At 31.4% G+C, this 133,594-nt stretch overlaps 5 protein-coding genes, 1 non-coding gene and 1 pseudogene across 8 annotated transcripts in view; 5 read left to right on the top strand and 2 right to left on the bottom strand.

Moving 5' to 3' along the window:
* LOC109123021 (uncharacterized) overlaps window positions 1-3,782 on the top strand; it is a 3,967-nt gene extending 185 nt beyond the window's left edge. Inside the window, exons 1-4 of one of the 3 annotated variants that reach the window (XM_059740259.1) lie at window positions 2,745-3,066; window positions 3,175-3,249; window positions 3,358-3,423; window positions 3,561-3,782. In XM_059740259.1, coding sequence (XP_059596242.1) covers window positions 2,746-3,066; window positions 3,175-3,249; window positions 3,358-3,423; window positions 3,561-3,623 — 525 coding nt within the window. In that variant the 5' untranslated portion in view covers window position 2,745 and the 3' untranslated portion in view covers window positions 3,624-3,782. Of the gene's footprint in view, window positions 1-2,744; window positions 3,067-3,174; window positions 3,250-3,336; window positions 3,424-3,560 lie in introns of those variants that run through there. The other 2 variants (XM_059740258.1, XR_009466777.1) reach the window with 2 other exon arrangements.
* A 13,623-nt stretch (window positions 3,783-17,405) lies between these two features.
* Window positions 17,406-79,592, top strand: LOC100853481 (uncharacterized). Its single transcript, XM_003632932.2, has 11 exons — window positions 17,406-17,657; window positions 17,953-18,200; window positions 18,283-18,607; window positions 18,971-19,062; window positions 46,371-46,698; window positions 47,054-47,155; window positions 66,262-66,297; window positions 66,617-66,864; window positions 66,944-67,268; window positions 67,905-68,066; window positions 79,479-79,592. Exons 1-11 carry the CDS (start codon window positions 17,406-17,408, stop codon window positions 79,590-79,592), a joined length of 2,232 nt encoding a protein of 743 aa, XP_003632980.2.
* LOC132254594 (small nucleolar RNA R71) lies at window positions 76,570-76,676 on the bottom strand. The gene has a single exon (XR_009466856.1). It is a non-coding gene; the product is annotated as a small nucleolar RNA R71 (small nucleolar RNA).
* A 1,227-nt stretch (window positions 79,593-80,819) lies between the features above and the next one.
* On the top strand, window positions 80,820-82,649 carry LOC100267565 (oxoglutarate-dependent flavonoid 7-O-demethylase 1). Its single transcript, XM_059740433.1, has 4 exons — window positions 80,820-81,068; window positions 81,365-81,612; window positions 81,701-82,025; window positions 82,383-82,649. Exons 1-4 carry the CDS (start codon window positions 80,820-80,822, stop codon window positions 82,647-82,649), a joined length of 1,089 nt encoding a protein of 362 aa, XP_059596416.1.
* Window positions 82,650-86,898: 4,249 nt separating this feature from the next.
* On the bottom strand, window positions 86,899-89,092 carry LOC100245262 (oxoglutarate-dependent flavonoid 7-O-demethylase 1). Its single transcript, XM_002270000.4, has 4 exons — window positions 88,844-89,092; window positions 88,250-88,497; window positions 87,842-88,166; window positions 86,899-87,352 (listed from the first exon to the last, which is right to left on the bottom strand). The coding sequence occupies exons 1-4, from the start codon at window positions 89,090-89,092 to the stop codon at window positions 87,095-87,097; spliced, it is 1,080 nt and encodes a 359-aa protein (XP_002270036.1). The 3' UTR covers window positions 86,899-87,094.
* Window positions 89,093-109,632: 20,540 nt separating this feature from the next.
* LOC100255571 (protein SRG1-like) lies at window positions 109,633-116,443 on the top strand (annotated as a pseudogene).
* A 7,497-nt stretch (window positions 116,444-123,940) lies between these two features.
* Window positions 123,941-126,966, top strand: LOC100265856 (protein SRG1). Its single transcript, XM_002269854.4, has 4 exons — window positions 123,941-124,214; window positions 124,506-124,753; window positions 124,853-125,177; window positions 126,503-126,966. Exons 1-4 carry the CDS (start codon window positions 123,960-123,962, stop codon window positions 126,767-126,769), a joined length of 1,095 nt encoding a protein of 364 aa, XP_002269890.1. The 5' UTR covers window positions 123,941-123,959; the 3' UTR covers window positions 126,770-126,966.
* The last annotated feature ends 6,628 nt before the right edge of the window (window positions 126,967-133,594 follow it).

Below are 133,594 nucleotides of genomic sequence, written 5' to 3'. Positions count from 1 at the left end.
ATTTTTTTCCGAGTTATTTTTAATCAAATTGAGAGCATTTAGTAATTTGTTATAAAATTGTCATCAATATTTTGTAAGAGAGGATACGAACTTTCTAAGGGAGGGTACGAACTTTCTAAGGGAGGGTACGAACTTTCTAAGGGTGGGTACGAACTTTCTAAGGGAGGGTACGAACTTTCTAAGGGAGTGTACGAACTTTCTAAGGGAGGGTACGAACTTTCTAAGGGAGGGTACGAACTTTCTAAGGGTGGGTACGAACTTTCTAAGGGAGGGTACGAACTTTCTAAGGGAGGGTACGAACTTTCTAAGGGAGTGTACGAACTTTCTAAGGGAGGGTACGAACTTTCTAAGGGAGGGTACGAACTTTCTAAGGGAGGGTACGAACTTTCTAAGGGTGGGTACGAACTTTCTAAGGGAGGGTACGAACTTTCTAAGGGAGGGTACGAACTTTCTAAGGGTGGGTACGAACTTTCTAAGGGTGGGTACGAACTTTCTAAGGGTGGGTACGAACTTTCTAAGGGAGGGTACGAACTTTCTAAGGGTGGGTACGAACTTTCTAAGGGAGGGTACGAACTTTCTAAGGGAGGGTACGAACTTTCTAAGGGAGGGTACGAACTTTCTAAGGGTGGGTACGAACTTTCTAAGGGAGGGTACGAACTTTCTAAGGGAGGGTACGAACTTTCTAAGGGAGGGTACGAACTTTCTAAGGGAGGGTACGAACTTTCTAAGGGAGGGTACGAACTTTCTAAGGGAGGGTACGAACTTTCTAAGGAAGGGTACAAACTTTCTAAGGGAGGGTACGAACTAGATAATGTAATTTTCTAACTACTCTATCTTTTATATTTCAGTTTCTTCATAGATACGATGGACAAAGGCAAAGAAAAGGAATTTATCATTGATTTGAACGATGAAGACTTTGATTACCAATATGATAGCATTGTTAAAACTGAGTCTGATGAAGAGGCCATTCTAGTTTCAGACAATATTTTTAATGATTTAACTGTTGAAGATATATGGAAGATGGAGTTTAGCTCAGTAGATGAGGCAGAAGAATTTTATAATTTATTTGCTAAAGTTACCGGATTCAGTGTTAGAAAGGATGATGTAAAACGAGATAAAAATCAAAATATAGTATCTCGTAAGTGGGTTTGTTCGAAAGAAGGATATCGACATAGAGTGTGTTTAGAGAATGAAAATCGAAAATGAGAACCTAAGGCAGTAACTCGAGTTGGTTGTGAGGCAACATTTCGGATTGGGTTTAACAAACAAATGAACAAGTGGGTTGTGAAAGAGTTTATGGTTGATCATAATCATCCTTTGGTGGAACAAAAAAATGTCCAATTCCTTCGATCCCATAGGGTCATTAAAAATGCAGATAAAGCTCAATTGAATGCAATGCGAGGTGTTGGCATAGGAACTAGCCAAATTATGGATTACATGGTGCAACAATCAGGTGGATATAACAATGTTGGCTTCACAAAAAAAGATCTATATAACCATGTTGATGCTGATCGTAGAGTTCATCTAAGAGATGGTGATGCAGAGGGTGCTTTGGCTTATTTGTGTGGAAAGTCTGAAATGGATCCATCATTTTATTACAAGTACAATGTTGATGAAGACAACCATCTAGCAAACCTGTTTTGGGCAGATTCTACTAGTAAATTGGATTACAGTTGTTTTGGAGATGTATTAGCATTTGATACAACTTATCGGACTAATGCTTATAAAAAACCGTTGGTCATATTAGTTGGCATTAACCATCACCATCAAACTATAGTGTTTGGATCTGCATTATTGGTAGATGAGAGTGTTAGCACTTATACTTGGGTCTTGGAGACTTTTTTGGACGCAATGAATAACAAGAAGCCTCTTTCTGTTATTACTGATGGGGATAAAGCAATGCGTAAAGCCATTAAGAGGATATTTCCAGACTCTTGTCATCGATTATGTGCTTGGCATATTCAACGCAATGCATTCACTAATGTCCATGTCAAAGATTTTACTAATCATTTTTCTAAGTGCATGTTCATGGAAGGCACCGTTGAAGAATTTGAATGTGCATGGAATGACATGTTGGAAATGTTTAATCTTCATGGACATAAGTGGGTGACAGATATATATGCTAAGCGTTCTAGATGGGCGGAGGCTTATTTAAGGGGGCATTTCTTTGCTGGTATGAAAAGCACACAAAGGTGTGAGAGCATGAATGCATACTTGAATCGTTTCCTTAAAACTCGTTTGAAGTTGTTTGAGTTTGTCAAGCATTTTGATAGAGCACTCTCACGTATTCGTCATAATGAGGCAAAGGCAGAGTTTGAGACACACCATTCTTCAGCTGTTCTAACAACCAAACTCTATGCACTTGAGAAATATGCAGGGACTGTTTTCACAAGGCAATCTTTTCTAAAATTTAGGAATGAGATGAAGAATGCAGAATTGTTTTTCTCTGTTAGTACAGAAAATCATGGAGGTTATCGTGTCCATACATTGACCAAGTTTAGAAGCCCTGACAAGATTTGGAAAGTATGTTATGGTAATAGTGATCGGTCTATGAAATGTACTTGTATGATGTTTGAGTCAGTTGGTTTTCCATGTCCCCACATGATTGTTGTAATGAAGATAGAACACCTTGAAGAAATACCTGAGACTTGTATTATGAAAAGGTGGTCTAAGTTAGCAAAGGAAACGGTCCAAGTTCATCATGACAATGAAAGTCAAAGTGATGCGACTACTATGTGCTCACGGATGTCTTATTTCGCATCTCAATCGGAAAAAGCTTTTAAAGAGGCTAGATGTGAAATACAAAGACTCACTTTTCAAATGGAAGAACTTTGTAAAAATTCAGTGGAAGAAAGTGAACGAGAAGATTTGAAAGCTACAAAACACCATGTTCGAGATCCTATCATTGTGAAGACGAAAGGTAATCCGGGTAACTTAAAAGACAAATTTAAAAAACCAAGGCATTGTGGGAAATGTAAGAAAGTAGGACACACTGTTCGAAAATGCCCAGAGTTCGTCAACACTCACAATGCATTTATCAACATTGAAGATTCAATTGAAGATATGGTATGTTCAAACACACATTCACTAAATTCATTAATTATTCACTTTATAGTTATTTTTATTTGGTTAAATTGGTTGAAATAAAAAATTGAATTCTTTATATTAATACAGGGGGACATGCATTCATTACTAAATCACAACATGGAAGGTGGATCAAGACACGGGACAAATGAATTTTCTCAAAATGTAAGTTTAACATTTTTTAAGTAATTTTTATTATGATGTGAAAAATATTACTTATTAGAGTAATTGAAAAATTAAATCATATTACAGACAACACTTGGCACATTTCAGAATCCAGAAACGAGCTTAAATGATTCATGGCTCGGGTTACATCCACCAAATTACTTCACAAACCAAGTAAGAGTCATAGAATAAATTATTTACACCACATATCATATATCTATATATTGACAGAAGTTCCTTAACATTTAGTATTTAATCATATGGATTTTCTTTCAAAATATTATGTATAATTGTAAATATTTTCAATGTAGGTCACCATGAACCACTTTACATCCGGAATTTCGGGAGCAAGTTCTACATATCATAACCAATGAGTTGTACTACAATGCAAAAAATTATGTACAAAAAAAAAATTTCAACTCTTGATTGTATTCTATACTCTTTTTCTCTTTATTTTTGCATGATTCTGAACTTTATCTAATATTATAGCTTTCTCACTATTTTCATCATCAAGAAGTAATTCGATTGCCAATTTGTGTCTTATAGCTGTAGAGTCCCAATGGGAAGGGGTTGAACTTGAGTACATGAAATCGGATCTTCGCATATGATTAATGACATGGACTCCACAATCCCACCTAACAAATGAAATCAGCAAACATTTATCTAGTTAGTACATACAAATATTATCTTGAACACATTATATTTGAAGAAACAATTATGCTTGCTTACCCATTGGCTTGCACATCTACCCATGTAGGTCTTTCAATGGGAACACTTGATAAATTCTTTAGATGCCCATTGAGATTAAAAAAATGTGCACACTCTTCAACCTAATATTCATATTGTTATATCTTTTAGCAAAATAAAACATCCAAGTGTTTTGATTTTACGTTTCATTCTAGAAACCTCATCATCTCCCCATTCATTTATACGAGGGCTATATGCATTAAAACGTAAGTTCATACCCTTCTTTGTGGAAATGTGGTCTAGGTAGAAAATCTGTAAGAAATAAATTCCAAAATAAGTATAGAGTTGAATATATCACAAATCTATTATTGTTAAAAATATCATAATATATCAACTTTGTTAAAAGTGTATTACCATTAGAAAAAATAAACATCCAGAAATCCCACTGCTTCGTTTCTTGGATTTAAAGTCGTTTATGCCTCGTACAAGGAAGAAGAATACTATTTGAGCCCAATTTATCTTCTTTATTGATGCGGTGTCTTGAAAGAGATGGAGGAAGGAAGGCTTGACACTAACTTTCATCGTTGGACATAACAAGGCACCCAAAACAAATAATACAAAACGAATTTTAAATTCATCCCCACATTTCTTTTCTTGCCGTGTTTGGTTTTCTAACATCAACAATGACAATTTTCCCTTCCCATCACAATACATGTTGTATAAATCATTTCGTTTACTTGTGCATCTCTCTATATCTACCTCCACTCCCTTAGCCTTCAAGCCCAAAATTAACTCAACATCCATTGGGGATAATTTAATGGAAGTGTTATGCACACTTAATGTGCATGAAAGAGTGTCAAAATTCTCTACCAACCAATGACATAAACTATGATCAAGTTTAGTACATCGTAATCCTAAAATACCTCCAAACCCTATTTCTTGTATGACGACCTTTTGATTAGGTTGCAAGTGTTGAAGTAGTTTATACACCCGATCAGGCAAACAACGCGTGTGAAGATATGACTGGAAGTCATAAATATACATAAGCATATATATTTTAAATTGAAAGGAAATATTATCATAATTTAAAAACATAAATTTCGAATTTCTTACCTTTGATGCATTTTTTGAGTTTCGACCCTTTTGTTTTATATATTCATGAGGGCATTTTTTAGACTTCTCTATGAACTCTTTTTTTTCTCTATTTGAAAGGGATTGCCACTTTTTCCCAATCTCTTTTCGCAACTGTAATATTAAATTAGTTAGTTATCATATAGAGTATAAAAGTTGACTAAAAAACATATTATGCAAATATTCATTTCTTTTCTTACATCATTATTTATTATCAATTCCTTGTTATCTTTTTTTCTTGCGAGTACTTGTTCTTGACTGCAAAAAACATCACATAAAAATGATTATATTTTCAACATATGAATAAATATTCAAAATGAATTAACTATATATGTATATATATTCTTACAAATAATAAAGCCATGAACCCATAGGAAGTTTTGGGTTTGAAGGGGGATCATTCTCCTCAAATGATTGTTTGCTCCTGTTTAAAACACAACATTATGAATGTAATTTACAACTAATTAAAACTATGTACTATATTCAAATAATTAAGTGACAAATATAAAATCTTACATATTTGGCTTTCTAAGTCAAGATGCAGTAAGACTGCTCAAAATAAGATAAACTCCTCTTATATTAAGCAACTGTGTAGCCTGCAACATAGTGAGCATACCGATAAGAATTAAGTTTTGAATTTGACAAAAATGAGTTTGAAAATATTTGTAACAAAATGGAGTTTTTTTTCTAAAAATATTAATCATTATTTAATCATTAGATCGATGAGTTAAACTAATTAAAATAAATTTAAATTATCAAATAAAAATAATTTATTTACTTTAAATCTTTTTTTCTTTTTTTTTATCTTGTCTTTTTTACATAGCATAGCAAAAAGACATTTTTTAAAATTATATCAATTAATTTATAATTTTTTAAAATATAATAATGTCCAAATGTTTTAAGCTCTTTTATCATTCTTTTCATCTCCTTAGGATCTTGTTTCATTGTATGGTTTAGTCGCATTTTGTAATTTCCAAATTTCATTACAAGTCCTCTAAGCTTCGTAGCTGAAAGTCCATCATACTTTTCTTTTAACGTTTCCCACATTTCATGAGAAGTTTGATATACCTCATACTCAATCATAAGATCATCTTGCATACAACTTAATAACGTTATGCGAGCTAAAGATTTTTTTTGTGAGAGATGCCACATCAACAAGATAAATATATATGTCATGTCTGGCATATCAAATTATTTACATGTTATGTACAAAACATAAAAAAAAATGTAATAAATAGAAGGAAAACTAATCTTCTCCCTTGAAATTAAAAGAAACAATGTTAGGATTATACACAGTGTCTTCTATAACTCTAGAAGTTGTTTTCAATAACCATAACCCTCTAAGATTTTTATGCCTACTAGAATTTGAAAATCTTGCATTTCGCAAGTTAGGAGAAATAGAAAGCACTGTTGTTCGTCTGATGGCATTCTTCACGAAGCATGTTTCCCAGTGTTCCTTGAAAATAGCTACTAGGTCATCAAAAGACCTATTTGTGAAACCATGAGACCCTTCTTGAATGGATTCCCATATATTTTCAAGAACCATTTTCTCAGGTTCTGATAATGACATTTGTAGAATATGCATTTTACGGTTTGACTCTAAGATATATTCTTCTTCGAAACGTTTGAACATATTAGCCACATGATCCACATGTTCATTTGTAGAATGGCTAGGGTCCCTCTTGTAGTTCAAGATTGTATCCAAACGCGGCCAAGGTCTATTACCCCTTAGTACTTTCCTAGTTCTCCTCAATCGTACCATTTTGCACCTGATCAAAAGAATTTAATTTAATTTTAATGAGTAACATATACTCATACTTTAATTAAATATTTGAACAAATGAAATTTTAATTAGAAACACACAATTATAAAAACAAAAGGTCATTTATTGTCCCTCAAATTTTTATTATTATTTTATACACAAGTCAACATTCATAATTTCAAATAAACAATATAACACTAATAAATGGTATTTTATATCATATCAAGGTACTTTATTTGAGATTTAGGTTCAAATCCATGTTGCATTATTATTTCTAACACTAAAAGGTTCAAAAGTCTAAAATTTTATTACATTTTAAATGAAAAATAAAATTAATTTATATAAAATATTTTATTTGAGATTTAGGTTCAAATCCATGTTGCATTATTATTTTTAACACTAAAAGGTTCAAAAGTTTAGAATTTTATTACATTTTAAATGAAAAATAAAATTAATTTATATAAAATATTTTATTTGAGATTTAGGTTCAAATCCATGTTGCATTATTATTTCTAACACTCAAAAGTCTAGAATTTTATTATATTTTAAATGAAAAATAAAATTAATTTATATAAAATATTTTATTTGATATTTAATTTCTAAAATTTTATTAAAAATATGTGATAACAATTTTTTCTATTAACATTAATGTATTTAAATAATTAAAATTATTAATAATTTATATTATTAAATTAATTTTAATTCATAAAATATCGGTAATAAAATTCGAAAGTTCAATTTATATAAAATATTTTATTTGAGATTTAGGTTCAAATCCATGTTGTATTATTATTTCTAACACTCAAAAGTCTAGAATTTTATTATATTAAATGAAAAATAAAATTAATTTATATAAAATATTTTATTTGATATTTAATTTCTAAAATTTTATTAAAAATATGTGATAACAATTTTTTCTATTAACATTAATGTATTTAAATAATTAAAATTATTAATAATATATCTTATCAAATTATTTTTAATTTATAAAATATTAGTAATAAAATTCGAAATGGTAAAGATATAATCAAAATATAAATGGATAATTACTATTGGTAATGATTTAAACAAAATATAAATGGATAATTACTAATGGTAGTGATTTAATCAAAATATAAATGGATAATTATTAATTATTTAAAAATATGTGATAACAATTTTTTTTATTAACATTAATATATTTAAATAATTAAAATTATTAATAATTTATCTTATCAAATTATTTTTAATTCATAAAATATCAGTAATAAAATTGGAAAGTTCAATACTAAAGATTTAATCAAAATATATGGATAATTACTATTGGTAATGATTTAAACAAAATATAAATGGATAATTACTAATGGTAGTAATTTAATCAAAATATAAAAGGATAATTATTAATTATTTATATACAAAGATAAATTCCTAAAATGCCCTAATTTTACTAATGGTAGTGATTCTCACACTCGGGGATGGGGGCGTCAAAGAAGGCATTTTCTCCTCCAGACCGAGAATCCCTAAAAAGCCTCAGATCAAGAATCCCTAAAAAAACTCCAGCCGGCCACTCTCAATCCCACTCTCAATCCTAAAAAAGCTCAAAGCTCCAGCCGCCACTCTCAATCCAGCCGGCCACTCTCAATCCTCGCAGGTACTAATCTAATCATGTTATCATTTTTTTTTTCAATACCCATTTCTCAACAAAATCCATCCCCCATTTTTGGATCTGTTTGAGGTGTTTTTTTGCTTTTGTGCCATTCGATTTAGATTTCATGAACCCTAAATCCACGATTTTTTAGCCAGGTTGAAAAACACAACCTTTGCCGGTAAATCATGACCAGATTACCAAATATAGTATCTTTTGTTTTTTAAAAAAAAATTGGACATATTTTCTATCCTTGTGCGCGGCCTGGACCGGTAGGAAATATAGGGAAATTTCCAAAAAAAAAATTCAGTAAAAATACCAAAATTTTACTGCATCATGTTTGTGTGTGGCCTGGACTGGTAGGAAATATCAGGAAATTTTCCAAAAACTCGGTAAAAATATAGTCTTTCTCAGAAATATTGCCGAAAATTTTTGACATTTCAACGAGTGAAGTACCTGTTCTGGGCGAGTAGGTAGATTGGTTTCGGATCCGTCAAAGCCCGCCTGATTCTTTTCTTGCTGATTTCTCCTTCAAAATCCTCACTCAGCTCACTCTCTCTGTAAATGTTCATTTCACCCGAAAATTGCATCTCTCCACACTCAAATTGCTGAAGCTTAACTCTTTAAAATCCGGGAAAGTTGTAATGTCCATCAAACTAATAGCTCACTTTTCCGAAAATAGGCGTCAAGTGTAATACCCATCAGATAAATTTTTGTCTTTAGACAAGATTAAGCAATATAGAAGCGGGAAATCAGGTGACCGGCAACTTGCTGTTATTTTTTTATATATTTTTAAATTTTTTTAAAATATATAAACCAATTGGACGGTCCAGATTGAACCATTTTCATCCAATGGTCAAAAATGTTTTTTGGGTAGGTACCGAAGTGGTACTGTAGAATTCCCCAAAAATTAATGTTTGAAAATCTGGGTTGCTTGACTAAATATATATATCCCTTCAATCCCTTTCTAAATTCCAAACAAGGCCATTTTCAATCACGTGGGGAAAAGAGATGTGATTCACCAAAAAATTAATGTTTGAAAATCTGGGTTGCTTGACTAAATATATATATTTTTAAATTTTTTAAAAATATTTTTAAATTTTATCAAATGTCTAATTTTTTTTTAAAAAAATATGTTTTATAATATAAAAAAAATTATTTTTTTAAAAAACATTATTAAATAGACTTTCACTCATGAAAAAAGATACCATTAAAAGAAAATGCTAAATAAAATGATTTTCAAAAATACATTTATTTCAATGCTTACTATAACCCAAAGTTTCAATAGAAATGAAGTGAAATAAACCTACCCTTTTAAACACTTAAGCACACATTTTTTCTTGTCACATGGTGTCATAAATGTTTCTTTGTGCTTCATATCCAAAAAAACATTTTTACAACTACTCTAAAACAAATAAATTAAAAACATCATTTTCATTTATAATTCTCTTATTTTATGCTTAGTCTTATTTTTTTCAATCAAGTTTTCTCTAATACCACACATATAAGTTTGATTAAATGAAGGATTTTAGTACCACACGAATGTAAGTTTGATTAAACGTAGGACAAGTAAATCTTGTAAGCATCATTTTTATCCTCATATATGAATTGGTCCAATCCAGGTATATATAGATGTTTTTCCTTCAAGATTAATTAGGGGATGATAACGATGTTTTTCCTTCAAAATTAACTAGGGAATGATAGCAAAAGTAGGTTTGACAGGTTACTTTTATCCCAATTTGTCTTGATTATTTACATTTATTTTCTTCTTTTTTAGATAGAGAAAAATCAAAATAAAAAAACAAAGGAATTTTTCACCCACTCCCTCCTTCTTTATCTATTAATAAAATCAAATTCTTGACTCCTAACCCATTTATAGTAATTCTAAATCAATCATCTTATATATATATATATATATATCTTTCTAAATTCCAAACAAGACCATTTTCAATCACGTGGGGAAAAGAGATGTGATTCACAAAAAAATTAATGTTTGAAAATCTGGGTTGCTTGACTAATCAGGAATTGGACAAAGAAAGCAAGGTTAAGAGTCTGGAGAGATGTTGTTGGTGGCCAAATGCCATCCACAATAATCTAATTAATTAGAATCTGATAAGAAAATGCAGAATTAGTAACAAGTCAGTCAGTTTAGGAACCTCCTTTGATTTTTAAATCATAGAAATGGAGTGGTCCAGTGGGCTTGCTAGTCAAGTCAATAATGCACCCATCACGGGGATATATATCGGCAAGACCAAATTAAGATAGGCTCAAAATTCATGCCAGCATGACACTTTTGACAAGGAAATCAATGGTTACCATCTTCGGGCTCAATAGTTTTCCACTAAATTATCACGTTTTTATTATTACTTAAGGTGCTGAATGATGGATTATGCTAACTAATTGTCTGTCTCAATAGTTTTAGTATTTTTATAATTAATAATTATTTTTTTAAGAGTATTTTAGGTTTTTATGTATTAATTTTTTACCGCTTATATTATTTTTGGATTGATAAGTCACACAAATAATAGAAATATAATGCTCTTTCCAAAAAGATAAATTATTTATTTGTCAATGAATCAATAAATTTTTATTCATCCAAAAATTAGTAATCCTACTAGTAAAATAATTTAATTTTTTATTATATTTTATATCTATTGTAAATTAAAGGGAAAATCATTTAGCCATACACCAATTATAAAAAAAATATGAGATTTTAAAATTTTACTTTTTTTCTTTTAAATTTTGGTATAAAATGGGAAAAAATATTGTCGATTCATGCATTCCCACAGTGCTTTCAAATTTATTTCACAATTACTCTCAAAAGTAAAGGACAAAATACACACTAATTTAATATCATTTGTTAACAAGTACATGTGTAATTTATTTTTATTATTTTTCTCACATCAATATATCTCTCTTACTATTTACCATGTTTCCTCTTTTTATTTTTATTTTTTTTTCTTTTTTTTTCCCTCTCCTACCACCATAATCCATTGTCAACTATTATAGTTTTTATTTTTATTTTTTCTTTTTTTCTTTATATTCTTTTTAATATGCTAGTGCATTTTTCTCATAAAACTTCTTTAATTTTGATTTATTTTTACTATCTAATTTGTCTATATTTATTGATTTTAATTTTTTTTGACATATTAAACTTAAAATGATAATATATAATAAATAATTAATATAACAAATTAAATAAAAACAAAATATATAATGGACAAAAATGAAAATATTATCCCACAAATAATATATTCTATGATTTTAAATATTAATTATAATAATACATTTTATAAATTAAGGTTTAAATTTAAAAATTCTATTTTATTATTTAGAAGTTTATGATATAAGATTTTTTATATTAATACTAAACAAAAGATTTATTTATTTTGTAAATTATATCACATGTAAAAGTAAAAATATCTTTGTAATACTATTTTATTATTTACATTATTTTTCTTTTAATTTTAATTTTAAATTTATCATATTAAAATCATGATAAGTGATGATGTTTTTATCATTTTTCTTATGATTTTAAATTGATTGTGGATCTAACTTTTTTTGGGTTAAAATCTTTAATTTTTAATTAAAATAAAATATAAAAGAAAATATATTTTTCATAAAAAATTGTATTTAACCTTTTATATTAATTTCATAAAAAAAAATAGGTACATCTTTAAAAAAAAAAAGGTAAATTAATGCTTAGGAGAATAGGAAACACTATCATACTTATCATGGTGTATATATTCTTTTGCGACCCTCGATAAGTAATTAGAGGTTTTTGCCCACCCCAAAAAGAACTTTGGGATCCTAGGTATATCCATTCTTAGAGGAACCAAAACCCCTATTTTCATTTTCATGGTTCATATATTCCTTTGGAGACCATTGAGAATGAATTAGAGGTTATTTCCTACCCTAAAACAGACATTGGAACCCAAGGTACATCCTAAAGACAATTTGGTACAGCATTTACAAAATTTGGTACATATTTAATAAAATTTGGCATATCCTTAAAACAATTCTATACATTCAATCCATGAACTACCAGGACCTCTATATTATTACTCATGGTTCGTTTATTTCTTTAAGAATCTTTAGGAAGTAATTAGAAGTTGTTCCTTACTCTGAAACGAATTTTGAAACCCTAGGTACATCCTTAAGGAAATTTGGTACATCGTTAAGAAATTTTAGTACATCCAATCCTCGGGCTATCGAGACCCCTATCTATCTTATCATGGTCCATATTATCCTTTGAGGACCCTTAGGTAGTGATTGAAGATAAAAGGAAATATTTTTAAAATATCATTGAAAGCACAATTTCCGTTGTTTGTTTGGACGAGGGAATGGAAAATGAATGATAAAGAAGATAAAACGAGAAAAGGGACAAATCTTGTGATTGGAGTCGTTCATTAAGTAATTTTTTATTAGTCAAACCTCATGGTTTTTCTTTTGTGCATAAAGTAATTGGTAATTAAGCACGTTGCTACCGAAGAAGCTTAAAAAATTCATGCCTTGAGTAACACGGAAGTAGAAGAAAACGACATCCATCATCCATTATCCAATCAAGACCTGTTCAAGCGATGCCATATATATTACTTTTAATGAAACATGACTTCCCTTGACCGCCATGGTTTTAATATTTTTCGTTAGCCCAAGTGGCTGTGTCCCTGAGGAGTACTTCCGTCAAGCTCTCACTTTCATATGTTTGATGCGTAATTTTATAATCCCTTTCATTTCCTTTTCATTTGTCAAAAAGAAATGCTCATTAGTCTCCATCTTGCCCACTAAAATTAGTATTTATGCACCTCCCCCATGAACCTGTATTTAGCAACTTTCATTGTATATTTAGGTTTCAAAATTAAAGGATCCAAAAATACTTACCCTAAATAGAATTAGTATTTTGTACACATGGTTAATTTGTTGTTGGAAATTAAATATTATAATTACTGTGCAAATTCACTGTAAATATTTGTTAAAGGGCAGTTAATGTTGAAGAAAATTAAATAGTTAGAGTCTGTTTGAAAGGTATTTTTGATGTTGGGTTGTCTACCCCATGTGTGGGTTGAACGTATCAATGAATTGACTTTATCCCAATTGCTTTAAAAAAAACAAGCAAATAAATAAAAACTAGGAGTGCGAGATACAAAGAGTAGAAAGCAGAGAAGGAGAAAATTAAAATAGGGTTTGGGTGAAACTTGTGCAAGACGATCAGGTGGTAAATTGCATTGATTTTAGATTAAATTTGATTTGGTGAATCCTTGCAATGAGCTTTTTGTTTTTATTGGGTTTAATTCCCCATTTGATCTCTCTGAGGTGTTCTTCCAAAATACCCACTTAGTGAGATCTACACTTTGCTATTGGTGTAATGTTGAAATATCCATCTTTATTGATGATGAGAATTATTGTTAGTCAAGAATGATGTATTTCTTAATAATTGTGAGCCTCTAGTTTTATCTAAAGAGAAACCTTATAAACCCATTGTTTTCACACAGTGGAGGTTGATAATGTACTTTGACCTTGTAAATTTTCTTGTGTGTTGAAATGGAGTAGCAAAATTTATTTTGGATGATAAAATTAACCCCATTTGTCAATCATGCTTTTCTATTATTTTATTTTCAAGATAAAGAAAGTTGTTTTAAAAAACAATTCTCAAACGTGGCCCAGGTTTCCTGAATCCACGCAAATGAGGAGGAAGATCATACCGGGGTGCTAAAAAGTCGTTGAAAAATAATGTACCATGTTAATTGTTGTACTTTTTATAGAGTAGACTTAAATTATGGCCAAATGGACCTTCATATTTCAGTTGTGCCATGGCCGGCAACATGGTTATCGTAAAATGTACCAGGAAAAAAATAATAAAAATTAATATTATTTAATCTAAAGGGCTTGTTATGCACCGTTTATGAACCCTGGTCGGCTCTTTTGGAAAATACAAGATGAGGCCAGGAGATGTTGAAGATATGGAATGTCCCTAATCCGATGACAAGATGGAAAACTTGACTGGGGTGATATATTTTATATGATAGCCAGCCCTATCCATAGAAGGAAGCCATATTTATCGCCAAAGCTCCCTCCCTCCATCACTGAGGTTCTCTCATAATCATTATCATGATCTTTTCTTCATACTTTTTCAATCATTTAATTTACGTTTTCTTCTCTTGATTGCAGGGATACATGACTGTTACTTATCGGAGTTGCAGGAACTTTGCGTTGACGCTTGTAGGGTTTATGGTCAAAGCTCTAAATTTGGGCAAGAGACGGATGGAAGGGTTGTTGATTTGATGTTGGGAATATGGGATGCTGTAAGTGATGATGACTTATCCTCCATGCCCATAGCAAGAGCTGGTCATGGGCCTTACGCCTCACTCCGATGTCACCGGAATACCATCCTTCTCCAAGCTAATGAGGTGTGGATGGTTTTCAAAAAAAAAACAGATGGGTTTGGATGGGCCTTACGCCTCACTCCGATGTCACCGGAATACCATCCTTCTCCAAGCTAATGAGGTGTGGATGGTTTTCAAAAAAAAAAAAACAGATGGGTTTGGATGCCTGTGAACTTTCTCTCAAGTGCATTTGTCGTGAATGTGGGAGACATTTCAAAATATAGTCGGATCAACATTTCAAACCCTAGCCATCCATCATTTTCAAACCTAATTTATAACCGTTCTAATCAATTTTCTTCCAACTGGCTGCAGCATTATTCAACTACTAATTCAATTGGATATCAAAATTAATAATACAAAGTATAAACATCTTATTTTGAAAGGGAAGAAGATATATAGGGTTTTCAAAAAAGCTTTATTTTTACTTTAAAAAAAGAAAAAGAAAAAAGGGAAACATGTTTTACAATCATGAAACATAAAATGGTTTTTTATCTTAAAAACATAAATATTTTTATTGTTTTTTTTATACATTTTTTGCCCTTTATTTTTTCTTAAAAAAACTTTCAAAAAATAAAAAAGAAGACTAGTTTTTACTATCACAATAAATCAAGTCAATGCATCAAGGTGACCAAATGACCATCTTGGATAAAACAACTAACCGATCAAATAAATCTCTTGCATATATGTGTGTGTGAAAAATGTTAGTGGTATTTATCGAAATTCAAATTTGAAAATTTAAATAAATGCAATGAAATTAAAGCCATTAAATGAGGGCATAAACAAAAGAAATTAAAATACAAATTATAGATCTTAATTGAAAACATATATATCACTATCTGATTGATAGTGTATTTTCAATATTGAGTAAAAAAGCACCTTTTGATATTCTAAATGGACCCATCAAATGTCATGTCATGCGTAAAGTTAGTTAACCTAATTAAGATATAGAATTGAAGGATTTAGATTTTACATAGATATGACAAGTATGATAGAGAAATCAATGACTTTAATTGGACTAAACAATTTTTAGTCCAATTTTTTGGATTGAATGTCCCTTACTTTTCTTCTTTCTTATCTTGTCACTTTTTTCTTATTATGAATTATGGATGTGATAAGTATAGTATACGTATATTTTATGCTACAAGCGTGTCAAGAATATATAAGACTTAAACCAAAATACAAAAATTAAATAAAGTCTTATAATAATATGATTGATTATTATTTTTCCTTTGGAATGATTGTTAAATTATGAATGGGGTGATAACTCCCAAGTTTACTGATAAATTGTTATAAGAATAATGTAAATGCTTTTACTTTTACCAAAAAATAAAAATAAAATTATATACATCAATCTAAACTTATTAAAAAGAAATTTAAATAATAAATCATTTTCTTAATAAAATAAATTAAAGGGGCAGTTAATTTAATTGCTATTTTATCAAAATGAATTATTGGGACATCATTTCTCACTCTTCCTAATCGGATTTTGAGATAGAATAAGAAAATCTATACATAAGTAATATAACATGAATGTATTCAATCTATATAAATTCTTTAATAGTTTTCTAGTTTGAGCAAATTTATTGTTATGAAATTCATTGTATGTTGAGGAAATCCACTAATAGGGTCAAGGCATGTAACAAGTAAAGTCTAATTCAATACCCCAACTCAGACCCATTTATGGGAACATCCCTAAATATCCAATTTTGTACTCTAATTATAGGTTAAGATTTGTTGCTTCAATCCTATGCATATGCATGTGTTTATACTCAACGTATACAACCATTCCAGTAAGATAAGCGTCAAAGATAAATTGCTAAGACGAGCATTATATTTTACATTTACAATAGGCCATGTTTGATTCATTCCATCTTGAGAAACTTAGTGAGCATTTTCGTTCCTGTAAGTAGACAATTCAAATCCATCATGTTCCATTTTTAATTCATTTTTGGATGCTTATTCTAGACACTTCAGTAAAATTCTTCCACTCCATTTAGGTTCCTTTATGGTTCAAAAACACGGCCTAGATCGATCATCCAGTCAAGGATTTATTATAGGACCTTGCAAATTAAGTCAAGGTTGTTTTTTTTATTTAGTCAAAATCTGCCACATGTTTTGGTGACAAATTTATAAATTAGACACGTTTATATACTGAAGAAGCTTAGAAAATTTCTGCCTCCACCAACACTTAAATAAGAGAAAACGGCATCTATCCATCATACAACCAAGACCTGTCCAAGGTTTTGGTATGTCATTCGTTGAAAATTATCTGCCATTTGCTTTTGATTTGTTAAAAAACAACTAGATATTCATTAATATCTATTTTTGCTAAATAAAAAAGGACTAGCATGTTGGTACAAGCTGTTCACATTGTTTACTTCTTGAAACATGGGCATTGCATTTGTCATAAGGGCATCTAAGAATAACAATGGTTTGACAGGGTTCAGTTGTTGCTTGTGCTGCCCCTTTTTTTTTTCCTTTTTCTTTTTCGTCTTCCTCAAGTATATTTGCATTATAAATACCCACCTTCAGAAGGTTCAATTGGTCACTGAAATTAGGCCAATTAGCAATGGCATCAACACAATCTTATAGCCTTCGTGCTGCTCCTGTTCAAAGTGTTCAGGAGCTCATCAAAGAGCCCATCCCTGCAGTCCCACAGCCATTTATCCTGGATGATCCGCAGCCTCCAATTCTCTCAGCCAGCAGTACTCCCCTGCCACTACTCCCCACCATTGACATGAAACATTTAATTATGAGTGAAACCGCAGGTTCTGAGCTGGAGAAGTTGCACTCAACTTGCAAAGAATGGGGTTTCTTTCAGGTTTCTCTCAACATCGATAATCTCTAATCATTTTTTCTGTATTGCACTTGAACTTTAGGGGCTGTTTTGTTGTGTCCAGGCGAATGAAGAGGACCCTTTGGGGCGACTGACAAAATTACTCAGAAATTAATGATTTGGCTCATATGATATCCCTTGCAATTTTGTATGAAGTAGACCCGTATAATCCGTTTGCACCTTGCATGACATATATATAGATATTAAACCAAATCCAATATGAAAAAAATAATAACAAATAACAATACAGAAACTAAGATGTGTGTTCATGGATGCATAGTTGGTGAACCATGGAGTCAGCTCTTCACTTGTGGAGAAACTGAAATCGGAGATCGGAGAATTTTACAAACTTCCCTTGGAAGAGAGAATGAAATACAAGATGAGGCCCGGTGATGTTGAAGGGTACGGGCATCTTCCAATCCGGTCAGAAGATCAAAAACATGACTGGGGTGATAGGTTTTATATGATAACCAACCCTATACATACAAGGAAGCCGTATCTATTACCAGAACTCCCTTCATCACTAAGGTTCTCTCTCATCATCATCTTCTTCGTCTTCTTCTTCTTCTCCTTCTTTCAGCTTTATATATGTTTTCTTCTTTAACTGCAGGGATAGCTTGGAATGTTACTTAGCGGAGCTGCAGAAACTAGCGATGATGCTTCTAGGGTTTATGGCCAAAGCTCTACAGTTGGAGAAAGGAGAGATGGAAGAGTTGTTTGAGGATGGGATGCAATCAGTGAGGATGACTTACTATCCTCCATGCCCACAGCCAGAGCTGGTTATGGGGCTTACGCCTCACTCTGATGCAACCGGCATCACCATCCTTCTCCAAATTAATGGAGTGGATGGTCTCCAAATTAAAAAGGATGGGGTTTGGATTCCTGTGAGCTTCCTTCCAGATGCTCTTGTTGTGAATGTAGGTGACGTTCTCGAGGTTTCCCCACAGACTCCTTTCTCTCTTTCAAAAATAAATAAATAAATAAATAAAATAGAAAATGCTAAATGGAATCCGTTCTATATTTTCGAACCCTAGCTACCATTTTCAAACTTAAATCTTTTGTGTTTTAATTAAATATCATTTGCAGCCCCACGCTTCATGGTTTTATGCACTAGTGGAGCTGTCACTTTGAGATTACAGGCACTGGCATGTGTTTCTCTTTAATATTCATTAAAACCTTTAGTATAATACAGGGGTAGAAAAAGAGTAGAACACACACACACACAACACCGAATAATGACTAGTACTTGAGGAAAATGCCCCCTTTTTTACCAACTGCCGCGTCTTCCTATTTTGCAGATTCTGAGCAACGGGGTATACACTAGCATAGAGCACCGGGCAACAGTAAATGCAGCAAAAGAGAGGATCTCCATTGCCATGTTCTTCAATCCCAAATTCTCATCTCAGATTAAACCTGCACCCAGCCTGATAAATCCTCAAAATCCGCCACTGTTCAAACAAGTAGGCATGGAAAAATACTTCAAAGATTTCTTCTCCCGTAAGCTGGATGGAAAATCGTATCTAGAGCATATGAAGATAAAAAATGAGGAAGATTACAGTACATGAAATCTGGCTACATGTATATGGTTATGTTTAATTGTGGTATGCTATGGTTTGGCAGTTGCATGGATCCTAGAAAGATTATAGCTTTGAGATGGGTAGTATTACTACTATCTTATTACGTACACTTGTCAAATAATTTCTGTAAAATAAGGATTTCTTGTAGCGAGTTGTTGTAATGTTGTTTCCATGTTATACATAAATAAGATTGTATAAATTATATAAAGAAGAAAAAAAAATTGTCGTGATTGTGTTTCCTTGACACCACCATTGCTAGTAATAATAAACAAGGGTTTGGCAACATCAAAAAAAAAAAAAAAAGGGGTTTTTAAATATTATCAATTATTTTTAAAAACAAGTTTAAACAAGTTTCTTAATTTATTCTTTGTAAAATCACTATGTACCTATATTAAATGTAAATTTACTCAACAAAGTATATTAATATTTTCATTTTTAGAATATTAAAAAAAAAACCCTCAAATTTGTTCTCAAAAATCAATATATTAAATTCTCTAAAACTGTTTGAAGTAAAAAAATAATAATAATAACTGATATGTTTTTTTAAGTTAAAAAATTATTTTTTATTTTAAAAAATAAAAAACTATTTTTCTGAATAATTTTCAAATAAATCCTAATTCATTAAAACTTATTTTACTAGCTAGATGTTGACTACTAAGCCATTGTAAGGTGATAGAAAAGAATTCAATTTCTTGAACAGAAGAACTGTATAATGTTGGTCCAATTTCAATTCTATATGAGCAAGTCTTAATTTAGTCATACATTTTCTATTCTTACATTATTTTGATTAAGGATAACTTCTCAAATTTCATCTTAAATTATTTAAGGTATCATCTTCTCAAATTTCATAATATTACACAAATTTTTGCTTTATATTAAACTATTATGCTACAAAATTTACGTCTATTTCTAAACATTATATTAACCTCTTTGTCAAACTTTGTTTCCAAATTGTGATTAAATAAAATTATAAAATGACATTTTTATCCTTTCTTAGATCACGATGGAATGAAAACGTTTCAAATATTCTTAATTCTTCTTTTGAATTCCTAGTCTCATTTCTCCCCACAATCTAATCAACATCCCCAAACTTAAATTTGATTTTCCTTGTAAATGTTCTTTTATACTTCCTCCTATTCTTAACTTCATCTCTTCTTGAACCCTAATCAACATCACAAACTAATAAAAACCAAAATAATTTCCCAATACCCTTTACATACGTTTTCCCATTTGAAGCAATTCCCAACCTCCCTTTTGAGTCATACATTGAAGCCAATAAAAAAATGGATTTAGATGAGTATCAAAATTGACATCCCAAAATCAAACATAAAATGAAAAAGAAGTAAATTTCTCCAAATCCATGATGAAAAAGAAAAAGAAAAAGACAAAATCCCCACCCACCTTATTGCCGATTCATCACCTCACCTTTCAATTGTCATTGATAGATGCATCTTCCTGAAATCTAATTTCCAATCAAACCCTTCTTTTTACCCATAAGCTTCAACCTTCCTACCTCAAAAATCCTTATCTTTTACTCTAAAATACTCATTTTCAGTTTTCAACTCATCTTCTGTTGTCCAGATTTGAAAGAAAAGAGAGCAGAGATATCTATGTTTTGAAATTTTAATACATTCAAAGTTTCATTTTCTCATTTCTGTGTGTTCGTCATTTTTATTTGATATATAAATAGGTTATAAATGTGTTTTTAAGTTGAAATGCAGGCCATGATTGAAACTTGAAGGATTTTTGTGTCCAAAACGACCATTTTGAATTCGGAGATGGTGTCGAGAACTGGTTTTATGCCATATGGTAGGCATGGTGGGACATGTCCTTAAGTTTGTCCGTTTTCGTACGTATTAGAAAGTAACCATAGTCTTAAGAGCAATTATTAGTTTTTTTTTTTTGTCTTCTTTTCTTTCTTTCTTTTTTTCTATTTTGCTTTTTTGATGGTAGAGTAGGGGAAGAGTAATGGTAAAGGAAGGGATGAAAAATTGTGTTGGTGAATTATGCTCATGTTATGTAAAATGTTAATTACTCAACTAAATAGATCAACTTATATATGATATAAATAATTATCAAATAAAAATAATAAATTTAAGCATTATATAATTATTAAAGACCCAACACATCTTATAACTTATTTAACTAATTCAATAATCATGTACTATTTGATAATCAAATCGAATTAAATCTTAAGTAAGTCTATATATTTAATCTTTTCACTTAAATTTGATTTATTTATTTAAAATTAAAATTTAAATGAGTCAAATATAAAATTAAATAAGTTAGAGTTATAATTAGGTTAATAAATATGATTAATTCGAATTAAATTTATGCACTATAGGTTATAAAAAAACTTATTTATTAAATTGGTTACATAGACAAAAATGTGTCTCAACACAAGTATAATTAATTTAAATATGTGAATACTGTGTTGAATTTGAGTCAAATTGATGAATCATTTTAAACTTTACTACGATTGAGTCTTTTGATTTTTATAAAATGACTCTTTTATTAAATAAAAAAAAACTAATAAATAAATGATAAAAGAGGAGAGGCAAATATTCTCGGGTGGGATATAACTCAAGATAAAAAAGATAGATTAGATAGGATTTTAAAAAACAAATTTGAAAGCGGAGAAGAAATGGATGGTTTTCAAAAAGCCATTGGTCTCATGCCTAGATGAGATGATATAGGATCAATTCAATTTAATACAATTGAAAATTTGAAGATGGATATATACAGGATTCCCATTTCATTTCAATTCAAAAAAAAAAAAAAAAAGGAATAATTGTGAGTATATATAGAGACTAGCCGATGAGAGATAAAAATGAAATATTTGGTTAAAAGGATGAAATAATTCCCAAATAAAAAATTTAATAATTTTCGTGTTTTTTTTTTTTTAGAAAAGTAACTTATTTTTGACATAAACATCATTTCTTATTTCAACTTTTACATGTAGGTTTTAAGAGAAATAGTTTATTCACAAGAAAATAATGACATTTTTATCCAAATAATACCAAAAAATGGTGAGAGATTAAATTTGAAAAATTGAGTTTTGAGAGGTTCTTTTAATCAAATAACCCAATAAAATATATATGAAAATAAAGATCATAAACAAAATATATATGATGCCCTTCGGGGTTAGTTTAGAATCATTAGATTAACAAAAAAAAGGTTTTTCAAGTTAGGGTTTCATCTACACTAATTAAGGTGATTATTATGCATTGAAAAACAAGTTAATGTTAATTAATGTAACTCGATGTTGATTAAATCTAATTTATAAATTAATTTAATAGAGATATCATAGAAATAGAGGGTGGTGAAAAAACACCTTTTTTTTTTTTTCTCAATAGCTAATTGCAACTGATTGGTAATTAATTTTGCATAAAAAAAACATTATTTGCCACAAAATTTTTTAGATCATTTCCCAAATAAATTTTTGTTAATGGACCTAACCGAAGAAACCTTCATTTATGACTATTTCATAATATTTTCCTATTTGTAATAGTGCCCAAAAAAGGTTTGGGTCCACCCTTTGTTTTACTCAGATTAATCAATTCTATTTCTTAATAAAGGGATTATTAGTAAATGGGATTAGGCAGAAAGTAGTTCATATTTGTCGGATGATGCAAAATGGACCACTTGCTGATTTGCATCACTAAAAACAAAATCCAAGATGTCTAGGGGGAATGATTTTCAAACACGCTTATTTCAAAACTTGACTAATACTGACTCAAACTTGACCAGTCCAAAGTGGACAAGAAGTGAAATTAAGCACTTTTACACTTGTTTCTTTCTTGTGTCAAGCAGAAAGGTGGTGTTATAAAATTTTCTAAAAACAGGTACTTTGACTATATATAGCTTTATAAAAAGAGTGTTTGAAAATATTTACAAGAAAACTAATGCCGTATCTCAAAAATATCTTTTTGTATTTCTCTTATTTTATGCCTAGTCTTATTTTCCTCAATCAAGCTCTTTTTTCTAATACCACATATGTGTACGTTTAATTAAATAAAGGATAAATAGATCGTGTAGATATCAATTTTATCCTCTTATATGAATTCATCAACATGTTTATAGATAGACATTTTTCTTTTATGGTTAATTAAGTATAATAAGGGGAGTCGATTCGGAGGTGATTTTTATTTCAACCTGTCATGATTATTTATATTTATTTTTATCTCTATCCAAAAGAAAATAAATTTCTATGTGGGACAAGTTTGGAGCAAATTAATATGAGAATTTTTTATACCTATTACACGCTCTATGTTTTTCATTTTTCATTTTTTAAAATTTAAATTATATTTTAAACAAATCTAACTTATAAATAAAATATAATTTATAATTTATAAATGAATTTCCTTTTTTGTATTAAAAATAGGAAAATGAAAAAAATACTTAAATTAAATTATTTTTATTTAATTATATTAATTTATAATCAAGACAACTCTAATGAGGTAAGATAATATTTGATCCTAACATGAGTTTGGAAAAAAAAATTCCAAATACTCACAATCTATATATATATATTATCTTACTTCTTTAAGTTAACTACTAATTTTAATAGTTTTTAATTATTTATAAACAAACAACCTAGTAGCCTTTGGTATTGAACTCATTTAGACATATATAACTCTCTCAACCAACCTAAAACTTTTTATTAATCAAAATAGAATAACATTATTCATCTTCATGGGACTTTAATTCTTGACTTCATTCATACCTCACTGTTACATTTCGGTGCATGCCCCAAAAGCTTTTCAATATCATCTTTATTAATGAAAATATTTATAAATATTAACAAGTAATGAAAAGTATTTAAAAAAAAAAAAAAATCAAGTTTACACAATATAATACACAATTGACTAGGTGAAAAATACATTTAATGGTGAAATCAAGTTTAAGATGTAATATTTACCTTTATTACCAAACAATATATGATATCAAATCATAACGAGATTTATTTCAACATTTATACATTTGCATCTATCAGGAGCGCTCTTCCTCCACTAGCATCAGACATTCAAAGAACAATTTAGTCCAACTTCTCACCAACTAGATCAATGTATTTGCCTTCCTTCAACATACAAATTGCCATAAAATATAACCTTACAGAGCTTTTATTAAAAGTCCAAACATGTCTCTTTTTAATCATGTGATGAAAATGGGATAAAAAATCTTTAAGACAAACTTCCATCTAACATCCATTCAAACAAGCTGTTCTGAATTATATGCCTATAAACCTTTATTAAGATCGTTTTTATCATCAAGTGATGAAAATGGGATGAGAATAAGACAAAATGGTACAGAATCTGGCTTACCTTGACCTGCTGGTTTGGACTCAAAAAATAGCAATTGTTAAATATAATGTCCTTATAATAATTGATCAAATGATAACTAATTAATTGACATAAATCTGTTAAGAATTACAAGAAATTAATCAATCATTTTATGAATCTCCTTATGTTTAGTTTCCTAAAATTCTAAGGAAAAGAAAAACAATATAAAAATAATAATTTTTTCATATTCAAGTTAGTATTAAAATATAATTAAACTATTTAATTTTTAAATAAAAGAAGGAAAGTAAGTAAAATAATTTTGAAGACTAAGCAAGAAAGAAATAGTTTATTAATTTAAAATTATTAACTATTGCTATTTTTGTTTTTGGTTTCCTTTTTCTTCTATTTTTCTTTTTTATTTTTTCCCTGATATTTTTTCTTAAACATTTCCAAAATCAAACAAGGGCTAGCTTTTATTATCATGATAAATCATGTCAATGCATCAGGGGGGACCAAATGACCATCATGGATAAAGTCAGCTAACCTAACTAGGGGTTAGAGTTTATATATATGGACATATGATAAAAGAAAGTAATGACTTTAGTTGGGTTAAAGAGTTATTTTGGATTGAATGCCACTTCTCCCTTATTTTCTCATGATTTTCTTATTTTATGTTTATATGCACAGCAAGGGCACCAAATGTTAGGTCTAGCATAAAGCCAACTAGCCTAATTAAGATTTAAAATTAAAGGGTTCGGAGTTTATGTGGACGTGACACAATTTTTTGACCATTCTCACAAAAAAAAAAAAAAGGTTGGTGTTGATTATTTTCATACTCAGGATTAGCTTAACTTATTTGGAAATATTTGTAAAAATAATTATAAAAAATAATCTTTAAAAGTAGAATCTATTTGGGACAAGTCATGTCATGCATAAAACTACTTAACCTAATTAAGATAGAGAATTAAAGGGTTACGTATATGACAAGTGTTTCTTAGTGGCTTCAATCAGCCTAAACAATTTTTTGAATTGAATGTCACTCACTTATCTTATTTAATTATTATCTTTTCACATTTTTCTTATTTTGGATGTGACAAATATCATATCTTATCTTTATCTTATCTTTTGTGATTGAGTATTGTTTTTATTTTGGAATGATCCTTAAATAACAAATGGAGTGATATGTCCCAAGTTTACTAATAACTTGTTACAAGAATAACCTAAATGTTCTTACTTTCATAAAAGGGAAAAAAAAAAAAAAAAACATGATCATATACCTTTATTGAAAAAAATTTAAATAACTAGTAATTTTCTTTAATAGAATGATTTCTTATTTTAATAAAGATCTTGTTACAATACCGAAGTGTATATTTTTTATATCTATTGAAAATACATTATTAATTAAGTGATATCATGATTATATTTTTAGGTCGCATTATCGGTATTTTAATTTAATTTATTTATATATTTATTTAATGATATAAATCTCATCATACATTGTTTAGATATTTTGTTTGGTGGGTGATAGATATTTTGTTTGGTGGGTGCTACCACCACCATATCTTAATATTTTCCTCTCATAAATTCTTTATTTTTATCATGAAAAGTATTGATTTGATGTGATAAAGAGACAACAACCTTTTACATTCAATATTTGTCATTTACCAACTAAAAAGGTAATAAAAATAATAATAAACGCCCCTGCAAAATAATAGTAGAAACAAGCCTTTTTAATCGTCAAGTTTTTCCCTCTTTGTATATTTATACAATACTATTTATGAATAACAAGGAAACAACATCACAACAAACCGCTACAGGGAATCTTTATTTTACAGAACTTATTCGATAAGTGTACGTAATGAGATAGGAACGGTACTACCAACCTCAAAGCTATAATATTTCTTGGATCCATGCAACTACCAAACCATACCATACTTAAACATAACCATATGAATGTAGCAGGGCTTCAGGTACTTTATGCTTCCTCATTTTTTATCTTCATATGCTCTAAATATGATTTTCCATCCAGCTTACGGGAGAAGAAATCTTTGAAGTATTTTTCCATCCCTACTTGTTTGAACAGTGGAGGATTTTGAGGATTTATCAGACTGGCGGCGGGTTTAATCTGAGCTGAGGATTTGGGGTTGAAGAACATGGCAATGGAGATCCTCTCTTTTGCTGCATTTACTGTTGCCCGGTGCTCTATGCTAGTGTACACTCCGTTGCTCAGAATCTGCAAAATAGGAGGACGCGGCAGTTGGTTAAAAAAGGGGCATTTTTCCTTGAGTTCTACTTATTGTTTAGTGTTGTGTGTATCTTTTATTTTCTTTCTTTTGTTTTCCTTTTTTACAAGAAAGAGAAAATTGAGAGGGAAAATAAAAATAATAAAAAATAAAATCAATAAATTAATTTTATATATCACTTCAAATTTATTTCACTTATTTTAAATATTTAATATAAAGAATAAATAATTTGAAAAATGTTTTAATTTTTAATTAATTTTAATTATATTTTATTTTCTTTTGTTATTTGTAGAGTACAATCAAACACAGGAAAATTATTGTCATCGATGGTGGAAGCTTATGTTCTAATAATTAAAACACAAAAAAAATTAAGTTTGAAAACCGTATATGGGGGATTCCATTTAGCATGCATTTTCTAGTTTATTTTATTTTATTTTCTGAAACAGAGAAAGGAGTCTGTGGGGAAACCTCAAGAATGTCTCCTACATTCACAACAAGTGCATCTGGAAGGAAGCTCACGGGAATCCAAACCCCATCCTTTTTAATTTGGAGACCATCCACTCCATTAATCTGGAGAAGGATGGTGATGCCGGTAGCATCAGAGTGAGGCGTAAGCCCCATAACCAGCTCTGGTTGTGGGCATGGAGGATAGTAAGTCATCCTCACTGATTGCATCCCATCCTCAAACAACTCTTCCATCTCTCCTTTCTCCAACTTTAGAGCTTTGGCCATAAACCCTAGAAGCATCATCACCAGTTTCTGCAACTCCGCTAAGTAGCATTCCAAGCTATCCCTGCAGTTAAAGAAGAAAACATATATAGAGCTGAAAGAAGAAGAAGAAGAAGAAGAAGAAGAAGATGATGATGATGATGAGACAGAACCTTAGCGATGGAGGGAGCTCTGGTAATAGATACGGCTTCCTTGTATGTATAGGGTTGGTTGTCATATAAAACCTATCACCCCAGTCAAGTTTTTGATCTTCTGACCGGATTGGAGAAAGCCCGTACCCTTCAACATCACCAGGCCTCATCTTGTATTTCATTCTCTCTTCCAAGGGAAGTTTGTAAAATTCTCCGATCTCCGATTTCAGTTTCTCCATGAATGAAGAGCTGACTCCATGGTTCACCAACTGCGCAATCATGAACACACATGTTAGTTTCTGTATATTGTTATTTATTATTATTTTTTTCATATTGGATTTACTTTAATATCTATATTTATGTCATGCAAAGTCAAATGGATTATAGGGATCTGTTTGCACGAACCCTAGGTCTACTTTATACAAATTTGTATTGGACATCATATATGCTAAATTATTAATTTCTGAATAATTTTGTCAGTCGCCCCATACATCGTCCTCTTCATTTGCCTGGACACATGGAAACCAGACTTCATGCACAACAAAACAGCCTCTAAGAGTTCAAGAACTTAAAGAAAAGTGATTAAAGATTATTGATTTTGAGAGAAACCTGAAAGAAACCCCATTCCTTGCAAGTTGAGTGCAACTTCTCCAGCTCAGAACCTGCCGTTTCACTCATAATTAAATGTTTCATGTCAATGGTGGGGAGTTGTGGCAAGGGAGTGCTGGCTGAGAGGATTGGAGGCTGCGGATCATCCAGGATAAAGGGCTGTGGGACTGCAGGGATGGGCTCTTTGATGAGCTCCTGAACACTTTGTACCGGAGCAGCACGAATGCTTGAAAACTGTGTTGATGCCATTGTTGATTGAGCAAATTTCAGTGACCCATTGAACCATCTTAAGGTGGGTATTTATAAAGCAAATATACTTAAGGGAGAGGGGAAAAAATAAAAATAAAAATAAAATACATAAATAAAACAAACAAACAAACAAAAACAAAAGCAACAACAATTGAATCGTGTCAAACCATTGTTATTCACGTTATAACTTCTAGGCTACTCCAAAATATTTCGAGAAGCATAAGGTGTTGTTTGCGTATATTTACTACTTTCATCTGCTTTTAAAAATAAAATACAAGATTTTTACGAGATAATAACTTTCAAAATTTGTTAAATTTTTTTGTTTATTACTTTAAATTTTAAAAATTTTAGAAATAATTTGAAAAAACAATAAATTTATACTTTCTATATAATAAAAAACAAAAATTCAGAAAATATATCCGTCAATGATGAACATGGTCCTTGTCGAAATGTAAGACCTGGTGCTCAAGAAATTTTTTTTTCCAAGTATGTAAAACATGTCAAAGAAGTGGGAGATCTTTTTCGAACTTTTCTTAAATGCCCTCATGACAAATGCCATGCTCGTGTTTAGTTCTTTCCAAAAATAAACCATGTAGACAACTTTTCCGATATAGATTAAGAGACCACTCTTTCATCTAATTTGGCATTAATAGTATTGTTTACCAGGCTGACATGCTAATGGTTTTTATTTAGCAACATATATATATCAGTGAATATCTGTTATATATTTTTTTTTTTGACAAATCAAAAGCAAATGGCAGACAAATCTCAGCAAATGACATACCAAAATTATACGCAAACGCATGCCACAAGAGCCGCATAATGGTGTGGACTAAAGCAAAATATTCATTCTATGGTTAAAAAATAAAACATATATAATAGTCAAATGACCCAATGTTTTATTTATTATGTTTCAAACTTTCTCAAATTTTTAATTGAAACATATTTCTTTTTGTAAAAAGATGATTATATAAAATATTTGTTAAGTTTATTTATAATTGTAATTAGATTTCTTATAAAATAAGAAAAGTTAATATAAATATTTTATGTCATAAAAAAAAAAAGTTAAGAGAAAGGACAAGGATGAACAAGAGATACTTGATGGAACAAGATGCCTCATCAAGATATAAATATGAGGAAAAATAAGAAACACATGGTGGAATAAAATGGTTCATGGTTCAAGGTTGAAATATAAAGAGTGAGAAAATATCGGATGTTTTGGGATCCAATACTCATATTTGGATTCATCTTTATAATTTTTTTATTACATAATGAAACGATATTTTTCATCCGTGAAAATAGACATGTTTGGTCAAATTGGGCTAAAACTTTATGTACATTTATATGTGATTTATTTTATTTTTGTGTTATATATTTTGTTAATGTTTATATTTCAACTAGTACAACAAATTAGCGGTCAGTCAAGCCAAGACCAAAATTGCTACTACAAATCAAAATGATTTTTAATTACAACATCATAAACAATAAAATAAAATAAAAATAATTTTTTCTCTCATAATTACCTCTTGAAGGGGTCTTGGTTACACTATGGACGAATGATTATATAAAATATTTGTTAAGTTTATTCATAATTGTAATTAAATTTTTTATAGAATGAGAAAAGTTAATAGAAATATTTTTATAAATATTTTAAGTTATAAAAGGAAAAAAAATTATGAGAGAGGACAGAGATTAACAAGAGACACTCGATGGAACAAGGTGGCTCATCAAGATATAAGGAAAAATAAGAAACACATGGTGGAATAAAATGGTTTATAATTCAATGTTAAAATATAAAGAGTGAGGAAATATCGAATGTTTTGGGATCTAATACTTGTATTTGGATTCATCTTTATAATATATTTTTAATTACATAATGAAATGATATTTTTCATCCGTAAAAATAGACATGATTGATCAAATTAGGTTAAAACTTTATATATCTTTATATATAATTTATTTTATTTTTGTGTTATTTTGTTAATGTTTACGTTTCAACTGGTACAACAAATTAGCAGTTAGTCAAGCCAAGACCAAAATTGCTATTACAAATCAAAAAGATTTTTAATTATAACATCATAAACAACAAAATAAAATAAAAAATCATTTTTTTCCTCTCATAATTACCCCTTGAAGGGGTCTTGGTTACATGATGGACGGATGTCATATTCTCCTATTTAAGTCTTAGTTGAGGCATGAATTTTCTAAGCTTCTTCCCATATAAATGTGCGGAATTTACAAATTTATTGTCAAACCAAGTGGCAGGTGTGGCAGGTTTTTGACTAAATAAAAATAATAATAATAATAATAATGAATCATGTGTGTTCCTGAAACAATGTCATATCGTCATATGTGATGCCAAGTTTAGAGGTTGGCGCTAGATGGATGGCTAATTTGGAAAGTCCTATAATAAAATCCTAGGTTAAATGATCCAGGCCGCAATTTGTAACTATTGGAAACAAGGTGGAAGTCAAAAGACAAAAGGAACCAAAAAGGTGTGGTAATAGAGTGAAGGCGCGTAGTACAAATCAAAATAAAGAATTTTATTGGAGTGATCCCAACGAAATGTTTTTGATGGATTTGAAGTATTTACTAATAGAAACCCCGTAATGCATATCATTCAAACATTTTAAATTCTTTATTAAGAGTGTAAAAATTTTTAAAAATATTTATAATATTTTTAATATTTAAAATCTTTTATTATTTAAATATTAAAAAAAATAGAAATATTTAATAAAATTACTATCAAACACACTCTAAAATATATTTATATAATATGAAAGTTAATGTAATACCTCTTATTATTTTCTTTTGGTACTTTTGTTTATCTCTCCTCCTTCAATTATTATTTTCACTTAATTATTTTTCATCTTACTCCATTTTTTTTTTTTTTTTTGTCTTCTCCGGGGTTGTATCTCCTATCAATATGTATCTCCTATCAATATGTTATACTTCCCCATTTTTTTGTTTTAACCAAAGTTGAAGTTGCAATTCCCAATTCCCCATTTGAAACATACATACATACATTAAAGTCCATAAAAACAAAAGGATTTTGATGAGTTTTAAAATCGACATCATCAAACATAAAATATGTGAAACCCGTTTTTATGGGTTTCAAGAGTTTTCTAAACCCCAATACTTCATCTACACTAATTAAGATGATTATTATGGATTGAAAAATAAGTTAATGTTAATTAAAGTAATTTGATTTTTATTAAAATTAATTTAAAATATGTATTTTGTAAATATTTGAGAGTGACATTAATCATGATTCTGTTAATAAGTAGAGGGTACGTTAACATCCATCAATAACCATATTATATTTTTATCAAGACCTCCAGAAAGACCAGTTCAATATCCCAAAATTATAAGTGCAATGTCACCTATGAGAAGGTTCCTACAATTTACTCTAAATAAAAAATAGTGTCATATATGACACACTTATCCATGCACGTTTTGTTCATCTAACATCATTTTTAGAATAATAATAATAAATAAATAAACAAATAAGTTTTATTAATTGATGGATGTTATTACCACATATAATATATATATAAGTTTGATTAAATGTGGGATAATTACATCATACATATATCGTTTTATATATCCTCTATATGAACCTTCTCGATATATGTATATATAGATGTTTCTCCTCCAAAATTAATTTGATAGTGAAAGTGGGTTTTGGAAGTCACTATTATCCTAACTTATCTTGATTATTTATTTTTATTTTCATCTTTGTCCAAATAAAAATTTGTAGATGGAGAAAATTTAGAGCAAAAGAGTAGGGGGATTTTCCACACCTACTCCACCCTTTATTTTTTAATTATTATTTTTTAAAATTTAAATTATATTAAAGTTAAATATAACTTATAAATAAAATATAATTTATAAATAACTAAATTTTATTTATTTATATTAAAAATAGAATAATAAAAAATTGAATTAAATTAAATTATTTTTTATTTAAATATATTTATAATCAATATCGGTGGAGTGAGGTAAGATAATACCTAAACTCAACTTAAAAATTCAAATTCACTCTTAACCTGTGTGTAATTGTCTTAAATTAGTCATCTTAAAGACAACAACTAAATACTAAAAAAAAAATCCATCTTTCTTCTCCTTCCCTCTTTCTCTGTCTACATAGACATTGTTTCTGTTCGACATATATTCAACTAAACTTTTATCATATGCAACCCTTCAATCCTTTTCCAAAGTCCAAACAAGCCCATTTTCAATCACGTGAGGAAAAAGAGAGTGAAATATCACAAAAAATTAATATTTGAAAATCTGGGTTCCTTGACTAATCAGGAGTTGGACAAAGAAAGCAAGGTTAAGTGTTCTTGAGAGATGAATTTGTTGGTGACCAAATGCCATCCGGAGTAAAATACTTAATTAGAATCTGATGGGAAAATACAAATTAGTAACAAGTCAGTCAGTTTAGGAACCTCCTTTGATTTTTATATCATAGAAATGGAGTGGTCCAGTGAGCTTGCTAGTCAAGTCAATGCACCCATCGTGGATGTACCGGCAAAACCAAATTAAGATAAGCTCAAAATTCATGTCAGCATGACACTTGTCATAGGGAAATTAATGGTTATCATTTCCGGCTCAATAGTTTTTGGATGGACTAAGATGACTAGTTGCGTCCTTTTCACTAACTAAATTATCACGTTTTCATTACAAAGAATATGGAGATATATGGACAATATATGTTCAATATATTACATATGAGATAAAATTGATATATCAGCTGATGAAAATATCAATAATATATCGATAATCACACATATAACGGTGATACAAGCAAAAATTAAATCTAGATAAAAAAGAAAATCATTAAAATTTTAGTGGTATATCAAATATATCATTAAAAAATTAAATTATTATAAATAAATTAATTTTAATTATCTTATAATCTATTTTGTATACTAATTAAATATAAAACAAATATAAAATCATAAATAAAATTATCAATATTTTTAAATAAAAATATTTTGAGTCAAAATGTACCAATATTTTTAAATAAAAATCATAAATACATTTAAATAATATAATTAGTACATTTACAATAATTTAGTTTTAAATTAATGATTTAATTTTATTTTAATATTCAACTATAATAATAGCCAATTGAGAATAAATTAACTTATTACATTTTTAAATTAGTATAACATTAAATTTAAATTAATATATTTTTATAATTAATTAATATGTTTTCAATATATGTAAGTAAATTAACTTAGTATAGCAATATATTTGAATTACATAATTAGTATATTTACGATAATTTAATTTTATAATAAGTGTATACTTACAAAATTCATATTTTGTATCGACCAATATGATATAATTAAATTTAATATTACAAATCATATCATACATATATCAATTTTTTTAATAAAATAATTTAAAAATATACATTACACTTTTTATTTTATTTTTAAGAGTTTTTTTTATTACATTTCAATGAATTTTTAATTTATTGATATTTTGTATTAAAAATATCTATCAATATATCTTTGATATATCTATAAAATTCAAATATAGATATATTTATGATTATTTATATTTTCATCTTTCTTTATTATTACTTAAAATCCAACCAGAGAATTGAGAGAATTTAGATTCAATTTTACAGCTGGTTCGCTTTCAACAGGAGGCTGATTTCCTTGATTCGAATGAATCGAGACCTGTGTATGGGATTAATGCCTTTCAGTTGCATATAATTTTTACTCCGATCATATGTAGGATTTGCTGTCAAGCCCATGCCTGCAAGATGTGCTCGTCTGATTGAAAACTTTTAAACAACAATATTATCCTCACGATCCTTTCGGTGGATTTCCAATCTGGAACCTGTCATCATTGATGATGCTTTATTATTTAAGTGAATTTTAAACATGTCCCTTGGAGAATGGCCTGTCTTAGTCAGGAATTCATATAAAATATACCTATTTTAATTAGTCAAACCTCATAGTCCCTTTTTATGCATAAAGTAATTGGCAATAAAGCACGTTTATAAGAAGCTTAGAAAATTCTTGCCTTGTGTAACACGGAAGTAGAAGAAAACGACGTCCATCATCATCCATTATGCAATCAAGACCTGTTCAAGCGATGTGCCGTATATATCACTTTTAATGAAACGTAACTTCCCTTGACTGCCATATATTCTTCCTTTTCTTTCAAACCATAGATTTAATATCTTTCTTTAGCTCACGTGGCTGTGTCCCCGAGGAGTACTTCCATCAAGTCCTCACTTTTCATATGCTTGATACGTAATTTTAGGAAGCTATTATATACTCTCTTTCATTTCCTTTTCATTTGTCAAAAAGAAATGCCCATTAATCTCCATCTTGCCAACTAAAATGATTATTTATGCACCTCCCCATGAACATGTATTTATATGCAAAGCCGTTATCTGTTTTCTTAGTGCATGATTTGTCCCAAGAGCCCATACTGGTTATTGTGCAATAGCAACTCTCATTGTATATTTAGATTTCAAAATTAAAGGGAACCAAAAGTAGTAATTAGCCCTAAATAAAATTAGTATTTTGTTTGCATGGTTAATTTGTTGTTGGAAATGAAATATCATAACTACTTTGCAAATTTACTGCACACATTTGAAGAGAAAGAGTTAGGCTCTGTTTGAAAGGTGTTTTCAATGTTAGGTTGTTTGTCCCATGTGTGGGTTGGACTCATAAATGGGCTTTAGCCCAATTGCCTTTAAAAAAAAGGAGGGGAGTGCATGATATAGAGAAAGAGAAGCAGAGAGAGTGGGAGAGAAAAATGGGGTTTGTGTGAAACTTGTGCAAGACGATTAGGTAGTGAAACGATGTTGGTTTTAGCTCAAATTTGATGTGGTGAATCCATGTGATGAGTTTCTCACTTTTATTGGGCTTGATTCTCCATTTGATCTCTCTAAGGTGTTTGCCCAAAATACCCACTTAATGAGATCTACACTTTACTATTGGTGTAATTTTAAGATATCCATCTTTATTGATGATGAAGATTATTGTTAGTCAAGAATGATGTATTTCTTGATGATTGTGAGCCTCTAGTCTTATCTAGAGAGAAACTTTGTAAACCCATTGTTTTCACATGGTGGAAGTCGACAGCGTACTATGACCCTATCGTTTTTCCTTCACATTGAAGGGTTTTCCATGTAAAAATCTGTATCTTATTTGTGTCTGTATTATTTATTATTATTGTGTTGCTTTTGGTTGACATATTTTATGATATTGGTTTTGCTAGAATTTATTTGAAATCTCATTTTAATCACACAAAGAGGGAAAAGGTTTCTGTTGCTAGGTACCATTATAAGTAGTTTTCCAAACAAGTGGTATTAGAGCTAGGTTGGCTAGAATTGTGTGTTGAAATGGAGTAGCAAAATTTGTTTGGGATGATAAAATTAATGTCGTCGAATTATTCTATTTGGAAATGGAAAATGTGGGATCTGTTGTATTGTAAAGATTTGTTTAAGCTTGTTAAAGGCATGACAAAACCAAAAGGAATGAGTGATGATGATCGGGAAATATTGCATACGAAGGTTGTTGCTACAATCAAATAGTGGGTTGACACAATGTTTTTCATCATATTTCTAAAGAGACCAAAGCTGATGTTTATGATGAGTAACTAACACTGTTACATCTCAGATCCTTGCCTAATAGTTAGGATACTTTGGTGGTTCCATTAAGCAATTCAGCTCTAGATGGGAAGCTAACCATGGAGATGGTTAAGGACATGCAGTTTGCTCAATGAAGAACCAGAAGAAAGAAAAAGGGTGAATCTTCTTCTGAGCTATCAGTCACCTAATCACTCTCCTAGCATACAAGACTCAATCAACTATCATCACAGACAATGACAACATCACCTTCTGCGGCTATTGTGTATTAGTTTAGTTTTCATTTTTCTTCCATTCATTTTGTTCCCTTTTCTAGATCCTACACTCTTTCTTCAGGTGACCTAGCTTGTTGCAGTGATAACATGTCATATTTTTTTATATACTTTGGTTTTCCTCTAGATGTATCTTTTCTGCCATGTCCTTGAGGATTTCTGCTTTTACTCCTTCCATGTCTTTTCATTATTTTCTGAAACAAGTATAACTTACGTTTTTTGTGCGATTGAAAATTTTGAATTAATTAATAATTATCAACCTAATTAAAAATTTCTTAAAAAAACAAAAAATTGGTACTTCTATGCTAATTGAAAAACAAAATTCTTACATTTGGAACTATATGAAATCCTTAGTTGTGATTTTGTTTGGCCCTTTTTAAAACTTTGTGACTATAACTTCATTTTCTTGTTGTGAAATATCATAATTGTGCCTTTAAATTCATTTAGACTTAAGAAATCTTTAAGTATATCTTCTCTAGATTGAGGTCATACCTTTAGCACTATGATCGATCATCTATTTTAAGGGAGAGACTATTTAGGATCCTAGGGCCAAATTCATGTCTATTACTTGATTGAGTCTTGTCAATTACTTGATTTACTATTATTTTGCTAACAAATAGAGTGATTAAACAAATAACTTTAATTAAATGCTTCCTATCTATCTTTTATGTATTTAATCATATCATCTTAATTCTTTATCAAAATTTAGTATCAAAGTAAAGAAAGGATTTAATATGTCAAATGCATCAATTTGGTTATGATCAAAATGAATTATGCATCTTGGAGAGCTCAGTTCACTAATCTTCTATTTGGATATGATCTATTAGGTTTCCTTGATGGCATAACTCCTTATGCTCCCTAAACCATCCTGTAATCTGGTTCCACAACGTCAATCTCCAACCCCAAGTGCAAGTTATGGAAATAAACAAAATCGTCTCATTCTCTATGCCATTCTTGCATCAGTCACATTGGTTGTTGCCTCACTTATCTACTCTGCAACAACTTCTCATGAAGCATAGCAGAAACTGGAGACCACTTTTGCAAACCGATCACATACTAGAATGCTCAATTTACGTAATATTCTTATGAAGATAACAAAGGGTTCTCAATTCCTTGCTAAATACATGCAAACCATCAAAATCATTGTTGATGATCTTGCTTGCATGGGCTATCCTCTCAGTGAAGATGAAATCATCTTCCATGTTCTTAATAGGCTAGACAATGATTTTAAAGAAATTAGTGTTGCCATTCGAGCCAAAGACTCACCAGTTGCATTTGAAGAATTTCATAACAAACTATAGGATAAAAAAAAACTCTTTTGAAGCAAGATGACACCAGCAAGGAAACTCCACCAATCACTACTCAGCTTCATAAAAAATTCTCTAATCATAAAAGAAATAGTGAAAAATCTAGTAGACATCTTAGAGGCAATTTCAACAACAAAGGGTCAACCAATGATTTTGGCAACGTAATATCTTTGACAATTAGTGAAAAAGAACTATTCAAGGTGATCATAGATTCTCCAATTAAGACAATCTCCATTCCCAACAGCATTTCAATTCCATAGCATTCTTGGCATCCCAACAATGGAAACAATCAATGTCGAATTATCTGTCAACTATGTAACAAAATTAGCCACAGTACCAAGGTATGTCGTTCACGACCACCACCAAGCTTCTCACCTCAAGCTAATTACATGGCTAGTGATCAAGCTGGAGACCATAGCACTTAGATGGTTGACTCAGGTGCCTCTCACCACATCACTTTTGATTTTCAAAATTTCTCACTACACTTTGAATATGGTGGTAATGAGGACATTATGATTGACGATGGTAATGACATTCCTATAACTCATGTCGGTTCTATCATACTAGATTCATCCACAACCATTTTCTCACTTGACAATGTTTTGTGTGCACCCTAGATAAAAAATAAAAAATCTTTTTTTTGTTTATCAATTTTGCAATCAAAATAAACTTCTATTGAATTTTTTTCTTGATTTTTTTACTGTGAAGGATTTTAGTCGTATCATCTCTTACTTTGGGGTGCTTCCGACAGTGCTTTACTCGCATAATAAATGGGTTTCTCATCACTTTTTTCATTTCGAAACAAAACAATACTAACCGTTTGCTTGGAGATTGCCGAGTAGATATAAAGAATCTCACCAGGTTATAGGGTTGGTAGGATTAGGGGATGTGTCAAATGTTCTTTAAGTTGCTTGAAGGAATGGGTGCATTCTTGGTCCCAATTTATGTTTTTCTTCTTTTTTAATAAGGTGAAGATAGGTTTACACCAAAATGTTGAGTAAGAAATAAAGTGAGGCAAAGCTGCCAACTTGCTTGCTAGCTCTTGCCATTTTTTTGGGTGGTTGGCATGTTCATGTTTTGTATGGCTAGAATTTGATCAAGGTTAGCTTCAATGCCCCTTCTGATAACAAGATGCCCTAAGAATTTTCCATTGGTCGCATTGAAGGTGGAGTTGGTTGAATTTAACTTGATCTCGAACTTATGCAATGTAGTGAACACCTCTATCAAATATTAGGGATGTTGGTTTGCCTTTTTACTTTTAACCAAAAAATCATCCACATAAACCTCAACTTGTTTCCCAAGTTGCTCCTTAAAGACACAAGTCGTCATTCATTGGAAAGTAGCCCTAATGTTTTTTTATCCGAAGGGCATTACTTTGTAGCAATACAGTCCTTGTGTAGTGATGAAAGCCATTTTTTCCCTGTTGTCAAGGTGCATAGGGATTTGGTTATAACCACTCTAAGCATCTAGAGAGGACAACACTTCATGTAGATATCGATGTATAAGATCTTTTGTAGATGTATATATTGATAATTGAACCACGTTAAAACTTCGTGTACTTTTGCATTAAAGTTTTTGTTATTACAATAAATGGTATATGAACAAAGAGAATAAAACACAAAAAGGGGATTATAAAAAGGAATTTTAGTTGAAGGTAAAGTCAATTGTTTTTTCATAGGCAGTATGATACAAGAAGGGGATTTTAGCATGTACCAAAATTGTGGTATACAAAGAAAATTGTGACCCATAGGGAGAGTGTGGCACACTAGAACATTGTGGTATGGAGTAAGGATATAAAATATTTTCTAAATTCATATGTCATTACAATTAGATTTCTTATATAATAAGAAAAGTTATTGAAAATATTTTTATAAATATATACGTCATGATGAGAACAACTTATGAAATGAAGATTGACTTGTGAAGACTATATGTAATGGATAGAAGAGTAAAAGACACTCAATGGAGCTCATCAGTGTGTTCTTACATTAACATATTTGCAAGTAAAATAAACATGATATGATATCATTTGTGTCTTGAACATGATAACTATAGTCTGGTATATCTTAATCACCACACACACATGATTCACTATTTAGTCAAAGCCTGCCACATGGTTTGGCAATAAATTTGTAAATTCTTCACGTTCATATACTGAAGAAGCTTAGACAATTCATGTCTCAACTAATGCTAAAATAGGAGAAAACGACATCCATCCATCATGCAAACGAGACCTGTTCAAGTGGTAAGAGAGAAGAAAAAAACGATATCATAATTAAAAAAAAAATTGATTTGTAATAGCAGTTTAGGTCATGGCTTCACTAACCGCTAATGTTCTCACTTTTAAAGCAAGATTGGGTCGCTTGACTGTTATGTATGCTTTCTTTCAAACCATAAAACTAATATTTTGTTTTAGTCCACACTATTACGCGTCTCTTATGAATTCTTTCAAGCTTTCACTGTTCTTCTCATGTGTTTATGTATAATTTTTTTATGTCATTGTCGAAAATTTTCTACCATTTGGTTTTGATCTGTGAAAAAACAACAGGTATTCATTAATAAGTTGTAAATATTATTAAAGCGAATTCGAGGGAAGAGTGGTCACTTAATATATGTTGGTACAAGTTGTTAACATGGTTTACTGCTGGAAATCCAGGATAGAAAATAAGCACTAAACAAGGGCTTTGCTTTTGTCCTGTACGGGTATTTAAGAAAAGTTCCAAGAAGAGCAGTCACGGTTGGTTGGTTTTGGATTCAATTAAGAGTTTGTTATATTTTAGGTATTTTTGTCTTTTATCATTTGGCAGTTTGTTACATGTTAGAAATTTTTACTCATTTTATGAATTGATTTTGTTAAAACTTAGGATCCTATTAATAAATCTTAAACCTTTTGGTAGAGTTATTAAATTAATTTATCAAACACCCTCAATGGCTTAGAATGATTTTAGTAGGATGTTTGTGATTTTGGTCAACCCGAGAGGCTTTGGCTAATCTTATACGGAGAAAGTTCTCCCAATTAAATTTTATAATTTTTTATTTAAAAATCAATGGATTGATTATTAAACCTCATAAATAATGCATGTCCTTTTTTTTTTTTTTCTCTATTATTGCTCTTGCAATTTGAATTTATATTCTAGATTGCTTTAATTTGCATTTTATTTGGTGTTTTTAAAGTTCAAAAGTTACTTCCTTTATCAGTTTTACAGCCATGCATGCAAAAAATTATTGGCCGGCATTGTCTTATATTATATGTGGACGTTGTCCAAATCATATGGACATATTTTATGTCTTTTATTGTGACTCTATATAAAAAAAAACATAGGTTTAGTGAGTGTTTGATAAATCAATTTAATAACTTAAAGTGGTTTAATAACTTAATCAAGTTATTAAATAAATTAAATATGTTTGATAAAATAACTTAATGATATATTTTAAAGTAAAAAACAACTTTAAATAATAAGTAAAAAAAATTATCTTATTTTTAAGTCTATATCTTTATTTTACATTTTTACTTCTATTTGCCTTAATTAATTACCTCCACAATCTCTTTTACTATTTTATAATCTTCATTGTTGCTCAACCTCCTCCTTTATCCTAATTATAATTTATGAGGATAAATATATCAATTTGATGATTTAAAATAAATTTTAAGTTAATTTTATTAGACAACCTTAATACTTAAAGTAAAAATTATGTGATAATTTTTAAATGAACAATTTAAATATAATTTAACTTAAGCTAACTTGAGTTATTAATTAATAATTATTAAGTTTTATCAAATACCCCTTCCTTTAAGTTCATAAAAATTACTTATAAAGGTTTTAAAATTTGATTAATAAAAATTTATGGATTTATCTTAAGCCTCTAAAAATTACTTTCAAAATGTTTTAAATTCTAGGTAAGGTAAGGAAAAAAGTTAATTCATCAATTATTTAAAAATATTTTAAAAACCATTATCTATTTAATGCAATTTTAAATAGCTGTTAGATTTTATATAGAAATTATTATGATTTTATATAGTAAGAAATATATCCACACAACACTTTATCCATCTGAATATATTTTGGAGTGATTTAACCCGTATAACGTAATAGCAATGGCTTCACACAGCCCATTAGTTGTTGCTGCTGCTTTTGTTTTTGTTTGCTTTTTTGTTTTTTTGTTTTTTTGTTTGTTTGTTTGTTTCTTTCTTTCTTTCTTTTCATTTCCTTAATATATTTGCTTTATAAATACCCACCTTATGATGGTTCAATAGGTCACTGAATTAGGTCACTTAGCAATGGCATGCATCAACACAGTTTTCAAGGCTTCGTGATGCTCCTGTGCAAAGTGTTCAGGAGCTCATCAAAAAGCCCATCCCTGCAGTCCCACAGCCCTTTATCCTGGATGATCCGCAGCCTCCAATTCTGTCAACCAGCACTCCCCTGCCACTACTCCCTACTATTGACATGAAACATTTGATTATCAATGAAACCTCAGATTCTGAGCTAGAGAAGTTGCACTCAACTTGCAAAGAATGGGGTTTCTTTCAGGTTTCTCTCAAAATCCATGATCTTTAATCATTTTTCTATATTGCACTTGAACTTTTAGTGGCTGTTTTTCTGTGCATGAAATCTAGTTTCATGTGTCCAGGCAAATGAAGAGGAAGATGTGCACGACAGACAAAATTATTCAGAAAACGATAATTTGGCGCACATGATGTCAATTACAATTTTGTATAAAGTAGGCCCAGGGTTGGTGCAAACAGACACCTATATTTCGTTTGCAGAAAAAGATATAGATATAAAACTAAATCCAAATAGGAAAATGATAATAATAAATAAAAGCACAGAAACTAACATGTGTGTTCATGCACAGTTGGTGAACCATGGAGTCAGCTCTTCACTCCTGCAGAAACTGAAATCTGACCTAGGAGAATTTTACAAATTTCCCTCGGAAGAGAGAATGAAATACAAGATGAGGCCCGGGGTTGTTGAAGGGTACGGGCATTCCCCAATCTGGTTAGAAGATCAAAAACTTGACTGGGGTGATAGGTTTTATATGACAACCAACCCTATACGTACATTCAAGGAAGCTGCATCTATTACCAGAGCTCCCTCCAGCACCAAGGTTCTCTCATCATCATCATCATCTTCTTTCAGCTCTCACTGGAGGTTCCCATACAGCTCTCACTGGCAACAAAAAATAATAATAATAATAATAATAAATATAGTCGGATCAATATTTCAAACCCTAGCCATCCATCATTTTCAAACCTAATTTATAACCGTTCTAATTAATTTTCTTCCAACTGGCTGCAGCATTATTCAACTACTAATTCAATTGGATATCAAAATTAATAATACAAAGTATAAACATCTTATTTTGAAAGGGAAGAAGATATAAAGGGTTTTCAAAAAAGCTTTATTTTTACTTAAACAATAAAAAGAAAAAAGAAAAACATGTTTTACAATCATGAAACATAAAATGGTTTTTTATCTTAAAAACATAAATATTTTTATTGTTATTTTTTTTTTTTATACTTTTTTTCCCTTTATTTTTTTTAAAACTTTCAAAAAATAAAAAAGAAGTCTTACTATCACAATAAATCATGTCAATGCATGAAGGGTGACCAAATGACCATCTTGGATAAAACAACTAACTGATCAAATGAATCTCTTGCATATATGTGTGTGTGAAAAGTGTTAGTGGTATTTATCGAAATTCAAATTTGAACTTTTAAATATATGCAATGAAATTAAAGCCATTAAATGAGGGTATAAGCAAACGAAATTAAGATACAAATTATAGATCTTAATTGAAAACATATATATCACTATCTGATTAATAGTGCATTTTCAATATTGAGTGAAAAAGCACCTTTCGATGTTCTAAATGGACGCATCAAATGTCATATCATGCATAAAGTTAGTTAACCTAATTAAGATATAGAATTGAAGGATTTAGATTTTACATTCATATGACAAGTATGACAGAGAAATCAATGACTTCAATTGGACTAAACAATTTTTAGTCCAATTTTTTGGATTGATTGTCCCTTACTTTTCTTCTTTCTTATCTTGTCACTTTTTTCTTATTATGACTTATGGATGTGATAAGTATAATATACGTATATGTTATGCTACAAGTGTGTCAAGAATATATAAGACTTAAACCAAAATACAAAAATTAAATAAAGTCTTATCATAATATGATTGATTATTATTTTTCCTTTGGAATGATTGTTAAATTATGAATGGAGTGATAACTCCCAAGTTTACTGATAAATTGTTATAAGAATAATGTAAATGTTATTCTATACCAAAAAATAAAAATAAGATTATATACATGGATCTAAACTTATTAGAAAGAAATTTAAATAATAAATCATTTTCTTAATAAAATAAACTAAAGGGGCCGTTATTATAATTGCTATTCTATCAAAATGAATTATTGGGACATCATTTCTCACTCTTACTAATCGGATTTTGAGATAGAATAAGAAAATCTATACATAAGTAATATAATATGAATGTATTCAATCTATATAAATTATTTAATAGTTTTCTAGTTTGAGCAAATTTATTGTTACGAAATTCATTGTATGTTGAGGAAATCCACTAATAGGGTCAAGGCATGTAACAAGTAAAGTCTAATTCAATACCCCAACTCAGACCCATTTATGGGAACATCCCTAAATATCCAATTTTGTACTCTAATTATAGGTTAAGATTTGTTGCTTCAATCCTATGCATATGCATGTGTTTATACTCAACGTATACAACCATTCCAGTAAGATAAGCGTCAAAGATAATTGCTAAGACGAGCATTATATTTTACATTTACAATAGGCCATGTTTGATTCATTCCATCTTGAGAAACTTAGTGAGCATTTTCGTTCCTGTAAGTAGACAATTCAAATCCATCATGTTTCATTTTTAATTCATTTTTGGATGGACACTTCAGTAAAATTCTTCCGCTCCATTTAGGTTCCTTTATAGTTCAAAAAAAGGGCCTAGATCGATCATCCAGTCAAGGATTTATTATAGGACCTTGCGAATTAAGTCAAGGCTGTTTTTTTTATTTACTCAAAACCTGCCACATGTTTTGGTGATAAATTTTTTAAAAGATATTACATTTTTAAGGCAAGTTTGAAAAGCTTTTGTATTTCAATTTTTAATTGGAAGTACTAAATATATACATTCAAACAACACCTTATACTTCTAGAAAAAAAATATTCTGGGGTACTGGCTTACAAGTTGTAACGTGAATAACAATGGTTTGATACGGTTCTGTTGTTGCTTGTGCTGGCCCGCGCCCTCCCCCCAACCCCCTTTTTTTTTTCTTTTTCTTTTTCCTCTTCCTCAAGTATATTTGCATTATAAATACCCACCTTCAGATGGTTCAATTGGTCACTGAAATTTGGCCAATTAGCAATGGCATCGACACAATCTTCAAGCTTTCGTGCTGCTCCTATTCAAAGTGTTCAGGAGCTCATCAAAGAGCCCATCCCTGCAGTCCCACAGCCATTTATCCTGGATGATCCGCAGCCTCCAATTCTCTCAGCCAGCACTCCCCTGCCACTACTCCCCACCATTGACATGAAACATTTAATTATGAGTGAAACCGCAGGTTCTGAGCTGGAGAAGTTGCACTCAACTTGCAAAGAATGGGGTTTCTTTCCGGTTTCTCTCAACATCGATAATCTCTAATTATTTTTTCTGTATTGCACTTGAACTTTAGGGGCTGTTTTGTTGTGTCCATGCAAATGGAGAGGACCATTTGGGGCGACTGACAAAATTACTCAGAAATTAATGAGGCTCATATGATATCCCTTGCAATTTTGTATGAAGTAGACCCCTATAATCCGTTTGCACCTTGCATGACATATATATAGATATTAAACCAAATCCAATATGAAAAAATAATGACAAATAACAATACAGAAACTAAGATGTGTGTTCATGGATGCATAGTTGGTGAACCATGGAGTGAGATCTTCACTTGTGGAGAAACTGAAATCGGAGATCGAAGAATTTTACAAACTTCCCTTGGAAGAGAGAATGAAATACAAGATGATGCCCCGGTGATATTGAAGGGTACGGGCTTCTTCCAATCCGGTCAGAAGATCAAAAACTTGACTAGGGTGATAGGTTTTATATGATAACCAACCCTATACATACAAGGAAGCCGTATCTGTTGGGACATCATTTGTTTTATCTGGGATTGGACCGGAGTATTTTTGGCTCTGGCTGGCCGTACCACCGAACTGTGCCAGACGGGGGCATCATAGCCGGAATGGGCCGGGGACCAGAGTGGCCTTCCCAGGATTCGAACTTGGGTCCTGTAGGCCTTAAGGCTTAGGACATTGCCCTACTAGCCCAGATGGTACCAGGAGGGCAACGTCTTAAACCTTAAGGCCTACAGGACCCAAGTTTGAATCCTGGGAAGGCCACTCTGGTCCCCGGCCCATTCCGGCTGTGATGCCCCCCGTCTGGCACAGTTCGGTGGTACGGCCGGCCAGAGCCAAAAATACTCCGATCCAATCCCGGATAAAACAAATGACGTCCCAACAGTATCTATTACCAGAACTCCCTTCATTGCTAAGGTTCTCTCCCATCATCATCTTCTTCGTCTTCTTCTTCTTCTTCTTCTTCTTCTTCTTTCAGCTTTATATATGTTTTCTTCTTTAACTGCAGGGATAGCTTGGAATGTTACTTAGCGGAGCTGCAGAAACTAGCGATGATGCTTCTAGGGTTTATGGCCAAAGCTCTAAAATTGGAGAAAGGAGAGATGGAAGAGTTGTTTGAGGATGGGATGCAATCAGTGAGGATCACTTACTATCCTCCATGCCCACAACCAGAGCTGGTTATGGGGCTTACGCCTCACTCTGATGCAACCGGCATCACCATCCTTCTTCAAATTAATGGAGTGGATGGTCTCCAAATTAAAAAGGATGGGGTTTGGATTCCTGTGAGCTTCCTTCCAGATGCTCTTGTTGTGAATGTAGGAGACGTTCTCGAGGTTTCCCCACAGACTCCTTTCTCTCTTTCAAAAAAATAAAACAAAATAAAATAGAAAATGTTAAATGGAATCCGCTCTATATTTTCGAAACCCTAGCTACCATTTTCAAACTTAAATCTTGTGTTTTAATTAAATATCATTTGCAGCCCCACGCTTCATGGTTTTATGCACTAGTGGAGCTGTCACTTTGAGATTACAGACACTGGCATGTGTTTCTCTTTAATATTCATTCAAACCTAGAGTACAATACAGGGGTAGAAAAAGAATAGAACACACACACAACACCGAATAATGACTAGTACTTGAGGAAAAATGCCCCCTTTTTTACCAACTGCCGCGTCTTCCTATTTTGCAGATTCTGAGCAACGGGGTATACACTAGCATAGAGCACCGGGCAACAGTAAATGCAGCAAAAGAGAGGATCTCCATTGCCATGTTCTTCAATCCCAAATTCTCAGCTCAGACTAAACCTGCACCCAGCCAGATAAATCCTCAAAATCCGCCACTGTTCAAACAAGTAGGCATGGAAAAATACTTCAAAGATTTCTTCTCCCGTAAGCTGGATGGAAAATCGTATCTGTAAGGACCACCCCTAAGCGCACACGTGGCAACCTCACAGAACGCTCCTCCATGGGACACATGGCAAGTTCAACCCTCTGTCCGGATTTTCCTCATGGGGCACGGGGCACTCTCAACTCTTCATCCGGACGACCATGGGACCGGCGTGCTATCCACACTCCCTTGTCCGGACGTTCTGTCCAGACCCAATGCCAGCGTCTTAGACAAAAGTCTTGACCGCATTTCGCAGACCATCATTATTTATACTACTAAAAGTATGCTCGACGGGACCCTCCTGGGTCACTTTAGGCAACCTGTCACAATCTGCAACCCACCGCCTACAGAGCAAAAAGACGGGGATGACGGCAAGTCATCCCTCCCATAACTTTTGACATCCGCCTGCAGAACAATAATGACTCTGCTACCATCTTAGCATCATCATGACAAACCAAAAAGTCTTCCCACCATCAAAGGGGACAAAGCTCCTAACACTATAAAAGGCCCTCACACAATAAAAGAAGGTAAGCATTTTTTCCCAAAAAAGGAGGACCCAAGTTAGAATATAACAATGTTAGAGAAAAGAACTAACAAAACCATCGAAGGGTGTATTCGAACATCTTTTGCAGGTCAAATGAAGCGAGTATCATCTTTAGTTGAGGAGGAGCGTCCATCTGACATTTGCGGTGGTCTCGGTAATGCGAGCCCTCAACAGTATCTAGGGCATATGAAGATCAAAAATGAAGAAGAATACAGTACCTGAAGTCAGGCTACATGTATATGGTTATGTTTAATTATGGTATGCTATGGTTTGGCAGTCGCATGGATCCTAGAAAGATTATAGCTTTGAGATGGGTAGTATTATTACTATCTTATTACGTACACTAGTCAAATAATTTCTGTAAAATAAGGATTCCCATGTTGTTGTAATGTTGTTTCCGTGTTATACATAAATAAGATTGCATAATTATATAAAGAAGAAAAAATTTGTCGTGATTGTGTTTACTTGACAGCACCATTGCTAGCTCATTTTTTTAATAACTTCAATATTTAAAGAAGCTAATAATAATAAACAAGGGTTTGGCAACCTTAATAATAATAATAATAAAAGTTTTTAAATGTAGTTTTTAAATATTATCAATTATTTTTAAGAACAAGTTTTTTTTTTAAAAAACTTAGATATAAAAATTAATTTTCTCAATTTTTTCTTTATGAAATTACTATGCACCTATGTTAAATGAAAAGGTTGTTGTCGATATATAATTAATATGTTCATTTTTTTTAGAATATTTAAAAAAAAATCCTCAAATTTGTTCTCAAAAATCAATATATTAAATTCTCAAAGTGTTTTGGGTAAAAATTAACTAATATATATACTTTTCAAGCTAAAAGTTTATTTTTCATTTTAAAAAGCAAAAAAATATTTTTCAGAATAATTTTGAAATAGATCCTAATTCATTAAAACTTATTTTACTTGCTAGAATTTAACTACTAAACCATGCTAAGGTGGTAGAAATGAACTCAATATCTTCGACCAATGAAATTGGATATCCAATTTCCAATCTAAATGAACAAGTCTTAATTTAGTCCTACGTTTTCTATTCTTAAATTATTTTGATCAAGGATAATTTTTTTCTTTTCTATATCAGAGATGATCTTCCTCGAATTTCATTATATTACACAAAATTTTTCTTTGTTTTAAACTATTAGACACATCTAAATATTAAGTTACAAAATTTACCTCTATTCCAAAATATTATATTAACCTCTTTGTCAAACTTTTTCTCCTAAATGTGTTTAAATAAAATTATAAAATGACATTTTTACCATTTCTTATATCATGAGGGAATGAAGTTGTTTCAAATATCTTTTCCCTTCTAAATTCTTCTTTTTATTTCTTAATCTCATTTCTCCTCATAATCTAGTCAACATCCCCAAACTTAATTAGATTTTCCCTCTAAAATGTCTTTTTATGTACACTCTTCCTATCCTTAACCTCATTTCTCCTTGAACCCTAATCAACATTACAAACTAATGAAAACCAATATTGTGGGCACCATATCCCACGTGTCCACCCATGCTTATTGCCATGTGTCTACCCACGTGGCATTATCCCAGCAGGGCCATGCGGCAGTTCTTTATCGCTACTCAAACAACCTTCAAGGCACCCGGGTGAATAGTCTGTTCGGACCATTTGCGCCACTAAGCGGCCCACATCCCTCTTGATAGCCTCAAATCTTCTTTGATATGCGAGGCCCTGGTTAGCTGACACTAGATTGACTGATGGGACCCTCTCCATCCTCACATCTACTTTAGTAGACAAGCACTTCAAGTCTCAGGTCATTAGCAAGTTTGAAAAGATGGCAAGCTATGTCATGACGCGCCGTCTGACACGGCCCCCAGCTTTCCTGCAAATATGATGATTGCCCTACTACACAATCATCACTACAATGGCCAGCTCAGCACTACTAAGCTCCTCTCTACCTTTGAACACTATAAAAACTCTACTATAATAGAATGAAGGGAGAGGACACGGTGAGATCTCTTACTCTCTCTCTCTCATCTCTCTCTCTCTAAGGGTTCTTATTCATTCCCAATATCTGACTTGGGCTTCAGAGGGTGTGTTTGGACAACCCGTCTGAACATCTTTGTGCAAGAAAACGGGAAGTCCAGATTCCACCATTTGAATAGGGGCTTTCACTGCCATCTTAGAGGGGGGAATCCATCCTTAGTTGACCTGGCATCAACAAATATGATTTCCCAAATATCATATTCATTTTCATATTGTTTCCCATTTGAAGCAATTCCCAACCTCCCTTTTGAATCATACATTGAAGCCAATAAAAGAAATGGATTTAGATGAGTTTCAAAATCAACATCCCAAAATCAAACATAAAATGCAAAAGAAGTAAATTTCTCCCTAATCCATAAAATGAAAAAGAAAAAGAAAAAGAAAAACTCCCCACCCACTTTATTCCCGATTCACCTCATCCTTCAATTGTCGTCAACAGATACATCTTCCTTAAGTCAATAACTTCCCATCAAACCCTTCTTTTTACTCAGAATCTTCAGCCTTCCTACCTCAAAAACCCTTGTCTTTTTATCCATACACATTTCGTTCATCCGGCTTCACTTTTAGAAAAATAATAAGCAACCGTTCTAACATAGTGCTAAAGTTTTGAGCACCCTAGTCCATATAAGTGACTCGTTCTAACAATGATTTTCAAAAACACACTTATTTCAACATCTGACTACAACTGACCCAAACATTCAATGGATCATATCCAAAGCGGACAAGAAGTGAAATAAACCTACCCTTTTCATGCCAATTAAACACTTCTACACCTGTCTCTTTCTTGTCCATATATAGTTTTATAAAATGAGTGTTTGATAATATTTACAAATCATAAAGGAAACTAATGCTATATATTTCAAAAATATCATTTTATATTTCTCTTATTTTATGCTTAGTCTTATTTTACTCTATCAAGCTCTTTCGAATTAATATGCCACACATATATAAATTTGATTAAATAAAGAATATATAAGTAGATCATACAGGTATCATTTTTCTCTATGGTATGATAATGGAAGTAGATTTGGGACGTCATTCTTATTCCAAATTACCATGATTATTTATGATCATTTTTATCTCTATCCAAAAGTACAAAAAAAAAAAAAAACTAAAGGAGACAACTTTGGGGCAAACATGCAAGGGAATTTTCCATGCCCACTACACTATATTTTTCATTTCTTTTTTTTTTTTAAACAAATATAACTTATAAATAAAATACAATTTATAATTAATTAATAAATAAATCTTCTCTTATTAATTGTATTAAAAATGGAAAAATAAAAATAATTAAATTAGATTATTTTTATTTAATTATATTCATAATAAGATAAGTGGAGTGATGTAAGATAATACCTAAACCCAACCCGAATTTGAAAAAAAAATTGAAATTCACTTCATTTCCATTTATGGTTCTCCTAAATCAATCATCTTAGAAACAAGATAAAAAACTCCATATAAAAAATAAAAAAAAGAATCTATCTTTCTTCTCTGAGATAATTCTTCATATTGAACTTATTTGGACATTTCTAATATTTTCATCTAACCTAAAACGTTTTATTGTTCAAAATAGGACAACATTATTCATCTTCAAACGACTTTAATCCCTCCGGTTCATTCATACCCCACCTTTGTATTCAAGATATCCCAAAAAGTTTCCAAGGTTATCTTTGTTAATGGAAATAGTTATAAACATTAACAAGTAATGAACAATATGAAAAATCGAGTATACACAAGATAACATATAATTAATAAGATGAAAAATATATTTAATAGTAAAATCAAGCATAAATAGTGGGATTTGCCTTTATTAAATGCAATATATGGTTTTTATAAAATGAGTGTTTGATAATATTTACAAATCATGAAGGAAACAAATGCTACATATTTCAAAAACATCATTTTGCATTTCTCATATTTTATGTTTAGTCTTATTTTCCTAGATCAAGCTCTTTCTAATATGTCACACATATATAAATTTGATTAAATAAAGGATAAATGGATCAAGTAGGTATCATTTTTGTCCTTTTATATCAATTAGCACATAAGTAGATGTTTTTCTTCTATGGTATGATAAGGGGAGTGGATGTAAGATAATACCTAAACAACCTGATTTTGAAAAAAAAAATTGAAATTCACTTCATTTCCATTTATGGTTCTCCTAAATCAATCATCTTAGAAACAAGATAAAAAAACTCCATAAAAAAAAAAGAATCTATCTTTCTTCTCTGAGATAATCCTTCGTATTGAACTTATTTGGACATTTCTAATCTTTTCATCTAACCTAAAACGTTTTATTATTCAAAATAGGACAACATTATTCATCTTCAAACGACTTTAATCCCTCCGGTTCATTCATACCCCACCTTTGTATTCAAGATATCCCAAAAAGTTTCAAAGGTTATCCTTGTTAACGGAAATAGTTATAAATATTAACAAGTAATGAACAATATGAAAAATCGAGTATACACAAGATAACATATAATTAATAAGATGGAAAATATATTTAATAGTGAAATCAAGCATAAATAGTGGGATTTGCCTTTATTAAATGCAATATGTGGTTTTATAAAATGAGTGTTTGATAATATTTACAAATCATGAAGGAAACCAATGCTATATATTTCAAAAACATCATTTTGCATTTCTCTTATTTTATGTTTAGTCTTATTTTCCTAGATCAAGCTCTTTCTAATATGTCACACATATATAAATTTGATTAAATAAAGGATAAATGGATCAAGTAGGTATCATTTTTGTCCTTTTATATAAATTAGCACATAGGTAGATGTTTTTCTTCTATGGTATGATAAGGGGAGTGGATGTAAGATAATACCTAAACAACCCGATTTTGAAAAAAAAAAAATTGAAATTCACTTCATTTCCATTTATGGGTCTCCTAAATCAGTCATCTTAGAAACAAGATAAAAAAACTCCATAAAAAAAAAAAAAAAAAATCTATCTTTCTTTTCTTAGATAATCCTTCGTATTGAACTTATTTGGACATTTCTAATCTTTTCATCTAACCTAAAACATTTTATTATTCAAAATAGGACAACATTATTCATCTTCAAACGACTTTAATCCCTCCGGTTCATTCATACCCCACCTTTGTATTCAAGATATCCCAAAAAGTTTCCAAGGTTATCTTTGTTAATGGAAATAGTTATAAATATTAACAAGTAATGAACAATATGAAAAATCGAGTATACACAAGATAACATATAATTAATAAGATGGAAAATATATTTAATAGTGAAATCAAGCATAAATAGTGGGATTTGCCTTTATTAAATGCAATATGTGGTTTTATAAAATGAGTGTTTGATAATATTTACAAATCATGAAGGAAACCAAAGCTATATATTTCAAAAACATCATTTTGCATTTCTCTTATTTTATGTTTATTCTTATTTTCCTAGATCAAACTCTTTCTAATATGTCACACATATATAAATTTGATTAAATAAAGGATAAATGGATCAAGTAGGTATCATTTTTGTCCTTTTATATAAATTAGCACGTAAGTAGATGTTTTTCTTCTATGGTATGATAAGGGGAGTAGATGTAAGATAATACCTAACAATCCGATTTTGAAAAAAAAAAATTGAAATTCACTTCATTTCTATTTATGGTTCTCCTAAATCAATCATCTTAGAAACAAGATAAAAAAACTCCGTAAAAAAAAAACGAATCTATCTTTCTTCTTTGAGATAATCCTTCATATTGAACTTATTTGGACATTTCTAATCTTTTCATCTAACCTAAAACGTTTTATTGTTCAAAATAGGACAACATTATTCATCTTCAAATGACTTTAATCCCTCCGATTCATTCATACCCCACCTTTGTATTCAAGATATCCCAAAAACTTTTCCAAAGTTATCTTTGTTAATGGAAATGGTTATAAACATAATCAAGTAATGAACAATATGAAAAATCGAGTATACACAAGAGAACATATAATTAATAAGATGGAAAATATATTTAATAGTGAAATCAAGCATAAATAGTGGGATTTGCCTTTATTAAATGCAATATGTGGTTTTATAAAATGAGTGTTTGATAATATTTACAAATCATGAAGGAAACCAATGCTATATATTTCAAAAACATCATTTTGCATTTCTCTTGTTTTATGTTTAGTCTTATTTTCCTAGATCAAGCTCTTTCTAATATGTCACACATATATAAATTTGATTAAATAAAGGATAAATGGATCAAGTAGGTATCATTTTTGTCCTTTTATATAAATTAGCACATAAGTAGATGTTTTTCTTCTATGGTATGATAAGGGGAGTGGATGTAAGATAATACCTAAACAACCCGATTTTGAAAAAAAAAAAAAATTGAAATTCACTTCATTTCCATTTATGGTTCTCCTAAATCAATCATCTTAGAAACAAGATAAAAAAACTCCATAAAAAAAAAAAAAAAGAATCTATCTTTCTTCTCTGAGATAATCCTTCATATTGAACTTATTTGGACATTTCTAATCTCTTCATCTAACCTAAAACGTTCTATTGTTCAAAATAGGACAACATTATTCATCTTCAAACGACTTTAATCCCTCCGGTTCATTCATACCCCACCTTTGTATTCAAGATATCCCAAAAAGTTTCCAAAGTTATCTTTGTTAATGGAAATAGTTATAAACATTAACAAGTAATGAATAATATGAAAAATCGAGTATACACAAGATAACATATAATTAATAAGATGAAAAATATATTTAATAGTGAAATCAAGCATAAATAGTGGGATTTGCCTTTATTAAATGCAATATGTGGTTTTATAAAATGAGTGTTTGATAATATTTACAAATCATGAAGGAAACCAATGCTATATATTTCAAAAACATCATTTTGCATTTCTCTTATTTTATGTTTAGTCTTATTTTCCTAGATCAAGCTCTTTCTAATATGTCACACATATATAAATTTGATTAAATAAAGGATAAATGGATCGAGTAGGTATCATTTTTTTCCTTTTATATAAATTAGCACATAGGTAGATGTTTTTCTTCTATGGTATGATAAGGGGAGTGGATGTAAGATAATACCTAAACAACCCGATTTTGAAAAAAAAAATAAAAATTGAAATTCACTTCATTTCCATTTATGGGTCTCCTAAATCAATCATCTCAGAAACAAGATAAAAAAACTCCATAAAAAAAAAAAAGAATCTATCTTTCTTTTCTTAGATAATCCTTCGTATTGAACTTATTTGGACATTTCTAATCTTTTCATCTAACCTAAAACATTTTATTATTCAAAATAGGACAACATTATTCATCTTCAAACAACTTTAATCCCTCCGGTTCATTCATACCCCGCCTTTGTATTCAAGATATCCCAAAAAGTTTCCAAGGTTATCTTTGTTAATGGAAATAGTTATAAATATTAACAAGTAATGAACAATATGAAAAATCGAGTATACACAAGATAACATATAATTAATAAGATGGAAAATATATTTAATAGTGAAATCAAGCATAAATAGTGGGATTTGCCTTTATTAAATGCAATATGTGGTTTTATAAAATGAGTGTTTGATAATATTTACAAATCATGAAGGAAACCAATGCTATATATTTCAAAAACATCATTTTGCATTTCTCTTATTTTATGTTTAGTCTTATTTTCCTAGATCAAGCTCTTTCTAATATGTCACACATATATAAATTTGATTAAATAAAGGATAAATGGATCAAGTAGGTATCCTTTTTGTCCTTTTATATAAATTAGCACGTAAGTAGATGTTTTTCTTCTATGGTATGATAAGGGGAGTAGATGTAAGATAATACCTAAACAACCCGATTTTGAAAAAAAAAAATTGAAATTCACTTCATTCCATTTATGGTTCTCCTAAATCAATCATCTTAGAAACAAGATAAAAAAACTCCATAAAAAAAAAAAAAGAATCTATCTTTCTTCTCTGAGATAATCCTTCATATTGAACTTATTTGGACATTTCTAATCTTTTCATCTAACCTAAAACGTTTTATTGTTCAGAATAGGACAACATTATTCATCTTTAAACGACTTTAATCCCTCCGATTCATTCATACCCCACCTTTGTATTCAAGATATCCCAAAAAGTTTCCAAGGTTATCTTTGTTAATGGAAATAGTAATAAACATTAACAAGTAATGAACAATATGAAAAATCGAGTATACACAAGATAACATATAATTAATAAGATGAAAAATATATTTAATAGTGAAATCAAGCTTAAATAGTGGGATTTGCCTTTATTAAATGCAATATATGGTTTTTATAAAATGAGTGTTTGATAATATTTACAAATCATGAAGGAAACCAATGCTATATATTTCAAAAACATCATTTTGCATTTCTCTTATTTTATGTTTAGTCTTATTTTCCTAGATCAAGCTCTTTCTAATATGTCACACATATATAAATTTGATAAAATAAAGGATAAATGGATCAAGTAGGTATCATTTTTGTCCTTTTATATAAATTAGCACATAAGTAGATGTGTTTCTTCTATGGTATGATAAGGGGAGTCAATTCTAGAGGTCATTCTTATTCCAACTTATCATGATTATTTATGGTCATTTTTATTTTTATCCAAAAGTTAATAAAATAAAATTCTAAAGGGTATAACTTCGGGGCAAACATGCAAGGGAATTTCCCATTCCCACTACACTATATTTTTCATTTTTCTTAAAAAATTTTAAATGTAAATTATATTTTAAAAAAAATATAACTTATAAATAAAATACAATTTATAATTTAGTAATAAATAAATCTTCTTTTATTTGTATTAAAAATGGAAAAAAATTTATTTAATTAAATTATTTTTATTTAATTATATTTATAATCAAGATAGGTGGAGTGAGGTAAGATAATACTTGAACTCAACTGAGTTTGGAAAGAAAAAAAAAATTGAAATTCACTTCATACCCATTTATAGTTCTCCTAAATCAATCATCCTAGAAACAAGATAAAAAAAAACTCCACAAAAAAAGAAGAAAAAAATCTATCTTTATTCTATAAGCTAACTACTAATTTTAATAATCTTTAATTATTTACAAACAAACAACCTAGGAAACTTTCAAAATGAACTTATATGGACATTTCTAACATTCCCAATCAATCTAAAACTTTTTATTGATCAAAATAGGACAATATTATTCATTTTCGTGTGACTTTGATCCCTTGATTTCATTCATATACCACCCTTACATTCAAGATATCCCAAAAAGTTTCTAAGATTATCTTTATTAATGAAAATAGTTATAAATATTAACAAGTAATGAAAAATATAAAAAATCGAGTATACACGAGATAACATATAATTAATTAAATGAAAAATATATTTAACAGTTAAATCAAGCTTAAAATGTGGTATTTGCCTTTGTTAAATGCAATAGATGTTATCAATCATAAAACGAGATTTATTTCAACATCTACACACTTGCATCTGTCAGAAGTGCTTTTCCTCCACTAGCATCAGACCTTTAAAGGACAATTTAGTCCAACCTCTCACTAACTAGTTCAATGTATTTGCCTTATTTCAACCTCTATTGCTATAAAAATATAACCTTATAGAGCTTTTATCAAAATTCCAAATAAGTATCTTTTTAATCAAGTGATGAAAATGGGATAACCATTTGACAAAATGGTGCAAAATATTCTGGTTTATCTTGACCTGCTGGTATATGATGTACATAGAAAATGGGTAACCTTATTTAAGTGCTTGTAAATAATGGGTCTAACTGATCAAATGGTAGCCAAATTGACATAATTTGTTAAGCAATTATACAATAAATCAATTAATTTAGGAATTTCTTTGGTTTTCATTATCATGAAAATGAAGTGGGCCGTTGAAGTCAAGGCATCCTAAGGGAACCAAATGATCTATGATGCATAAAGCTAGCTAACATTATTAACATATAGAATGAAGGGGTTGAAAGTTATACATGGACTATGATAAAGATATTAATGACTTCAATTTGGCTAGCTACTTAGGTTTTGGCATGAATGTCACACATTTAATATTCTTATTATTGATGTGACAAGTATGTTTTACATTTCTATCATAGGCATGTTTATGCCATTATATTGAAATGAAATTAGTGAGTCATTTTCATTTATTTCATTTCCGGGTATTAAGAATTGGAATAGAAAAGTAAATTTGTCTCACCTAGTATGAATAATCTCATTTCTCACTTTTAAATAATGAATCACTTAATTGCACAAAGTACTTACATGATGATAGCATAATAGTTATTAGAAAATTCTTTATTTTTACTATCGGTCTAGAATATTTTAATTAACTACATGCAAGTTTGTTTTAGTAATTAATTTCAATCAATTAGTACACATGCAATGAGAAATTTGGCTCATTTATATCTTAAAAAACTAAACTCTATTTGTTTTGAAATTTATTTAAAATAAAATAGTATTAGAAATTATTGGTTTTGAATTATTATTATTTATTTTTAGCAAAATGAATACATTATATTTTTTTTAATAAATGAAATAAGGAATGAGATGTATTTTCTCACTCCTCATTGTCACGTACCAAATATTACCTTCCAATCATGGAAAACATTCTTGAGTGGAGGTTTCATGTTTCTACATCAATTCACACCCAAATTATAAATGTATCAAAGATGGGTGGTAATATTAATAAACATATGCTTAATTATAGAAGTATTTTGGAGTGATTTAAAGGTTATAACGTAAATAACAATGGTTTGATAATATTAGTTAGTGTGTTTATTTTTTATTTTTTATTTTTATTTTTACTCCCTTGAGTATATTTGCTTTATAAATGCTCACCATAGGAGGGTTAATAAACTCATGTAAGGGAACCTTTTAAATCTATTGACTTTTGGTTTTTACAAGGAGACAAGTAATGTTTTATATAGATGTACATGGCTGAAACTTAGATGGAAATCTACATAGCAGGAGGATACATGTATGGAAATTTAATATAAATAGGAATATGGTTATTCTATAACAGTTGTGTGATTAACCTTTGACAATCTTCCTTACTACTGCAACAAGCAATGACAACTTTCCTTGTCTTCTTTAGGAGAAGAATCTCCCTTAACAAAAGAATCTTCCTTACCACCCTCCTCAAGTTGAAGCGGGAATAGAAGTTGACTCCCAACTTATCTTAAAAGAAAGAGAATGTCATCAAAGGTTTTGTGAAGGTATCAATGGGTTACGAGGATGAAGAAATGTATTGGGTGACAAGAGTACCCATAAAAACTTTCTCATAAACAAAATGGTAGTCAATTGTGATATGTTTAGATCAAGCATAGAACATTAGGTTGATGGATATATGGAATACACTTATCACATAACAACTAAGGAGGGTGAGGAAGTGTCGTACCAATGTCTTGTAGTAAGAATGTTATTCAAGTAATTTTGACAATTGTAGATGCCATGGACCTATATTCTCCCTCAAAACTAGAACAAGCAATTGTAGGTTGCTTCTTTGAACACCATAAAATACAATTTGCCCTAAATAAGACACAAAAACCAATGGTGCTTCTCCTTGTAATTGAACATCTAGCTCAATTAGCATCACTGAAGACATATAATGGACTTTGTGAAAGATAATGTAATCCAAAGTGTTAAGTGCCCTTTAGATACCAAAGGATTCGCTTCATTGCCTATAAATGAATCGACGTAGGATTATTGAAATGTTGACATACCCGATTTACAGTTGGCATAATGTCAAATTTTGTAAAGGTTAAATATTGCAAGACACCAACAACACTATGATAATCAATGGTGTCAATAGAATTTATGTCGGTAGAAGTTTCCTTCTCTTGGAGGAACATTGGTGTGACTATGGGGGAACTGTGAAGCATCTTCGTTCTAGTGAGAAGGTCTTGAATTTATTTTGTTTGAGAAAGGGAAATCACGACTAAGTTGATGTTCTTTGTTGCAAACTCATGACTAAGTTGGGTAATTAAATCTGTAATAAAGGGATCATTAATTATTACCACCAACAAAAATGTCATCCACATATATAAAAAGAACAATGGTGATATTACTTGTATGATAAATGAACAAAGAAGAGTCGGCCTTGGTATAATAGAATGTGTGAGTAAATATTGAATTTTTGATATATATATATATATATATTGAAAGGGGAAAAATTATTTTGAAATAATTTGGCGCATATCATGTTAATTATATTTTTGAATCGAGTAGACTTAAAGTTCGGGCAAATGGATGTTTTATATTTCAGTTACACCATGGCATATATGGCTATGGTAAAAAATAATAATAATAATAAAATTTAAAGTAAAACGTGTGTTATGCACACTTGATGAACCATGGTCTGCTCTTCACTTTTGGAGAATCTAAAATATGAGATTGGAGAATTTTACAAGCTTCCATTGGAAGAGAGAATTTCCAACCATACTAATTAACTGAATTCCAACTGACAGAAGCATTATCCCACTACTAATTCAATTGGATTTTAAAATTAATAATGCAAAGTATAAAATCTTATTTTGAAATGAAAGGAAGATATAAATAGAAAAATATGTTTAGCAATCAAAGAATAAATAAATCACTACAAAACAAAAGATATTTTTAAAAAATAAAAAAAATAAAAATATAGAAAGTAGATTAAGAAGCTTTCAAAAACAAATTTCAAAAATCATTTTCAAAAAACACTTGGCAAACTACTTTTTAGGGTCCTTCCTCAAGCAGTTGGAATAGAACTCAATATATAAATCAACCCTCTTGCGAGATCTAATTTGCAAAAGGTTCAGTCACATTTAAACTATCCTTTTGAAATAGGGTATGTCCCCCTCCATAAACATAAATATACAACCTTCATCTAGTCATGTAGGCTACCAAGACAACATTATAACAGATTTCCATATATGAGATTGATATAAAGTGGGATGACAAATATGATACCTTATAACGCCAACATTGAGTTGAAAACCATGAGTTATAATTTATAAAACCAATTGCCGTCCCATGTTTAATGGTTTTAATGTCTATATTTTCTTAACTAAAATATATAACAGTAGGATTTTTTTGGGTCAAGGTCAACTTTAGAGTGTATGTGATTGATTGTGTTTTATCCTTGTAGAATCAGTTAAGGGAATCAAATATTTAGAATTTGTTTGACAGTAATTCTAAAAAGTGTTTATATCTTTTTTCTTATCTTCTCACATTTTTCCAATGTTTTCAGAACCGAACCGGTGATCGAACCGGAAAAGTTACCGGTTCACGGTTCACTGGTCGGATCGGCGGTCGAACCGCTATTGAACCGGTGACATCATAAATATATAATTTATATTTTATTAAAATTAAAAATAATTATAAAATTTTTAAAATATATATGAATAAATTAAACATCAATAATATTATTTTATATCTTTGATATTATCAAATTAAATCATATTAATATTTTAAATTTTATTAAATGAAATATGTGTAATATTTAAATGTGAATATATAAAAAAATGAAAATTTAAACTAATTTCATAATTTTTAAAAATATTATATTATTTTTATTTAATATTATAAAAAAATTTAAAATCTAATATGTGTTGTTTTGTTTGGCATATTAGATAATAAAATCCATGTAGCCGAGTGGTGTTCTATGTGGACTTTAGTATAGGGGTGGTCTAAGGTTCAAACCTTCTTGGAGTTTTGTTATGTTTTTTTTCTTTGATATTTAGCAATCCCACATCGGCAAGAAAGAGGAACAAGGAGTCAAATGACTCCTATAAAAGCCTTCCTCAGCAAAGGCTTAAGAGTTAAGATAGGCTTGTGGACTCAAAACTCAGCCCACATAAAGTGGAATGGGTATGTGGGTTGTGGGCTGTATCATAAGATAGGCCCAACATCCTTTAGTAAAATCTATTTTAAGTTCCATGGAATCCTTGGTAATATTTTCATTTTCTAATTTTTTTTTAAAGAAAAATTAAAATCTTTTGAATCGGTCGGTTCGTCCGGTTCACCGGTTGAACCGTCGGTTCGAACGGTTTAACCCCGGTTTGATCTCAATCCGGTCTAAATGACTGGATCGGACCGGAATGGTGATCGGCCGACGGTTGGACTGGTCCGACCGGTCCGATCCGGTTTTTAAAATGCATTTTTCTTATTATGGATGCGACAATTGTCATAATTTATCCTTTCAGATTAATTATTATTTTTCTTATTGAATGATCCTTAAATTATTAATGGAGTGATATCTCCCAAGTTAACCAATAAATTGTTACAAGAGTAACCTAAATGTTCTTACTTTGATAAAATAATAATAATAATAATAATAATAATAATAATAATAATAAATAGTAAATAAAAATAAAAAGATCATATACCATTATTGAAAAGATCTTACTTTGATAAAATAAATAAATAAAAAGATTATTGAAAAGAATTTAAATAATAAATCATTTTCAAATGAATTTAACAAAAATAAATTAAAGGAGCTATTAATTAAATTTATATTCTATCAAAATGAAGTACTGGCACATTATTTATCATATAACATAATTAAAACATTCATACATAAATAATAAAACATGTATTCAGTCTATATAAATTCTTTAATAGTTTTTTTCAAACTTTTAAGTGTCTTACTAGCCTTCATTGTAAGTTAAGTTCATAATTTTGTTCCATTCATCCTATTTTAGGATTCTACATACTTTCATGTGATTTAGACTCCTTTAAAGGTTCAAAGTTGTTGTAAAATCAATTGAGATTAAACATGAAAGTATTGTTGATTTATTTGAGAATAATGATATAAAAGACTTAAAGCAGACTTATAGAATTAGAAATAAAATTAATTTGAAAAGAATTTTAAAAGGAGAATTTAAAAAGAAAAATCTTTTCAAATAATAAAAATAATTTTAAAAAAACTTATAAGTTTAGAATTTTTTTTTAAAAAAATAATCCAAATCTTTTATGGAATTTGAAAAAAAAGTTAAATTAAGAATTTAAATTTTTTTTTTCAAATTTTTTAAATTTAAAAAATGAAAATTTTCCAAATCTTTTTAAAATTCTTAAGTTTCTAAATTGACTCTAGGTCCATTGAGTTTTCTCTTATATACACCTATTGGGCAAATTCTCTCAAGAACTAATGCACCTAAACTTTTAGGTCATTATTCTTTACACTTAACTCTTTCTCAAAAAGTTTGTGATTTTTATACTTGGGTTCATGAGATAGATTTGTTGAATTGAGCCCTTAAAAAACAAGATATGATGTAATAAAATCGAACTTAATTGTCCCTTTACTGTCATTTTTATGCATTGACATTGATTTTTACATTGTATATGACTTAGGTATATTAGGAGTTATAAAAAAAATATAAGTCATATGTTATTTGTAAATAGATAAGTTGTGCACAATCAATTCATAAATTTGGGCAATCTATTAGAGATTATAGTGCAACACCTCTTAACTGAAAAAAAAGACTTATCTTGACTATCAGGATGAGTTTCTCCTAGTGAGTCTACTAGTATATGTAATGCATACTGGAGAGAACCTACGATGAATTATAATATAAAACTATCAAATGTAATGATTCATTAAGTTACTATATTGTATGAACTCTTAACCTTAAAAGGATATTAAATCTATACTGAAATCAACAGAAGACTTTGACTTATAGATGAGACCTTAAAGTTGTCATATATCCCTATGAATTAAGTCACTATTGATAAAGACTAGTGACAACGGATATTCTCAATAGAGACATCATAATATTTCATGAGATTGAGACATTGTGTCCCCTTGGGTGATCTATAGGATATGCGATCATAAAATCTATGATTGCAATAATTCATTTAGTGGAATTTAACATGTTTCTTAGAGTTAAAGTATGTCAGTTGATTACATAATAAATGAGATTTATAACTCAATGATTTGAAAGGTAGTCTCAATAAGTGATAACACTATATTATTAGATTACAAATATTAGTTCATTGAATGTTTGCATGTAGTGGATAATAGGTATATACCCAAGTTTCATCTCATTGTCATTTATATAAGGTACTAAAGTGTAGTTGATTATTTATAGTGTGAAATCTTGCATCAACTTCATAATTAGATTTTAAGGGAGTTAATACTCCTATGGGTCCTAGTGGTCCTTACTCTAAGTTCATATACCATGATGACAAGGTTTAGAAGAGTTGGATTAACTCTAGGTTTATTCTTGTACATAAGAGTGTTTTGGTAATTACACAAAGTTGCATAAGGAATAGTGAACAAGTTTTCTGAAATTGACTAATTGATTAATTAGATGATCATGTGTTATTAATTAATCAATTCAGACTTATTTTGTGTTATATTAAGTAACCCAAACTTTGGTGAGTTCAAGTCATATAAATTAAGAAAATTGTATAAATACTCTTTTAAGAGTTAAAGTTTCTAGTAATATATATTGTTGTAAACTTAATATTTTATTTATATAAATAATAATAACAACAATTCAAGTGTATTTAACAAAAATCTTAAGATATATGATTGAAATTAACCATAATAATAAATATATATGCATTTTATTGTGGTTTCTATTAAGTAAATAAGTCAAATCCGTCAAATTTCATTTTTAATGCATTTCCGGATTCTTATCCTAGACACTTCAATAAATTTCTTAATTTTGATTTATATTAGGTGCTTTCATTCTATTTCCACTCCATTTTGATTCCTCCTGTCTTCGACTTCCACCCTGCTTTCAATAGTTAAAAAATGCCAATCTAATCAAGGGCTTTATTATAGGACCTTGCAAATTAACCCTCCATCAAGCGCAAACCCTCTAAAACTTGGCATCACAGATGACGGTATGATAATGATATCGTTTCTGGCACACATGATTCTTTTTTTTTTTCTTTTTTTTTTAGTCAAAACCTGCCACATGATTTGGCAATGAATTTGTAAATTCCGCACGTTTATGGGAAGAAGCTTAGAAAATTCATGTCTCAACTAACGCTTAAATAGGAGAAAGGGACACCCATCCATCATGCAACCAAGACTTGCTCAAGGGCTAATTATGAGATAAGAATTAATTATTATTATTTTATTGTCTATGATGTTATAATTTAAAATAATTTTGATTTGTAATAGCAAATTTATTCTAGACTCGATTAATCGATAACTTCTTGTGCCAATGGAAACGTCATGGTAAACATATTAATAGAAGAATATAAATAAATTACATATAAAGATATACAAGATTTTAACGTGATCCGATCAATCATGTTTATTTTAATGGATGAGAGATATCATTTCACTATACGATAAAAAATATTATAAATGACAAAAATAAATACAAGTACTAGGTCTTGAAACATCCCATATTTTTTACTTAACTATTATATTTTTTGTTTTCATACCATAAAACAAATATTTTGCTTTAGTCTACACCATTGCGGTTCTCACGTGGCTTTCACTGTTCTTTGTAAAGTATAATTTGGGTATGTCATTTGTTGAGAATTATCTACCATTTGCTTTTGATTTGTCAAAGAACAATAGATATTCATCAATGTATATGTTGTTAAATAAAAACCATTAGCATTAATTTCAGCCTGGTAAACAATATTACTAATGCCAAATTCGATGAGAGAGTGGTCACTTAATATATATATATATATATATATTGGTAAAGTTTACATGGTTTACTTTTGGAAATCCAACGTAACAAACACTAAACACGGGCATTGCATTTATCATAAGAGCATTTAAGAAAAGTTCGAAAAAGGGCTCACACTTCACATGTTTTACAGACATGGAAAAATATTCCTTGAGCGCTAAGTCTTACATTTCTACAAGGACCATCTTCATCATAGACGGCCATGACAATTAACTTGAGTGATTGATGGGATATATTTTCTGATTTTTTGTTTTCCAAATTAGAAAATAATACGGTATGCTTATATAAAAAGTATAAATTTATAATTTTTAAAATTTGAGGCATTGCCTTTATAAAATAAATCTTATAAAACTCTTCTATTTCTATTTTTAAAAATAGTAAATATATCCAAACAACACCTTATGCTTCTCGTAATATTTTGGAGTAGCCTCGAAGTTATAACGTGAATAACAGTGGTTTGACACGGTTCAATTGTTGTTGCTGCTTTTGTTTTGTTTTGTTTTTTTCCCTTTTTCCTTTTCTATTTTTTCCCCCTCCCTTAAGTATATTTGCTTTATAAATACCCACCTTAAGATGGTTCAATAGGTCACTGAAATTAGGCCAATTAACAATGGCATCAACACAGTTTCCAAGCTTTCGAGCTGCTCCTGTACAAAGTGTTCAGGAGCTCATCAAAGAGCCCATCCCTGCAGTCCCACAGCCCTTTATCCTGGATGATCCGCAGTCTCCAATTCTCTCAGCCAGCACTCCCCTGCCACTACTCCCCACCATTGACATGAAACATATAATCATGAGTGAAACCGCAGATGCTGAGCTAGAGAAGCTGCACTCAACTTGCAAAGAGTGGGGTTTCTTTCAGGTTTCTCTCAAAATCAATAATCTTTAATCATTTGTCTATGTAGCACTTGAACTTTTAAGGGCTGTTTTGATGTGCATGAAATCTAGTTTCATGTGTCCAGGCAAATGAAGAGGACGATGTGGGGCGACAGAAAATTATTCGGAAATTAATAATTTGGCACATATGATATCCATTACAATTTTGTATAAAGCATACCCCTATAATCTGTTTGCACATGACATATATATATATATATAGATATTAAACTAAATCCAATATGAAAAAATAATAATAATAAATAACAATACAGAAACAAACATGTGTGTTCATGGATGCGCAGTTGGTGAACCATGGAGTCAGCTCTTCACTTGTGGAGAAACTGAAATCTGAGATCGGAGAATTTTACAAACTTCCCTGGGAAGAGAGAATAAAATACAAGATGAGGCCCAGGGATTTTGAAGGGTATGGGCTTTCCCCGATCCGGTCAGAAGATCAAAAACTTGACTGGGGTGATAGGTTTTATATGACAACCAACCCTATACATACAAGGAAGCCGTATCTATTACCAGAGCTCCCTCCATCGCTAAGGTTCTGTCTCATCATCATCATCTTCTTCTTCTTCTTCTTCTTCTTTCAGCTCTATATATGTTTTCTTCTTTAACTGCAGGGATAGCTTGGAATGCTACTTAGCGGAGTTGCAGAAACTGGCGATGATGCTTCTAGGGTTTATGGCCAAAGCTCTAAAGTTGGAGAAAGGAGAGATGGAAGAGTTGTTTGAGGATGGGATGCAATCAGTGAGGATGACTTACTATCCTCCATGCCCACAACCAGAGCTGGTTATGGGGCTTACGCCTCACTCTGATGCTACCGGCATCACCATCCTTCTCCAGATTAATGGAGTGGATGGTCTCCAAATTAAAAAGGATGGGGTTTGGATTCCTGTGAGCTTCCTTCCAGGTGCACTTGTTGTGAATATAGGAGACATTCTCGAGGTTTCCCCACATACTCCTTTCTACATTTTGGAAACCGTAGCTACCGTTTTCAAACTTAATTTTTTCTGTTTTAATTAAATATCATTTTCAGCCCATGCTTCATGGTTTTAATATTTATGAGTTTATTAGAATGTAGGCTCCGTATATGCTTGGATCATGTAAAAAGCCTTGTTGTTCTTTCATTCTTTCTTTCTGTTTTTTTCTCTCAGCTTTTGGATAGATTTTGGTTTCTTTTTTAGGAATTATGAGTTTAATTATTAGAACATAAGCTTCCACTTATGATTGTAATTTTTTTTATTGTGCTCTAAAAATAGCCACATAAAGTAAAATATAATTAAAATTAGTTAAAAATTTATATATTTTTAAATTATTTAATTTTTATATTAAGAATTAAAATAAGTAAAATAAATTTAAATTAATATATAAAAATAATTTATTAATTTTAAATTTATTTTTTATTTTCTTGCTTTTTTTTCTCGTTTTATTTTTAGGAATCAAATATGGAGAACAGGGGAAAGAAAAAAGAAAAGACCAAAAGAAAAGAAGATAGAAGGCACACACAACACTAAATAATGAGTAGAACTTAAGAAAAAATTCCCCTTTTTTAACCAATTGCCGCGTCTTCCTATTTTGCAGATTCTGAGCAACGGGGTATACACTAGCATAGAGCACCGGGCAACAGTAAATGCAGCAAAAGAGAGGATCTCCATTGCCATGTTCTTCAACCCCAAATCCTCAGCTCAGATTAAACCTGCAACCAGTCTGATAAATCCTCACAATCCGTCATTGTTCAAACAAGTAAGCATGGAAAAATACGTCAAGGATTTCTTCTCCCGTAAGCTGGATGGAAAATGGTACATAGAGCATTTGAAGATAAAAAATGAGGAAGAATACCGTACCTGAAGCCTGGCTACATGTATATGGTTATGTTTAATTATGGTATGCTATGATTTGGTAGTTGCATGGATCCAAGAAATACTATAGCTTTGAGGTTGGTAGTACTGTTCCTATCGTACTACGTACGTTCTTGTCCAATAATTTCTGTAAAGCATGCATAATAAGAGCCCCGCTCCACTGGGGCGCTACTTGCCTGTAAAATAAGCATTCCCTGTCGCTGGTTGTTGTGATGTCGTTGCCTTGTTATGCGTAAATATATAAAGAAGGAAAAACTTATCATGATTGTGTTCCCTAGACATTGCACCGGAGTTACTTGATTTTCTGATCACTTAAATATTCAAAGTAATTAGCAATAATAAACAAGGGCCCGTTTATGAAAAATATATTTAGTGTTTTAGAATAGGTTTTAAATACAAAATTTCATTTAAAAACTTATATATATATATATATATATATATATATATATATATATATATATATATATATATATATATACCAATTTACTCTTTGTGAAAATACACCTATGTAGAATGTAAAGGTTATTGGTGTAGTATTAGTATTTTCAATTATTTTTTAAAAATGTTTAACCAAAAATAAATAAACGTTTCGGATTTGTTCTCAAAAATCAATATACTTCGATAATAAATTCTCAACAACGGTTTTGGATAAAAATTAATCAAATATATCTTTTTTTTAAGTTAAAATTTTATTTTTATTTTAAAAATAAAAACTATTTTTCAGAACAAATTTCAAACCAAGCCTAATTCATCAAAACTTATGTTGTTAGCTAGAATTTGACTAACCATGTCAAGGTGGTAGAAATGAATTCAGGTTCTTGCACAGATGAAATTGGATAATGTTGGGTCCAATTTCCAACCTAAATGAACAACTCTCAATTTAACCCTGCATTGTCTATTCTTAAATTATTTTGATTAAGGATAATTTTTCTCCTCCTTATACATAATATGACCTTCCTCAAATTTCACAACCTTTCATTAAATTTTGGATTATTAGACAGATCTAAATATTACACTACAAAATTTACCTTTACTTCAAAATACTATATTAACCTCTTTGTCATTGTGATTAAACAAATTAAAAACTCAAAATGATATTTTTACCCTTTCTTGTATCATGATGGAAAGAAGTCACTTCAAACATGCATGTTTTACCTTCTAAATTCTTCTTTTTTACTTCTTAAACTCATTTCTCTCATAATCTTATCAACATCACCAAACTTAATTATATTCTCCCTTTGAAATGTTCTTTTAAACTTCTTCCTATTCTTAACCTCATCTCTTCTTGAACCCTAATCAACATCACAACCTAATTTAACAAATCTTCCCTAAAAAACTTAATTAATTGCAGAATATTTATACTAAAAGCAATCAGTATCTCGATTTTTTGTCTTGTCCAAAGTCATATCCCCTATCAATATGTTGAGAACTTTTAAGATAATTCCCTTTTTTTCTTTTAATCCAATATTGAAGTTGAAGTTAAAATTATGATTTTCAAAAAATAATATCAATATTATAAAAGTTTTACTAAATATGAAATAACTTCTTACATAAATCAAGATAAAGCTTTGTTAAGATGTAATATTTTTCTAACTTTTATATTGAGATGTTTTTAAGTTATAAACTCTTTAAATAAAATTAATTAGATAAATATAAAAAAAATATTCATCTTTAAAAATATAAATAAATAAATAAAATAAAATAAAGTTTTTTACTTCTCAAAAGTCATTCCGTCTTATGATTGAAACGTGTTAACTCATGATGTCACTTTTGAGAGTCATTGTTAAATCACTTTTTAAATATAAAAAGGCAACAAAAATATGATGGGTTAGCAACACTATTGAATAATCAATAACAAAAATTAAAATGAAAGAGAGTGAAGGAAGAACAAGCACAGTTACTTGAAGAACATGATAGGTAAAATGAATGAAATTAAAGAGTTGAACATAATTTTTGGAAATTGATTTGTTAATTAATAAAAGTGAATATGATTCTCAATATCCTATTAATTTTCAAATGGTTTCCCATGTGAAGCAATTCTCAATCCCTCATTTAAAACATACATTGAAGCCCGCTTTTATGGTGTTCAAAATGAACATTTTGAGGTCGGAGATGGTGTCGAGAACTGCTTTTATGCCAATGGTAGGCACGGTGGGACAATGCCCTTAAGGATGCATGTCCCTATCAGAAATAACCTTGGTGTAATTATTTTGTAATTAGCTTTTGTAATTATTTTTTCTGGGAAGAATAGAAGAGAATGGTATTGATGGAAGAGGTGACGCACTGATGATAAATTAATGAAAGGGGTGACAAATGGTGTTGATGCATCATTTTCATATTGTATTTAAGTTTTAAACCAATAATACATTTTATAATCTATTTAACCTATTTCATGATTAGGTATTGTTTAATAATCAAATAAAATTAAATCTTGTATGAGTTTATATAATTAACCTTACGATTTTACTTTAACTTGTTTATTCAAAATCAAATTTTTAATGAATTAAATAGGTTAAAAGTATTATCACTATTATCACATATATCAATTTAAATCAAATTTATGTTATACAAGTTGGTCAAAGATATAGAATAACATATTTATCAAACAAGTAATATATATTGACATGAATTTACTCTAAATATGAATATATATATATATATATATATTCAACCCAAATTTATAAAGGAACAGTTGGATTCTAATCATGTTGTGTTAATCATTTTAAACTTTGTGACCCTAACAAAGGATTGGGCCTTTTGGGGATTTTATGAAATGATAATTTTTCACATAAAAGTTAAGAAAAGAAAAAATGTGGGTGAGATATAACTCAAGATGAGAAGATATATTAGATGAGATTTTAAAAAGCCAAAATTGAGAAGAGATAGATGGTTTTCAAAAATTAAAAAAATAAAAGATTTTGTGAGTTTGAGCATATGAGAAATAAAAAATATTTATGAAAATGAAGATGAAGATGATTTAGGAAAGATATATGATACTCTCGAGCTTAGAGTAGAATCTTCAAATTAGCCAAAAAAAAAAAAAGGTTTTCCATCCTAGAGTTTCATCTACACTAATTAAGATGGGTATTATGTATTGAAAAATAAGTTAACATCAATTAAATTAATTTGGTTTTGATTGAAATTAATTTACACACCTTTATACACATACGCAACTGGTTAAAGGCCAAGCCAATAAAGCGATTAGTAAATGAGATTAGGTAAAAACGTTCATATTTGTCAAATGTCTCAAAATAGATCACAAGTTGAATTGGACAAATCGTAAAATGTCATATGCATTGGTAGATTATCCATCCCTCCAATAGCAAGTACGGCTAGGTACATTGGATAATATTTTTATTTGATGTGTTTTCAGCGAAAATGCTTTTTAAAGAATCATATGTAAAATGACTTTTAAGAAAATGATTTTATAATTTTTTTTAAATATTATTTAAATTTTATCAAATGTCTAATTTTTCTTTAAAAACATGTTTTATAATAAAAAAATATTTTTTTAAAAAGCATTGTTAAATAGACTCTCACTCTTGAAAAAAGATACCTCTAATAGAAGATGTCAAATAAAATGATTTTCAAAAATACACTTATTTCAACACTTACTATGACCCAAAGTTTCGATAGAAATGAAGTGAAATAAACCTACCCTTTTAAACACTTTAGCACGCATTTTTTTCTTGTCACATGGTGTCATAAATGTTTTTTTGTGCTTCATATGGAGAAAAACATTTTCACAACTACTCTGAAACAAATAAATTAAAAACATCATTTTCATTTATAATTCTCTTATTTTATGGTTAGTCTTATTTTTTTCAATCAAGTTTTCTTTGATACCACACATATAAGTTTGATTAAATGAAGGATTTTAGTACCACACGAATGTAAGTTTGATTAAACGTAGGACAACTAAATCATGTAAGAATCATTTTTATCCTTCTATATGAATTAATCCAATATAAGATATATATAGATGCTTTTCCTTCAAGATTAACTAGGGATGATAGCGATGTTTTTCCTTCAAGATTAACTAGGGAATAATAGCAAAAGTAGGTTTGAGAAGTTACTATTATCCCAATTTGTCTTGATTATTTACATTTATTTTTATCTTTTTTTAGATAGAGAAAAATCAAAATAAAAAAGCAAAGGAAGTTTCCACCCCCTCCCTCCTTTGTTTATCAATAATTTTTTTAAAAAAATTATATTAAAAATATGTATTACTTATAAATAAAATATAATTTAGAAATAAATTTTATTTATTTATTTGTATTAAAAATAGAAAAACAAACAATTAAATTAATTTTTATTTAACCATTTTTATAATCCAAACTGGTGGAGTAAGGTAAGACAATAAACCTAACTTGGAAAAAAAAAACCAAATTCTTGACTTCTAACTCAATCATCTTTTATATATATATATATCCCTTCAATCCCTTTCTAAATTCCAAACAAGGCCATTTTCAATCACGTGGGGAAAAGAGATGTGATTCACAAAAAAATTAATGTTTGAAAATCTGGGTTGCTTGACTAATCAGGAATTGGACAAAGAAAGCAAGGTTAAGTGTCTGGAGAGATGTTGTTGGTGGCCAAATGCTATCCACAATAATCTAATTAATTAGAATCTGATAAGAAAATACAGAATTAGTAACAAGCCAGTCAGTTTAGGAACCTCCTTTGATTTTTAAATCATAGAAATGGAGTGGTCCAGTGGGCTTGCTAGTCAAGTCAATAATGCACCCATCACGGGGATAGATATCGGCAAGACCAAATTAAGATAGGCTCAAAATTCATGCCAGCATGACACTTTTGACAAGGAAATCAATGGTTACCATCTTCGGGCTCAATAGTTTTTGGATGGATTATGCTGACTAATTGTCTGTCTCTTTTCCACTAAAATATCACGTTTTTATTATTACTTAAGGTGCTGAATGATGGATTATGCTGACTAATTGTCTGTCTCAATAGTTTTATTATTTTTATAATTAATAAGTATTTTTTAAGAGTATTTTAGGTTTTTATGTATTAATTTTTTACCACTTATATTATTTTTGGATTGATAAGTCACACAAATAATAGAAATATAATGCTCTTTCCAAATAGATAAATTATTTATTTGTCAATGAATCAATAAATTTTTATTCATCCAAAAATTAGTAATCCTACTAGTAAAATAATTTAATTTTTTATTATATTTTATATCTATTGTAAATTAAAGGGAAAATCATCTAACCATACACCAACTATAAAAAATATGAGATTTTAAAATTTTACTATTTTCTTTTAAATTTTGGTATAAAATTGGAAAAAATATTATCGATTCATGCACTCCAACAGTGCTTTCAAATTTGTTTCATAATTACCATCAAAAGTAAAGGACAAAATACACACTAATTTAATATCATCTGTTAACAAGTACATATGTAATTTATTTTTATTATTTTTCTCACATCAATATATCTCTCTTACTATTTGCCATGTTTCCACTTTTTTTTTCTTTTTTTTTTCCTCTCCTACCATCGTAATTCATTGTCAACTATTATAGTTTTTATTATTATTTTTCCTTTTTTCTTTATATTCTTTTTAATATGCTTGTGCATTTTCTCATAAAACTTCTTTAATTTTGATTTATTTTTACTATCTAATTTGTCTATATTTATTGATTTTAATTTTTTTTTGATATATTAAACTTAAAATGATAATATATAATAAATAATTAATATAACAAATTAAATAAAAACAAAAAATATAATGGACAAAAATGAAAATATTATCCCACAAATAATATATTCTATGATTTTAAATATTAATTATAATAATACATTTTATAAATTAAGGTTTAAATTTAAATTTTCTATTTTATTATTTAGAAATTTATGATATAAGATTTTTTATATTAATACTAAACAAAAGATTTATTTATTTTGTAAATTATATCACATGTAAAAGTAAAAATATCTTTGTAATACTATTTTATTATTTACATTAATTTTATTTTAATTTTAATTTTAAATTTATCATATCAAAATCACAATAAGTGATGATGTTTTTATCATTTTTCTTATAATTTTAAATTGATTATGGATCTATTTTTTTTTTGTTAAAATCTTTAATTTTTAATTAAAATAAAATATAAAAGAAAATATATTTTTCATAAAAAATTATATTTAACATTTTATATTAATTTCATAAAAAATAGATATATCTTTAAAAAAAATAAGTAAATTAATGCTTAGGAGAACAGGAAACATTATCATACTTATCATGATGTATATATTCTTTTGGGACCCTCGATAAATAATTTGAGGTTTTTGTCCACCCAAAAAGAACTTTGGGATTCGTCTAGAACCTCCTTGGATTTTTAAATCATAGAAATGGAGTGGTCCAGTGGGCTTGCTAGTCAAGTCAATAATGCACCCATCACGGATGTATACCGGCAAGACCAAATTAAGATAAGCTCAAAATTCATGTCAGTATGACACTTGTGACAGGGAAATCAATGGTTACTATTTTCGGGCTCAATAATTTTTGGATGGATTATGCTGACTAATTGTCTGCCTCTTTTCCACTAAATTATCACGTTTTTATTATTACTTGAAGTGCTGAGATGGAATCTGCCTGCATCATCTGTCAGTCCCGATAGAATCCGAATAAATAAAGGGATACACTCTTTTGAAATATTAATAATAATAATAAATAACCCTTTGAAAATAATTCATGGTTTATCCCCTTAGTATTAGAAGAATTAGAGTTAGAGGAAGCCTCCATAGAGAAGATTGCAAAAATTATTATTATTATTATTATAAAAAAAAACTATAATTATTATTATTATGAAAAAATGTGTGGTTTTATACCCACATGAAAAAAATAAATAAATTTATTTAAAAACAATTAAAAATTTATGCACTTTTTATTTAAAGTTAATATTTTGAGTGTTTGAAGTACTATCCTTATTTTAGAGTACAAAAGACTTGGGATGACTTTTAAAGGATTGTATCTTATGAATATTTTCAAATGAGCCCATGAAATTACAGTTTTCCCTGTTAAACTTCCTCTTTCTTTACTTGTCAATCTTCTCTCCTCGTAGCCTAAAGATTAAGGTGTCAAATGTCAATGAACACTGGCTTCTCCCTTTCCCAAAAATGCTTCTAAGCCATAGCCACTATCCCCAGTTAGCATAGGAATTGCTAAAAACCCTTTGAAAATAATTCATGGTTTATCCCCTTAGTATTAGAAGAGTTAGAGTGAATTCATAAATCTTACTAAATTTATAAGATAATAATTTAAAAAGAAAAATTATGAGCCAAATGAAATATAAATAAATAATTGATGAAATAAAAATAATAATAAATAAAAATTCATAATATAATACTAAGTAATCTTTTATAATTTCTATGTTTTCAACTCTTTCTATAAATTATCGCATATTTAAATCTTTTTATCTTTTTGATATTTAAATCTCCAAATAAAGCATAATAGAAATTAGTTTAAGTAATCAATTATATGAAAGTGTTTGTAGTGAAATCAAAAGCCCTAGATCGTTTAAATCATAAGAATTTGAATTTATTTTCTTTAATTGTTTAATTTACTTTCTTCTGCATCTTTGAAAATTCAGTTAATCAATTAGTAGTAGAGATAATAAATTTTAGTAATTAGTATCATAATCTTTGTGGGTTTGATATCCGTACTTAGGTACAATTATATTACTTAAATGATTTGTATACTTGCGAAATTGCACATCAAGTTTTTGACGCTGCTATCAGGGACTATTTGTTACTAATATTAATACTAGTTATTTTTATGCTAATTTGATTTATTTTATTTTTATTCTTACTTAATTGTTTTTTTCTTTTTAGGTTTTCTTAGTGTATGAGAACATACAAGGAGTTTGGACTTAGTACCAATCGACCTTGATATCAACAAAACACTGTGAAAGCTAAATCGGAAACGCAAGCAACAAGTAATTCAAGAGGTTCTTACAATGGGGGGATGAGAATCACAATGATAATGGAGTCCCAAATAGGGCACTCAATGATTATTCTATTCCTACTGTGGGTGTCTCAAGCATTCGAAGGCCACTCATCCAAGCTAACAATTTTGAGATCAAACCAGCAATTATTTAAATGATTCAATCTTCGATACAATTTGGAGGATTGGCCAATGATGATCCTAATCTACATATTGCAAATTTCTTAGAAATTTGTAATACCTTCAAGCATAATGGTGTGACTGATGATGCAATAAGACTTCAATTGTTTCCCTTCTCTCAAAATAACAAGTCTAAGGCACGGTTGACTTCATTACCTCCTGGGATAATCACTACATGGGATGGACCGGTTAACACTTTTCTTACTAAATACTTCCCATCGGTAAAATCTACAAGGATGAAGAATGATATAACTAACTTTTTACAACAAGATCAAGAGTCTCTTTATGAAACTTGGGAGAGGTTCAAGGATCTTTTAAGAAAGTGTCCACACCATGGCCTACCAATGTGGATGCAAGTGCAAACGTTCTACAATAGTTTGCATCATAATACTCAAACCATGGTGGATGCAACAAGCGGATGAGTTTTTATTAATAAGACACAAGAGGAGGGACATCAACTTATAGAAGTGATGGCTAGCAACAATTTCTTGAAGTCTACGGATATAAATGCACAAAAGAAGACAGTCGAGGTTCATGATATTGATGTTTTTAATGATTTGGCTGCTCAAGTTGCAAATTTAAATAATAATTTTAAGAAAATAAATGTTGTTGCAGTTTCTAATGTAGTCTATGAAAATTGTGCAGGTAACCATCCTAGCTTGAAGTGTCAAGCTGGAGGCCCATATGAAGCAAATACATCCAAACAAGTGAAATCTGTGGCCAATAATCAACGTCAATACAATCCCAACTCCAATTATTTCAACCAAGGGTGGAAGAATCATTCAAACTTCTCATGGAGTAACAATGCTAATGTGCAAAAACCACCCTCCAATTTCCAATCTCAAGAGAAGAAGTCAAACTTGGAAGAAGTTTTCACCCAATTTATACAAAAGACTAACGATTTTATTGATGATACTAAAGCAAATTTCAGGAACCAAGGTACAAGTATTTTACACCAAAATTAAAAAGAAAAAAGTAAAGTTCCAAAATATCATATTTTTTATAGTTGGTGTATAATTAGATGATTTCCCCTAAATTAAATTAGAGATCTTAAATCTCTTTCTATTTTTGTTGATTGATACTTTTTGTCAGCAAAATGTAGTTTTAAATTTAATTATTATTCATAATTCATAATACTCTTAATTTATAAATAAATAAATAAAGATTTTAAATAAAATTTCAAAAATCTCTTCTTTTTTTTCTTTCTTTCTTTATTTCTTTTTTTTTTCAACTGTATGTAAGTTATAAAATGGGTTTATATTTTCAAGAATAGCTTTTGGAGAAAATGGTTTTTAAAAACCTCATTGCACTTCCCACCCTAAATCAATCCAATAGGAGAATTTAGATTGATTTTTACAGTTGTCTTGCTTTCAAGAGGAAGCTAATTTTTTTGATTCGACTGAACCTACACCCATGTATGGGATTAATGCCTGCAAGATGTGCTCGTCTGATTGAAAACTTGTAAATAATAGTATTATCCAAACAAATCCTTTTGGTGGATTTCCAGTCTGGAACCTGTCATCACTGATGACGATTTATTATTTAAGTGGATTTTAAATGTGTCCCCTGCAGGATGGCCTGTCTCAGTCAGGAATTCATATAAAATATACCTATTTTTAATTAGTGAAACCTCATGGTTCTTCTTTTGTGCATAAAGTAATTGGTAATAAAGCACGTTGCTACAAAAGAAGCTTAAAAAATTCATGCCTTGAGTAACACGGAAGTAGAAGAAAACGACATCCATCATCCATTATACAATCAAGACCTGTTCAAGCGATGCCATATATATTACTTTTAATGAAACATAACTTCCCTTGACCGCCATGGTTTTAATATTTTTCGTTAGCCCAAGTGGCTGTGTCCCTGAGGAGTACTTCCGTCAAGCTCTCACTTTCATATGTTTGATGCGTAATTTTATAATCCCTTTCATTTCCTTTTCATTTGCCAAAAAGGAATGCTCATTAGTCTCCATCTTGCCAACTAAAATTAGTATTTATGCTCCTTCCCCATGAACCACTATTTAGGAACTTTCATTGTATATTTAGGTTTCAAAATTAAAGGAGCCAAAAAGACTTATCCTAAATAGAATTAGTATTTTGTATACATGGTTAATTTGTTGTTGGAAATGAAATATTATAACTACTATGCAAATTCACTCTAAATATTTGTTAAAGGGCATTTAATGTTGAAGAAAATTAAAGAGTTAAGTCTGTTTGAAAGGTATTTTTGATGTTGGGTTGTCTACCCCATGTGTGGGTTGAACGTATCAATGAATTGACTTTATCCCAATTGCTTTAAAAAAAAACAAATAAATAAATAAAAATTAGGAGTGCGAGATGCATTGATTTTAGCCTAAATTTGATTTGATGAATCTTGCAATGAGCTTTTTGTTTATATTGGGTTTAATTCCTCATTTGATCTCTCTAAGGTGTTCTTCCAAAATACCCACTCAGTGTAATATTGAAATATCAATCTTTATTGATGATGAGAATTATTGTTAGTCAAGAATAATTATGAGCCTCTAGCTTTATCTAGAGAGAAACCTTATAAACCCATTGTTTTAACACAGTGGAAGTTAATAATGTACTTCGACCTTGTAAATTTTCTTGTGTGTTCAAATGGAGTAGCAAATTTTATTTTGGATGATAAAATTAACCCCATTTGTCAGCCATGCTTTTCTATTATTTTATTTTCAAGATAAAGAAAGTTGTTTTAAAAAACAATTCTCAAACGTGGCCAGGTTTCCTGAATCCACGCAAATTTTTTATAGAGTAAACTTAAATTATGGCCAAATGGACCTTCATATTTCAGTTGTGCCATGGCCGGCAACATGGTTATCGTAAAGTGTACCAGGAAAAAAATAATAAAAATTAATATTATTTAATCTAAAGGACTTTTGGAAAATACAAGATGAGGCCAGGAGATGTTGAAGATATGGAATGTCCCTAATCCGATGACAAGATGGAAAACTTGACTGGGGTGATATATTTTATATGATAGCCAACCCTATCCATAGAAGGAAACCATATTTATCGCCAAAGCTCCCTCCCATTATCACTGAGGTTCTCTCATCATCATTATCATGATCTTTTCTTCATACTTTTTCGATCATTTAATTTACGTTTTCTTCTCTTGATTGCAGGGATACATGACTGTTACTTATCGTAGTTGCAGGAACTTTGCGTTGACGCTTGTAGGGTTTATGGTCAAAGCTCTAAATTTGGACAAGAGACGGATGGAAGGGTTGTTGATTTGATGTTGGGAATATGGGATGCTGTAAGTGATGATGACTTATCCTCCATGCCCATAACAAGAGCTGGTCATGGGCCTTACGCCTCACTCCGATGTCCCCGGAATACCATCCTTCTCCAAGCTAATGGGGTGTGGATGGTTTTCAAATAGAAAAAAAAAAAAGATGGGTTTGGATGCCTGTGAACTTTCTCTCAAGTGCATTTGTCGTGAATGTGGGAGACATTCTAGAGGTGTTCCCTAGTTTAAAATTCTTCCACTCCATTTAGGTTCCTTTATAGTTCAAAAATACGGCCTAGATCGATCAACCAGTCAAGGATTTATTATAGGACCTTGCAAATTAAGTCAAGGCTATTTTTTTTATTTAGTCAAAACCTCCCACATGTTTTGGTGATAAATTTATAAATTAGACACGTTTATATACTGAAGAAGCTTAGAAAATTTTTGCCTCAACCAACACTTAAATAAGAGAAAACGGCATCTATCCATCATACAACCAAGACCTGTCCAAGGTTTTGGTATGTCATTGGTTGAAAATTATCTGCCATTTGCTTTTGATTTGTTAAAAAACAACTAGATATTCATTAATATCTATATTTGCTAAATAAAAAAGGACTAGCATGTTGGTACAAGCTGTTCACATTGTTTACTTCTTGAAACATGGGCATTGCATTTGTCATAAGGGCATCTAAGAAAAGCTCCAAGAAGAGCTGTCACTTAACGTGGTTTACAGTCAAGGAAAAAAAAATTCTTGAGCACCGAACCATCTTCATGGATCGTAGATGGGCAGAAACAATGAGCTGGAATGTTGGTTTGAATAGAAAATAATTAATACCATCTTTGTGGAGTATCTTTTTTTATAGTAAGTACGAACTTAAATTCTTAAAGATTGTTTAAAATTTGAGAGAATAATTTTTTTTTTATGTTTAAAATTTTTTAAAAGATATGACATTTTTAAGGCAAGTTTAAAAAGCTTTTGTATTTCTATTTTTAATTGGAAGTACTAAATATATACATTCAAACAACACCTTATACTTCTAGAAATATTCTGGGGTGCTGGCTTACCAGTTGTAACGTGAATAACAATGGTTTGACACGGTTCAGTTGTTGCTTGTGCTGCCCCCTTTTTTTTTTTTTCCTTTTTCTTTTTCGTCTTCCTCAAGTATATTTGCATTATAAATACCCACCTCCAGATGGTTCAATTGGTCACTGAAATTAGGCCAATTAATTAGCAATGGCATCGACACAATCTTCAAGCTTTCGTGCTGCTCCTATTCAAAGTATTCAGGAGCTCATCAAAGAGCCCATCCCTGCAGTCCCACAGCCATTTATCCTGGATGATCCTCAGCCTCCAATTCTCTCAGCCAACACTCCCCTGCCACTACTCCCCACCATTGACATGAAACATTTAATTATGAGTGAAACCGCAGGTTCTGAGCTGGAGAAGTTGCACTCAACATGCAAAGAATGGGGTTTCTTTCAGGTTTCTCTCAACATCCATAATCTCTAATCATTTTTTCTGTATTGCACTTGAACTTTAGGGGCTGTTTTGTTGTGTCCAGGCAAATGAAGAGGACCATGTGAGGCGACTGACAAAATTACTCAGAAATGAATGATTTGGCTCATATTATATCCCTTGCAATTTTGTATAAAGTAGACCCTTGTAATCCGTTTGCTACTTGCATGACATATATATAGATATTAAACCAAAACCAATATGAAAAAAAATAATAACAAATAACAATACAGAAACTAACATGTGTGTTCATGGATGCATAGTTGGTGAACCATGGAGTCAACTCTTCACTTGTGGAGAAACTGAAATCGGAGATCGGAGAATTTTACAAACTTCCCTTGGAAGAGAGAATGAAATACAAGATGAGGCCCGGTGATGTTGAAGGGTACGGGCATCTTCCAATCCGGTCAGAAGATCAAAAACTTGACTGGGCTGATAGGTTTTATATGATAACCAACCCTATACATACAAGGAAGCCGTATCTATTACCAGAACTCCCTTCATCGCTAAGGTTCTCTCTCATCATCATCTTCTTCGTCTTCTTCTTCTTCTTCTTCTTCTTCTTATAGCTTTATACATGTTTTCTTCTTTAACTGCAGGGATAGCTTGGAATGTTACTTAGCGGAGCTGCAGAAACTAGCGATGATGCTTCTAGGATTTATGGCCAAAGCTCTAAAGTTGGAGAAAGGAGAGATGGAAGAGTTGTTTGAGGATGGGATGCAATCAGTGAGGATGAGTTACTATCCTCCATGCCCACAACCAGAGCTGGTTATGGGGCTTACGCCTCACTCTGATGCAACCGGCATCACCATCCTTCTCCAAATTAATGGAGTGGATGGTCTCCAAATTAAAAAGGATGGGGTTTGGATTCCTGTGAGCTTCCTTCCAGATGCTCTTGTTGTGAATGTAGGAGACGTTCTCGAGGTTTCCCCACAGACTCCTTTCTCTCTTTCAAAATAAAATAAAATAAAATAAAATAGAAAATGCTAAATGGAATCCGCTCTATATTTTCGAAACCCTAGCTACCATTTTCAAACTTAAATCTTTTGTGTTTTAATTAAATATCATTTGCAGCCCCACGCTTCATGGTTTTATGCACTAGTGGAGCTGTCACTTTGAGATTACAGGCACTGGCATGTGTTTCTCTTTAATATTCATTCAAACCTAAAGTACAATACAGGGGTAGAAAAAGAATAGAACACACACAACACCGAATAATGACTAGTACTTGAGGAAAAATGCCCCCTTTTTTACCAACTGCCGTGTCTTCCTATTTTGCAGATTCTGAGCAACGGGGTATACACCAGCATAGAGCACCGGGCAACAGTAAATGCGGCAAAAGAGAGGATCTCCATTGCCATGTTCTTCAATCCCAAATTCTCAGCTCAGATTAAACCTGCACCCAGCCTGATAAATCCTCAAAATCCGCCACTGTTCAAACAAGTAGGCATGGAAAAATACTTCAAAGATTTCTTCTCCCGTAAGCTGGATGGAAAATTGTATCTAGAGCATATGAAGATCAAAAATGAGGAAGATTACAGTACCTGAAGTCTGACTACATGTATATGTTTATGTTTAATTATGGTATGCTCTGGTTGGCAATTGCATGGATCCTAGAAAGATTATAGCTTTGAGATCGGTAGTACTATTACTATCTTATTACGTACACTTGTCAAACAATTTCTGTAAAATAAGGATTCCCTGTAGCGAGTTGTTGTAATATTGTAATATTGTAATAAAAAATAATTGTGAGTATATATAGAGACTAGCCATGAGAGATAAAAATGAAATATTTGGTTAAAATGATGAAATAATCCCCAAATAAAATTTTTAATAATTTTCATGTTTTTTTTATTTATAGAAAAGTAACTTATTTTTTACACAAATGTCATTTTCTATTTCAACTTTTACATGCAGATTTTAAGAGAAATATTTTATTCACAACAAAATAATGATGACATTTTTAACCAAATAATGCCAAAAAATGGTGAGAGATTAAATTTAAAAAATTGAGTTTTGAGAGGCCCTTTTAATCAAATAAGCCAATAAAATATATATGAAAATAAATATCATAAACAAAAGATATATGATGCCCTCGGGGTTAGTTTAGAATCTTAAGATTAACAAAAAAAATGTTTTTCAAGTTAGGGTTTCATCTACACTAATTAAGGTGATTATTATGCATTGAAAAATAAGTTAATGTTAATTAATGTAACTCGATGTTGATATCTTAGAAATATTTGAGGGTGGTGAAAAAACACCTTTTTTTTTTTTTTTTTTCTCAATAGCTAATTGCAAATGATTGGTAATTAATTTTGCATTAAAAAAAAAACATTATTTGCCACAAAAAATTTTAGACCATTTCCCAAATAAATTTTTGTTAATGGACCTAACCGAAGAAACCTTCATTTATGACTATTTCATAATATTTTCCTATTTGTAATAGTGCCCACAAAAGGTTTGGGTCCACCCTTTGTTTTACTCAGATTAATCAATTATATTTCTTAATAAAGGGATTAGTAAATGGGATTAGGGAGAAAGTAGTTCATATTTGTCGGATGATGCAAAATGGACCACTTGCTGATTTGCATCACTAAAAACAAAATCCAAGATGTCTAGGGGGAATGATTTTCAAACACGCTTATTTCAAAACTTGACTAATACTAACTTGACTAATACTGACTCAAACTTGACTAGTCCAAAGTGGACAAGAAGTGAAATAAACCTACCCTTTTCATACCAATTAAGCACTTTTACACTTGTTTCTTTCTTGTGTCAAGCAGAAAGGTGGTGTTATAAATTTTTCTAAAAACAGGTCCTTTGACTATATATAGCTTTATAAAAAGAGTGTTTGAAAATATTTACAAAACTAATGCCGTATCTTTCAAAAATATCCTTTTGTATTTCTCTTATTTTATGCCTAGTCTTATTTTCCTCTATCAAACTCTTTTTTCTAATACCACATATGCGTAAGTTTAATTAAATAAAGGATAAGTAGATCGTGTTATATGAATTAACCAACACATTTATAAATAGACATTTTTCTTTTATGGTTAATTAGGTATAATAAGGGGAGTCGATTCTAGAGGTGATTCTTATTTCAACCTATCATGATTATTTTATTTTATTTTGTTCTCTATCCAAAAGGAAAAAAAAATTCTATGTGGGACAAGTTTGGAGCAAATGAACATGAGAATTTTTTCATACCTATTACACCCTCTATGTTTTTCAAATTTCATTTTTTAAAATTTAAATTATATTTTAAACAAATCTAACTTATAAATAAAATATAATTTATAATTTATAAATGAATTTCCTTTTTTATATTAAAAATAGGAAAATGAAAAAAATACTTAAATTAAATTATTTTTATTTAATTATAAAAATAATTAAATAAATCAAGTGTACACAATATAATACACAATTGACTAGATGAAAAATACATTTAATGGTGAAATCAAGTTTAAGATGTAATATTTACCTTTATCATCAAACAATATATGATATCAAATCATAACGAGATTTATTTCAACATCTATACATTTGCATCTATCAGGAGCGCTCTTTCTCCACTAGCATCAGACATTTAAAGAACAATTTAGTCCAACTTCTCACCAACTAGATCAATGTATTTGCCTTCCTTGAACATCTATTCAAACAAGTTGCTATAAAATATAACCTTACAGAGCTTTTATTAAAAGTCCAAACAAGTCTCTTTTTAATCATGTGATGAAAATGGGTTAAAAAAATTTGACAAAATGGTTAAAAATATCTGGTTTATCTTGACCTGCTGGTAAATAATGAGTAACCTTATTTAAGTGCTTGTAAATAATGGGTCTAACTGAACAAATGGTAGCCAAATTGACATAATTTGTTAAGAACATAAAAAACCTTTAAGACAAACTTCCATCTAACATCCATTCAAACAAGCTGTTCTGAATTATATGCCTATAAACCTTTATTAAGATCGTTTTTATCATCAAGTGATGAAAATGGGATGAGAATAAGACAAAATGGTCCAGAATCTGGCTTACCTTGACCTGCTGGTTTGGACTCAAAAAATAGCAATTGTTAAATATAATGTCCTTATAATAATTGATCAAATGATAACTAATTAATTGGCATAAATCTGTTAAGAATTACAAGAAATTAATCAATCATTTTATGAATCTCCTTATGTTTAGTTTCCTAAAATTCTAAGGAAAAGAAAAATAATATAAAAATAATAATTTTTTCATATTCAAGTTAGTATTAAAATATAATTAAACTATTTAATTTTTAAATAAAAGAAGGAAAGTAAGTAAAATATTTTTGAAGACTAAGCAAGAAAGAAATAGTTTATTAATTTTAAATTATTAACTATTGCTATTTTTGTTTTTGGTTTCCTTTTTCTTCTATTTTTCTTATTTATTTTTTCCCTGATATTTTTTCTTAAACATTTCCAAAATCAAACAAGGGCTAGCTTTTATTATCATGATAAATCGTGTCAATGCATCAAGGGGGACCAAATGACCATCATGGATAAAGTCAGCTAACCTAACTAGGGGTTAGAGTTTATATATATGGACATATGATAAAAGAAAGTAATGACTTTAGTTGGGTTAAAGAGTTATTTTGGATTGAATGCCACTTCTCCCTTATTTTCTCATGATTTTCTTATTTTATGTTTATATGCACAGCAAGGGCACCAAATGTTAGGTCTAGCATAAAGCCAACTAGCCTAATTAAGATTTATAATTAAAGGGTTCGGAGTTTATGTGACATGACACAAATTTTTTACCATTCTCCAAAAAAAATAAAATAAATAAATAAATAAATAAAAGGTTAGTGTTGATTATTTTCATATCCAGGATTAGCTTAACTTATTTGGAAATATTCATAAAAATAATTATCAAAAACAATCTTTGAAAGTAGAATCTATTTGGGACAAGTCATATTATGCATAAAACTACTTAACCTAATTAAGATAGAGAATTAAAGGGTTACGTATATGACAAGTGTTTCTCAATAGCTTCAATCAACCTAAACAATTTTTTGAATTGAATGTCACTCACTTATCTTATTTAATTCTTATCTTCTCACATTTTTCTTATTTTGGATGTGACAAATATCATATCTTATCTTTTGTGAATTGACTATTGTTTTTATTTTGGAATGATCCTTAAATAACAAATGGAATAATATGTCCCAAGTTTACTAATAACTTGTTACAAGAATAATCTAAATGTTCTTACTTTCATAAAAGGAAAAAAGAAAAAAAAATGATCATATATATTTATTGGAAAAATAAATAAATAACAAATAATTTTCATTAATAGAATAATTATTATTTTAATAAAGTTTTGGTTGCAATACCGATGTGTATATTTTTTATAGTTATCAAAAAAGTTCTATTAATTAAGTGGTATTATGATTATATTTTTAGGTCTGTATTTTAATTTTATTTATTTATATTGTATATATTAATTTAATTTATTTATATATTTATTTAATGATATAAATCTCATCGTTTAGATATTTTGTTTGGTGTGCTAGATATTTTGTTTGGTGGGCCACCACCACCATATGTTAATATTTTCCTTTCATTAATTCTTTATTTTTATCATGAAAAGTATTGATTTGATGTGATAAAGAGTAATCCTTAATTTTCAACCTTTTACATTCAATATTTGTCATTTACCAACTAAAAAGGTAATAAAAATAATCATAAACGCCCCTGCAAAATAATAGTAGAAACAAGCTTTTTTAATCATGACAAGTTTTTTCCCTCTTTGTATATTTATACAATACTATTTATGAATAACAAGGAAACAACATCACAACAACCCGCTACAGGGAATCTTTATTTTACAGAACTTATTCGATAAGTGTACGTAATGAGATAGGAACAGTACTACAAACCTCAAAGCTATAATATTTCTTGGATCCATGCAACTGCCAAACCATACCATACTTAAACATAACCATATGCATGTATCAGGACTTCAGGTACTTTATGCTTCCTCATTTTTTATCTTCATATGCTCTAAATATGATTTTCCATCCAGCTTACGGGAGAAGAAATCTTTGAAGTATTTTTCCATCCCTACTTGTTTGAACAGTGGCGGATTTTGAGGATTTATCAGACTGGCTGCAGGTTTAATCTGAGCTGAGGATTTGGGGTTGAAGAACATGGCAATGGAGATCCTCTCTTTTGCTGCATTTACTGTTGCCCGGTGCTCTATGCTAGTGTACACTCCGTTGCTCAGAATCTGCAAAATAGGACGCGGCAGTTGGTTAAAAAGGGGCATTTTTCCTTGAGTTCTACTTACTGTTTAGTGTTGTGTGTGCCTTTTATTTTCTTTCTTTTGTTTTTCTTTTTAGAAAACTTGAAGGAAAATGCAAGAAAGAGAAAATTGAGAGGGAAAATAGAAAATAGAAAATAGAAAAAATAAAAATTAAAGTCAATAAATTAATTTTATATATCACTTCAAATTTATTTCACTTATTTTAAATATTTAATATAAAGAATAAATAATTTAAAAAATATTTTAATTTTTAATTAATTTTAATTATATTTTATTTTCTTTTTGTTATTTGTAGAGTACAATCAAACACAGGAAAATTATTATCATCGACGGTGGAAGCTTATGTTCTAATAATTAAGTTTGAAAACCGTATATGGGGATTCCATTTAGCATGCATTTTCTAGTTTATTTTATTTTATTTTCTGAAAGAGAGAAAGGAGTCTGTGGGGAAACCTCAAGAATGTCTCCTACATTCACAACAAGTGCATCTGGAAGGAAGCTCACGGGAATCCAAACCCCATCCTTTTTAATTTGGAGACCATCCACTCCATTAATTTGGAGAAGGATGGTGATGCCGGTAGCATCAGAGTGAGGCGTAAGCCCCATAACCAGCTCTGGTTGTGGGCATGGAGGATAGTAGGTCATCCTCACTGATTGCATCCCATCATCAAACAACTCTTCCATCTCTCCTTTCTCCAACTTTAGAGCTTTGGCCATAAACCCTAGAAGCATCATCGCTAGTTTCTGCAGCTCCGCTAAGTAACATTCCAAGCTATCCCTGCAGTTAAAGAAGAAAACACATATATAGCTGAAAGAAGAAGAAGAAGAAGAATATGATGATGATGATGATGATGAGAGAACCTTAGTGCTGGAGGGAGCTCTGGCAATAGATACGGCTTCCTTGTATGTATAGGGTTGGTTGTCATATAAAACCTATCACCCCAGTCAAGTTTTTGATCTTCTGACCGGATCGGGGAAAGCCCATACCCTTCAACATCACCAGGCCTCATCTTGTATTTCATTCTCTCTTCCAAGGGAAGTTTGTAAAATTCTCCGATCTCCGATTTCAGTTTCTCCATGAATGAAGAGCTGACTCCATGGTTCACCAACTGCGCAATCATGAACACACATGTTAGTTTCTGTATATTGTTATTTATTATTATTTTTTTCATATTGGATTTACTTTAATATCTATATTTATGTCATGCAAATTGCAAATGGATTATAGGGATCTGTTTGCACGAACCCTAGGTCTACTTTATACAAATTTGTAATGGACATCATATATGCTAAATTATTAATTTCTGAATAATTTTGTCAGTCGCCCCACACATCGTCCTCTTCATTTGCCTGGACACATGGAAACCAGACTTCATGCACAACAAAACAGCCTAGCTTCTAAGAGTACAAGAACTTAAAGAAAAGTGATTAAAGATTATTGATTTTGAGAGAAACCTGAAAGAAACCCCATTCCTTGCAAGTTGAGTGCAACTTCTCCAGCTCAGAACCTGCCGTTTCACTCATAATTAAATGTTTCATGTCAATGGTGGGGAGTTGTGGCAAGGGAGTGCTGGCTGAGAGGATTGGAGGCTGCGGATCATCCAGGATAAAGGGCTGTGGGACTGCAGGGATGGGCTCTTTGATGAGCTCCTGAACACTTTGTACCGGAGCAGCACGAATGCTTGAAAACTGTGTTGATGCCATTGTTGATTGAGCAAATTTCAGTGACCTATTGAACCATCTTAAGGTGGGTATTTATAAAGCAAATATACTTAAGGGAGAGGGGAAAAAATAAAAATAAAATACATAAAACAAACAAACAAACAAAAACAAAAGCAACAACAACAATTGAATCGTGTCAAACCATTGTTATTCACATTATAACTTCTAGGTTACTCCAAAATATTTCGAGAAGCATAAGGTGTTGTTTGCGTATATTTACTACTTTCATCTGCTTTTAAAAATAAAATACAAGATTTTTATGAGATAATAACTTTCAAAATTTGTTAAATTTTTTTTTATTATTTAAAATTTTAAAAAATTTAGAAATAATTTGAAAAACAATAAATTTATACTTTCTATATAATAAAAAACAAAAATTCAGAAAATATATCCGTCAATGATGAACATGGTCCTTGTCGGAATGTAAGACCTGGTGCTCAAGAAATGTTTTTTTCCAAGTATGTAAAACATGTCAAGGAAGTGGGAGATCTTTCTCGAACTTTTCTTAAATGCTCTCATGAAATGCCATGCTCGTGTTTAGTTCTTGAGAAAAATAAACCATGTAGACAACTTTTCCGATATAGATTAAGTGATCACTCTTTCATCGAATTTGGCATTAATAGTATTGTTTACCAGGCTGACATGCTAATGGTTTTTATTTAGCAACATATATATCAGTGAATATCTGTTTTTTTTTTTGACAAATCAAAAGCAAATGGCAGACAAATCTCAACAAATGACATATCAAAAGCAAATGGCAGACAAATCTCAACAAATGACATACCAAAATTATAGGCAAACACATGCCAGCCGCATAATGGTGTGGACTAAAGCAAAATATTCATTCTATGGTTAAAAAATAAAACATATATAATAGTCAAATGACCTAATGTTTTATTTATTATGTTTCAAACTTTCTCAAATTTTTAATTGAAACATATTTCTTTTTGTAAAAAGATGATAATATAAAATATATGTTAAGTTTATTTATAATATTTGTAATTAGATTTCTTATAAAATAAGAAAAGTTAATATAAATATTTTAGGTCATAAAAGAAAAAAGTTAAGAGAGAGGACGACGATGAACAAGAGATATTTGATGGAACAAGATGACTCATCAAAATATAGATATGAGGAAAAATAAGACATACATGGTGGAATAAAATGGTTCATAGTTCAAGATTGAAATATAAAGAGTCAAAAAATATCGGATGTTTTGGGATCCAATACTCGTATTTGGATTCATCTTTATAATATTTTTTATTACATAATGAAATGATATTTTTCATCCATGAAAATAGACATGCTTGGTCAAATTGGGCTAAAACTTTATGTACCTTTATATATGATTTATTTTATTTTTGTGTAATTCCGTTAATGTTCATGTTTCAACTAGTACAACAAATTAGCGGTCAGTCAAGTCAAGACCAAAATTGCTATTACAAATCAAAATGATTTTTAATTATAACATCATAAACAATAAAATAAATTAAAAAATCTTTTTTTTCTCTCATAATTACCCCTTGAAGGGGTCTTGGTTACATGATGGATGCATGATTATATAAAATATTTGTTAAGTTTATTCATAATTGTAATTAAAATTTTTATAGAATAAGAAAAGTTAAATAGAAATATTTTTATAAATATTTTAGGTCATGAAAGGAAAAAATTATAACTGAGGACGGGGATGAACAAGAGACACTTGATGGAACAAGATGACTCATCAAGATATAGATACAAGGAAAAATAAGAAACACATGGTGGAATAAAATGGTTCATAATTCAAGGTTGAAATATAAAGAGTGAGAAAATATTGGATGTTTGAGAATCTAATACTTTTATTTGGATTCATCTTTATAATATATTTTTTTAATTACATATTGAAATGATATTTTTCATCCATGAAAATAGACGTGATTGATCAAACTAGGTTAAAACTTTATGTATCTTTATATGTAATTTATTTTATTTTTGTGTTATTCCTTTAATGTTTACGTTTCAACTAGTACAATAAATTAGCGGTCAGTCAAGTCAATACCAAAATTGTTGTTACAAATCAAAATGATTTTTAATTATAAACCACAAAATAAAATAAAAAATCATTTTTTTTCCTCTCATAATTACCCCTTGAAGGGGTCTTGGTTACATGATGGACGGATGTCGTATTCTCCTATTTAAGTCTTAGTTGAGGCATGGATTTTCTAAGCTTCTTCCCATATAATAAATGTGCGGAATTTACAAATTTATTGCCAGACCAAGTGGCAGGTTTTTGACTAAAAAAAAAAAAAAATGAATCATGTGTGTTCCTGAAACAATGTCATATCGTCATCTGTGATGCCAAGTTTAGAGGTTGGCGCTAGATGGATGGCTAATTTGGAAGGTCCTATAATAAAATCCTAGGTTAAATGATCCAGGCCGCAATTTTTAACCATTGGAAACAAGGTGGAAGTCAAAAGACAAAAGGAACCAAAATGGTGTGGCAATAGAATGAAGGCGCGTAGTACAAATCAAAATAAAGAATTTTATTGGAGTGGCCAGGATAAGAATCCGGAAATGAATTAAAAATGAAATTTGATGGATTTGAAGTATTTACTCATAGAACCCAATGAAATGTACATATTTGTTATAAGAGTTTATCTCATCTAAACTTTTTGAGATTTTTATTAAGAGTCCATTTAATAATGATTTTAAAAAATACTTCTAACATTTTTAACACTTCAAAATTTTTATTATTCATATGTTAAAAAATTAAAAATATTTTTTAAAATTACTATCAAATAGATTTTAAATATTTTTATCTTTTATTAGTTTAGAAGTTCATCTAATACCTTTCATTATTTTCTTTTGATACTTTTACTTACCTCTCCGCCTTCACTTATTATTTTTACTTAATCATTTTCCATCTTACTCGAAATATTTATTTATTTATTTATTTTTATTATTATTATAACTTTTTTTTTTTTTGTTTTCTCCATGTTGTATCTCCTATCAATATGTTAAGAACTTTTAAGATACTTCCCTATTTTTGTTTTAACCAAAGTTGAAGTTGCAATTCCCAATTCCCTGTTTGAAACATACATACATTAAAGTCCATAAAAACGAAAGGATTTTGATGAGTTTCAAAATCGACATCATCAAACATAAAATATGTGAAACCCATGTTTATGGGTTTCCAAGAGTTTTCTAAATCCCAATACTTCATCTACACTAATTAAGATGATTATTATGCATTGAAAAACAAGTTAATGTTAATTAAAGTAATTTGATTTTGATTAAAATTAATTTATAAATTAATTTAAAATATGTATTTTGGAAATATTTGAGAGTGACATTAATCATGATTCTGTTAATAAGTAGAGGGTACATTAACAGCCATCAATAACCATATTATATTTTTATCAAAACCTCCAGAAAGATCAGTTTAATATCCCAAAATTATAAGTGCAATGTTACCTATGAGAAGGTTCCTACAATTTACTCTAAATAAAAAATAGTGTCTTATATGACACACTTATCCATGCACGTTTTGTTCATCCAGCATCAATTTTTAGGATAATAATAATAATAAATAAATAAATATATGAGTTTTATTAAATGATGGATGCTCATACCACACGTATATAAGTTTGATTAAATGTGGGATAAATAGATGATTTATCGTTTTATATATCCTTTATATGAACCTTCTCAACGTATGTATGTATAGATGTTTCTCCTCCAAAATTAATTAGAGATGATAGTGAAAGCGAGTTTTGAAAGTCACTATTATACCGACTTATCTTAATTATTTACTTTTATTTTCATCTTTGTCCAAATAAAAATTTTTAGATGGAGAAAATTTAGAGCAAAAGATTAGGGGGATTTTCCACACCCACTTCACCCTTTATTTTTTAATTATTATTTTTTTAAATTTAAATTATATTAAAGTTAAATATAACTTATAAATAAAATATAATTTATAAATAAATAAGTTTTATTTATTTGTATTAAAAATAGAATAATAAGAAATTGAATTAAATTAAATTATTTTTTATTTAAATATATTTATAATTAATATCGATGGAATGAGGTAAGATAACACGTAAACCCAACTTGAGTTTGAAAAAAAAAATCAAATTCACTCTTAACCCATTTATAATTATCTTAAATTAGTCATCTTAAAGACAAGAGGGACAACTAAATACTCAGAAAAATCCATCTTTCTTCTCTCTCTCCCTCTCTCTCTCTCTCTCTCTACATAGACATTGGTTCGTTTCGACATATATTCAAGTGAACTTTTATCATATACAACCCTTCAATCCTTTTCTAAAGTCCAAACAAGCCCATTTTCAATCACGTGAGGAAAAAGAGAGTGAAATATCACCCAAAAAAAAATTAATATTTGAAAATCTGGGTTCCTTGACTAATCAGGAGTTGGACAAAGAAAGCAAGCTTAAGTGTCTTTGAGAGATGAATTTGTTGGTGACCAAATGCCATCCGGAGTAATATAATTAATTAGAATCTGATGGAAAAATACAAATTAGTAACAAGTCGGTCAGTTTAGGAACCTCCTTTGATTTTTATATCATAGAAATGGAGTGGTCCAGTGAGCTTCCTAGTCAAGTCAATGCACCCATCGTGGATGTACCGGCAAAACCAAATTAAGATAAGCTCAAAATTCATGTCAACATGACACTTGTGATAGGGAAATTAATGGTTATCATTTCCGGCTCAATATTTTTGGATGGACTAAGGTGACTAGTTGCGTCCATTTCACCAAATTATCACGTTTTTATTACAAGGACAAAAATATAGAGATATATTTGTAGGGACCCCTCCTCGATGACACGTGGCGCGCACCTCTACTCGGATCGACCCTGGCCGTACCCCCCCAAGAGGACATGTGGCACACACCTCTATCCAAGTCCCCCAGGGAGGAGCACATGGCACTCGCAAGCATCATGCTCGGACGACAATATATCTTATCCAGACATATTATCCAGATCATTGACTGTAGTAAGCAAGCTTTGCTGAGTCATCCCCGACAGCTTGCCAGAGCTCACGTTCCACCGCCTGCAGAACGAAAGGATAGGAGCGATGGCAAGTCGCCTCCCACGATCTCTGACAGCCGCCTGTAGGGTGATGATGGTCCTGCCACCACCTTGAGAACATCATGATGAGCCAAAAAGTCTTCCCACCATTAAAGAGGGAGGCAGAGCTTCTGACACTATATAAAAGGGCCTTCACACAAGGAGAAAGGTAAGCTTGCTATCCTTGAGAAAGACCGACAACTTAATCTCTAGAGTCATGGCTAACAAAACCATCGGATGATGTGTCCGGACATCTTGTCTTGTCCGGACATCTTTTGCAGGGACAACTAAGTCAGAACTCAATCTTGGTTGAAAGTGTGCGTCCACTTAGCAGCAACATGGATCCTTGGGACGCAAGACATCAACAATATTCATGATATATCGTGGATATATCACATATGAAAGAAAATTGATATGATATATAGATAAGATATATCAACTAATGAAAATATCGATAAACAATGGTAATATATCAACCATATATCGATAATCACGCATATAATGGTGATACAAGCAAAAAATCAGACCTAGACAAAAAAAAAAAATTATTGAAATTTTAGTGATATATCATATATATCGAAAATATATCATTAATAAAATAAAATTATTATAAATAAATTAATTTTAATTATCTTATAATCTATTTTGTATACTAATAAAATATAAGACAAATATAAAATCATAAATAAAATTATCAATATTTTTAAATAAAAATCATATAATTAGTACATTTACAATAATTTAGTTTCAAAATTAATGATTTAATTTTATTTTAATATTCAAGTATAATAATAGTATATTAAAAATAAATTAACTTAATACATTTTTAAATTAGTATAATATTGAATTTAAATTAATATATTTTTACAATTAATTAATATGTTTTCAATATATGTAAGTAAATTAACTTATTATAGTAATATATTTGAATTATATAATTAGTATATTTGTGATAATTTAACTTTATAATAAATGTACATCTACAAAATTCACATTTTTTATTGACCAACATGATATAATTAAATTTAATATTACAATTCGTATTATATATATATATATATATATATATCAATTTATTTAATAAAACAACTTTAAATATTTTTAAAAGTTTTTTATTAATTATATTTCGATGAATTTGATATTTTTGTACGTAATTATTTATTATTACTTAAAACAATATTGAATGATGGTACCTGTAAGTCCCTAAATCAATCGAACGAGAGAATTTAGATTCATTTTTACAGCTGGTTCGCTTTCAAGAGGACGCTAATTTCCGTGATTCGACTGAACCTAGACCTGCGTATGAGATTAATGCCTACAAGTTGTGCTAGTCTGATTGAAAACTTTTAAATAACAATATTATCCTCACAATCCTTTTGGTGGATTTCCAATCTGGAACCTGTCATCATTGATGACGCTTTATTATTTAAGTGAATTTTAAACATGTCCCTTGGAGGATGGCCGGTCTTAGTCAGGAATTCATATAAAATATATCTATTTTTAATTAGTCAAACCTCATAGTCTTTTTTTATGCATAAAGTAGAAAATTCATGCCTTGAGTAACACGGAAGTAGAAGAAAACGTCATCCACCATCCACTATGCAATTAAGACCTGTTCAAGCGATGTGCCGTATATATCACTTTTAATGAAACGTAACTTCCCTTGACTGCCATATATTCTTCCTTTTCTTTCAAACCATAGATTTAATATCTTTCTTTAGCTCACGTGGCTATGTCCCTGAGGAGTACTTCCATCAAACCCTCACCTTTCATATGGTTGATACGTAATTTTAGGAAGCTGTTATATACTATCTTTCATTTCCTTTTCATTTGTCAAAAAGAAATGCCCATTAATCTCCATCTTGACAACTAAAATTATTGTAATATGTGGTTTATATTGAGTGAGACATGTTTAAAAAAAAAAAAAAAAAAAAAAAAAAAGGGACAAATGTTGGAGCGACGATATTTGTTATTTAAGTTTGTATTTTTATTGTTGAAAGTGAAAGATAGATTAGGGGGTATAGGGGGCATTGCCCCCATGATACAATTCAATGGAATTTTTGAAATTTTCATTATCCGATGGTTAGTATAAATACCCATTTATGTAATCCTAATTTGATAGATAGTGAAAGTCTTCTTTCTTATTTCCGTGGACGTAAACAATCTATCGAACCACGTTAAATCTATATTTTTTTTTTCCGTTTTCTCTAATTTTCACCATAAATCATTGCACAAAAATCAACAAAAATTATTATTTATGCACCTCCCCATGAACATGTATTTATTTGCAAAGCTGTTATATGTTTTCTTAGTGCATGATTTGTCCCAAGAGCCTATACTGGTTATTGTGCATTAGCAACTCTCATTGTATATTTAGATTTCAAAATTAAAGGGAACCAAAAGTAGTAATTAGCCCTAAATAAAATTAGTATTTTGTTTGCATGGTTAATTTGTTGTTGGAAATGAAATATTATAACTACTTTGCAAATTTACTGCACGCATTTGTAGAGAAAGAGTTAGGCTGTGTTTGAAAGGTGTTTTCAATGTTAGGTTGTTTGTCCATGTGTGGGTTGGACTCATAAATGGGCTTTAGCCCAATTTCTTTTTTTAAAAAAAATTAGGGAAGTGCATGATATAGAGAAAGAGAAGCCAAGACAGTGGGAGAGAAAAATAGGGTTTGTGTGAAACTTGTGCAAGACGATTAGGTAGTGAAACGATATTGGTTTGAGCTCAAATTTGATGTGGTGAATCCATGTGATGAGTTTCTCACTTTTATTGGGCTTGATTCTCCATTTGATCTCTCGATGGTGTTCGCCCAAAATACCCACTTAATGACATCTACACTTTGCTATTGATGTAATTTTGAGATATCCATCTTTATTGATGATGAAGATTATTGTTAGTCGAGAATGATGTATTTCTTGATGATTGCGAGCCTCTAGTCTTATCTAGAGAGAAACTTTGTAAACCCATTGTTTTCACATGGTGGAAGTCGACAACGTACTATGACCCTATCGTTTTTCTTTCATATTAAAGGGTTTTCCATGTAAAAATCCATATCTTTTTTGTGTTTGTATTATTTCTTGTTATTGTGTTGCTTTTGGTTGGCATATTTTGTGATATTGGTTTTGCTTAAATTTATTTTAATCACACAAAGAGGAAAAAGATTTCAGTTGCTAGGTACTATTATAAGTAGTTTTCCAAACAAGTGGTATTAGAGCTAGGTTGGCTAGAATTGTGTGTTGAAATGGAGTAGCAAAATTCATTTGGGATGATAAAATTAATGTCAATTATTCTATTTGGAAATGGAAAATGTGGGATCTGTTGTATTGTAAAGATTTGTTTAAGCTTGTTAAAGGCATGACAAAACCAAAAGGAATGAGTGATGATGATGGGGAAATATTGCATACGAAGGTTGTTGCTACAGTCAAATACTGGGTTGATCACAATATTTTTCATCATATTTTTAAAGAAACCAAAGTTGATGTTTATGATGAGTAACAAACACTCTTACTTCTCAGCTCCTTGCCTAATAGTTAGGATACTTTGGTGGTTCCATTAAGCAATTCAGCTCTAGATGGGAAGCACACCATGGAGATGGTTAAGGACATGCAATTTGCTCAATGAAGAAACCAGAAGAAAGAAAAAGGGTGAATCTTCTTCTGAGCTATCAGTCACCTAATCACTCTCCTAGCATACAAGACTCACACAACTATCATCACAGACAATGACAACATCACCTTCTGCGGCTATTGTGTATTAGTTTAGTTTTCATTTTTCTTCCATTCATTTTGTTCCCTTTTCTAGATCCTGCACTCTTTCTTCAGGTGACCTAGCTTGTCGCAGTGATAACATGTCATATTTTTTATATACTTTGGTTTTCCTCTAGATGTATCTTTTCTGCCATGTCCTTGAGGATTTCTGCTTTTACTCCTTCCATGTCTTTTCATTATTTTCTGAAACAAGTAAACTTACGTTTTTTGTGTGATTGAAAATTTTGAATAATTAATAATTATCAACCTAATTAAAAATTTCTTAAAAAAACAAAAAATTGGTACTTCTATGCTAATTGAAAAACAAAATTCTTACATTTGGAACTATATGAAATCCTTAGTTGTGATTTTGTTTGGCCCTTTTTAAAACTTTGTGACTATAACTTCATTTTCTTGCTGTGACATATCATAATTGTGCCTTTAAATTCATTTAGACTTAAGAAATCTTTAAGTATATCTTCTCTAGATTGAGGTCATACCTTTAGCACTATGATCGATCATCTATTTTAAGGGAGAGACTATTTAGGATCCTAGGGCCAAATTCATGTCTATTACTTGATTGAGTCTTGTCAATTACTTGATTTACTATTATTTTGCTAACAAATAGAGTGATTAAACAAATAACTTCAATTAAAATTCTTCCTATCTATTTATTATGTATTTAATCATATCATCTTAATTCTTTATCAAAATTTAGTATCAAAGTAAAGAAAGGATTTAATATGTCAAATGCATCAATTTGGTTATTATGATTATTGTTTGGGAAATCTTCTTAATTTTAATGGAATATTATAAAATTATATTTTAGGTAAACCGCAAAAATCATGCCATTTTTTATTTTTTATTTTTATCATTTTAAGAACTCATATTTGGCATTGTTCATAAAATAAGTTCTTATTTGAAGTAAAAATAAATAAATAAATAAAAGAGCTACTTGGTCATGTAATAAATTCAATTAATCCTTAAACCAAGAGTGAGTCATTTTTACAACAATTTGAATTACCCCTTTGTGGAATAGGTTGTCTTATTATTGAAAGGTAACTTTTAATGATTAATAAGTATATCCTCCACATCAAACATACTAAAAACAATATGTATGAAAGAAAAACCCACCCATTGGCCTTGACTTGTATATTTTTGGTAGCAATCACTACCCATATTCTTTGCCAATCTCCTACCCAAATTCTCTCCCCCAATCCTCGTTGTAATTATACACATACAACTCACTCTTATCTCTTGTATACAAGTCACACATATTTCTTGTAACCTGTATGTAATTTAGTGAATGAAAAAGAAAATAACAGGCTCTCATTTTTCCTTCTTTTCTACAAACCTAACATGGTGTCAACGCCCTACTTGCTATAAGCAAGCTCTGTACTACATGTCCAACAACTTCCATTTTCCTTCTTCATTTTTTTCTCTATATTCACATATGTGAATCATAACTTATGAGTTTTCTTCATCTTCTGCAAATCTTGTAGTTCTCACAATCGGAAACAACCTCCCATTTCAACCAAACACCCTCATTCAAACTCATCAAAATGAATTATGCATCTTGGAGAGCTCAGTTCACTAATCTTCTCTTTGGATATGATCTGCTAGGTTTCCTTGATGGCACAACTCCTTATCCTCCCGAAACCATCCTGGTTCCACAACGTCGATTTCCAACCCCAAGTGCAAGTTATATAAATAAACAAAATTGCCTTGTTCTTCATGTCATTCTTGCATTAGTCACATTGGTTGTTGCCTCACTTATCTACTCTGCAACAACTTCTCCTGAAGCATAGTAGAAACTGGAGACCACTTTTGCAAACCGATCACATACTAGAATGCTCAATTTACATAATTTTCTTATGAAGACAACAAATTAAGCCATTGCTAAATACATGCAAACCATCAAAATCATTGTTGATGATCTTACTTTCATGGGCTATCCTCTCAGTGAAGATGAAATCATCCTCCATGTACTTAATAGGCTAGACAATGATTTTAAAGAAATTAGTGTTGCCATTCGAGCCAAAGACTCACTAGTGACATTTGAAGAATTTCATAACAAACTATAAGATCAAAAAACTCTTTTAAAGTAAGATGACACCAGCAAGGAAACTCCACCAATCACTGCTCAGTTTCATAAAAAAATTCTCTAATCATAAAGGAAATTGTGAAAAATCTGGTAGACATCCGAAGACAATTTCAACAAACAAAGGGTCAACCAATGATTTTGGCAACAAAATATCTTTGACAATCAGGGAAAAAGAACTATTCAAGGTAATCATATATTCTCCAATCAAGACAATCTCCATTCCCAACAGCATTTCAATTCCATAGCATTCTTGGTGTCCTAACAATGGTAACAATCAATGTCGAATTATCTGTCAACTATGTGACAAAGTTAGCCACAGTGCCAAGGTATGTCGTTCACAACCACCACCAAGCTTCTCACCTCAAGCTAATTACATGGCCAGTGATCAAGCTGGAGAGCATAGCACTTGGATAGTTGACTCAGGTGCCTCTCACAACATCATTTCTAATCTTCAAAATTTATCACTACACTTTGAATATGGTGGCAAGGAGAACATTATGATCGACAATGGTAATGACATTCCTATAACTCATGTCGGTTCTATTATATTGGATTCACCCACAACCATTTTCTCACTTGACAATGTTTTGTGTGCACCCTTGATTTAAATAAAAAAAAATCTTCTTTTTGTTTATCAATTCTATAATCAAAATAACATTTCTATTGAATTTTTTCTTGATTTCTTTATTGTGAAGGATTTTAGTCATATCATCTCTTACTTTGGGATATACCTATTAGGCTTTGTGGAGCCTAGTTTTGTTTGATCCGGTTTGACGACCCGACCCAAATAATATTGCATGGCTTTTTAATGGGAGATTTATTGAGGCCTATTGGGCCCGTTTAGCCCATTGTGGAACCACCTTTTGTAATTAGGGTTTTTTAGTGTGGTGTGGTTACCATGTTATATATAGAAAGAAAATATTGTAGCCGCTGATGTAATACTCTGTATTCTTCCCTGATAATAGTGATATCCCTGCAACTCTGTGGACGTAGGCAAATTGCCGAACGATGTAAATAATGTCTTGTGCGTGTGATTGTTTTTCTTTGGCGTGTGTTTTTTCTCTATTTTTGTTTCTCTTAGGTTGGGAATTTGGTTTAATTCCCTACAACTGGTATCAAAGCCTAGGGTTAGGTTTGAGTGGGACCAATGGCAAAGGAAGCAGGAAAGACGTCTATAATAGAAAAGTTCGATGGCACAGACTTTGCGTATTGGAGAATGTAGATTGAAGATTATCTCTATGGGAGGAAATTGCATCTGCCTCTTTTGGGGACAAAACCTGAGAGTATGAAGGTTGAGGAATGGGCGTTTCTTGACAAACAGGTTCTAGAAGTTATTAGGTTAACTTTGTCTAGGTCTGTTGCACACAATGTTGTAAAGGAGAAGACCACAGCAGATCTAATGAAAGCTTTGTCCGGTATGTATGAAAAACTGTCCGCAAACAATAAGGTGCATCTGATGAAGAAATTGTTAAATTTGAAGATGGTAGAGAATGCATCAATAGCACAACATCTGAATGAATTTAATACAATCACAAATCAATTGTCGTCTATAGAAATTGATTTTGATGATGAGATTCGTGCTCTAATCGTCTTAGCTTCTTTGCCAAACAGTTGGGAAGCAATGATGATGGTAGTAAGCAATTCTACAGGAAAGGAAAAGCTCAAGTACAATGATATACGAGATTTAATTCTGGCTGAGGAGATTCGCCGAAGATATGCAGGCGAAACCTCAGGATCTAGTTTTGCCCTAAACCTTGAGACAAGAGGTAGAGGTAATGACAGAAATTCAAACCAGGGTAGATCAAAATCTAGAAATTCTAATCGAAACATAAGCAAATCTAGATCAAGCCAACAAGTACAATGCTGGAACTGTGGGAAAACAGGTCACTTTAAAAGGCAATGCAAAAATCCTAAGAAGAAGAATGAAGATGATTCTGCTAATATTGTAACAGAAGAGGTACATGATGCATTATTTCTTGCAGTAGACAGTCCACTTGATGATTGGGTTTTGGATTCAGGAACTTCGTTTCATACCACTCCACATCAAGAAATCATATAGAATTATGCTGCATGTGATTTTGGTAAGGTGTATTTGGTTGATGGTTCAGCCTTAGATGTTGTGGGTCTAGGAGACGTTCAAATATCGTTGCCTAATGAGTTTGTTTGGTTACTGGAGAAGGTTTGACATATTCCTGAGTTGAGGAGGAATCTGATTTCTGTTGGACAACTTGATGATGAAGGACATGCAATACTATTTGTTGGTGGTACTTGGAAGGTTACAAAGAGAGCTAGGGCATTGGCTCATGAAAAGAAGACCGGTACTCTGTATATGACCTCATGTCCAAGAGACACAATTGCAGTTACTGATACAAGCCTATGACACCGCAGACTTGGTCACATAAGTGAGAAAAGGATGAAGATATTGTTGTCAAAAGGAAAACTACCAGAATTGAAGTCCATTGATTTTGACATGTGTGAAAGTTGCATCTTAGGAAAACAAAAAAAAACGAGCTTCTTGAAAACTGGCAGGACATTGAAGACTGAAAAATTGGAACTAGTACACACTGATTTGTGGGGGCCTTCTTCGGTTGCATCCCTTGGAGGTTCAAGGTACTACATCATTTTTATTGATGACTCAAGCAGAAAGGTATGGATTTATTTTTTGAAAACTAAATTTGATGTATTTGAAACTTTTAAGAAGTAGAAGGCCATGGTTGAGACAGAAACAGGTTTGAAAGTAAAATGTTTGAGGTCAGATAATGGAGGAGAGTACATAGATAGACGGTTCAGTGAGTATTGTGCTGCACAGGGAATTAGGATGGAGAAGACTATTCCTGGGACACCACAACAGAATGGTGTGGCTGAGCGCATGAACAGAACTCTCAATGAGCGTGCTAGAAGTATGAGGTTGCATGTTGGACTACCAAAAACTTTTTGGGCTGATGCCGTTAGCACTACAGCTTACCTGATAAATCGAGGACCATCAGTTCCCATGGAGTTCAGACTTCCTGAGGAGGTTTGGAGTGATAAAAATGTGAAGTTTTCACATTTAAAAGTTTTTGGTTGTGTTTCTTATGTTCATATTGATTCTAATGCTCGTAGTAAACTTGATGCAAAGTCAAAAATATGTTTTTTCATTGGCTATGGTGATGAGAAATTTGGCTATAGGTTTTGGGATGAACAAAATAGGAAAATCATCAGAAGTAGAAATGTGATATTTAATGAACAGGTTATGTACAAGGACAGGTCAACTATAGTGTCAGATATTACAGAGATGGATAAAAAGAAATATGAGTTTGTCAACTTAGATGAATTGACTAAAAGTACTGTCCAAAAATGGAGTGAAGAAGATAAGGAGAATGTAAATTCACAGGTAGATCTGAGTACACCTGTAGCTGAAGTTCGCAGATCTTCTAGGAACATTAGACCTCCGCAACGTTATTCACCTGTTTTAAATTATCTCTTGTTGACTGATGGTGGTGAGCCAGAGTGTTATGATGAAGCCTTGCAAGATGAGAATTCAAGCAAGTGAGAGTTAGCCATGAAGGATGAGATGGATTCCTTGTTGGGGAATCAAATATGGGAACTAATTGAATTGCCAATAGGAAAGAAGGCTTTGCACAACAAGTGAGTATACAGAATAAAGAATGAGCATGATGGTAGCAAACGTTACAAGGCCAGATTAGTTGTTAAAGGGTTCTAGCAGAAGGAGGGCATTGACTACACAAAGATATTTTCTCCAGTTGTGAAGATGTCAACAATCAGACTTGTACTAGGAATGGTGGTTGCAGAAAACTTACATCTTGAGCAGTTAGATGTGAAGACAACATTCCTTTATGGTGACTTGGAGGAAGACCTTTACATGATTCAGCCAGAAGGGTTCATTGTTCAGAGACAAGAGAATCTAGTTTGCAAACTGAGAAAAAGATTGTATGACCTTAAACAAGCTCCTAGATAGTGGTACAAGAAGTTTGACAGTTTTATGCATAGAATTGGGTTCAAGAGATGTGAAACTGATCACTGTTGTTATATTAAGTCTTTTGACAATTCTTACATCATATTACTATTGTATGTGGATGATATGCTTATTATAGGGTCTGACATTGAGAAAATTAATAATCTGAAGAAACAATTGTCCAAATAGTTTGCAATGAAGGATTTGGGAGCTGCAAATCAAATCCTTGGTATGAGAATCATTAGGGACAAGGCTAATGGTACATTGAAGCTTTCATAGTCAGAGTATGTGAAGAAAGTTCTCAGCAGGTTCAACATGAATGAAGTTAAACCAGTGAGCACACCCTTGGGTAGTCATTTCAAACTAAGCAAAGAACAGTCACCGAAAACAGAAGAAGAAAGGGACCATATAAACAAGGTACCCTATGCCTCAGCTATTGGCAGCTTGATGTATGCTATGGTGTGTACAAGGCTAGACATTGCGCATGCAGTGGGAGTTGTGAGCAGATTCATGAGTAGGCCTGGAAAGCAGCATTGGGAGGCAGTCAAGTGGATTCTAAGATACCTGAAGGGTTCATTAGATACATGTCTTTGCTTCACAAGTGCAAGTTTGAAACTACAGGGTTATGTAGATGTTGATTTTGCTGGTGATATTGATAGTAGAAAGAGTACTATTGGGTTGTTTTTACTCTAGGTGGTACAACTATATCATGGGCTTCAAATCTATAGAAGATTGTTACTTTGTCTACTATAGAAGCTGAGTATGTCGTAGCAATTGAAGCTGGAAAGGAGATGATTTGGCTACATGGTTTCTTAGATGAATTGGGTAAGAAACAGGAGATGGGCATTCTACACAGTGACAGTCAAAATGCAATTTTTCTTGCCAAAAATTTGACTTTTCATTCAAAGTCGAAGCATATACAAACAAAATACCACTTTATCCGTTATCTTGTTGAAGATAAACTGGTAATACTTGAGAAGATTTGTGGATCTAAGAACCCGGCAGACATGTCGACTAAGGGTAGGGTGTCACTATTGAGAAGTTAAAGTTGTGCGCAGCTTCAATTGATCTTCTAGCTTGAGGACAAGAGGATGAGTTGCATGGATGAGGGATTGTTTCTTGGAGGATAGCGTTTTGATATTGGTAATTGAACTAGTCTCCAAGTGGTAGATTTGTTGGGCTTTGTGGAGCCTAGTTTTGTTTGATCCGGTTTGACGACCCAACCCGAATAATATTGCATGGCTTTTTAATGAGAGATTTATTAAGGCCTCTTGGGCCCGTTTAGCCCATTGTGGAACCACCTTTTGTAATTAGGGTTTTTTAGTGTGGTGTGGTTGTCGTGTTATATATAGAGAGAAAATATTGTAGTCGTTGATGTGGTACTCTGTATTCTTCTCTGATAATAGTGATATCCCTGCAACTCCGTGGACGTAGGCAAATTGCCAAACCACGTAAATACTGTCTTGTGCATGTGATTGTTTTTCTTTGGCGTGTGTTTTTTCTCTATTTTTGTTTCTCACAGGTTAGGATAGAGATGTGAGGAAGAACGGGAGGTATTCTATGGAGCGAGAGGGCTCGTAATAGAGTATGGATACAAGGAGTGGGGAAACATGGGATATTTCGGGAACCCAATAGTTGTATCTAGTTTTGTCATCTGTAATATTTTCTATTGTATTGTGGAATCATTCTCTCTTATCCGTGGACGTAGGCATGGTTGGCCGAACCACATTAAAACCTCGCGTACCATATGTATGATTGTTTTATCTTTATGTTCTTGAACTAACATTGTTAGCATCAAAGCTTTCGCTATCAATACAATACCTTCGTTTTGCTTCCAACAGTGCTTTAATCACATAATAAATGTGTTTCTCATCACTTTTTTCATTTTGAAACAAAACAACACTAACCGCCTGCTTGGAGATTGTCGAGTAGATAATCTCACCAGGTTGCGGGGTCAATAGGATTAGGGGATGTGCCAAATGTTCTTTAAGTTTCTTGAAGGCATGGGTGCATTCTTGGTCCCAAATTATGTTTTTCTTCTTCTTTAATAAGGTGAAGATAGGATTACACCAATCTGTTAAGTGAGAAATAAAAAGAGACAAAGCTACCAACTTGTTTGCTAGCTCTTGCACCTTTTTTTGGGTGGTTGGCATGTTCATGTTTTGTATGGCTAGAATTTGATCAGGGTTAGCTTCAATGCCCCTTTTAATGACAAGATGCCCTAAGAATTTTCCATTGGTCTCATTGAATGTGCATTTGGTTGAATTTAACTTGATCTCGAATTTACGCAATGTGGTGAACACCTCTATCAAATGTTGGGGATGTTAGTCTGCTTTTTTACTTTTAACCGACAAATCATCCACATAAACCTCAACATGTTTCCCTAACTGCTCCTCAAAGACACAAGTCATCATTCACTGGAAAGTAGCCCCAATGTTTTTTAATTCGAAGGGCATTACTTTGTAGCAATACATTCCTTGTGTAGTAATGAAAGTCGTTTTTTCCCTGATGTCAAGGTGCATAGGGATTTGGTTATAATCACTCTAGGCATCTAAAAAGGACAACACTTCATGTTGATGTCTATGTATCAGTGCTTTTGTAGATGTATATATTGATAATTGAACCACGTTATAACCTCATGTACTTTTACATTGAAGTTTTTGTTATTACAATAAATGGTATCAAAGCTTGATTGAAGATTTTTGGATGAACAAAGAAAATAAAACACAAAAAAAGGGATTATAAAAAGGAATTTTAGTTGAAGGTAAAGCCAATTGTTTTTTCATAGGCAATATGATACAAGAAGGGGATTTTAGCATGTAACAAGATTGTGGTATACAAAGAAAATTGTGACACATAGGGAGAGTGTGACACACTAGGACATTGTGGTATGGAGTAAGAATTTGATTTAAACAAGTTTCTTGAAAGTAGTGTATCATAGAGAGCTAGAAGGTTGACTTATTGAAATATAATTTAAGATGGAAATTGTTAGAAAGTACTCAAATTACTAATTAAAATGTATTTCTTTTTGTAAAAAAATATTATATAGAATATTTTCTAAGTTCATATGTCATTGCAATTAGATTCCTTATATAATAAGAAAAGTTATTAAAAATATCTTTATAAATATATACATCATGATGAGAACAACTTATGAAATTAAGATTGACTTGTGAAGACTATATGTAATGGATAGAAGAGTAAAAGACACTTGATGAAGCTCATTAGTGTTCTTACATTAACATATTTGCATTAAAGCTTTCACTAGTACAATAAATTAATCATCCATCAAAGCTAACCTCCAAACTTGGCAAAGTAAAATAAACAAGATATGATATCATTTGTGTTTGCAACATGATAACTATAGGCTGGTTTATCTTAATCACCACACACACATGATTCACTATTTAGTCAAAGCCTGCCACATGGTTTGGCAATAAATTTGTAAGTTCTTCACGTTTATATACTGAAGAAGCTTAGACAATTCATGTCTCAACTAATGCTTAAATAGGAGAAAACGAAATCCATCCATCATGCAAACAAGACCTGTTCAAGTGGTAAGAGAGAAAAAAAAAACGATATCATAATTAAAAAATAAATAAAATGATTTGTAATAGCAGTTTAGGTCATGGCTTCACTAATCGCTAATGTTCTCACTTTTAAAGAAACATTGGGTCGCTTGACTGTCATGTATGTTTTCTTTCAAACCATAAAACTAATATTTTGCTTTAGTCCACACGATTACGCGTCTCTTATGAATTCTTTCAAGCTTTCACTGTTCTTCGCATGAGTTTCTGTATAATTTTTTTGTCATTGTCGAAAATTCTCTACCATTTGGTTTTGATCTGTGAAAAAACAACAGATATTCATTAATAAGTTGTAAATATTATTAAAGCGAATTCGAGGGAAGAGTGGTCACTTAATATATATTGGTACAAGTTGTTAACATGGTTTACTGCTGCAAATCCTAGATAGATAATAAGCACTAAACAAGGGCTTTGCATTTGTCCTATACGGGCATTTAAGAAAAGTTCCAAGAAGAGCAGTCATGGTTGGTTGGTTTTTGATTCAATTAAGAGTTTGTTATATTTTAGGTATTTTTATCTTTTATCATTTGGCAATTTGTTATATGTTAGAAATTTTTATCTCGTATTATGAATGATTTTGTCAAAAGGTAGGATCCTATGGATAAATCCTAAACCCTTTGGTAGAGTTATTAAATTAATTTACCAAACACCCTCAATGGCTTAGAATGACTTTAGTAGGAAGTTTGTGATTTTGGTCAACCCAACAGGCTTTGGCTAATCCTATACGGAGAAAGTTCTCCCAATTAAATTTTATAATTTTTTATTTAAAAATCAGTGGATTGATTATTATTGTCAATAGGTAAGACTTTCTTATTAAACCTCATAAATAATGCATGTCCTTTTTTTTTTCTTTTTTCTTTTTTTATCTCTATTGCTCTTGCAATTTGTATTTATATTCTAGATTGCTTTAATTTGCATTTTGTTTGGTGTTTTTAGCACAAAAGTCACTTCCTTAATAAGTTTTACAGCCATGCATGCAAAAAATTCTTGGCCACCATTGTCTTATATTTATATGTGGACGTGGTCCAAATCATATGGACATATTTTGTGTCTTTTATCATGACTCTCTATAAAAAAAGGTATAGGTTTAATGGGTATTTGATAAATCAATTTAATAATTTAAAGTGACTTAATAACTTAATTCAAGTTATTAAGTAAATTAAATATGTTTGATAAAATAACTTAATAATATATTTTAAAGTAAAAAATAACTTTAAATAATAAGTAAAAAAAAATTATCTTATTTTTAATTAAGTCTATATTTTTATTTTACCTTTTCACTTCTATTTGCCCTAATTATTTTCACAATTTCTTTTACTACTTCATGATCTTTATTATTACTCAACCTCCTCCTTTACCCTAATTATAATTTATGATAACAAATAAATCAATTTGATGATTTAGAATAAATTTTAAGTTAATTTTAAACAACCTTAATACTTAAAGTAAAAAAATTAAATAATAATGTTAAAATTAACAATTTAAATATAATTTAACTTAAAATTAACTTGAGTTATTAATTAATAATTATTAAGTTTTATCAAATACTCTTTACTTTAAGTTCATAAAAAATTACTTATGAAGGTTTTAAAATTTGAATAATAAAAATTTATGGATTTATCTTAAGCCTCTAAAAATTACTTTAAAATTTTTTTAAATTCTAGGTAAGGTAAGGAAAAAAATTAATTCATCAATTATTTAAAAAGTTTTTAAAAATCATTATCTATTTAAGGTAATTTTAAATAGCTCTTATATTTTATATAGAAATTATTATGATTTTCTATTTTAAAAAATATAAAGTAAGAAATATATCCACACAACACTTTATCCATCTGAACAAATTTTGGAGTGATTTAACCCTTATAACGTAATAGCAATGGCTTCACACAGCCCATTAGTTGTTGCTGCTGCTTTTGTTTTTGTTTGCTTTTTTGTTTTTTTGTTTTTTTGTTTGTTTCTTTCTTTCTTTCTTTCTTTTCATTTCCTTAATATATTTGCTTTATAAATACCCACCTTATGATGGTTCAATAGGTCACTGAATTAGGTCACTTAGCAATGGCATCAACACAGTTTTCAATGCTTCGTGATGCTCCTGTGCAAAGTGTTCAGGAGCTCATCAAAAAGCCCATCCCTGCAGTCCCACAGCCCTTTATCCTGGATGATCGGCAGCCTCCAATTTTTGTCAACCAGCACTCCCTTGCCACTACTCCCTACCATTGACATGAAACATTTGATTATCAATGAAACCGCAGATTCTGAGCTGAGAGGTTGCACTCAACTTGCAAAGAATGGGGTTTCTTTCAGGTTTCTCTCAAAATCCATAATCTTTAATCATTTTTCTATATTGCACTTGAACTTTTAGGGGCTGTTTTGCTGTGCATGAAATCTAGTTTCATGTGTCCAGGCAAATGAAGAGGAAGATGTGCACGACAGACAAAATTATTCAGAAAACAATAATTTGGCGCACATGATGTCAATTACAATTTTGTATAAAGTAGGCCCAGGGTTGGTGCAAACAGACCCCTATATTTCGTTTGCAGAAAAAGATATAGATATAAAACTAAATCCAAATAGGAAATAATAATAATAAATAAAAGCACAGAAACTAACATGTGTGTTCATGCACAGTTGGTGAACCATGGAGTCAGCTCTTCACTCCTGCAGAAACTGAAATCTGACCTAGGAGAATTTTACAAATTTCCCTCGGAAGAGAGAATGAAATACAAGATGAGGCCCGGGGTTGTTGAAGGGTACGGGCATTCCCCAATCTGGTCGGAAGATCAAAAACTTGACTGGGGTGATAGGTTTTATATGACAACCAACCCTATACATTCAAGGAAGCCGCATCTATTACCAGAGCTCCCTCCAGCACTAAGGTTCTCTCATCATCATCATCATCATCATCGTCATCTTCTTTCAGCTATATATATGTTTTCTTCTTTAACTGCAGAGATAGCTTGGAATGTTACATAGCGGAGTTGCAGAAACTAGCGAAGATGCTTCTAGGTTTTATGGCTAAAGCTCTAAAGTTGGAGAAAGGAGAGATGGAAGAGTTGTTTGATGATGGAATGCAATCAGTGAGGATGAGTTACTATCCTCCATGCCCACAACCAGAGCTAGTCATGGGCCTCACCTCTCATTCGGATGCCTCCGGCATCAGCATCCTTCTCCAAAGTTAATGGTGTGGGTGGTCTCCAAATTAAAAAAGATGGGGTTGGGATTCCTGTGAACTTCCTTCCAGATGCACTTGTGAATTTGGGAGACATTCTAGAGGTTTTCCCTTCTACACCTTCTCCTCTTTCAATAAAATAAAATAAAATAGAAAAATGTTAAATGGAATCCGCTCTACATTTTAGAAACCCTAGCTATCATATTTAAACCCTTTTTTTTTTCCCAACTAAAGATCATTTGCAGACCCGATTGCGCATATTTTAGAAACCTGGCTACCATTATCAAACTGTTTTTTTTTCATTGAATATCGTTAGTAGGATAACAATGGAGCAAATTTTTTGGATACTTATCCTATCCCACCTTAATAAAATGGGTTTGAGATGCATTTGAGATTATTATTAATACTTATCCAAAGACCAAGTTTAACTGTTCATTAGTGCCCTATATTTGTTTTGCATAATTGTCTTCCAATGAGTTGTAAGCTAAAGCTTTCTCTACTGGTCTGGTTCTCTTGTAGCTATAGAACCTTTGGCTTAAAGATGCCATTTTTGGATCTAGTTGTCATACCATGAGTATTACCTCTAACTCCATAAATGAACCCTTGCACAACTAGTTGTTATTAGTAGTGCAAATATCTTTATTACAAAAAATATGATTTATTAGAAAAGTATCATGCTGTAAAAACTCTTCACATTGGAATTTAGTAATATGAGATTTGTTATTGAATATAAGAAGAGATGGAGAAGAAGATGTTTGAACCTTTGATTGAATAGGAACATGAACACTTGGATTGGATTGGATTGGATTGAATGGAATATAAAATAGGAGCTAGAACAAAGGACTGTGACTGAGTGGAAGAGATGATTTTGACTTGTGAATCTGAATGTTGAGCAAACTTAGGAAATGAAAAGGATGATTCATTAACTACAACACTCTTAGAAATTAATGAAAATTTTGCCAATAGGATCTAAACATTTGTATCCCTTGTGATTGAGATTATAACCCAGGAATGTACACTCAGTTGAATGAAATTGCAACTTGTGTCCATTAAACAGACGAGTATTAGGAAAACATGTGTGTATTTATTTATATCCCTTGTGTCTATAACCAAAGATTTTGAGAGACTTGTAATCAGGTTTGGCTTTGAATAGGGTTTCCAAAGGAGTTTTATTGTTTAAAACAAGTGTTGAAAGTCTCTATATGATAAAAAAAATAGTTTTAAAGGCTTCATCCAATTAATTTAAGGGTATCAAGGTTTTGATTAGAAGTGTTAATCTAATTTCTACAATATAACAATGTTTTCTCTTAGCTACCCCATTTTGTTCATGTGTATGTGGATAAGAAACTATATATACAATGTCATGTGTTTAGAGATAATCAATAAATACTTGATATTCACCACCCTAATCATTTTGTAATTCAGCTTGAGCTTGAAGATTAAAAATAGTTTGGAAAGCGTTAGATTTATTTATGAGAAGATAGATCTAGCAAGTAAACCTAGAGTGTGCATCTATAAAATGCATGTAATAAAAGTACTTGCTTGAAGATTGCATTAGTGAAGGACCCCATAAGTTAGAATGAATGGGTTACAATGGTTATGAATTTTGAGGATTAGAAAGATCAAAGAGAAATTTATGAATTTTCCCTAAGCAACAAACTGACTAGACATGTGGAATTGTATTAGGAACAAGAAGATTGTAAGTGTGAAGCACATCCTTTACAATTTAAGCAGAGGGATGGCCTAGCCTACTATGCCAAACATCAAAAGGTGAAGATGAGTTACATGAAATTTAAGCACTTTGTGCATTAGTCTTTTGAACAACAAATAGAGCATAGTCCAAAACTTGAACAGAAAAACAATAAGGAGATGAAATAGTGATACCATATAAAATACTACAAGTTTTGAACTGAAAGTTCTTGATGAGAATCTTCATATCAAAAGTATCAAAAACATAAAGACCTTGCTCAAGTTTCCTTACATGAGAACTTACTTGGAAACCTAATTTTTGACAAAACACAAATCAGGATAAAACTCAAAGAAAATCTAATCGTCTTTTGCAAATTTAGATACACTCGATGGGTTTTTGGTTATAGAATGAACATGAAGCAATTGGTTTAAGGAAAGAATTATAAAATTAAATGGAGAATCAAAATTAGAATTTTCTATATGTGAATTGACAAACCTAAGCCATTTCCCATATAAAGCCTATCATGACATATATATTCAATCCTTAGACATCAAATTGTTGACATCAAGAGAGATATGGTTTGTTGCACCTGAGTCTAAATACCAATTTGAGTCACAGACAAATTTTGAAGTGGCAAGCATTACTATCATTGGACTATGTGGCCTGAAATTTGAAGGGTTTGAACCTTGAAGAGAACATGTGTGACATCCCACATCGGATAGAGGGAAAAGTTCTTGACGCTATATAAGTATGGACTTCTCTTAACCTTAAAGACGTGTTTTAAAGTCGTGAGGGCCCCTTTGGGTCCAAAACGGACAATATCTACACGATTGGGAGTGGGTTGTTACAAATGGTATCAAAGTCGATCTTCGACTTCGGTGTGGGGGTTTGTTTGGCCCTGTAAGGGTGTTTGTCTGTTTGACCCCGCAATCTCATGGGACACAACGAGGACGTTGTGTCTGCATGGGGGGGGGGGGGTGTTTGTGACATCCTACATCAGATAGGGGAGAAAGTTTTTGGCGCTATATAAGTATGGACTCCTCGTAACCTAGTAGACGCATTTTAAAGCCGTGAGGGCCCTCTTGGGCCCAAAGTGGACAATATCTACATGGTTGGAAGCGGGTCATTACAAATGGTATCAGAGTTGATCTTCGACCTCCGTGTGGGGGTTTGTTTGTCCCCATAGGGGTGTTTATTTGTTTGACCCCGCAATCTCATTGAACACAACGAGGATGTTGTGTTTGCATGAGGAGGTATTTGTGACATCTCACATCGAATACGGGGGAAAGTTCATGGCGCTATATATGTAGAAGCTTCTCTTAACCTTGTAGATGTGTTTTAAAGTCGTGAGGGGCCCTTTGGGTCCAAAGCAGACAATATCTACACGATTGGGAACGAGTCATTACAAATGGTATCAGAGTCAATATCCGACTTCGGTGTGGGGGTTTGTTTGGCCCCGTATGGGTGTTTATCTATTTGACCCCGCAATCCCGTGTGTCTGCATTGGAGGGGTGTTTGTGACATCCCACATCGAATAGGGGGGAAAGTTCTTGGCGCTATATAAGTATGAACTCCTCGTAATCAAGTAGATGCATTTTAAATTCATAAGGGCCCATTTGGGTCCAAAGCAAACAATATCTACACGGTTGGGAGCGGGTTGTTACAAATGGTATCAAAACCGATCTCTGACCTTGATGTGGGGGTTTGTTTGGCCCCGTATGGGGTGTTTGTCTGTTTGGCCCCGTCATCCCATGGAACACAACGAGGACATTGTGTTTGCATGGAGGGGTGTTTGTGACATCCCACATCGAATAGAGGGAAAAGTTCCTGATGTTATATAAGTATGGACTCCTCTTAACCTTGTAGATGTGTCTTAAAGCCCTGAAGGCCCCTTTGGGTCTAAAGCGGACAATATTTACACGATTGGAAATGGATCGGTGTGGGGGTTTGTTTGGCCCCATAGGGGTGTTTGTCTGTTTGACCCCGCAATCCCATGGGATACAACGAGGATGTTGTGTTTGTATGGGGGGGTGTTTGTAACATCCCATATCGGATAGGAGGGAAAGTTTCTGACGCTATATAAGTATAGACTTCTCGTAACCTAGTAGACGCGTTTTAAAGCTGTGAGGGCCTTTTTGGGTCCAAAGTAGACAATATCTACACGGTTGGGAGCGGGTCGTTACAACATGAACCCTAAAACGACTTATTAAAGCAGTAAGAACACTACATTTCAACATGGCTAGTTCCACCACATAATTGGCACTATGGTTTATTAAAATTCCAGGATTATCGTTCTCTACTTTTGCCTTTGCTACCAAAATAACCACCAATGCTCCCAAATCTACCACCACGACCTCCAAAGCCATTTCAATCCCAAAATTTTCCTCCACTATTACCTTGACTAGAGTTACTAAAACTATTGTATCGATTCTAATTGAAAGAATTGTGTTGTTCAAAGAATTGGCCTTGTCCCCGACCATATGGAACAAACTTTTTCTTATCCTTATTAAATTGATTATGAGTAGCTATATTAACACTAGGAAATGATTATAGAGAATTGAGATTTTTCTCAATTCTCCCTTCTTGAGTAAGTAAAAGAGACTCTATCTCATCAACCATGCATATATCAATTCTTAAAGTAATTGAAGTAATAAATGTATCATACTATAAGCTTAAGCCTTCAAAGATTACCTGAAGATGATCAATAATTGATACAATATAACTAATAGAGGCTAAGCTATCAACTAGATTCTTTATCTTCAAAAAATAATTGTCAATAGAGGATGATCCTTTCTTGGTGTTTCAAAGTTGTGTCAATAGAAGAAGGGACTATGTTTAAATAATAACATAAAACTACTATGATACTTATTAGTTTTTTTGTTGAATGATGATTTATGATGTGACCAATGTAAGAAAGGATTTAAATTCTACTATGCCCATTAGGTTTTACTATTAAACCATGAAGTTAAATGTCACATGGGCCAAGAGAATGTTAGCTTACTTTTGCGAAGTGACCGAAGTGCCACTTATATTTAGGTATGGTAAATATGCCCAATTTGGTTTAATAAATATATAATTATTGGCTAAAAATCTCATTAGTCAATTTTAAGAAAATTTGATAATTAACTGTCCACTTCAATGAAAAATGGGATAAAAGGATTTATTTAAAAACTAATCATTTCTTTACTAAAAATTACATAGATACTTTTCTTTCCATCCAGCAACGTTTCATGATCCTACATGGGTTAAGAGATGGAAATACAATTTTCTTCATCTTTGCTTTTCTATAATAAATTTCTTTTGCTCATGGGTCGAAGTATGTCTTCTCTCAATATATGTAAAATTAGTATATATATATAGTGATTAATTTCTACATCCATTCAAATAAAGTGTTAAAATATGTAGCGTTATCCTTTGCTAATGTCCAAACAAGTCCATTTTCAATGACGTGATGATATTTGAAAATCTGGGTTGTATGTAAGTAAAACGTCATATTTGATAGAAGTGGTTACACAGGTCAGAAAATACAAAAGGAAGAAGAAGAAGAATTGTGTTATTATCTTCAGAGTACACCGGTGTGGGTATTTATAAGCTAGGTGAGGTGGTTGGATGAGTTGGTTTGGGGTTGTTACATGGTTGTTCAGTTACAACTGTGGGAGAGGAGGTTAGGTTAGAATCTGTTTGGTTATCATCCCCCCTCAAGCTCATAGGCGGGGAGGTGACTGTGAGCTTGCTTCGTAAGCTACAAAATTGGGAAATAGGCAAATGTTTGGTTAAAATATCAGCAAGTTGATCAGTGGACGGCACATAGCAGATTTGAAGCTCTTGTCGCAACACCTTTTCCCTGATAAAGTGCAAGTCTAATTCGATATGTTTGGAACGAGAATGAAAGACCGGATTTGCAGCAAGATGAGCTGCACTTTGATTATCACACCATAAGACTGGTGGAGAAGTGGGCAAGCAAAGCTCCTGAAGAAGAGACTGAATCCATACTAGCTCAGCCGTGAGAGAGACTAATCCTCGGTATTCAGATTCAGCACTGCTCTTGGAGACTAAGCGTTGTTTGGAGGAGGACCATGAGATGAGATTTGAGCCGAGGAAGACACAATATCCACTGGTGCTTCAGCGATCATCTGGACAGGAGGCCCAGTCAGCATCACTATATCCCTGAAGCTCCATAGAAGTGGAAGTTTGAAAATGAAGACCAAGAGAGATGGTGCCCTTTAAATAACGAAGAATGCGTTTGACAGCCAACCAGTGAACATCAGAGGGCTTGGCCATGAACTGACAAGCTTTGTTAACGGCAAAAGCAATATCAGGCCGAGTGAGAGTGACATACTGTAAAGCTCCCACTATACGACGATATTCTGAGGGATCTGGGAGAGGAACACCATCAGACTGAGACAATGTGCGTCCAAGGCTGCCGGGTGTAGGGGCTGGTTTAGAAGCCTCCATCTGAGTGCGGTGAAGTAAGTCAACAATATATTTTTGTTGATTGAGATGCAAAACCGAGCCCTGTTGTTGAGCCTGAATGCCCAAAAAATATGATAAAGGGCCAAGATCTCTGAGGGCAAATTTTTCATGGAGATAGGAAATGAAATGGGAAACCAGCTTGGGATTACTACCAGTAACCAAGATATCATCCACGTATACAAGAAGAATAAGAATGTCAGAAGCGGTATGGTGAGTGAAGAGAGAAGTCTCTGCCCGAGATGACTGAAAGCCATAATCAACCAATGCAACTCGAAGCTTTTGAAACCAAGCTCTAGGGGCCTGTTTCAGGCCATAAAGAGCCTTGTGTAATTTGCAAACATAGTGAGGATATTGGGGGTGGACAAACCCTTGAGGCTGAGCCATAAAAACCTCCTCTTGAAGGTCCCCATTAAGGAAGGCATTCTCCACATCTAATTGACGAATTGGCCATTGAAAGGAAACTGCCAAGGCAAGGATGAGGCGTATGGTGCAGGGCTTCACAACTGGACTAAAGGTGTCAAAGTAATCCACTCCCGGAGTCTGGGTGAAGCCTTGAGCAACCAGCCTAGCTTTATGCCTTTCTACTGAGCCATTAGGGAGATATTTTAACTTGTATATCCAACGGCAACCAACAATGTGTGCTGAGGGCGGAGGAGGAACTAAACTCCAAGTGTGGTTGCGAAGAAGAGCTTGATATTCATGTTGCATAGCCTGAACCCAAGGTTCACTCTTAGATGCCTGACTGTAAGTGTGAGGCTCACTTGTTGTCTGTATGAGAAAGCTCTTTTTCTTATGAATTCCAAATTTTGCCCTGGTCACCATAGGGTGGGTGTTGAGGGGTGAAGGAGAAGAGGAAGGTGTAGGAGAAGGAGTGGGTGCAAATGGGACCTGAAGTAGTGGTGGAAGAGAATCTGAAGTGGAGGTGCAATTGGTACTTGAAGTAGGAACAGGAAATGACACAGTTGAGGGTGAAGATGTAGATAAGAGGGGTGGATTTATTAAGGCAGACGTGAGAGGAGTGTGCTGTGGTAAGGGTGAATGAGCAGGTATTGACTGAAATGGAAAAAAGGATTCATGAAAGAGAACATCTCTGGATATGTATAGACGACTAGTGGAGACATCAAGACAAATGTAACCTTTGTGAGCTGAGGCATAGCCAAGAAACACACAAGTAGTAGATCTATAGGAGAGTTTGTGGTGATTATAAGGTCTTAAGGAGGGAAAACACAAGCAGCCGAAAACTCTGAGATGATGATAGTTTGGAATTTTATGAAAAAGAACTTGTAGAGGAGATTGAAAATTGAGGAGTTTAGCTGGTAGGAGATTGATGAGATAGACTGATGTTTGAAAGGCAAATGACCAATACTTTGAAGGTAGGAAGCTTTGAGCCAGAAGGGCCATGCCTGTTTCAACAAGATGGCGGATTTTCCTTTCTGCCCGACCATTTTGTTGGGGTGTATGTGTACAGGAAAACTGATGAACAATTCCATGAGCTTCAAGGTAAGGTTTAAATGCTATGAATTCCCCACCATTATCAGATTGAATGCATTTTATGGTGGAATTTAACTGGTTTTCAATCATTTTTCTAAAGGTAATGAAAGTGGAGAGGGCCTGGTCCTTGGTGGAGAGAAAATAAATCCAGGTATACCTGGAATAATCATCAATGAAAAGAAGAAAATACCGTGCACCTGATGTGGAAGGAGAAGGAGCAGGACCCCATAAGTCAGTGTGAATAAGAGCTAAGGGTTGGGATGCATGAGAAGATGACAAAGAATAAGGTAAAGAATGAGACTTAGCCAGTGGACAAATTTTACATGGAGCAATTTTATTAATCTGAAATGAAACAGAAGGATTACAAGAGGCTAAAGCCTTGGAAAGAATAGGAGCTGCTGGGTGTCCAAGTCTGGAATGCCAAATTGCACCAGGAGTGAGAGCAGAAACGGAGCTGGTAGACACAAAAGCATGAGTAGATGATGAAGAAGGAAACTCATACAGACCATCCCTAAGCCATCCCTTGAGAAGTGTCTGCTTGGTGACCTGATCTTTGACAAAGAAATGGGTTGAATGAAACTCAAAAAAGACAGCATTATCAATGCAAAATTTGGAAACACTGATGAGGTTAGTGGAGAGTTGAGGAACATGAAGAACTTGATTTAAGCAAAAGACCTTGGAATGAAAGAAAAAGGATTTATTACCTGTGTTTAGGATGGGTAAGGAATGACCATCACCAATGGTGACCTGATCAGCACCTGAGTACGGTTGAACATTAGAGAGAGTTTGAGCAGAATGACTGAGATGGTGGGTAGCTCCAGTGTCAAAGAACCAAGAATCTTGATGATTTGGTGCTGCAGCAAGCATGGCTTGTAATGGAGAAGAGTCTTGTGAAGAAGATACACCACTGGTTCCTTGATAGGTGATGTCAAAACGGTGATAACATTTTACAACGGTATGTCCAAATTTACCACACAATTGGCATTGAGGGCGAGTAGGGAGGTGAGGAGGTCTGTGAGGAGCAGATGAGGAGGATCTGTTAGCAGGTCTGTTATGAGGTCTGTTATGGGGTCTGGTATGAGAAAATGGGACATGCTGGTGATTTCCTGAGTAATGAGATTGGAATCGGGGTTGAGGAGATTGGAATCTGGGGTGATGAGGTCTGGGATGTTGGGTGGAAGGGGCAGCAGCTATGTGGGCAGCCGCAAATGGCAGGTCTACAGATGAGGTATGTTGATGGTTTAAGCGTTGCTCATGGGTAAGTAGAATACTGTGGACGGAGTGAAGAGAAAGATCATCTTCACGGGCTGTTAAGGAGGCCACAATAGAGTTGTATTCAGAACCCAGTCCTCCAAGAAGTTGCAGGATATGATCAGTTTCCTTAACAGGCTCCCCAATGGCAGCAAGATTATCAGAAATAGTCTTAATCTTGAGAATGTATTCTAGCATAGGATCAGCCCCTTTCTTTGCTGTCTGAAACTCAAGACGAAGCTGTAGAATACGAGCCTTGGATGAGGCAGAAAAGATTTTGTGTAGAGCCATCCAAGCATCATGGGAGGTCTGAAACCCAACGATTTGGCCCATAATATCTGGTGTTAACGTGGAATACAACCAGCTAAGAACCATGCGATCGAAACGTCTCCATTGCACAAAGTCAGGATTGAGTTCGCCAGTATGGAGCTCTTGAGGCGGGCATGGCTTAGTGCCGTCGATATATTCTTCAAAGCCATTAGCGTAAACTACATTTTCCATCTGGGTTTTCCAGAGAATGTAGTTGTTACGATCAAGTTTGATTGGGAGGGCATGGTTGAGGGATAAAGAAACGGGGCTGGAGGTTGAAGAAGAAGGTAAATGAAGATAAGAAGAATGAGTAGATGACGGCATCTTGAAAAAAAATCAAGAAAACAAAGCTGGCTCTGATACCATGATAGAAGTGGTTACACAGGTCAGAAAATACAAAAGGAAGAAGAAGAAGAATTGTGTTATTATCTTCAGAGTACACCGGTGTGGGTATTTATAAGCTAGGTGAGGTGGTTGGATGAGTTGGTTTGGGGTTGTTACATGGTTGTTCAGTTACAACTGTGGGAGAGGAGGTTAGGTTAGAATCTGTTTGGTTATCAATATTAAGTGTCTTGGGGAGATGAATTTGCCGGTGACTGAAAGCTATCTAGAGTGATGTAATTCATGGGAATCTGGCAAGAAAATACAAAACTAATTACAAGTCCGTCAGTCTTGGAACCTCCTTAGATTTTTATACCATATGAATGGATTGGTTTAGTGGGCTAGTCAAATCAATGCATCCATTACGGATGTACCTGCAAAATGAAATTAAGATAGGCTCAAAATTCACGTTAACATGACGCTTGTGATAGAGAAGTTAATGGTTACAAATTTTTAGTCAATAGTATGGTTTAAAATAGTCAAATTTGAAAAGATATATCCATTAACCAATATTTCTCCCTATATATATTCAATATATCCAATATTTATGAATATCGATATGAAATTTAGAAATATATATATCCATTAATTAATATTTTTAGATATTTTAATGATATTTCACTAATTTCTTTATTTTTTTATTATTAAATAAATTAATTCTAATTATTTTATTTTTACATTTGATTTAATTTATTACCAAAAAATACAATTCTCTTAATAAATCTTTTTTTTATAGAATCTATATATTTACTAAATATAAAAAATATATAAATATTAAAAAAAATTATACATATATTATTATTTATTTCATATCCTTGAACACATTTAAATTAAAATGGATCATAATTCTAATATTAAATATATTTTAAAATTTGGGATGTTATCATAATATTATTATAAAATAATATATAATACAACTTAATAATAAATATCTATTTATAAAATTTGTATTTTTTTATCTACAGAGGATATTATTATTAAATATAACAAATTATATATATCAATTTTAAAAAAAATAACTTTAAAATATCTATTTTTACTTTTTAAATAAATTTTTAGAATTTATCTTTATATTTTCATAATTTTCATTTATTTCATTTTCATGCCACCAATATTTTATATAAATTAATATATTTTTTATATATTTAATATATCCGTAAAATGAAAGTGTCTATTGATATTTTTATTCTTACTTAATAGTTTTTTTTTTTTTATATAGATGATCGATTATTTTGAATAACGGTCTTTTTCTGACTTAATGATCACATTTTTTTTTATTACTAAAAGTGAATAATGTTGGGACCAACATCACATCAGTCAAGATTAGAATATGAATAAAACTAGGCCACGCCTTTCCAAGGAAGTTTTTGCTCTCCTTGCTTTTTTTAAAAATAATCGAGGAAGAGTAATTATATGAATTTTAGGATATATTGAATTATAATTTATATTTTCTACATATTATGTCGAAAATTTTTATTTAAGATAATATATTTAATCCTTATTAATTGATTTGAAATTTTATCAAACGCTTCTATTTTTATTAATTGATATTTTTTTGTGATCAAAATAATATTTTAGTCTTTAATTTGTTTTGCTTTCCTAATCCTCATATACGGTATCATGTTAAATTTGTTAAAAAAAAATTAACAGAATAAAGCTTATTTTATAACCGAAAACAATTTTTAAGATTTTTTTAAAACATTATTTATTAATTATTTTTAAAAATAGAATTATGTCTTAGAATTCAAATATGATGTAAAAGTTTCCAAAGTATTTAATATATTCTTAATTGTAATTTATAATATTCTATAAAAACAATTAGATACACCTAAAATTTGTTTTATATAAAAATTTTAAAAGATTTTTTTTTTTTTAGTCACAAGTTCTAAAACATTTTGCAATGAGATTATCTTTTTTCCTTTTCATTTTTTCATGAAATTAGAAAATTTATTTATGATACTTCCCAAACCAAGGTGCCCACGCAATCAAGCCAACATTTTATGTTATGTTTGGTTTTTAAATTTAGAAAATGTAGGAAAAGGAAAATATAAAAAAGTGAACGAGAATAAAGTAAAGAAAATGAAAAAAATAAATTTAAAGTTAATTTATAAACTTTTAATTTATTTTTATTTTCCTCTACCCCTTCTTTTTATTTATGTCCAAGATGTGCTCATGGACAGCTGCTGAGACTATTGATATTTCAACTAAACGGATGACTCACTATCATATATCGATTTAAAAATGCTCGGATCGTGAACTCTTTGAGTAATGATACCGTCCTAACAGTCCATTTGGTGGATTTCCAATCTGGAACCTGTCATCACTGATGACGATTTATTATTTAGTGAAATTTTTAACATGTCGACCGTCGAGAGGATGGTCTGCCTTCATCGAGAATTCATATAAAATATACCAATTTTTCGTTAGTCAAACCACATGTTTTTTTTATGTATAAAATAATTGATGAAGAAGCACGTTTTTACAATAGAAGCTTATAGAATTTCATGCCTTGAGGAACACGGAAGTAGACGACAACCACATGCATGCATCATCCACTATGCAATCGAGACCCGTTCAAGCAATAATCAATGTATGAGCACTTGGTCATAGCCTAGTGTTTGACTAACAGCTAGTATTATATCACCTTTAATGAATCGTAACTTTCTTTGACCGCTTAATATATGCTTTCTTTTCTTTCAAACCATAAATTTAATATTTTTTCTTTAGCCCACGTGTATATGGCCCTGAGTGGTGCTTCTGTCAGGCTCCAACTTTTCATATGTTTGATGGGTAATTTTAGGAAGCTATTATATAATCTCTTTGATTTCCTTTTAATTTGTCAAAAACAAACACGCATCCATATCCATCCTGCTAACTAAAACCATTATTAAGCCCGGCCCCTCCCCATGAAGTTGTAATTATCCGCAAGGGCCATTATCTATCGAAGTACAGTGCAAAGTAAAATGTTGTTTTGTTTTGTACCTGTATGTGACCCAATAGCTTATTTAGCTTTCAAAATTAAAGGGTACCGAGAATATATACGAACCCTAAATAGAATTAGCATTTTGTTTACATGGATACTTCTTGTTGGAAATGAAAGATGATACACTTACTTATAATGTCAAGGGGCAACTAATGTTGGAGAAAGTGTTAGCTTCCTTGTAATGTAATTGATCATGGACTAGTAGTTTTTGGCTCAAAGCCTCCTCTTTTCTCTTAGTTTTGATTTTTCTCCAAAATTAGTTTGGTAAATATATATATGTAGGTGAAGTCGCTGTGAAGTTGTTTCTGTTAACACGCTTCTGAACTACACAAGAAGTTGATTAACATTAATTTGCTTTGTGAAGGATGAGTCTGGCTTACATAAATAGAATGAAGTGAATTTTTCTTCCATTAGAATGGTGTTAACTCTCTCTTGACGCCGTTAAATCTTTCCATGGAACTCATCAATCCCGTCGTAGTACTTCTTTGTTAGATATGTCTTTTTTCTTCTCTTTTCCCCCTACCCACACCCCCCACCACCCACACCCCCCACCACCCACCCCACAAACGTATATTTGTTCTATAAATACCATCTTAAGATGGTTGAATGGATGCACTCAATTAAAGTAATTAGCAATGGCATCAACAGGGTCTTTGAGCTTTGGTAGTGCTCCTCTTATACTCAGTGTTCAGGAGCTTGCCAAAGAGCCCATGGCTGCAGTCCCTCAGCCCTTTCTCCTGAATGATCAGGAGCTTCCAGTTGACCTCCCAAAGAGCACTTCCGTGATAACCATCCCCACTATTGACATGAAACATTTGACCATGAGTGAAACCACAGATTTTGAGCTAGAGAAGTTGCATTCAACTTGCAAAGAATGGGGCCTCTTTCAGGTTTTTCTCAATAGCCTTGAATCATTTTTCTACTTGATTAATATGATTATTGCACTACAACTTTAGAAACTGTTCTTTGGGCGCCATGAAACCTAGGTTCCTGAATGCAGACAAAGGAAGAGGAATGTGGAAGACCAACAGAATTATTCAGAAATGATTTTCTCCATATCGTGTTAATTGTATTTTTATGTACCCTTATATTTCGTAGAGCCATGGCCTATGTATATTTATGTTAAATACAATAGCAAAAAAATAATAATAAATCTAACACGTGTGTTCATGGATGCACAGTTGGTGAACCATGGAGTCGACTCTTCACTTGTGGACAAACTAAGATCTGAGATTGAAGAATTTTACAAGCTTCCCTTGGAAGAGAGGATGAAATACAAGATGAGGCCAGGTGATGTTGAAGGGTATGGGTTGTCCCTGATCATATCAGGAGATCAAAAACTAGACTGGGGTGATAGGTTTTACATGATAACCAACCCTATCCATAGAAGGAAGCCCCATCTATTGCCTGAGCTTCCTCCATCACTGAGGTCCTTCATCATCATCTTTATCATCGTCATCTTCTTCTTCTTCTTCTTCTTCTTCTTCTCCTTCTGTCAGTTATAACTAAAGTTTTCTCTTCACTGCAGGGATGCCTTGGAGCGTTACCTATCAGAGCTGCAAAAACTTGCGATGACACTTCTAGGGTTTATGGCTAAAGCTTTGAAGTTGGACGATGGAGAGATGGAAGGGTTGGTTGATGACGGGATGCAAGCGGTGAGGATGACTTACTATCCTCCATGCCCACAACCAGATCTGGTTATGGGCCTTACACCTCATTCCGACGCCACCGTTATCACCATCCTTCTTCAAGTCAATGGAGTGGATGGTCTCCAAATAAAGAAGGATGGGTTTTGGAGGCCAGTGAACTTCCTCCCAGATGCACTTGTCGTGAATGTAGGAGACATTCTAGAGGTTCTTCCAAACTTCCCTCTCTTGCAAGTAAAAATGGATAATAAATAGAGTCTGATCCACATTTTAAAACCTAGCCATTCATCATTTTCAAACATATTTTCTATTTTTTTTTTTAATTAAATGCCACTTTTAAACATCCCCAACATTATGAACTTTCCTTTTAGTAGGCGGCCTGCATGACCACAATCTATAATTCTATGTCTTCAATCATCACCCATTAAGTTAGAAAATTACAAACTCCAAAATATCAAGGTGGGCATAGGTTTAACGTATGAGATGACATCCTGCTAAAACCCGAACCCACACATAATTATTTCTTTATTACTTTAATTATATTATTTATTATTTTGCTTGAAAAATAAAAAATAATAAAGAAAAAAAAAACTTGACTTTCTTGCACTAGTTCATTTTGCTTTATGAATTAAGATCTATACAATAAATCCTAGCCTTACCTTGTATACTTGGCTAATTTCTAACCCTGACGAAACATGAACATAAATCATCTTCCCTCATTTGAAAAACCTTAATTTATTCAAGTTTATCAAACCTTTATTGTCCCCCGACCAACCAATTAAGGTCACATGCTTTTTTTCTTAAGCCAAGGAACATTCCATGGTGGAGTCCTATCATCCATTTCTTACATTCATTTTATTTTGAAATGAAAAAAAGGGTATTGTGAATTTTTTAATCCCAACCTCAAGTATATTGTGAAGTCCAAGAAGATGAAGTTTGAATAAGAGTACAAACATATAGGATGAAGGTACAAAAAATGAAACCAAATTTCAAAGTTGTTTAAGACCCAAGATATAAAGCATCACGACGACAATTAATTCAATCACATGTACTACATTCATCTATATAGACTACTAAAATAACCTATATAACAAATTAAGTAGGTTGACAATTTTGACGCCTTATAACACCAATATTGGGGTGAAAACCATGACTTATATATAATTTATAGAACCAATTGCCGCCCATGTTTTATGGTTTGAATGACTATGATTTGTCAACTAAAACATTTTAATTGATTGGTTTTTTGGCTCAACTTTAGAGTATATTTATATTTGCCCCATTGAATTATCTAAAGGAATCAAATATTTCTTCTTACTTTGAACATGTGTTCTTATTAATGGAAGCTCACTAACCATGCAAGAACCCTCATTTATGGATCGACCTATGGTTCTCTTTGATGTGGCCAACAATTAGAAGTGTAATTTAATAAGATTTTTAAGTTCTGATATTAATAGAAAAAAAAATCAACAATGAGTGCTACTGAAATATGAGATCTGATTCACCAAGTATGGCTTCTTCCTGTTTTGCAGATGGTAAGCAATGGGGTCTACACTAGCATTGAGCACCGGGCAATAGTAAATTCAGCGAGAGAGAGGATCTCCATGGCCATGTTCTTCAATCCCAAATTCTCTGCTGAGATTGGACCCGCAGTTAGTCTGATAAATCCCCAAAACCCACCACTGTACAGACGAGTAGGGATGGAGAAATACTTCAAGGATTTCTTCTCTCGTAAACTGGATGGAAAATCATTCCTGGAGCATATGAAGATCAAAAATGGGGAAGGCAACAATGCTTGATGCCTTGCAATAAGTACAATAAGTACAATAAGTACAATAAGTATTTGTAGTATGCATGTTTGTAGTAGTGTTCCTATCTTACTATAGCTAGTGATAGCTTAATATAACATCAGAACATTTTTGCTAGAGTTATCAAGTACCCTTGTTTGATGGTAAAAATCGATGCATGTGATATAAATCAAAACAAAAATATCAAATTTTGGAGTGTGAAAATTTTTAATATTATCTATAACAGTCTATTTAAGGTTACTTTTGTGATGGTGGAATGAACAAAAAAAAGCACTTTTTCTAGTTTATATTCCAACTTATTTTTGATAAATTATAGAAGAGGTATTAACAAAATACTACAAACTGAAAGTACTTCTACCAAAATCACTATCAAACGGCCCAATATTGGTGGCCCAATATTATACTTTCCAAGGACAGTTTGAGCCCATGCCTTTCCAGAGTACGAAACCAAAAGAATTACCGAAAGAGGTTGAACAACCGAACTACTTCTCCAAACAGAGTGGAGCTAGCTATCATCGGTGTCTGGTAGTGGTGTTCCCCGAACATCTTCAAACATTCTGAAATTGAAACAACTTTCATGTATACCTTAGCCTTCTAAAGCTCTGTATTGCTCTTAATTTTTAGGGTTTCACCGCTTTGCCATAGAATAGATTGACTTAATTGCAATTGTCTGTCTTCGCCAAACACTTGACTTCTTTACTCACCAAAAGTTTGAATGATTAAACTCAATGGATTTGTAATCTGATTATTATATTAAAAGCACACATCAATATTTGAAGAGGATCTCTGTCTAGCTCTCTCTCTCTCTCTCTCTCTCTCTCTCCATCCATTAATGTTATGCATGCGTGTAATATCAACTCATAACATAATTAAATTTATACAACAATATAACCCTTCAAGCATGCCGATGCTGCCTCATAAAACCTTACTTTTTGTTTGGTTTTGATTTGGAGAGACTTAAAATAGGGAAATCTGCAGAATCATGGCATGACATATATAGGAGATAGGACAGAAATTTAGAATGATAAAAGGGCCGGGGCACATTGCACCTATGGAGCGGAAAAAATGAATTAAAGTTTATGTTAATTATTATATTTTTAGAGCATCCAACAATTACTTACATTAACAAAGACTTACACAAAGTATGATGATCTTTTTGTAAACGGTATTAAATATCCTCAAACAAAAATAAAACTTAATAAACTTATATTTATTACATGTATATTAGTTGATAAGTTAGTAAGTTTTAGATATTATCAGTTTGTTTTTTATATTTAAAATTCAAATTATTATCTAATTAAAATCATATTGTAATTACTTTTAAGTATATAAATGTTACATAACCTCTCCTTGATTAGTCAAGAGGCCTTTTAAATATTACTAAACTTTTCTTTTCTGCACATGGTGTCTATAACTAATGTCCAATGTCTTCCAATACATAGTTACCATCAATCTCCTCCCTCACAACACCCTCATTATTTCATAATACCTTTAATCAGATAGAAAGAGCAAGAGCAAATTACCAAAAGAGTGTGACTGAGAAGCAAAGGTGGAATTAGTTCCTCATCTAAGTTAGCTCTCTGAATTGGGCAACCCATCCCAATCAAACTTGACGAGAGGAACTATCTTCTCTAGAAATCACAGATTATAACCACCATCAAAGGTCATAATCTTGGTGGTTCTCTTTAGAACGTTGCCTTGTCCTCCTAAATATCAAGGTGAATCATCGTACTTTGACCACTCCACCTTCTCAAGCTAACATTTGGCCTGCTAGGATAGGTCACCTTTCTTTAGGATTTTATCTCAAGTTCTTTTCTATTGTAATTTGCCTTCCAATTTTAATACAAATATTGAATTTTGTGTTTCATGTCAGTTTGACAAAAACAAACGCCTGTCTTTAAAACTTCTTGTTCACAAAACAACCAAACCACTTCAACTTATTCCTAATGACACTTCGGGGCCGTCACCCATGATTTCCACAAAAGGCGTTCAATACTATATCCATTTTATTGATGATTTTTCATGCTACACATGGATATATCCCTTACAAAATAAGTCTGAGGCCTTGTCATCTTTCATTAAATTTAAACTTTTTGTTGAAAATCAATTGGAAACAAAAATAAAATCTTTACAAATTGATGAGGGTAGAGAGTTTTCATCTATAGCATTCCAAAAATTTCTTGAATCTCATGGCATACACCATCAATATTCATGTCCACACACACATCAACAAAAATAATAAAGTAGAATGCAAACACCATCATATTGCCGAAATAGGCCTTGCCTTGCTCATGCATCTTTACCTCTAAAATTTTAGGATTTTGCCTTTGTTTTCTTTATTTACACCATTAATCGTTTTTCAACCCCAATTCTTCAAAATAAATCTCCTTTGAAAAAATTATTTCACCATCAACTCAACTACTCACAAATCTCCTTTACAAATTGCACAACTAAATATGTGAAGAAATGAGTAGTTGAGTTGAGTTGATGGTGGAATAATTTTTTGGAAGAAGATTTATTTTGAAGAATTGAGGTTGGAAGATGATTAAAGGTGTAAATAAAGAAAGCAAAGTTAAGTTGTGCATGCTACTCATTTACTCATCCTCTTAGCAAACAAAAATTCCAATTTCACTCCTTAAGGTGCATCATTCTTGGCTACAACCCAAATCACAAAGATTATTCGTATCTCACCATTTCGAGAAAAATTCTCATTTCAAGCCATGTTATTTTCAATGAAAATGATTTCCCATTCTCATTTAGTTTTTTCAAGCTTTCTAGGCCATCAAACCTGTCATCTCAACCTTTACAAGTATTTATCCCCTTACCGCCACAAGCTTCCTCTCATTCTCTATCACACATTCACCAAACCCCACAACCACATCCAAATATCGCCTTCTAGTTCCTTTCCTACCTTAACCCCACCATGTGATCCAATCTATGAACAACCACTGCCCAATCTATCCCAAGGTACCACACCTTAGGTACAATGGCCCTTATAGAAACTTCCCCATCAAAACCCATAAACGTCAACAATACCCACCTAATGCAAACTCATTCCAAATCTACTATTATTAAACCTAAATCCTTTCTTTCTTACTTACTTCTCTTTTCCATCCCTTTTAAACCCTATACCTTTGTTGAAGCTTCCAAGTTCCCATAATGGCACCAAACTATGCATGTTGAATTTGTTGCTCTCATGAATAATCAAACTTGGTCTCTTGTTCCACCCCATTCGCATGCCAATGTTATTAGTTGCAAATGGGTTTATCCTATCAAATAGACCCCTGATGGCATTGTGGGCATATTCAAAGCTTGGTTAGTTGTGAAAGGTTTTCATCAATTTCCAAATGTTAATCACACTTAGACATTCAACCCAATGGTCAAAGTCACCACTATCCACACTGTTCTATCATTTGCCCTCTCCCATAATTGGAACATCTACCAATTAGATGTGCATAATGCCTTCTTAAATGAACTTGTTCTAGAAGATGTATATATGGCTGAACCACTTGGTTTTGTCCATTCTTAGTTTCCTAAGTATGTTTACAAATTAAAGAAGGCCTTATATGGTCTCAAGTAGGGATGGCAATGAGGCGGGTTTTTTCGGGTACCCATCTCACCCCCTAATGGGACGGGGTTCAATTTTAATAAACGGGTTTGGGAATTTTTTTTTTAAAACTCGGGACGGGTTCGGGGCGGGTTCGAGTATTGCCCTGTCCCGCCCCGCCCCGTCCCATTTATAAATATATGAATATATAACATATAATCATATCCTCATAAGCATAGTCATCGAGATGGTCTTCGAAAAACCAACATTCGAATCGGGTTCTCCGATGAGCTGCCGAAGTTCCCAGCTCGGACTTGGGCTGCAATTTTCTGGAGAAATGCTTGAGAAAGTCTCTCTCCCGTCTTTTCTTCTATCCTCCCAAACAGCAAACAACACCATCAATAGGGCATTTTCGTAATTTACACCATCCACGCTCCCAAATTCTCATCACTGGCGATCTGCCTCAGTTTGGCTGCCTAGAAAAATCGGGGCAAGCAATTAGGAAAAAAAATCTGCATTGTTGAATTTTTACAACTTGGCCTTTTTTTCTTGTTTTTTTTTCTGTGTCCAAACAAAAAACGTTAACCGTTGCAAGATTCAAAATTTTCTTCCATGCTTTCTCGAAATCCAAACAAATAGAGAAAAAAAAGTTAAAAAAACAGGAGAAAAGAAAGAATAAAATAGTTATCTCGATTGTCGTTTCAATAACGAGAGTATCTTCATTTTACACCAAACAACCAAAAAAAACATCGAACAGCTTGAAGAAAGCCTAAATTTCCCCTTGATCTGAAGATCGCAAAGCATATTTACAGAAGGGACCAATTCGGCATATTTGAATTTCATGGGGAAAACAGAGGAAAGTGAGAAAACATTCGCGAATATCCAAGTAAAAAAATTTTAAAGTAATTTAAAAAAAATTAAAATTAAAAAAAAAAAAAGTTAAATGGGGCGGGGATGGGAATTATTTTAAATAAACAGGGCGGGGTTGGGATGGGGGCGACCCGTCCCGAACCCGCCCCATTGCCATCCCTAGTCTCAAGCAGACTCCTCAAGCTTGATTCCAACGTTTACAAAAAAACTCTCCTCAAATGAGGTTTTCAATCTCCCATTGTCAATTCCTCCTTGTTTCTTTTTCAGAACAATCAACATATTCTAAGTCTACGAGTTTATGTCGATGGCATCCTCCTTACAAGTGATAGCATATCTCTTATTCAATCCTTAATTTCATATCTCAACAAGAATTTTGCTTTGAAAGATTTGGGAGATCTTCATTATTTTTTAGGATTGGAAACCTTTCGCCATGGTAATGTTCTCTATCTCACTCAATCAAAGTATATCCATGACTTGGTTCAAAAAAAAAAAATGAATTGTGTTAAACCACTACCAAGCCTAATTATCAATAGTAAACAACTTTCCATTCATGATGATGACCTTATGAGTGACCCTTATACTTATCGTAATATTGTGGGTGCACTACAATACTTAACACTAACTAGGTCAGATATCACTTTTGCGGTCAACAAAGCTTGCCAATTCATGCACAACCCAACTACATTACACTAGAAATGGGTGAAACGAATATTATAATACCATAATGATACCATTTCTCATGGTCTTCACTTCAGTAGTGCATCCTATTTGCCTCTTACGACTTATACTAATGCAGATTGGGCAAGCAATCTTGATGATAGAAAATCCATGAGTGGTTATACTATTTATCTTATTTCTTGACAAAAAAAACCAAGCAAAAAGTCATAGCTTGTTTTAGTATAGAGTTGGAGTATAGAACTATTGCACTAGCAATTGTAAAACTATCATGGATCCAATCCTTGCTTAAGGAAATTGGTATTGTTCAAAACTCTTCTCTTATCTTATATAGTATGATAATTGGGGAGCTACTTTTCTTTTTACAAATCCGATCATGCACTTTAGAATAAAGCATGTGGAAATAGATTTCCACTTTCTTCTAGAGAAGGTCCTCTAAGGTAACCTTACTTTCAAACACATTTCTACTAATGATCAAGATCAAATTGCAAATATCTTCACCAGGGGCCTTGGGACTCAACGTTTTCAGCTCCTTAAAGACAAGCACATTGTCACGACAAATATGTTTTGCTTCAAGAGGCATGTAAAGGATATTAAATATCCTCAAATCGATAAAGATAAAACTTAACAAACTTGTATTTATCACATGTTATATTAGTTGATAAGTTGGTATGTTTTGGATATTATAAGTTTGTTTTTTGTATTTAAAATTCAAATTATTAAAAAAAAAAATCATCTTAAGGGACTTTGGACAGTTTTTATAAACTATCTTTAGGTGTTGTTGGCATAATTTGGGTTTTAATGCTTCTTGTGCAAGATGAATTCATTCTCTGCATAGAATGGTTACATGTGAATGGATTGATATTTGTATGTTTATTGTCTATAGTTTCTAGCTAGAAAATAATTGTATCTCTAGTTAATCTATTCTTCCATCTTCCAAACTATATATTTATTATATATAATTTAATGCTACCATTTGAATTTAATTTTCAAATCCACACATTAGATATATATGCAAAATGTCACTAGACATTTTTTTTTTTAAATGAAAATTAATCATTAATGTTGGTTGGTTTTTTGTACAGCAATGAGTCAAAATGTTGAAACTAGTAAAGCAAATTGGACAAACCCCATCCAAAGAAAGCACTTTATTGATCTTTGTTTTCAAAAGGCAAACAAAGGCTTTAAATCAAGTGGAGGTTCAAAATCTAGTACTTGGCCTTGAATTACTGAAGAGTTGGAGAAGTTATTTGGAAAACATTATACTTCAAAACAACTTAAGAATGGGTGGGATTACATGAAAAAACAATATTTCATTTGGAGTAAAATGATGACTATGACAGGACATGGTTTCAACTTTGTAACCAAAACTTTTGATTGGCCAACTGAAAAATGGGAAGAATATCTACATGTAGTTTTCTTATGGATTTGAGTGAATTTTAAAAATAATTGTATTATATATGTATGCATGACTAATTTGTTGTTTATCTTCTAAAATATAAATATCCAGAAGCTAAATCATTTCATTTTAAACCATTAGCAAATATGGAAGAATTAAAGGCATTTTTTGGAGAAGAGTTAGCTACTGGGTCTAAAAATTGGAGCTCTAAATGAGTGATATTTTATGAGGCTAAGGAATCATCAACACATTCTACATCTATGCCTGGCAAAACTCCGATTAGTTTAGAAGAAGATGAGAATTTGCCAAGAAATACTAATGATGA

The sequence above is a fragment of the Vitis vinifera genome, chromosome 10 (genome assembly GCF_030704535.1).
Source record: "Vitis vinifera cultivar Pinot Noir 40024 chromosome 10, ASM3070453v1".
In the NCBI taxonomy this organism is placed as follows: Eukaryota; Viridiplantae; Streptophyta; class Magnoliopsida; order Vitales; family Vitaceae; genus Vitis; species Vitis vinifera.
The sequence above is the reverse complement of the archived record's forward strand: the minus strand, read 5'-3'. Positions and strand labels throughout refer to the sequence as shown.

Coding starts and splice junctions, on each gene's coding strand:
- LOC100853481 (XM_003632932.2), top strand. CDS start 17,406: ATGGCATCAACACAATCTTATAGCCTTCGTGCTGCTCCTGTTCAAAGT. Junction 17,658..17,952: donor AAGAATGGGGTTTCTTTCAG/GTTTCTCTCAAC, acceptor ATGGATGCATAG/TTGGTGAACCATGGAGTCAG. Junction 68,067..79,478: donor ATCCGTCATTGTTCAAACAA/GTAAGCATGGAA, acceptor TCTTGATTGCAG/GGATACATGACTGTTACTTA.
- LOC100267565 (XM_059740433.1), top strand. CDS start 80,820: ATGGCATCGACACAATCTTCAAGCTTTCGTGCTGCTCCTATTCAAAGT. Junction 81,069..81,364: donor AAGAATGGGGTTTCTTTCAG/GTTTCTCTCAAC, acceptor ATGGATGCATAG/TTGGTGAACCATGGAGTCAA. Junction 81,613..81,700: donor GAACTCCCTTCATCGCTAAG/GTTCTCTCTCAT, acceptor CTTTAACTGCAG/GGATAGCTTGGAATGTTACT.
- LOC100245262 (XM_002270000.4), bottom strand. CDS start 89,092: ATGGCATCAACACAGTTTTCAAGCATTCGTGCTGCTCCGGTACAAAGT. Junction 88,167..88,249: donor GAGCTCCCTCCAGCACTAAG/GTTCTCTCATCA, acceptor CTTTAACTGCAG/GGATAGCTTGGAATGTTACT. Junction 87,353..87,841: donor ATGTAGGAGACATTCTTGAG/GTTTCCCCACAG, acceptor CCTATTTTGCAG/ATTCTGAGCAACGGAGTGTA.
- LOC100265856 (XM_002269854.4), top strand. CDS start 123,960: ATGGCATCAACAGGGTCTTTGAGCTTTGGTAGTGCTCCTCTTATACTC. Junction 124,754..124,852: donor GAGCTTCCTCCATCACTGAG/GTCCTTCATCAT, acceptor TCTTCACTGCAG/GGATGCCTTGGAGCGTTACC. Junction 125,178..126,502: donor ATGTAGGAGACATTCTAGAG/GTTCTTCCAAAC, acceptor CCTGTTTTGCAG/ATGGTAAGCAATGGGGTCTA.